We start from the raw sequence: 121,433 nt of genomic DNA on the forward strand, positions 1-121,433 counted from the left end.
GCGCTGTGGCGCAGCTGGTAAAGCCATTGCCTGCAGTGCTGGCATCCCATATAGGTGCCTGTCTGAGTCCTGGCTGCTCCACTTCCGATCCAGTTCTCTGCTATGGTCTGGGAAAGCAGTGGAAGATGGCCCAGACACTTGGGCCCCTGCACCCAAGTGGGAGACCCAGGAGAAGCTCCTGGCTCCTGGCTTGGGATCAGCTAAGCTCCAGCCATTGGAGCCATTTAGGAAGTGACACCAGTGGATGGAAGACCTCTTTCTCTGCCTCTCTGTAACTCCGCCTTTCAAATAAATAATTTTTTGACAGGCAGAGTTAGACAGAGAGAGAGAGAGAGAGACAGAGAGAAAGGTCTTCCTTCCATTGGTTCACCCCCCAAATGGCTGCTACGGCCGGCGCACTGCACCAATCTGGAGCCAGGAGGCAGGTGGTTCCTCCTGGTCTCCTATGTGGGTGCAGGGCCCAAGCACTTGGGCCATCCTCCACTGCACTCCCGGGCCACAGCAGAGAGCTGGCCTGGAAGAGGGGCAACTGGGACTAGAATCCAGGGTGCCGGCGCCGCAGGCAGAGGATTAGCCAAGTGAGCCGCGGCGCCGGCCTAAATAAATCTTTTTTAAAAAAGAAAGAAAAAATAAAACAACTTTTAAAAAAAATACAAGGTAGAGAAAAAAATGAGTGAGGATGCAAACCAGCCAGTTGGTGGTGGGTGGTGAAGAAACTCAGAAAGAGACACTGACTTTTCTTCAAAGCCCAGAAGTGCACTCACGGTGCCATTGCTGCTGGTCCCACGGCCAGGTCGTGACACTTCCCCAGCCCTGTGTCTCTGACCACTCAACGGGGCTCCATACACCTGCGGTCTCCACATATGTCCCATGCCCTCACCCCAGCCCTACCTCAAGTTCCTGGGCAACTCTTCATCCATTAAAACTCAGCTCCAGAGAGCACAGCCTTCCCCAGCCCCACTGTGTTCCTATAACCCTGACATCTGGGATTCCTTACCTGGCCCTACCATGGCACTCGTTGAGTTCCAGTGATTAATAGTCACATCAGCTGCCATCACACCGGGAACTCTCTGTGGAGAAGAACAACTAGTTGTGCATTCATTTAGCAAATGCATGCTGAGTGCTGGCTATGTGCCAGGCAGGTGTTGTTTGGACATTAAAGACGCAGAAATGAACAGAGCTGGTTTTGCTCTCATGGAGCATATACTTTAAATGTTTTGTGGGTGGTTGCAGGATAGTGGGGAAGATGGTTGGATGGACAGATGGATGGATGGTGGGTGGATAGATGGATAGGAGGTAGAATCTTTGAGTGAATGGATGGGTGGGTGGATGGGTGGGCAGGTGGGTGGCTGAATGGATAAGTGGATGAAGCCTTGAGGTGGGAAGATCTACTAAAAGGGAATAAAAGGTTCTCCCTTCCATGAGTCCTCCTTAGTCCCAGACCCTCTGCACCTGTGTGGTAGTTGTCTAGTGCTGTGTGATGAACTGCCCCTGCTCGAACAGCTTAAAACAGCACCAACAAGGCACACAGGAAGGCCTTATCTCTGCCCCACAGTCCCTGGAGGCTTGGCTGGAAGACTTACACGCTGGAGCCTGAAACATCCGAAGCTTGACTGAGGGTGGAGAGTCTGCTTCCACGGCAGCTCGCTCACGTGGCTGTGCCAGTTGGTTCCTGTGTGCGGGGGCCTCCCACAGGGCCGCCTGAGCGTCCTGGGGGTGTGGCAGTCGGTCCCCCGCTGAGTGATCCATCCACGAGAGTGAGGCAGTGAGGCGGAAGCCACAGCGCCTGTCACCATCTAGCCCAGAATCACACACTGTCACGTGCACCCCATCCTGGTCATTAAAGCAAATTACTCAGCCCGGCCCACCTGCAAAGGGGCAGGAATGAGAGGCTATGCTCAGAAGGGCACAGTGTCCAAGCTTGGCCATCACTGAAGACGCCCACAGTCCTCCTTCAGACCACAGATCGGTTTGTCGTCATCTCTCCTGCGGCTGCCCCACCCGCTGTCACACTCCTCCCTGCATAAACAGGGGACACATTCTCCCCCACTTCACCCCTGCCAGCCTTCTCTGAACAACTAATAAGCCTTTGCACGGTAGGCGCCTACTGCTGATCCCAACAGAAAAACGTAAACCAGGTTTTAGAATGACACTCCAGGGAAATTGCAAGGTTACAAGAAAATGGATCAAGAAACAGGGAGGTTAGTCTCCCTGGGATTCTCTGAAGCCACCAGGTCCTCGGCTCTGTGGCTCCCAGACTGCCCCTCGGGTGCTCCCACAGGAAGTCAGTCCTCATCCTGGGAATTCACTTGCCCTTCCTGTCTGGATGGGGAGCACACGGATCTCCCTCGACTCTAGCCCAAAGGCATCTCCTTGACACCTCTTCCGTAGCTGATGGCATGTAGGTTTCTTCTGGAACCTTCTTTAAAATCTCCTCACTCACCACGGACATCCCTAGGTTGGAGCGATTTTGCTTTAAATTCAACAGTTGCCCACACTGGACACTGGACAAAGGGAGAGCTGGTTCCAAACCCTGCCAGCAGATTTCTGCCCGAAGTGGGGGGTGTCCTGAACACACTCGAGCCCACAGTGGCGTTACCTCCTGCTTGGAAAACTTCAACAACCCTCTAAATGGTGTCCCTCCAACCACCCTCCACGCCCAGCCTGAGGGACCTATGCACACAACTGATGCCACTGATCCTGGTCTGGAGACTCCCACAGCTCCCCAGGGCCCCAGCACTGAGGTCCACCTCCCTTCAAAGCCCACAAGCCTCTCCGTGGCATTGCTGTGGCTCAGCTACCCAACATTAGCTCTCAACCAAAATGAAAGGGTGTCCCCAAGTTCTGTCCCACCTGTGGGCTGTTCACTCCACCTAAAAATTCATCACCCCTGCTGCCAGCCTCCACCCCAGGCCTGCCTCACGCCTACTCACTTTCAGGCATTAGATGTCACCTTTTCCAGGACAATGTTGGACCTCAGCCCACCCCACACTTGCAATCAGGGCCTGCAGCCCATACTCAGTGGTATTTTGCTTGATTATTTGTCTGTGCTTGTTGAATCCTTGAAGCCATAAACCAGGGCTAGTGTTCTTGTCACCTAACACGACTCCTGGCTCAATGAACACCTGCTGATGGAGTGAGCAACAGAGGCCCTTCACCATCCCTGCTGTGTTCTCCGGAAGCTGTGCCTTGGCCCTGGCCTGTTCCCATCAGAAGCTGTGTCCTCAAGAACCCTGATTTGATGGACAGGTGGGTGCTAAGGGGAGTTCAGCCCATCTGTGACTTTTGCCGTGCTGGGCCACTATCATAGCCAAGTCTCGCCAGTGGCTGCGTTGTTCAGCGGGCCGGCACTGCCTTCACCAGCAAAGTCCACCCTCACTGTCAGCGGGACAGGTCCCTCCTTCCTCCAGATCTCCAAGTCACAGGGGATTACCTAGCCTGTGGTCATCCTTTCTACCGGGCCTCCAAGGCTGTCTCCTGAGCTGTGTCAGATGCCACTGAGTGTGGCCTCCCCCCTTTTCTAACTCGGTGGGGATCTGTGGGCCACCTCTGAAGCAGTCGAAGCCCTTCTTTACCAGATGCATGTAAAGCCCAGATGGCCCAGAGCACCGAGGACATTTAATTTCCCCTTCCTCACACCAGTACCTGAGGGGTTTGAGAGCCTGAGTTCAAGAGTCACCCTCAGGGCCAGTGCTGTGGTGTGGTGGGTTAAGCTTCAGCCTATGACACTGGCATCCCCTGCGGGCACTGATTCAAGTCCCAGCTGCTCCACTTCCCATCTAGTTCCCTGCTAACAGCCTGGGAAAGCAGTGGAGGATGGCCCGAGTACTTGGGCCCCTGACACCTACGTGGGAGACCTGGATGAAGCTCCTGGCTCCAGCCTGGCTCAGTCCTAGCCCTTGAAGCCACTTGGGGAGTGAACCAGCTGATGGAAAATCTCTCTCTCTCTCTCTCTCTCTCTCTCTGTCTCTCTCTCTGTCTCTCTCTCTGTTTCTCCTGCTCTTTTTAACTCTCCTTTTAAATAAACAAATCTTTTGAAAGAGAGGGGGGAAACAGAGAGAGAGAGAGAGAGAGAGGAAGATTCACCCTCCTTGAGTGTTTCCGCTACTCACTACTGAAATGACCTTGAGCAAGTCATGTAAATTTTAATCCTTTGATTCTTCATCTGTTCAAAGGAGAGAGATAATAGCATGCCTTCTCAGGATATTATGAGGGCTGTGGTGAGACCTTCAATGTAAAGGAGCTTAGAACAGGGGCTGGCACTGTGGTGCAGAAGGTTAAGCCCTTGCCTGCAGCCTCAGCATCCCAAAAGGGCACTGGTTCGAGTCCCAGCTTCTCCATTTCTTGTCCAGCTCCCTGCTGATGTGCCTGGGAAAGCAGCGGAAGATGACTCAAGTGCTTGGGCCCCTGCTCTTGTGTAGGAGACCTGGAAGAAACTCCTCGTTCCTGGCTTTGGATCGGCACAGCTCCAGCATTGTGGCCAACTGGGGAGTGAACCATCAGATGGAAGACCTCTCTCTCTGTCTTTCTCTGCCTCTCCTCTCTCTGTGTAACTCTGACTTTTGAATGAATGAATGAATGAATGAATAAATATTTTTTAAAAAGAGCTTAGAACAGAATAAGGAAAAAAATATTTATTTGGCTTGAAAGTCAGAGTTGGCTGGCGCCACGGCTCACTAGGCTACTCCTCTGCCTGCGGCACCAGCACACTGGGTTCTAGTCCCGGTCGGGGCGCCGGATTCTGTCCTGGTTGCTCCTCTTCCAGTCCAGCTCTCTGCTGTGGCCAGGGAGTGCAGTGGAAGATGGCCCAAGTGCTTGGGCCCTGCACCCACATGGGAGACCAGGAGAAGCACCTGGCTCCTGCCTTCGGATTGGCGCAGCACGCCAACCATAGCGGCCATTTGGGGGGTGAACCAACGGAAAGGAAGACCTTTTTCTCTGTCTCTCTCTCACTGTCTAACACTGCCTGTCAAAAAAAAAAAAAAGAAAGAAAGAAAGAAAAGAAAAGAAAGAAAGAGTTACACAGAAAGAAAAGGAGAGGCAGAGAAAGAGAGAGAGGTCTTTCATCCACTGGTTCACTCTCCAATTGGCCGCAACAGCCAGGAGCTTCCTCCACGTCTCCCTCGAGGATGCAGAGGCCCAAGCACTTGGGCCATCTTCTACTGTTTTCCCAGGCCATAGCAGAGAGCTGGATCGGAAGTGGAGCAGCTGGGTCTTGAACCAGCGCCCATATGGGATGCCGACACTGCAAGTGGCAGCTTTACCTGTTACACCACAGCGCCAGTCCCCAGGATAAGGATTTGAATAAATGATGGCAAGTAAGGGGAGCCAGGCCCAGCGTGGAGCACCCTGCCTTCTCTAACTCTCCCCCTCAGTTCCCGGTTCCCCTGCTGTCTCCCCTTCCACCTTTCCCTTTGGAAATGCTTCACCGCCCATAGGATGAGGCAAAACGCAGCCCATTCCCTTCCTGGTCATGCCATTCGCTCAGATGGATATCCGTGCAGTGCACGTGTGTTGGGCAGAGGTGACGAGCAAATAGTGGACGTCTCTACTCCGGTTCAGCTTCCCTCCCCAGAAAACGCGGCACTCCGCGTTCCCCAGGACGCCCAGTAGCAAACACCCCTTGCTACAGCAACAGTGCACAGTGCGCTGTCTTCCCAAGGCCACAGAGCAGGATCTGTAGGAGCGCACATTCTTCCCATTAACACAGCTTTGACCCCACCACCAGGGAAGTAATTATCCTGGCCTTAATAAGCCAAAGGCCATTTGCCTACTTCCTGGGCTGGTTTGTATTACAAAACAGCTGGAAAAGCTTGTGCCTGAATCAGGAAACTAACGGCACCCGTCTCCTCGGCATAATTTCTCGGATCCCTAAAGTCCTCCTTGACGATAGCTGTTCGTCTCGCTGCTCACCGCTCCGTCCACTTGCATCTTCCCATTTCACAGCTGTGGCCCTGTGGGGGCTCCCACTCAGCCGCTGTTTCCAGCCTGAAACCCCCCGCATGCTCCCCGCTTACTGCAGAGTTGATGAACATATCCCGAACCCACAGATGAGTCATGCAGGACACCAGCACCCTGCAGGTCCCTCACAGACCCTGTGACCTCCTCGGGCACCCCCCGCCCCCATCCTCGTCCTCCTGGCATTGTCCCTGCCCGCCCAGCCCACGTGCACTTGTACGCATGCTCCTAGTAGCAGGGCGTCCTTGCACCTTGTTGACTTTAATGCTCTGTGGCATGAATAAGCCCGTCTGCAGGCAGCGCTCAGCCAGGTCCAACCATCACTCTGCATCTTCCCCTGTCTGAACCACACTCCCTACATCCCATGGAGAAGCTCTTCCCTGTCTGTTGCTTGCCAGGGCCGTGATTCCTATAAATTTCTTAAACATGCAGTAACAGCAAGCACAATTCTTTTCAGAGGGAGAGAAGGCCGCCCCCACCCCACCAAGTCCCTAAGAAACCAGTGAGAGCTAATTCCACCTAAATCCCAAGCCCCATACTCCCGGAAGCGGCCAATAACCAGGCATCCATAATGGGCTTTCCAGCTCACCCCCTACCACCCTCCGCCCCAATTTTCTAAATCTGCTCAGCAACCAAAGCCATTAAATCCAGAAACTAATTTGTAAGGAAAACAATGAGAAGAGTAATACTCTCTCTGTAGGATTCCAGTGGGAGGTCCCACGGGGACTGGTGTGCAGCAAGTCCCGGGGAAGGGCACCTGGAGACAAATGCCTATTATCACCGAACCCCCCAGTGCAATGGACGCTGACCCACTGCAAAATGGAAATCTGCCCCGTCCCACAGAGGCCAGCACGCAGGTTCACCTCATTTATCCTGCAAAGCGAGCTGTTAACAGCAAGCACTGCAGAGCCAGCCTCACCACGCGTGCCTGGGTGGCTTTGGAGCAGCGCTATTGGGAAAAAGGAGAAAAAGAAAAAGAAAGAGGGGAAGTGGGTGGGGGGAGAAAGAGCCAGAAAAGCTGGAGAGAAAGATGGAGTGAGCAGGTGGAGAGGGCAGCCTGGTGGTCTTTGCGCAACCCTAGCTGAGCCAGCCAGCCTGGCCGCGAGGGAAATACGGATGTGATCCTCTGTTCTCTTGGAGGGGGGCCGGGAGGAGGTCGACCTGAGTCATCCAGTGAGTCACAGGCAGGAGGCAGAAATAGAGCTCATGACCCACTACTCCTTGTCACAGATGTCTTGGAGCATCTGTAACCAGTACTCCTGAGCGGGGATGGATTCGGTGCTCCTGGTAGCCAGGTTGACTCATCTGATAAAATGTTTATCCTCTTCCAACCCGGAGGCAAGTGATTTAAAAGTCAAGAAGGACATGGATCTTCAAACAAACTTTCCTGGCCAGGGCTGGCTGCCTGCTCACAGCAGGTGCCTCCATCTCCCATCCCGGGTAAGGTACAACTCACCTGCTTCCCACTGCCCCACACCCCTGCTGGCTCCTCGCTTCCCTGACCACACACACTAAATCCGCCTAGGACTTTAGCTCTCACAGCAGCACATGCTTTTCAAAAGCCTTCTTGATTGAAGCGACCCACTTTTGAGTTGCCCTCCTCTCACTTGCATTCCCTTAGGGTTTGCAACAGATGATAACGATTGTTCATCCAACAGCCAAACTCCCTTCAGTGTCTCCCGGTGCTTGAGGAAGGCGGCTCTTCCCCAGCCCCTTCATGTTTGTTGTGGACCTCTCGGGTGAGGATAATCCTGGTCTAAACTGTAGGTTTTATTGCTGTTCAGGAGCGCTGAGGCCAACCGATCAGAAGATGATTGCCACAGAAAAGACAGTTTGTTGGGACCAGAGTTATAGTGGAGTGGCTTAAGCTTCAGGCTGAGAAACCAGCATCCCATATTGGCACTGGTTCAAGTCCCAGCTGCTCCCCTTCCAATCCAGCTCCTGGTAATGCATTTGGGAAAGCAGAAGAGAATGGTCAGAGTGTTTGGGCCGCTGTACCAGCCTGGGAGACCTGGGTGAATATCCAGGCTCCTAGTTTCTTTTTTTTTTTTTTTTAAGATTTTATTTATTGGCCGGCGCCACAGCTCACTAGGCTAATCATCTGCCTGCGGCGCCAGCACCCTGGGTTCTAGTCCCAGTAGGGGCGCCGGATTCTGTCCCGGTTGCTCCTCTTCCAGGCCAGCTCTCTGCTGTGGCCCGGGAATGCAGTGGAGGATGGCCCAAGTCCTTGGGCCCTGCACCCACATGGGAGACCAGGAGAAGCACCTGGCTCCTGGCTTTGGATCAGCGCAGTGCACCAGCCACAGCGTGCCGGCCGAAGCGGCCATTGGAGGGTGAACCAACAGCAAAGGAAGACCTTTCTCTCTGTCTCTCTCTCACTGTCCACTCTGCCTGTCAAAAAAAAAAAAAAAAAAAAAAAGATTTTATTTATTTATTTGAGAGATGGATTTATAGACAGAGGCAAAGACAGAGAAAGGTCTTCCATCCACTGGTTCACTCCCAAAATGGCCAAAATGGCCAGAGCTGCACTGATCTGAAGCCAGGAGCCAGGAGCTTCTTCTGGGTCTCCCACATGGGTGCAGGGGCCCAAGGACTTGGGCCATCTTCTACTGCTTTCCCAGGCCATAGCAGAGAGCTGGATCGGAAGTGGAGCAGCCAGGACTAGAACTGGCACCCATTTGGGATGCCAGCGCTGCAGGTGGAAGATTAACCTACTGCACCACAGCACCAACCCTCAGGTTCCTAGTTTCCAACTGGCCCAGTCTCCGCTGTTGCAACCATTAGGGAATGCACCAGTGAATGGAAGATATTTCTCTCTCTCTCTCTCTCTAACTGTGCTTTCAAATAAATAATCTTAAAAAAAAAAAAAAGATGGTTTGTTACAGTTCCCAAGATGAAAGGATGCAATACACCATGCAGCGCCACGTGGGGAGATACCAAGAGTTAGTGAGGAGACCCAGAATGGGACAGGAAGCAAGGTAAGCAGGCTTTGGGACTGGCTAGTCCAAATGATTCAATGAGTAATGGGTAATGGGTCAGAGGGATTGTCTCTAGGAGCCTGGTACCTGATCCTGGTGTGACCAGGGAAAATGGTAGCAGCCCCGAGTGTGAGAACCTGAGGTGTTTGGGACTGAGCTCTGTATCAGCTGTCTTATAAATGAAATACACACGCCTAGGCAAGTCATTCACCACCTCTAGGAAATGATTAGTCCTGGCAGGCTGTTTCTCCAGTGTCAGCAACGGCCCAAAGTGTCAAAGCATCAGAATTACAGAGAACAGAGAAGTATGTGTAACACAGTTATCAGGGCTGGCACTCTGCAAGCTGTTGCCTGTGATGCTGACATCTCATATGAGTGCCAGTTGGAGTCCCAGCTGATCCACTTCTGCTCCAGCTCCCTGTTAATGTACCTGGGAAAGCAGCAGAGAATGGCCCAAGTGCTTGAGCCTCTGCATCCACATGCGAGACCTGGAAGAAGCTCCTGGCTTCTGGATTCGGCCTGGCCCGGCCCTATCCATTGTGGTCATTGTGGGGTAAACCAGTAGATGGAAGATTTGTGTGTGTGTGTGTGTGTGTGTGTCTTCATTTCTCTCTGTGTAACTCTGCCTTTCAAATTAAAATAAATCTTTATGAAACATTTTTAAAAAGACAATTATCCTTGAAGCAGTTCAGCCATCTTGTGACCATAGGAAAAAGCCAACGGAGTCCCCTGAAGGCACTCCAGACCCCCTGGACTTGTTGGATTTCCAGATTAGGCAACCCTGAACAGTCTCAGTCTGAGGTTCTCATTAGATAACAAATCCCTACTGCTTCAGGCACCTTGATTTAGCTATTATTGTTACCAGTGAATGGCAGGGTTCTTCCCCCAAGAAAGAATTCAGGCGTGAGACAGAGAGTAGTGGAAAGTAAAATAGCAGGTTTATTAGGGCACCTTTCCAGACAGGACTTGAGAGAGAGTGCCCAGTCGCTCGGACTGGGGGGAAGAGCGAGGTTACATGCTTGAGTGGAGTACACCTGGCCAGGCCAGGTGGGCGGCTCAGCATGGAGGCAGAGGGCTGAGCGGGAAGTCCGGTTGAGGCCGGGGTTTTTTAAGGAGATGGGTCTTTGTCTTCTCACATCTCCTCCTGAAACAAAAGACTTTATGGGTATAAATACTAGAAACTCCTATCTGAGTTTTCCCCCAGAAGTTATCAGATAGGAGGAAGCCTAGCTGGTGCCACCCTGGGTTTAGAGGAAGGGTGAGCAAGACTCCCTGGAGGATTGGGATCCGAGCAGGGTATTTGAAATGCAGATACTGGGCTGCACCTGGAAGATTTGTCAGGCAGAAGAGGCAGGGACCCCCACCTGGCAGGTTATTGGGTAGAAGGAGCAGGGCAGGATGCAAATACTGGGCTGCCCCTGAAATGTTATTGGGATGACTTCAAGATGCATATGCTGGACCCAAATGTCTCCTTAGGCCTTTGTCACACACACATAAGCTCATATCTGACTTCCTACCTAACATTATTACTTACAACTAAAGGCAGCCTCATTGATACGAATTTAAGTTTTCAGTCTACTCAAAAGGTAAAAATTCTAATTCCAGTTTATTTGCTTTTTAAAGAATGAATTACTTGAAATAGCATTATTCTCAGGTAGCCAGAACTACAGATGAAGACATAGTACCCATCATATTTGTTTAGCATTTTATGTTTCCTTTTTTTTTTTTTTAAGATTTATTTAGTTGAAAGGCAGAGCTACAGAGAGAGAGGGAGCAAGGGGAGGCAGGGAGAGAAAGAGAAACAGAGGTCTTCCATCCACTGGTTCACTCCCCAAATGGCTACAACGGCCAGGACTGAGCCAGGCTGAAGCCAGGAGCCAGGCACTCTGTCTGGGTCCCTCACAAGGGTGCAGGGGCCCAAGCACCTGGACCATCTTTCCCAGCTGCTTTCCGAGGCCCATTAGCAGGAGGTGGAACTGAAATGGAACAGCTGGGACTAGAACTGGTGCTCGCATGGGATGCTGGTATCACATTCACAACCCCCCCCCCCGACACACACACACACACACACACACACACACACACACACACCTCCTGACTCCTGGATCTCCTTGTCTGATATCTTCTCTTGAAGATACGTCTGAACTTTAGGTAGGTGAGTGACATGGTCAGAAGGGCAGACGCGGTTCAGAAGGGGTAAAGGTAATTCAGTCGCTATGAGACTGTAGGACTGAATAAGCACAATAGGCGAGCATTGTCTGAGAAGGGCGAAGCCCAAGGTTTCCAGATATGGCTGCTGTCCAGAGGGGCGCCCTATGCCGAACCCAATCACGTTTCCAGGCTTCAGTTTTCTCCATCCTAAAATGAGGGGGAAAAGTATTTGTGGTCGCTTCAAATCTACTAAAAATTCCATGATTCTAAATACAAGCAGGTGAGAACCAAGCTCACTGGTGACAACGAAGCCCTGGAAGGACCCACCGGAAGTGGCTCTCTTTGGCAGAGTTGTCCGCCAAGACATGCCAACAAGTGCGCCCTGTCTCACAGGTTTAGAGTTGTATGTTTTTCTGTTATTAATCATGCTACTATGGGTTGACTCGTGCCCCTCTTGAAGTGACCGTATTCGGAGCGAGGGTCCTTGCAGGTGGAATTCGTTAAGGTGAGGTCATATTGGAGCAGAGTGGGCCTCAGCAGAGTGCTGAGGATTTCCTGAAAACACCAGAAGCTGGAAGAGGCAAGTAAGGCTTCACCCCTGCAGAGGTCGGAGGAAGCACGCCCTTTCTGCTGTTTTAACCACACAGTTGGTGGGACTTTGCTACAGCAGCCCCAGGAAATGAACACAATGAATACAATTTATTGTGTGCTGTATGCGGCTACAATAGAGTACCACAGGCTGGGGATGTTCTACTGATGGAGCTTACTTGACTCTGTTCTGGAGGCTGGGGAATCCAGGGTCAAGGGGCTGCATTGTAACATGGCAGAAGGCAGCAAGCACGGTGGCGTGGAGGAGAAAGTCGGCTCAGACTCATCCTTTGTGTCAGGAACCACGCCTTTGGGAACAGCTTTCATCCAGGCATGAAAGCAGTGTCCCCGTGACCCAATGACCTCTTGAAGTCCCGCCTCTCAACACTGTTGCTCTGATGGAGTTTCCAACAGGGACACATTGCAACCATAGCGCACACTGTGGGCCAGGAGCTAAGCCAAGCCCTTTATCTGCACCCCGACCTTATGAAATTGATGCTGCTGTCACTTGCATGCTCAAGTGGGGACTATAAGGTGTGTTCATGCCCACGGTCACTGGGGGAAGTGGACTTGGGGCTTTGCTGTAAGGTGTTAAGGGGATTTGCTTGGGTGTTAAGAGGATTTCACATACTTTAGTCCTCTTCAGATACTGCACTTCCCACACTATTTGCATTTTTGTGTGTTTGTGAAGTTTGTCCAAACTATACAATAAAGCACCTCAAATCCAACATGTCTGAAATAAGACTCTGCATTTTCCTTTCCAACCCTCTCCTTCATTTTCCCAAACACTTCCTTCTCCCATCTCCGCAACTTTAGCCACAGTGGCCAGAGCTGCGCCTGTCTGAAGCCAGGAGCCAGGAGCTTCTTCCAGGTCTCCCACATGGGCTCAGGGACCCAAGGACTTGGGCCATCTTCCACGGCTTTCCCAGGCACATTAGCAGGGAGCTGGATCGGAAGTGGAGCAGCCAGGACTCGCAGAAGACCCGGAGCCCCTCGCCAGCTTCTGCTCAGCCAGTCACCTTCCTCATGCTAGCAGGCTGGACCTGCCCCCTACCTGGGAGCTGACTGAATAGCTAAGCTCATATGTGTACCTCCACCCTGCGTGCTTAACCACTTCCAACGCAGATGACACATATGGAATGTTGGCATCGCAGGTGGTGGCTTTGCCTGCTACACCATAGCTCTGGTCCCTCTAATTAGAATTTAAACTGCCTGAGAGCAGCAGGGGCCTTATCCACTCTGGTTCACCTGCTCATGCCAATGCCCAGACCAGTCTCTGGCACATAACAGGTGCTTCCATGCTGGCTGCCTGAGCTTAAGGTTCTCAAAGTGGGGTCTGTGCCTTTGGTGTTGCTCATGTTTTTTGCTGCTCTCAGTTCAGCACTGTAGCCTAGGCAGAGGTTCACCAACTGCTTCCTGGATGGGTGAGCAGAGAAATGTTTCTTCCAGCATTTCTGGTCATCTTGAATACAGGATTTGCAGGGCTGTCCTAGGAGTCCCAGCAAAAGCCTGTCTCACGGTGTGCACAGGAGAGATGCAGAAAAGTGCCCTCCATACCTTGTAGCGGGATTGCTTCTGCTCAGCCAGTCACCTTCCGCATGCTAGCAGGCTGGACCTGCCCCCCACCAGGGAGCTGACTGCATAGCTAAGCTCATATGTGTACCTCCACCCTGCGTGCTTAACCACTTCCAACGCAGATGACACATTTGGCGCCCCTCGCCAGTCATTCTGCATCTCTTACCACTCCAAACTGCTCCAGAAAATGAGTTTTTCTGCCACATGGGGACAAAGAAGCAAACTAAGGACTACTTTTTTTAAATTAAGTCTGTATTTTGTATTATACTCAGATGCATTGCATCTATTTGTAATAAATGGATTTGTAGTTCTTGGAAATTGACTTCTCCATTTGCTACACCTCTTCTTTTCTTTCTTTCTTTCTTTCTTTCTTTCTTTCTTTCTTTCTTTCTTTCTTTCTTTCTTTCTTTCTTTCCTCCTTTCTTTCTTTTAGCTCACTGACTTATAAACCTCACCATGAGCCATTCTCAACTCAAAATCCTCTGGGCACTGGGCAGGTTATCCAGGGCCAGGAGCAAGAAGAGCAGAGACAGTTTCCCTAAGGCCCTTGAACAGTGTGCATGTCGCGTCTCTACCCAGTGATCCGGGCCCTGGCCTGCTTCCCCTGCAGCCGCTCCCCCCTCACTACAGTTGCTTGTTCCCATTCCCTCCTGATGACACCAGGCCTGGATGGAGAAGAAGGAAAGTGATTTAAAGGCAGCGAAGTCAGTTTGGGATTAGCCTCTAAGAAGGAAGCAGCAGTATCTATTTTGGGCAATATTACCTCTCCAGAAACCTGTCCAAAATCCTCTTCCTTTGGTAGAAAGTCTTGGGGAAGCAATCTGATTAAACATTATGTTTAAGGTTAAGCTTCTTTGGTTAAGGTTCTTTTGGTTGCAAATTACAAAACTCTATTTGAGTTTGCTTAAACAAGGGAGAAAATGAATTCTGTGGATATGAGAATATCGCAAAATCCAAGGTGAGAGGAGATAGGTCTTGGGAGAGATCTAACTCAGGAGCCATTTCTCGCCTTTTATTTGCTCCAAGGTCATGTAGACTCTCACCTCTGCTTCTGTCCGCATCTCCATTTCATTCTTCCCTCTCTGCGGACTTGCTTTTTTGCGCTTCCCTCTCCTGGATAACTTTCATTCAAGTTCCACATGCTCTCAGGTCTAGCCCCACATAGGAACGCACCCTCCCTGACTCTCAGCACCAGGTTCCTTGGCTCAGCTTGAGTCAAGAATCTACTTCTGGGGCCGGCGCTGTGGCACAGTGGGTTAACGCCCTGGCCAGCATCCCATATGGATGCCGGTTCGAGACCCAGCTGTTCCTCTTCCAGTCCAGCTCTCTGCTGTGGCCCGGGAAGGCAGTGGAGGATGGCCCAAATGCTTGGGCCCTGCACCCCATGGGAGACCAGGAAGAAGCTCCGGGCTCCTGGCTTCAGATCGGCGCAGCTCCAGCCGTTATGGCCAACTGGGGAGTGAACCATCAGATGGAAGACCTCTCTCTCTCTCTCTCTCTCTCTCTCTCTGTGTGTGTGTGTGTGTATGTAACTCTGACTTTCTAATAAATACATAAATCTTAAGAAAAAAAAAAAGAATCTACTTCCGATCCAATCCAGTCTTGGCCAAGCAAACACAACATGCACTGGGAAACCACTGCATGAGAGCCTGAGCAAGACAAGGAGGGCTCTTAGACCAAAGGGTTACTGAGCAATTCCCCCCGAACATCTACATAATGTTATTACCCTGCATGCACAAATACCCACTCTGCTGCTGTAGCTGTCCTGTTCCCCTACCTCTAAGATTAACTATAGCATGACTCTTTCTCTGTTGTTTTATCTGAGAAAGTATTGTTAGGTAGGAAGCTAGAAGTCAGCCTCTGTGTGTGAGGGGGGCCTGAGGAAGCAGCACCCACAGATGCTCACTTGAAAGCCACCCAGTGTTTTACACTGCACCCCTGCCCAGACCCTGAGGCTTCCCAGGTGGCCTCAGCCCCTCCCCCAAGAAGTGCCCAGGACAGTCCTCCTCCCCAGCACCAAGTGGGTCACCTGGCCTGATAGCATCCAGCAATGCCACCCTCACAGCCTCCTCCAGGGCGGGCACCCTCTGCCCTTCCCTGTCGCTCCCCGTCTTCGTGGAGGAACGACACAGGACCCTGCGCTGTTCTTTTGTCTGCTCGGCCCTTCCCCGGGTTTGCTGCTGGTTCTTCCCGGGTTGGCTACCGTCCCTTCCACCTCCGTGGAAGGGCGGTTCCCCCTGGCCACTTTCCCCACTTCCGCGGGGGAGCGGCACACCGCTGGCCGGCTCTCTCGGGGGCTGCACAGGTGTTCCTTCAGATGTTCCCCTTAGATGTTCCTGGTGCATGTTGTCTCTCTCCTCCTTTATAGTCCTCCTCCACCAATCCCAACTCTGCTACCCACACGCCGAGTACGCTGCTCTCCTCCAATCAGGAGCAGGTCCTGCTGTTTATTGGTTGAACTGGAGGCAGCCGTGTAGAAGCTGTTTCCCTTCTCAGCGCCATATTGTGGGAGAGCAGATGCATAGAATAAGTCTTAATTCCAGTAACTTAGTCTAGTCCGAGTTGCTCCCCACACTTCCCAAACCTGGAGGGGGGTGGATTTTCCTAAGTGGCACTCAGCAAACCCTTTGTCCTGGAGAACAGAAGGGTACAAAGAGAAACTTGGAAAAAACTGGACCCTTTCCCTTATAACAAAGGGAACCACATTCAACCATGTAAACCTTGCTTCCCCCAGTCTCAGTGACTGGGTTCTCTCTCTCTCTCTCTCTCCCTCCCTCCCTCCCTCCCTCCCTCCCTTCTGTTCTGAGGGTTGCCCTATCCCCAATAAACCTTGCTACTTTGCTCTCTGTCTCACGCCTGAATTCTTTCTTGCGCGAAGACAAAAACCCCACGACTCATCGCCACTGACAGTATCATTTGTTATCCAAACTCTCTAATAAATCCTAAAATCATTTTTCCCTAGTTGTGTTTTCCTTCTTTCTGGATGTCTAAACAAGGGTCTCCAAACTCCCAGCTCATAATTACAGTCTCTCTAACTCTGGGAAATAAGGTGGTAGGGCTGAGGCCATTAGAGTGAAGACTAAGCTACACTACTAATAACAGTAACGATAACAATGGCAAGAGGAAGGTAAAGGAGAGGCGATGGACATGTGCAGCTCCAGGCCGAACAGCCAGCCTGTGAGAGGCTCAATGGCCAATCCCTTCCTCAAGCAATTTTCAGACACAGGGAGCTCTAATTGTATTTCCCACCCACGTGCAGGATTACCGCTCTCCCCAGAAGTCTCTGCAAGTGCTTGGTTTGATTGCACAAAATATTACTGATGATTTTCATCTACACAAATAGCTTTCATTTATACCTAATCACCATGTAGCACAAAGATGATTATGTGTTGATTAACTTTGCTTTAAGATTAATTCCAACATTAAACTCTGCACGTCATTTTCATCTTCTTAGTTTGTTGTGTGTACAGAATTGATTGTCTACTCAAACTTAGAAATAATTAGGGGAAACATCATATCCTGAGATCCTGGGCTAGAATGCAGATGGCACCCGAGTCTGCTTCCCCCCCTCCCAGTGGAGGATAATTGGATATTCAGAACAATTGATCTTAAGATCGCTGAATATCCTTTTTGAAGTGGAAAGAATTATAGACTCAGGGAAGTGCACGATATGGTCTAGGTGCATTTTATTTTTTCTTTTCTTTTTTTTTGTTTTTTTGACAGGCAGAGTGGACAGTGAGAGAGAGAGAAAGAGAGAAAGGTCTTCCTTTTCCGTTGGTTCACCCGGCAATGGCCACTGCAGCCGGCGCACTGCGCTGATCCAATGGCAGGAGCCAGGTGCTTCTCCTGGTCTCCCATGGGGTGCAGGGCCCAAGCACTCGGGCCATCCTCCACTGCACTCCCTGGCCACAGCAGAGAGCTGGCCTGGAAGAGGGGCAACCGGGACAGAATCCGGCGCCCCGACCGGGACTAGAACCCGGTGTGGCAGTGCCACAGGCGGAGGATTAGCCTAGTGAGCAGTGGTGCCGGCATGGAGGTGCATTTTCAAAGTGCTGAACAGAGAGGAGGAAGGCACGATACAGGGAAGGAGTCTGGGGACAAAGTCAAAGGCCATGGCCAGCCTGCCTCCAGTAACCGTTAGGGAAGGGGAATGTGGAACTGTGCAGAGGGAAATGAATTATCATAAAATTATTATTGCCAGATTCTTTATATAGAGGAAGTAATAACAACAATAATATAGAGACAATCAAATGAGATAGCTAGTGTCTATGGAGCCCTTTGCATATGACCTGCAATATCATATTTAATCATCAAAAAAAAAAAACCTTAAGGGATTGGGTGATGCTCTTATCATCCTCCTTTCTTTTTGGTTTTTAAAGATTTATTTATTTATTTGAAAGGCAGAGTTACAGAAAAGTAAAGGCAGAGAGAGAGAGAGACAGAGGTCTTCCATCTGCTGGCTCACTCCCCAAATGGCCACAGCAGCTGGAGCTGGGCCGATCTGAAGCCCAGAGCCAGGAGCTTCTTCCAGGTCTCCCACACAGGCACAAGGGTCTGTTACTGGAGAAGCAAGGGTTCTTGTCTTCACACAAGAAAGAATTCAGGCGTGAGACAGAGAGTAATGGAAAGCAAAATAGCAAGGTTTATTAGGATAGGGACATCTGTAAGAACGGATGGGCACCTCTCCAGACAGAACCTGAGAGAGAGTGCCCAGTCGCTCAGACTGGGGGAGAGCAAGGTTACATGTTTGAGTAAAGAGAGTACACCTAGGCAGGCCAGGCGGGCGGCTCAGCAGAGAGGCAGAGGGCTGAGTGCAAAGTTTACATTTAGGCTGGGGGTGGGGGGGTGGGGGGGTGTTTAAGGGGATAGGTCTTGCCTTCCCGCCTTTTCCCTCCCCCTCTCCTTCTCCTCCCAAACAAAGAACTTGCTGGATGTAACTCTGCCCATTGCCGGGGGGGGGGGGGGGGGGGCACAGTCTGACAGCACTGAGGAGTGACCCTTGGGAGGAACTGCACCTGATTCACCCCCAGTGAACCCTTTGTCCTGGGGGGGGTGGGGGGGAGGAGGGGAAGGAGAAATGGAGGGAAGAACTGGACCCCTTCCCTTATAAGCCCCGGTCTGAACACAGACCACACGTTCTGCACTCATCTCTCTGCTGAGCCACCTGCCTGCCCTGCCAGGTGTGTTCTCGCCATCTAACTCTGTAACCTTGCCCTCCCCTGTCTCGGATTCTGTCCCATCCATTCTGATGGATGCTCTACTCCAATAAACCTTGCTACTTTGCTCTCTGTCTCATGCCTGAATTCTTCCTTGTGCAAAAACAAGAACCCCACACTATGATCTCCGCTAACAAAACTCCCTAACCCCCAGGACCCTAGACCCCTGGCTTATAAAGTTGGATGACATACATAAAGGTAATTGAAAATGAAACTTGATGAAGAATGGGATGGGAGAGGGAGAGGGAGTGGGAGATGGGAGGACTGCGGGAGGAAGGGAGGTTGTGGGGGGCACAACAATGCAAAAGTTGCACTTTGTAAATTCTCATTGATTAAATAAAAAAAAAAAAAATAAAGGTGGATGATGATATTTTGCCTGAAACACACAGTCTGCATGCGGCTAGAACAATAGGATCGCCTGCAAACTGCTCATAAATATAAATTCTTCAGGGACTTAGAAGAATGTCTCTGTTTTTCTTCAGGGAAGGAAGTGGACTCCTCCCCCCTCCCCCCTCTCCCCTCCCTACTTCCTCTGCTTTTTCTCCCTGTCTCCCCTCTTGTCCCCCTCTTTTGTTTCCCTCTGCTTTTTTCCATCCTGCCACCACTCCACCTCCAGCCTGCCCCACCCTCTGCCTAGTTTGGAAATAATTAAGCCGAGAGCCCTGGAGAGTGTGCATTTTAATAGCCACCCCTGATTCACTGGGAATGACTCTTGCTCTGAAGGTAGGAGACCTGGAAGTCTCACCCAGCGCTGGCTGCACACTGAGCAGGGCCCAGGGCGTTGACCTTGGTGCTCCAGGCAGGGCGCTCCGTGGATAAGGATGAGCAATGCCCTCATAGGATCATCTTCATGCTGAACTTCAGGCATCAATCAGGGATTTTCCTAGAGAGAAACCAGACAACTACCCTTGACCCGGCATAGCGGCCCGAGAAGGCGCAGCGTCTGTGATCAGATCTAGAGCTGAGTCCCAAATCTGGGTGCTTTGTGTGTGTGTGGCGGGGGGACCTTAGGAAAGTTACTTGCTCTCTCCGAGCTCCCATTTTCTCATATATAAAAAAAAATCCAGTCTGTGATGGAAATGTAGTAAATGAAGCAATGAGTACTTTGCAAGCAATGTGCTTGTGATTAACAATATTAGCTGTGATTATAGTTGGGTGTGCTAGATGCATACAGAATATCATTGCTGGATCTGGAAAAAAAGGGTCCTGAATGGAAGCGTACTATGGGCTATATTCACACAAATTAAAAATAAATGCACACACACACCTCTCAAAGATTTAGCATTAAACTAATAAGAATAGCGATGTGACTAGGGAATGGGGATAAAATGAGTTAGTGAATCAATGAATGATTGGTAGGGGTCTTACAAGGACCATCGGTCCGGCGCCGCGGCTCAGTAGGCTAATCCTCCACCTTGCGGCGCCAGCACACCGGGTTCTAGTCCTGGTCGGGGTGCCGGATTCTGTCCCGGTTGCCCCTCTTCCAGGCCAGCTCTCTGCTGTGGCCAGGGAGGATGGCCCAAGTGCTTGGGTCCTGCACCCACATGGGAGACCAGGAGAAGTACCTGGCTCCTGCCATCGGATCAGCGTGGTGCGCCGGCCACAGTGCGCCAGCCGCGGCGGCCATTGGAGGGTGAACCAACGGCAAAAGGAAGACCTTTCTCTCTGTCTCTCTCTCCCTATCCACTCTGCCTGTCAAAAAAAAAAAAAAAAAAAAGGACCAACGGTGATAGTTGACATGTGCCAAGGGCTCGAGAAACCCAACCCTGTGTACCTGAGTTCTGTTGTCAAGCATCAGTATTGCAAAGAAAGAGAGAGCACATCCTCCCATGATGCGGCTTTAGAGGAGATGGATGGGGTAGGTTCTTGTCTTTGCACAAGGAAGAATTCAGACGTGAGACAGAGAACAGTGGTAAGGGTGCCCAGTTTACATTTAGACTGGAGTTTTTAAGGGAATGGGTCTAGTTCTCCCCACCATTTCTCCTGCCCCTCCTCCCCCTTCTCCTGGTGTGAATTAGATAAAATTCCTCCCAAGGTTTTATTACTCAGTGCCTTCCCTGGAGGAAGGATGTAATGGTTTTATTGCTTCGTGTTACCAGGCCAGGTAACTGCATTTGGTGCTGAGGAGAAAGGATTCTCCTGGGGAGCTGTCCTTGGAGGGAAGGGCTGAGACCACCTGGAAAACTGAATCTGGTTTCACAGAGATTGGCTTTGGGGTGCACTCAACTGGGGAGAGAGCCCCGGGTCAGAAACATGTGCCTTTGGAGCACTGCAATGTGAAGCCATGGGAGGAGGTGCTATGCCCAGGAGAACTTAGAGGGACAAAGAGGAGAGGGCCAAGAAGGGGCCATCCACTGAAGGGATGGATGGAGGAACTGGGACCTGCAGAAAGGAGAGGAGAAGAAATGAAGAGTGAGTGAGTCATGGAAGGGGAGGGGTGTCTAGGAGGCCACAGCGGGGATCAAGCTCTGTCCAAAAGAGCAAGCCTGCGGGAGCTGGGAGCCATGCACTCAGGCACAGCTCTCCATAGGTCTGTCTGTACGGTCTGACTTTTCCGGCATGAGACTTACAGAGTCGAGAGGAACTGTGGGAACGCGTGGCTTTCAGCTCCCTTAACTGCTATTTTTCGCAACCAAGCATTTGGTGAATGTTGAGCTGCAGGGAGCCCAGTGTTATGCTATCTGACAAGTACATGGGGCTCAGCTCCTCCTTGCTACCAATTAAAGGCAGCACCACACTCGCACCGTGTGAGCTGATGGGGATGGACTGTCAGCTGGCAGGGACAGTGCAGGGGCCCGGCTGGGACACGAGCCGCGCTGGCAGAAGAGCCACGTGCGTGTAAAACCTGTCCTGGGTGCACACAGCCTTAGCATTCAGAGTGTTCCCACCTTAAATCCACACGCTTCCGCCTGGCCCCAGAGCAGAAACAGCCCATGCCCTCTTTGCACACTCCCCCACCCCACCCTTCACAGTCCCGCTCAAACGCTCTCTTCACCACACCTCGCTCACGGCTTCCATGTCTTCTCTTCCACCTGCGCCACACCTCTCAGCTTCTTCCTGCTTCCCTGTCCAACCTCACCGGTCCCTGCTTACTGCCACAGCAGGAATTAGCCGAGCCCGACGAGCAAAGGTGGGTGCTACGTGAACTCCACTGTCTCACTCAGGCACATGACACACCTCAGCCAGGTAGTGCCAGGGGCTGCTTGTACCTTCCCAGAGCTCAGGTCTGTTCTCCAGGAGCCCTTGTCACTCTCTTAAAGTTATTTGAAAGGCAGAGTTAAGAGAGGCAGAGATAGAGAGAGGTCTTCCATCCGCTGGTTCATTCCCCAGATGGCCGCAACGGCTGGAGCTGAACCGATCCGAAGCCAGGAGCCAGGAGCTTCTTCCAGGTCTCCCATGTGGGTGCAGGGGCCCAAGGACTTGGGCCATCCTCCATTGCTTTCCCAGGCCATAGCAGAGAGCTGGATGGGAAGTGGAGCATCCGGGACTCAAACCATCGTCTATATCAGATGCCAGCACTGCAGGCAGCAGCTTTACCCGCTACGCCACAGCACCAGCCCCACTTGCCACTCTTGCCTTGGCCAAGGTTGCCTTTAAAAAAGAATGATTCTGGCCGGTGCCGCGGCTCAATAGGCTAATCCTCCACCTGCGACGCTGGCACACCGGGTTCTAGTCCCAGTCGGGGCGCCGGATTCTGTCCCGGTTGCTCCTCTTCCAGTCCAGCTCTCTGCTGTGGCCCGGGAGGGCAGTGGAGGATGGCCCAAGTGCTTGGGCCCTGCACCCCATGGGAGACCAGGAGAAGCACCTGGCTCCTGCCTTCAGATCAGCACAGTTCGCCGGCTGCGGCGGCCATTGGAGGGTGAACCAACGGCAAAAGGAAGACCTTTCTCTCTGTCTCTCTTTCACTGTCCACTCTGCCTGTCAAAAAAAAAAAATGATTCCACTGGCGTCGTGGCTCACTTGGCTAATCCTCTGCCTGTGGCGCCGGCACCCCGAGTTCTAGTCCCGGTCGGGGCGCCGGATTCTGTCCCGGTTGCTCCTCTTCCAGGCCAGCTCTCTGCTGTGGCCCAGGAAGGCAGTGGAGGATGGCCCAAGTGCTTGAGCCCTGCACCCGCCTGGGAGACCAGGAGGAAGCACCTGGCTCCTGGCTTTGGATTGGTGCAGCGCGCCGGCCGCAGCAGCCATTGGGGGGTGAACCAACAAAAAGGAAGACCTTTCTCTCTGTCTCTCTCTCTAACTCTGCCTGTCAAAAAAAAAAAAAAAAAAAAAAGGCAAAAAAAAGGCATGATTCCCGGAACACAGAGTTGCCCAGAAACCAGAGCCAGAAGCTTGTTCCCTTGGGCATTGTTTTCCTGACTATCCGCACGATTCCAGTAGATTCTCAAGATCCTCGTCAGCTGACACGAGTCACAGCCCGCAGGCCAGAAGGGGCCCTCCTGGGGCTATGGGTTTGGACTGTGCAGTGTTGAGGGGCGGGAAGGGGACGCCAACACATAAAAGAGAATTTCACCAAGTCCCGCTCTCTGGCTGTAGAAAGGAATGTGGGAAATGAGGCGACCCTGAGTCTGCGTTCCCTGGTGGCTCGGGCCACAGCTGCCCTGGCAATGCGGCAGGGGCTCCCCTAGTCCCCACCTGACCCCACTTCTTGTTGATGGGTCTGCCTGCCGCACTCTGGCTAAGGTCCTTTGTTTTAGATCTTCAAAAACGGGCGGACGTTTCTCTCCAGAGTTGGTCTTCACTGGTTAGAGCCATTCCTCTCCATCCTGGGGAACTTCCCAACCCAGAACCCGCTCTCAGCAGGACCCACTCAGCACACCCTCGTCAGTACAGGGTCCCCTTTCCTGCAGAGGGGCCCACCCCAGCAGGTGCCAGGCCCTGGAGGCAGGGTGGGTGGGAACCAGGCAGACACCACGCCTTTCCTGCACTTGCTCTTGACATGGGAAGCACCCATCAACCTCTGCATGTCCGGGTGTCTTTCGGCGCCAAGGGCAGGTCCCACAGCTGGAAACATTCACCACCTCATTGTGCTCCACATGTGAGAGATTTTATTGGCAATAAGGCGACACTTGGTTCTCCATCAGTCTGCGTGTTGTCTAATGTCTCTCTTCCTGCCATGGGTTCAACACTGGCCAGCGAGGGACCCAGTGTGAGCCCCCGTGGCTTCAGTTGGATCTCTGACTTCAGCAAGAGATAGAAATCAATCAGCACAGTGAGAGCAAGAGACTTTTATCTATTTATTTATTTTAAGACTTATTTATTTATTGATTTGAAAGTAGAGTTATAGGCCAGTGCCGCGGCTCACTAGGCCAATCCTCCACCTGCGGTGCCGGCACTCCGGGGTTCTAATCCCAGTCGGGGTGCTGGATTCTGTCCCGGTTGCTCCTCTTCCAGGCCAGCTCTCTGCTGTGGCCAGGGAGTGCAGTGGAGGATGGCCCAAGTGCTTGGGCCCTGCACCCACATGGGAGACCAGGAGGAAGCACCTGGCTCCTGGCTTCGGATCAGCACAGCGTGCCGGCCGCAATGCGCTGGCCTTGGCGGCTACTGGGGGTGAACCAACGGAAAAAGGAAGACCTTTCTCTCTGTCTCTCTCTCTCTCACTGTCCACTCTGCCTGTCGAAAAAAAAAAAAAAAGTGGAGTTACAGAGAGGGAGAGACAGAGAGAGATCTTCCAATCACTGGTTCACTCCCCAGGTGGCCACAACTGCCAGCTCTGTGCCAGGCCAAAGCCAGGAGCCCAGAGTTTCTTCTAGGTCTTCTCCATGGGTGACAGGGGTCCAAGCACTTGGGCCATCTTCCACTACTTTTCTCAGGCCATCAGCAGGGAACTGGATGGGAAGTGGAGCAGCTGGGACCTGAACCGGCAGGGATGCGGGCATCGCAGGCGGCAGCTTTACCAGCTGTGTCACAGTGCCAGCCCCTTGAGAGTTTTATTAGAGAGCAGCAAAGAGCAGGTCACTCCACAGACAGCAGCCCCGTGTGCAGTTGGGGTTCTACATTTATGGGGTCCAGAAAATGTACATTAATATCTGGGTGCGATACTCATCTCGCTTCCTGGAAAAGGGTGTTGGCATCCAGGAATTAGGAATCCACCGCTTTTCTGTCCTCCCGTGATCACTTCCAAAGGCGGGCAAGGTGCAAAGGGGAGTGATTTCTTTACTATGCCAATGCATTATCATGAGAGTTCGGGTCTCTTTGAGGTTAGGTCAGAGCCATCCTCGATTTGGCTGATTCTGGGGTTCTTTTGCTTGTATCTGGATTTTTGGCCTGCATCCTGTTGGGGCCTGCTGTATGCTATCTCAGCTTCCAAAATCACTCCCTGCTCCTCACTTCCTGCCTGGATGGCCTCGGACAAGTCATCTGATCTCTCTCTGTCCCTGTCATAGAACTGTCACTGCTATGAAAAATGAGAGAATCCAGCCTCAACTGCTTAGCCTAATATCCAGGACATAGAAAGAACTCCAGAACGGTAATCTGTTATCATTTCTGATCTGAGGGATTTAAAAATCAAACCAAAAAAAAAAATCATCTATTATTTTTCACTTTATGTTTCTGTGTGGGAACAAACTGTTGAAATCCTTACTTAAGGTATACTAAGCTGATCTTCTGTATATTAAGATAATCGAAAATGAATCTTGATGTGAATGGAAGGGGAGAGGGAGTGGGAAAGGGGAGGGTTGTGGGTGGGAGGGACGGTATGGGGGGGAAAGCCATTGTAACCCATGAGTCGTACTTTGGAAATTTATATTCATTAAATAAAAGATAAAAAAAAAAATCAAACCAAACCCAAAGCAGAGAAATGCTGATCTTCTCTGCTTGGAGCCTGGTCCCTAAGCTCTCCCTCCCTTCCCTCCTTGGCTTCTGAGGTGATTCCAGGAAGTCGCAGGGACCGGCCAGGGGGTCATCTCCAGGACTCGGCCCTTCCCCTGTCCCAGGCTGCAGGCGGGCATCCGGGGGCCAGCGACTCCCCTGCTCCTCCCCTTCCTGCTGCAGCCCCAGCTGGCGTCGCAATCCCTCCTAGCCGCTCTGTCTCTGTCCTCCTCACACCCCCACTACCGCTGCCCCCCCCCCCCTTGGTGGGTTTTCCATTCCCCTCATTTAGCAAGTATCTGTTGTATGGATTATGTGCCGGGCTGACCACGTGCTGCAGCCGCCGCGGGCGCGGGGGTGAGTGGTTCCTGCCACGTTCGTAGCTGCAGGCGTCTAGGACACAGGGGTGAGCAGCGCAGACCCAGCCCGGCCCTTCAGGAGCTTCTGTTCTACTGTAAGTAGATGGGAAAACAGATAAAGAGGCGGTGAGGTGGATGGAAAAACAAACAAACAAACGGGACATGAAAATGAAAATAGCCAGGAGGATTGCGCTGAAAGTAGGCATCAAGCAAAGCCTTGAAGGGAGTGAGCCGTGGGAACGGCTGAAGGAGAGGCACTGAAAGAGACAGTGCGGAGGCCCTGGCGCCCACGGGCCGGGCAGTGCCGGGCTCACCGCGGCTGGCCTGGGGAGGCTGGGGCGGGGCGATGGGGTCACAGAGGCACCAGGCTGCCTGTGCGGGCGCCAGTCGGCCACTGCGGGCTCTGGGCCTTTACTGTGCGTGCAATGGGAAACCTGACTGAGACTGGTCCACTTCTCACCTGCGCTCCTGTCGGGGAGCCCTGTGGGGTCTGTGCCCCTTCCTCCCCTTCCCTCCTTTCCCCAGCACAACCCCCGCCAGCACTTCCGCGGCACCCCTCCCCCAGTGCCTCCAGAGTCAGCTCTTTATAAAAGCACTTTATTGCATCTTTAAATTTTGGGTTAACACCTAGCGCTTGTATACTTTTACCTGCTACAGTGCATAATTTCAACACATGTACACAGTGCACTTGCCGGAGCCAGGCAGTTAGCCTTTCCATTTCCTCATGTCTGTGTTTAAAACCTGCCAGTGCCTCTTCAAGCCACAGGCTGATCCCCTGAGCAGCATGAAAGTCTTCCCCCCCCCCCCCCCAGGCAGAGTTAGACAGTGAGTGAGAGAGACAGAGAGAAAGGTCTTCCTTCCGTTGGTTCACCCCCCAAATGGCCCTACGGCTGGAGCTGCGCTGATCCGAAGCCAGGAGCCAGGTGCTTCTCCTGGTCTCCCATGCACGTGCAGGACCCAAGGACCTGGGCTTGGGTTTGAATGGAGGGAGTTTTCCCACTCCAGGTTTCTGTAACCATGCTAACAAGAGTGTCCACTCTTGCATATCCTCCACTGCCTTCCCGGGCCACAGCAGAGAGCTGGCCTGGAAGAGGAGTAACCGGAACAGAATCCGGCGCCCCAACTGGAACTAGAACCCGGGGTGCTGGCGCCACAGGCAGAGGATTAGTCTAGTGAGCCGCAGCACCAGCTGCAAAAGTCTTTATTATGATTCTTTTCCACTTCAAGACCCTAAGGCTTTCAAAAATTCTGATTTTTAAAAATCCATGTTGAGGGGCCAGCACTGTGGTGTAGTAGCTTGTTTCTGCCTGAAGTGCCCGGCATCCCATATGAGCACCGGTTGGGGTCCCAGCTGCTCCTCTTCCAATCCAGCTCCCTGCTAATGCACGTGGGAAGGCAGCGGAAGATGGCCCAAGTGCTTAGGCCCCTGCACCCATATGGGAGACAAGGAAGAAGCCCCTGGCTCCTGGCTTCGGAACAGTCTAGCTCTGGCCATTGTGGCCATTTGAGGAGAGAACTAGGGAATGAAAGATTTCTCTCTCTGCCTCTCCCTCTCCCTCCCTCTCTCTCTCTGTAACTCTGCCTCGCAAATAAATAGATCTTTTTAAAAAATCCATGTCGAGGGGCTGGCACTGTGGCGCAGTGGGTTAACGCCCTGGCCTGAAGCACTGGCATCCCACATGGGCGCCGGTTCGAGACCCGGCTGCTCCACTTTCCATGCAGCTCTCTGCTATGCCCTGGGAAAGCAGTAGAAGATGACCCAAGTCCTTGGGCCCCTGCACCCGCGTGGGAGACCTGGAAGAAGCTCCTGGCTCCTGGCTTTGGATTGGCACAGCTCCAGCCATTGCGGCCAATCGGGGAGTGAACCAGCGGATGGAAGACCTCTCTCTCTCTCTCTCTCTCTCTCTCTGCCTCTGCTTCTTTCTCTGTGTAACTCTGACTTTCAAATAAATAAATAAATCTTTAAAATATAAATAAATAGGGCTGGCGCTGTGGCTCACTAGGCTAACCCTCCCCCTGCTGCGCCGGCATCCCGGGTTCTAGTCCCAGTTGGGGCGCCGGGTACTAGTCCCGGTTGCTCCTCTTCCAGTACAACTCTCTGCTGTGGCCCAGGAGGGCAGTGGAGGATGACCCAAGTGCTTAGGCCCCTGCACCCGCATGGGAGACCAGGAAGAAGCACCTGGCTCCTGGCTTCGGATCGGCGTAGCTCTGACCATTGCGGCCATTTGGGGAGTGAACCAGCTGAAGGAGGGCCTTTCTCTCTTTCTCTTTCTCTCACTGTCTGTGACAGAAAGGGAGAGAGGGAGGGAGGGAAGGAGGGAGGGGAAGGAGGGAGGGAGGGAGGGAGGGAGGGAGGGAGGGAAGGAAGGAAGGAAGGAAGGAAGGAAGGAAGGAAGGAAGGAAGGAAGGAAGGGGCTGCTCACAATTAACTAGTGAAGCAGCTGCCCGCTGTTACCTTGTCCATGGAGGGATGAAGTCCTAAGTTCTGCTTCTGTTAACTCCAGTCATAAATCTGTCCTAATAAATCTGCCCTGCTATCTCTTCTACAAACATACCAGGCCCACCGACCATTAGAAGTGTGGTCCTAAGTCACACAGACTGCAATTTAAACCCACCATCGCTGTAACAGCTAAGGTATACTGCTGATGAACTTATAAATAGTGTAAGAAACTTGGGGTGGTTGCTGAGTTCTCGGGAAATGAATCCAGCTGAGCGTCATAAATTGCTTCAGTCCTCCACTGTCTCTGGTGCCGGTTTGAATGGAGGGAGTTTTCCCACTCCAGGTTTCTGTAACCATGCTAACAAGAGTGTCCACTCTTGCATATCCACGTGCTCCTGTAATGAAAGCGGCCCCCTTCCTCTGGCTCAGAGAGGCACCCTTGCTGTAAACAAAGTCTCCAGCGACAATTCAGGGCCGCCTGCTGACTGCTACTCACCAAGATGCGAGTCCTGGTCTGGTGCAGCCACCCACTGTGCAACACTGCTCTCTCCACCTGACCGCGGCACAGCCCCTCCCAACAGAGCTTCAAAACCTTGTGACGTGCGCTTTGGCCCTTGCTCTGACTTCCACAGTGCCTGCTGCAGCATCACCCCCGGCCCGGGGACACAGGACTCATTTGCCGCCAGTAGGCTCTGGTCCCTCCGCGAGGAGCCTCCCCTTGTTAAGTCCTCCGTCCGTCTGTCCTGGTGGAGCTCCCAGAGGGCTAGGTGTTTCTCAGCTCCGTGTCTGGAGCGCTCTGCTCGAGGCTCTGCGCCTAACAGAAGCCTCAGGCCCGACCACTGAGCTAGAACTCATCTCTTCCTGTGTCCTGACGCACTGCCTTGTGCACTTGGTCTTTAGAGGTTGTCACAACCCAGTCTTCATCTGTTATGTGTGGGTCTGAGAGCAGTGCAAAAATTTCGTGGAAAATGGAATTCAACAGTAAGTTTATTTTGGCGCAAGCACAATTGAAATGCACGCAGCTTTTTCCTAACACACTTTTCATGAACTGTTTGGAGATCCCTTGTACAAGTGCATTAATATCGGGGTTGGCTCTGTGGTGCAGCGCGTTAAAGCCCAGGCCTGAAGCGCTGGCATCCCATATGGGTGCCGGTTCTAGTCCCGACTGCTCCTCTTCCAGTCCAGCTCTCTGTTATGGCCTGGGATAGCAGTAGAAGATGGCCCAAGTCCTTGGGCCCCTACACTCACGTGGGAGACCCAGAAGAAGCTCCTGGCTCCTGGCTTCAGATCGGCGCAGCTCTGGCTGTTGTGGGCATCTGGGGAGTGAACTAGCAGATGGAAGAGCTCTCTCTCTCTCTCTCTCTGTAACTCTGCCTTTCAAATAAATAAAATTAATCTTTAAAAAAAAAAGCACAGTTAAAAAAAAAGTGGGTTAATATCCCCTTCTGGGTTACAGACTAACTGGCCAGGAAACACTGGGATTGATTTTTGCCCCCAACCCTGCTCCCATACGTGCCTCCTGCAGAGAGACTTCCTGGTCTGTGCCCCCTGGCTCTCCAACTACCTCTAGGCTTTTCTCTCCTTTTTTGGAAAATGAGGATGGCCATGGCAATGCCTGCCTCCTGGAGCTCAGTGCACTGCCACAAAGGTGTGTCACCCGCTAAGGGCTCAGTGAAGGCAGCTGTCACCACAGCAGGTGCGAGGTGCATTTCTCACCCTTGCATGCAGTCCAGTCCCTCCTAAAGGAGAAAGTGTTCCTAGAATTCCCGAGAACACATATCAGAAACACTGACTTAAAATGAGCTTGTCGGCCGGCGCCGCGGCTCACTAGGCTAATCCTCCGCCTTGCGGTGCCGGCATACCGGGTTCTAGTCCCGGTCGGGGCGCCGGATTCTGTCCCGGTTGCCCCTCTTCCAGGCCAGCTCTCTGCTGTGGCCATGGAGTGCAGTGGAGGATGGCCCAAGTACTTGGGCCCAGCACCCCATGGGAGACCAGGATAAGTACCTTGCTCCTGCCATCGGATCAGCGCAGTGCGCCGGCCGCGGCGGCCATCGGAGGGTGAACCAACGGCAAAGGAAGACCTTCCTCTCTGTCTCTATCTCTCACTGTCCACTCTGCCTGTCAAAAAATAAAAATAAAAAAAAAAAAGAACTTGTCTTCATCAATGGTATGTGAAGTTTTGTATGCGTGGCATGAAGTTGAGCAAAGTCACCCAGTTGTTGGAGACCGTGCAGACCCAGGATGGCATCCTCATCCCCCAACACGAGGAACTTCCATTTAGAGTTGACTTAGAGCAGACCACAAGCAAGGGCAAGCGGGAGGCCACTTCCATCGCTGGCCTGGCCCTGTGGTTTCCCCCAGAGGACACTGCGCATGGTGGTCGGCAGAGGCCAGAGCCTTCTGTTCCTCCCACAGGCCGGGGGGGGGGGGCATCGAGGTAGGAAGATTAGAGAGCAGGAGCCAGAAGGCCAGCGGTTGCTGCTGGTGCCTCTCGCCCAGGGTGGGCCCAGCCAGGGGCCTACGCTCTTCTTCCCAGCCCAGTCTGCGGCCAGCAGAACCTTGCACAACACTGTGGCTAGAGGAAGGCCCCTGGGCAAAGCAGAAAAAAGGTCTGGGATAACAATGTAACTCAGAGATTTCTTTTAAAGATTGACAGACAGAGAGAGGGGGAGAGAGAGAATCTTCCATCTTCGCTTTCACTCTCCAGATGGCTGTGTTGGCCAGGTGGCCAGGGCTGGCCCAGGTAAAAGCCAGGAACTGAGAACTCCGTATGGTTCTCCCAGGTGGGTGGCAAGGACCCAAGTGCCTAGGCCATCATCTGCTGCTTTCCCAGAAGCATTAACAGGGAGCTGGATCAGAAGTGAAACAGCGGGGACTCAGACCACAATGCCATCCCCCTAACTCAGACAGGAAAACCCCCAAGGCAAGAAAGCGTCCTCCAAAGCAAAGAAGAGCCAGGGCAGCTGAACGTGAAGTGGACCCTGTCCCTCCTTCCCTGCCCCAGACCCACGAGGGCAAGGCGGGTCTGCAGTCTGCTGCACAGCTGGCTGCAAACGGCACTCCTCACCCCTGCCCCCGCCCCGCCCATGCCTCACCTCTGCCCCTCCCCAGCGGAAGCTGGTTTCTGGGGCTCACCTTGCCCCACACCTGGACTGGAAACATCTAGAGATTTCCCAAAGTGCTCAAAGTGATGTCCAGGGCTCCCTGCCCGCCGGTGGCCCACGGCAGCTTCTCCTTCACAGTCTGTAGGCTGAGGCCTTGGTCAGCCACAAGTCAACCACTCCCCAGCTCTCCTCCCAAAAACCTAAATAAAAGTCTAAGAGAGGGGTGTGCACGGTGGTGCAGTGGGCTAAGCCGCTGCTTGGGATGCCCACATCCGGTATCAGAGTACCTACCTGGTTTGAGTCCCAGCTACTCCGCTTCTGAGCCAGCTTCCTACTAACGCTGTGCTATTTTGAGAATCCTTAAAAAAAAAAAAAAAAAAAAAAACTTTCCTAAAACATTGTTTCAGTGTATTCCCAATAATGTAAAGACAGAACAAATGTATGAAAAATAAATGGAAAGATACATTATTATGTGGTGGGTGTACGGATGAATTTTTTCTTCTTGGTACTTTTCAAATGTCCACAATCATCACATATTACTTTTTAAATCAGGAAACAAAAAGCAACAATAAGTTATCAGTCTAAGAAAGAGACACATCTGGGGCGAGTACTGTGGTGTAGCAGGTAAAGCTGCTACCTGCAGTGTCCCAGCATCCCACATGGGCGTCTGTCCAAGTCCCGGCTGCTCCACTTCCAATCCAGCTCTCTACTATGGCCTGGGAAAGCAGTAGAGGATGGCCCAAGTGCACCCACATGGGAGACCCGGAAGAAGCTCCTGGCTCCTGGCTTCGGATCAGCATAGCTCCAGCCGTTGTGGCCATTTGGGGAGTGAACCAGCAGATGGAAGGCCTTTCTCTTTCTCTCTGCCTCTGCCTTTCTGTAACTCTGTCTTTCAAATAGATAGAGACTCTTTTACCTGAGGCACACACATTTAGAGCCGCCATCGGATCACTTTGTTCCCAAGAAAAGACTCAGACAGGGCAGATGAACAGGGCAGAGCCCTTGACAGTGATTTTGAGGACCAGCCACATTGTTCCTGGGGCCCAGAGCAAAATGAAAATGTGGAGCCCCTTTAAAAAAATAAAATGAATTCCACGAAGGCACTAGCAGAACACTAGACGAAGCCCAGGTCACATGCCCAGGAGGCTGGCACTGGCCGCTGGTCTGCAGCAGGACACCCTGGCCCAGAGGTGAGGGTTTGTGCATGGGTGCCACTCCCAGCAGGGTTAACAGAAGTTGCACTGCCTCCTCCCGTCTGTGAACACAGTGCGTTCTTCCAGAGTCCAGCCTCCCCGGTCCTACTTTATCATATATGCGCGAATCACAAGCCAGCAAGGATTACCTACACCCCAAACTATAACCTCTCTTTTCTTTTTTTTTAAAGATTTATTTTATTTATTTGAAAAACAGAGTTACAGAGAGAAGTAGAGACAGAGAGAGAGGTCTTCCATCTGCTGGTTCACTCCCCAGATGACCACAACAGCAGGAGCTGCACTGATCCTAAGCCAGGAGCTTTTTCCGGGTATCCCACATGGGTGCAGGGGCCCAAGGACTTGGGCCATCTTCCACTGCTTTCCCAGGCCATAGCAGAGAGCTGGATCTGAAGAGGAACAGCCGGGACTAGAACCAGTGTCCATATGGGATGCCGGCACTTCAGGCCAGGGCTTTAACCCACTGCACCACAGCGTCGGCCCCTAATCTCTTTTCTTAAGGTGACTGCTTGTTTATCTATTTTAAGAATACTGGGAAGATGTCAGGCCATCTTCCACTCTACTCTGAAATTAACGAGAGTCCGAAGTGAGAACAGAGCATGGGATTTTTAAGCAATGGTTTCTGTTGATTTTCTCTGCAGAATCCAAGAACCAGGACTTGCAGGGTATCGCAGTCTTTCCCTGCTCCAACATACCCTTTTTTTTTTTTCAATCTCTTGTTCTTGAGAGCAAGAGCAGAAATTCATTAAGAAATTCACCACAGAGCATTATTCATTTTTGCTGGTCTCACTCAGAGGTTTTACTACCAGGAGTTCCAGTAAATCACCCCGAGTTGTGATCACACAAATGGGAGAGCTGTGGACGGAGGTGCACAGGGCAGCACAGGCAGGGCTGGAGGAAGCATGTTGATTCTGGTGGGGGGAGCAAGCTCATTACCTAACCTTTGGATTCAATTACATGCAAAGCAAAGCTCTCCCTTTGCAACCCTCGCTGGGGCTGCTACCGCAGAAATGCAAACAAATCAGTCAAACCACAGCCGGCCACCTGCCTGGCCTGAGCCAGAGCTGGTGAAAAATGGATGCGGAGGTGGCTTAGGCAGGAACAGGCACACTACACCTCCTCCTCTGATGCTCCAGGAGACCTGGCCTCGGACTACGTGAGGGGCAGGGTGGGTGGGGCTGAGCCTTGCCGGAAATAGCCCTCCTGTTTCCCCGAAGGTTGCCTTTCAGTCTAACTGTAACTCTTTCCTCTGTGTCACTGACAGCCATTGAGAGCTCTGCCCACCTTTTGGAGCCAGATAAAACAAGCACCCTCCTTTTCCTGGAGGTGTTCTTTCTGATATTTGGAGTCCCTGTTGCCTCCCAGCAGGGTGTGCACGGGCTGGAAGCTAGAAATGGGAGGGCCGGGGCTTGACCCCAGGCACTTCGGTATGGGATGTGGGTGTCCCAAGCGGGGTCTTAACCACTGCACCTCCTGCATGGGCACGGGGGACAAGCTCATGTGTTCAGCACTGTTTCTAACAGAGAAAGGGCAATAGCCAACATGGTGGGCCCCTTAACTCAGAGTGAAGAGGAATGGACCAGAGCTGTATCATGGGTCATCCCCGAAGTAATGTAGCAAGGAAAAATGTTGCATAAATTGTATTTACAGATGCTACTTCCAGTGCATCTTTTAAAAACAGTTACATCAACTGTGTTGGTACATACGCTTTAAAAATAGGCTTTAAAAAATATTTATTTGAGAGTTAGAGTTATAGACAGAGAGGAGGAGACAGAGAGAAAAGTCTTTCATCCGCTGGTTCACTTCCCAAATGGCCGCAACGGCTGGAGCTGGACTTATCTGAAGTCAGGAGCCAGGAGCTTCTTCCAGGTCTCCTTCCTGGGTGCAGGGGCCCAAGGACTTGGGCCATCTTCTACTGCTTTCCCAGGCCATAGCACAGAGCTGGATCAGAAGAAGAGCAGTCAGGACTCAAACCAGCGTCCATATGGAATGCCAGCTCTACAGGTGGAGGCTTAGCCCACTATGCCACAGCATCTCCCCTCCCCACCCCCAGATAGGCATTTTAAAAGTCATGGGAAAAGCCGGTGCCGTGGCTCACTAAACTAATCCTCCGCCTTGCGGCGCCGGCACACTGGGTTCTAGTCCCGGTCGGGGCGCCAGATTCTGTACCAGTTGCCCCTCTTCCAGGCCAGCTCTCTGCTGTGGCCAGGGAGTGCAGTGGAGGATGGCCCAAGTGCTTGGGCCCTGCACCCCATGGGAGACCAGGAGAAGCACCTGGCTCCTGCCATCGGATCAGCGCGGTGCGCCGCCGGCCGTGGCGGCCATTGGAGGGTGAACCAACGGCAAAGGAAGACCTTTCTCTCTGTCTCTCTCACTGTCCACTCTGCCTGGAAAAAAAAAAAAAAAAAAAAAAAAAAAAGCCATGGGAATGGTTCTAAGGTTAGGATAGTGGTTACCTGGGAAAAGAGAGGGAAGCTTAGAGTGGGGGGAGGGGTCGGCTGTGTGGGTAAGCCTGCCAGTCTTTTTAAGGGAGAGACAGATCTGGAGCAAGTCAATGCTGGTTCATGGTTTGCAATTATATTATTGTTATGGTTTGAACAGGATTTGGCTCTTAAACTCCTGCAGATGTTTAACCCCCAAGCTCACCAGTGAAAGGCCCTAGGAGGGTAGAAACGTAATCCAATTATAATGACTGGGCGGTCCTTAGGTCCCTGTGAGTGTGACCTCAGAAGCCCCTGTCGGCTTCCTGGCTCGTCTGGGACCCTTCCCTCCCCCGAGCTCCACCACTGCCATCAGCTGCTCTTGTCAGACACCAAACCCACGCGGCTGCCTGACCTTGGACTTGAATCTCCAAAACTGTCAGCTAAACTCCTTGCTCTGTGAAGTGAGTTCACTCAGGTATCTCGTGGTAATGACACAATCTGCTACATTATTGTGTGTATACAGAAGATAGTTCATGCACGGACTGTAAAGCCCCTCCCCTACTCCTGCCTCTGCCCAGTGACCACCGAGTTTCCTGCGCGAGGTGCTGGTGCATCCCTGCCTCTTGTTCTCCGCCCACGTTTGCGTTCCAGTGCGCAGGCACGCAGTCTCCCCGAAGCCCTTCTCACTGTCTCCCCGACCTCGCTGAGTGTTGGGGATGCTGGGCACCTCCACTTTGGACCTCTCTCGTCTCTCGATTCAGAGATGAGAACTCTACCAGCCTCTTGGTCTCTCCCCTGCACTGTCTCCTCTTGGTTCTCCCGACCTCTGAGTACAGACAGCTGCGTCCTGAAAGCTCAAATTTCTTGTCCACTGTTGCTTACCCTCTTCATAAGCTCAGGGACTCCCACACGGCCACCAAGGGGAAGGGGTCAAGAGCATGACCTTGGGGTGGTGCTGTGGCCAAGTGGGTAAAGCCGCCCGCCTGCAGTGCTGGCGTCTCATCTGACACCGGTTCGAGTCCCCGCTGCTCCTTCGGATCCAGCTCTCTGCTGGGGCCTGGGAAAGCAGTAGAAGATGGTCCAACTCCTTGGGCCCCTGCACCCATGTGGGAGACTCAGAAGCAGCTCCTGGTTCCTGGCTTTGGATCAGCGCAGCTCCGGTCGTTGCGGCCAATTGAGGAGTGAACCATCAGATGGAAGACCTCTCTCTCTGCCTCTCCTCTCTCTGTGTAACTCTGACTTTCAAATAAAAATAAATAAATCTCTTTTTTCCGGCGGTGACGACCGACCCACGCGAACATGCCTCTCGCAAAGGATCTCCTGCATCCCTCTCCTGAAGAGGAGAAGAGGAAACACAAGAAGAAGCGCCTGGTGCAGAGCCCCAATTCCTACTTCATGGACGTGAAGTGCCCAGGATGCTATAAAATCACCACGGTTTTCAGCCATGCACAAACGGTGGTTTTGTGCGTTGGCTGCTCCACTGTCCTCTGCCAGCCCACAGGAGGAAAAGCAAGGCTTACAGAAGGATGTTCCTTCAGGAGGAAGCAGCACTGAAAGCACCCTGCGCCAAGATGAGTGGGAAACCTTCCCAATAAACACGTTTTGGATATAAAAACAAAAACAAAAACAAAACAAAACAAAACAAAATCTTAAAAAAAAAAAGGCCTCTCTGCCTCTCTGTAACTATTTCAAATAATTTTAAAAAATTAAAAATTAAAAAGAACATGACCTTTGGAGCCACAGAGACTTTGGTACAATTTCTGACTGAAGGGAGCACAGGTGAGAGGCAGTGGTGTTTGTCCTGGGGGAATTATGTGTATGAACCTCAGTTTCCTCATCTGTAAAATGGGAATAATAACAGCTCTAACCTGTAGGCTTGCAAGGATGAAGTAAGAAAATGATTCAATATATGTTAGTGATTATTCACACAGTTTTTTTTAAGATTTATTTATTTAATTAATTATTTATTTATTTGAAAGGTAGAATTACAGAGAGGCAGAGAGACAGATCTTCCATCTGCTGGTTCACTTCCCAGATGGTGGCAATGACTGGAGCTTTACCAATTGAAAGCCAGGAGCCAGGAGCTTCTTCCCGGTCTCCCACATGAGTGCAGGGGTCCAAGGACTTGGGCCATCCTCCAGTGCTTTCCCAGGCCATAGCAGAGAGCTAGATCGGAAGTGGAGCAGGCGGGACTTGAGAATTGGCGCCCATCTGGGATGCTGGCACTGCAGGCAGCAGCTTAGACCCCTATTCACACAGCTTTAACACATTTATTTACCTTAACCCAAATATAACATGGCCCTGACTGGCTTTTGGCTTTGCTCTCTCTGCATCCACAGAAGCATGTGAGCCTAACCACGCCCACCACTTTGTCCAAGTCAGGGCCTGGTTCCCGTCTTTCCTCTGAGGCCCACCTCCACCTTCATGGAGTCTCTGCAAAGCCCCCTCATCAGAGCAGGACTGCTTCCTGCTTGCAGTTCTCACAAAACATCCCCCGCCTAGGACACATTACTTTCATTAATTTGTCAAAATACGTATTTGAAAAGCAGTTACAGATAATGAGAGAGACATCTTCCATCCACTGGTTCACTCCACAAATAACTTTAAATGCCAGGGTTGGGCCAGGCCAAAGCCAAGAGCCTGTAAATGCAATGGGGTCTCCCATGTGGGTGGCAGGGGCCCAAGCACTTGAGCCATTTCCACTGCTTTTCCCAGGGATAAGCAGGGATCAGAAACTGAGCAGCTGGGACTTGAACCAGGGCTCCATTGTGAGATGCCGGCATCACAGGCAGCAGCTTAACCTGCTGTACCACAACATCGGCCCAAGACACGTATCTTAACTGACTTAGGTGGTCTTGGGCAGTAGTGCTTTATCATCCCCTCCCCCACTGACCCTTCTCAACTGGGATGGAAGCTGCTGAGGTCCGACAGTCCTCCCAGGGCCTCCTCATCCCCGGCACAAAGCCTGGGGCTCATTAAGCAGCTGTTGGCAGGTGGGATGAGTTGTTTGACGCCTCAGTGAGGCCGCTGCATCCGTGCCGCGTGCAGCAGGTAGAAAGTGCTCAGCAAAGAGCAGAGGCCAGAGGTCAATGCCTGTCCAAAGCCACAGCCCAAGCCAAGGTGAATGCATGGTTGCATTCAGGTAGTCAAAAAGGCCCTGTTCCCGGGAGACTTACAGAGACAGCTGTACACAAAACAAGCGGGGCTCTGGCTCCTCCTGGTTCTGGCTTCCAGGCTGCTGGCTCTTGGGCAGGGTTCTATACTCTGGAGAGAAGCAGCCACTTCTGGAAGAGGAATCTGTAGAAAGATACTTGGGCCTCACTGCCCAAGCTCTTGGAGAGCCTCCTCGGGAGAGGAGAGGACAGTCCTGGACAGCCACCCTCCTGCATTGCAGCCTTTGTGTCCCCCTGTTCTCTTCACACATCCATGGAACCAGATCACTAGGCACTGACACTAAGAGACAGCTACTGTCCTAGCCATTAAGGGGTTGGCTCCCCAGAGAAAGGGACAGTTTCTGCAGCAGGGTAAACCACCACCTGCAACCTTTAGCATCCCATATGAGCACAGGTTCGAGTCCCAGCTGCTCCACTTCCGATCCAGCTCCATGCTAATGCACCTGGGAAGGCAACAGAAGATGGTACAAGTGCTTGGGCTCCTGCTGCCCACATGGGAGACCCAGATGGAGTTCTAGGCTCCTGGCTTCTGCCCAGATCAGCCCTAGCCATTATGGCTGCTTGTGGAGTGAACCAGTAGATGGAAGATCTCTCTTTTACTGTCTCTATCACTTTGTCTTTCAAATAAATAAATGTTATGAAGGAAGGAAGGGAGGGAGGGAGGGAGGGAGGGAGGGAGGGAGGGAGGAAGAGGATGAGGGGGGAGAGAGAGAGAGAGAAAAGGAAGGAAGGAAAGAAAGGGAAAGTTTTACAGCCTGGTCCTGAGAGGTCCACAAATAAACAATGACGTGCACGGAGGCAATAGCACATGTGCTGAGGCCAGGAGAGGCTCTGTGGCAAGGTCAAGTGCAGTCCCGTTCGGTGCCCGATGGTGGTGGCTATGGGTGTGACAGATGTCCCCCGGGCAGCAGCTGAGCAGCCTGAGGCAGGGGCTCATTCCCCCTCCTCCGGCAAGGCTGGGGTAGAGGCCCTCCTGCCACACCACACTGTCACACTGTCACTTAGTCTGCTCATTCCTCTTTACCCAACTGGTCCTCAAGCTGTTAAGACAAATCAGCGTCTGTTTTATTCACTGTCGTGTATAAAAACTTTACACAGCACACAGTAAATACTCCATCAATATTCATTACATTTGTAATTAATCAGTTGTCTGTCCCAGTTGGCTTTGACATTGAAGTGATCCTGCAGGCTGCCTCTCCCTCTCCCGTGGGCCATGCCCACGTCTGCGTCTGTCAGTGGCCTTCTCCCTCTCACCCTTGTCTTGCTGCTCTTCCTCCTGCCCTGCAGTAAACTAAGCTCTGCATTGTCACAGAGTTTCAACTCTGCAGTTGGGAAACCATTTTTGGCTTTGAATTTCCTGCGAGCCGATGATCACTCACAGAAGTTCAATCCCATTGCATGGTCCAGGTGAGACAGAGTTTGTATCCTGTTTAAGTCTAGCGGAACTACAAGTTATTTTTGTTTGTGATAATGGGGACTCCTTTTTTCATCTTCTCATTTTTTCTACTTCTTTTTTTAAAGACTTACGTACTTACTGCAAAGACAGAGAGAGAGAGAGAGAGAGAGAGAGAGAGAGAGCTCTTCCATCTGTTGGTTCACTCCCCCAGATGACTGCAATGCCCAGGGCTGGGCCAAGCCAGAAGCCTGGAACTCCATCCAGGTCTCCTACATGGGTGGCAGGGACCCAAAGACTTGTGCCATCCTCTGTTGCATTCCCAGGTGCCTTAGCAGGGAGCTGGATCAGAAGTGGAGCAGCCAGGACTTGAAGCTGTGCTCAGTGTTGCAGCGTGCCCAACCTGTTGCACCACAATGCAAGCCCTGTATTTCTCACTTGTAGGTCATCCTTTTGCTTTTCCTTCCCAGACAGATTCGTGACCCTGCCCAGTCCTTGACTGCCCAAACCCAGCACTGATACAAGACACTCTATTCTGAGTATTAGGTGAGTGATGAGAGTAGGCAGCATTGGTGCAGCTTCAGAATTTATAAAAAACACTTGCACACCAGTATCCTACGTGATCATCACACCTTCCCCGTGGCAGAGATATTCGAAGTGCTATCTTACAGATGGAGAAACTAAGATCCCACAAGCAGAAAACAGCTGAACTGCAGCTGGCACCTGGGACATCCGCTCCATGCAGCCACACTGCCCTTGGAGGGAGAGCGCGCCAGCCTGATTCTTTGCAGACAAGGAATCAATACGAGTGTTTTTCTGCCTCGCTTGCCCTCATTAAAAACCCACAGAACATAAATCACAATTTATCGCTGGTAATTTGTCTGCAATTTACAGGCCTTCCAATGAGTCTTGAGCTTCCCTTTAGATGGGATTACTCTTATCTCAATTTAAAACCCACTGACACAATTAACATTTCCCCTCGGTCTCCCCTTACCTACTTCATTAGCCTTAAGTGTTTCCAGTTTCCGTTGCTAAAGTGTCCCCTAGAAATCGAAGCAATAGGTGACTGCAAAAAATATTTCACTTCCCTCGGGACTAAGCAGGTGGGGAAGGACAGAGCAGGAGAGAAAAAGGCATTTGCTTGGTCATAATTAGGGGATGGGAGAAATTCACATCTAGGTGTGTTTATCTCCCCTGGGCGGGGAGGGGGGATGCATAAGAATCCAGCTTGTTGGGTAGAGACTCCAGGAGTGGGAAGCACTGCTTCTTCAGCTGGTATCAGCATAAGGCAAACACCGGCCTCACAGGGCGCTGGGTAGACTGTACCACGTGCAGAAGGCACCGGGCAGTCAGGAGGTGTTTTTATGACCACAGAGACCAGACCAGACGACTTTACAGAAAAAAAAGTTTTGTTGTTGTTGTTTATTTATTTGAAAGGCAGACAGAGGAGAGAGAGCAAGAGTAAGAGTCTTCCATCTGCTGTTTCACTCCCCAAATGCCCACAACAGTCAGCGCTGGGCTGGACAGAATCTAGTAGCCTCTAATTTAATCCTGGTCTCCCATGTGGGTGGCAGGAACCCTAGTACTTGAGCCACCACCTGCTGCTTCAAGAGGGTTCTCATTAGCAGGAAGTAGGAACCGGGAGTGGAGCCAGGACTTGAAACAGGCACCCCAGTATGGGATGCAGGGGTCCTAAAACAGTGGCTTACCTGCTGCACTCAATGCCTGCTCCAACAGTTGGCTTTAAGACCCCCTCTAGCTGAAAACAGGCAACGCTTCTTCTCTCTGGAATATTCTGCCATCCTCCATGTGACCAACAAAGGACCTATTCTGTGTACCAACTCTGAATCTTTGAAAGCCCTCTCACTCCTTGTCTACTCTGGATTAGAGGAGACAGCCAATTAGCCACAGTGTGGAGAACGCTCAAAGTGAGTGCAGTGCCTACAAGGAGAGCTGGCAGGTGGCAGTGAACAGAGACAGAAGAAACGCTAAGTAGAAAAGCATGAGAGCCTCATTCCACACAGCATAATTGGCTCTGAATGCATCACGACCTCGCAGCGCAGGGTGGACGTTGACGCTGACAAGAACTCTGAGTCACCCAGAGGCCAACCCATGGATACCTTGTTGGGAGTTGGTCACTCAGGTACAAAACATCTACTCCACTCCCAATGTGCACCCAACTCAGGTCCCTGGGAACAGAAACCAAAGTATGGTCGCTGCCTTCAAAAGGTATTTTGGACTTCACTTTCCCCCGCTGGAAGATCAGCGAAGCCAAGAGAGGTGATTCCGAAGAGTCCTTCCTGCATGTTCTGAATGTTCTACGCGTTCGGACTTGAACCTCAACAACCCTAAGAAATGGGCAAATCCACGTCACATATTTCTGTTTTGCAAAGAAGCATACAGAGGTACAGAGTCAGCTTCTTGCTCAGAGAGGCAGAGCCAGGACCAATGACACAGAAACAGAAAGGTCCTGCTGGGGCTGTTGCTGTGGCGTAGCGAGTAAAGCCTCTGCCTGCAGCGCCAGCATCCCATCTGGGTGCTGGTTCGAGACCTGGCTGCTCCACTTCTGCTCCAGCTCTCTGCTATCCCTGGGAAAGTGGAGGATGGACCAAGTCCTTGGGACGCTGCATCGCGTGGAAGATCGGGAAGAAGCTCCTGGCTTCTGATCGGCACAACTCTGGTTGTTACGGCCATCTGGGGAATAAACCTTTCTCTCTCTCTGCCTCTGCCTCTCTGTAAGTCTGCCTTTCAAATAAATAAATCCATAAAAGAAAAAAGGCCTTCCTACTCGCAACCCTGAGCTCTTTGCACACACTCTCCCTTCCTCAGACAGGGAGGCCACGATGGAGGAGGAGCAGTTCTGCCCTGGACAACTGCACGGCTTTCCAGGGAGACAACGTTCAGCAGCTACAAAACAAAAGTCAAATATCTGCAGGCTGAAGAGCAAGCAGCACGGTGCCGAGACATCTGTCAAAGCCAGCAACAAGTAAGTAAAAACAAAGTCAACAGTGATGGCTTCTGGGGACAGCTGCTGAACCATTAAAACATCTTTGTGAGAAAACGTGGTAAAAGGAGGAAGGCAGCTTTGGGAGCGCCATGTAAAACACACACGTGCACACACCTACATGCACACACATGCGTATACACACACACACACAACCATTGCTGGCAGCGGTGGCCCAGGCACAGAGAAAGGTGGATGCTGTGGCACACCTGGCTGTCTTCCCTGATGACTGGTGTGGACAGCTGGTACAGGACACCTGTCAACCCTGCTGTTGTTGACAGCGCAGAACTCTGTGGTGGGAAACAGGTGCCACATCTCCCCACACAACCATGTGCAAGTGGAGAAGGGTGAGCCCCTGACTGAAGACAGACGGTTTACAAGGGCAGGCAGAGACAGCCACCAGCATACTGTCCAACGGCAGGACAAACAAGAGTCACGGCCTGGGACTGAGCATTTACCAAACCTTGGCGGCTCTGATGCTCCGCCACACGTCTCACAAACACTGGCTCCTCCAGCCAGGGCTCACAGCATAGGGCCTGTGCGTCTGGAAGCTTCACCGATGCTCAGAGAAGTGAGTTGCCCAAGATCCAGTGGCTCAGCAGAATTCCAACTCAGCCTGAGTTCACACTCCTCCACATGGCCTCCAGCATGTTAAGTCCCAATATTTAGGAGCTACATGGCCTCGGACAAATCATCTTAATCTCTATAATGCTAGGTTCCTGAGGTCTGCCTACTGTCTCATGGGATTACCGTGAAGACCAAAGGAGATTCAGTGCATGAGTGCTCTGTTATCTGAAACGATGCACGCCATGGTGATGAGCTGGTGCTGTGAACACTCTTTACTGAGCACCAACAATGTGCCAGGAACAGGGCTTCCTGCTTTACTGAGATTACTTCATTGAATTCTCACAACAATCTGAAGTGGTACTGTACCATGACCTTTAAAAAAAAAAAAAAAAGCAGAGCTATAGATGAGGAGTGGGGCAGGGACAGGTGGGAGAGAGGTCTTCCATCTACTGGTTCACTCCCCAAATGGCCACAATAGCCAGAGCTGGGACGATCCAAAGCCAGGAGCCAGGAGCTTCATCTGGGTCTCCTACATGGGTGCAGGAGCCCAAGCACATGGGTCATCCTCCACTGCTTTCCCAGGCACATTAGCAGGGAGCTGGATTGGAAGTGGAACAGCTGGGACCTGAATCAGCGCCCATATGGGATGCCAGCACCACAGGTGGAGGCTTAGCCTACTATGACACAGCGCTGGCCCCAACCTCCTCCCTTCTGTAGGTGAAAGAACATAGGCTCAGAGAGGCAAAGTGACTTACCTGCTCCGAGTAACATTCAAGTAAGTAGCAGGACAGGGCAGGGACAGGACCTAGAATTAACTACTCCAGGACGCCTACTATGAAGCAGCTGCTGAGCCCTAGATCCCCTCACAGCCTTGTGCTATGCTACTGGCTTCCTGCCCTGTGGTCACAGGGTGTAGCTGTGCAAGCCTAGCTTGAGAGCTCCCCCTCGGGTGTCTGCCCTATGCATCCTCACTGCGTGTAGGCCAGCGTGCTCTGCGGTTGAGGGGAGATTTTGCTTTCTGTTGTTATCTACAGCTTGTCCAGCTGAACTGAAAATTGCAACCAAGAACATGTACCATGAGCTGGCAGTGCGCCACTCCTGAGTCAGGTTCTGAGTTAGGAGACAAACACACACCCCCACACCGGCCCCCGTGAACTCCCTCCAGGGCTCCCCCTCTGATGGGGAGCGTGAACACCTGCAGCCATCCATGCAGTCATCAAGAATTCTCTGAGCACCTTCCTGGAGCCAGGCTCTGAGTCAGGCTCTGCAGACACAAAGATGAGCCAGACACAGCTCACCGTGGGCCAGCCTCTGTACAGGTTCTATAAGGAGCAGGCAGGGACTCACAGGAAAGAAAGGCGCTTGGTCCTAAGTGGCTGGGAGTGGAAATGTTCAGAAAAGCCTGCCCAGCGAGCAAGGGCACAGAGCTACTACTTGCTAATCATCAGCACTACCGCTGAGCTTGCACATAAAGTCTGCAATCCACACAGAACAACCTGTCCGCGAGATGAAGCACTCAGGGGCAGTGCCAGACTGACCCCCAGCTTGCTCGACTAGCCAAGTCTGTGCCCTGTCGAATTCAGGAAAGTTCCCTCCGAGAACACTGGCATGGACAAGATGGGAACAGAGACAGCACACCGTGAAGGAACAAGCTAGGTTGGGATCACAGAGGAGACATGACTTGGTAGAAGGTCTCAGGTCAGGTCCAGCCCAGCTGCTTTCCTTATTATCCCCGTTAGCCTCTGGGCCTTGTACAGGGAAGGGCAATTAGGAGTGGAGGCAGTTTGCTCAGCAGCCCAGGGAATAGCAAGACACAGTGAAGATGAGGAGTCTTTGGCTTGCAGCAAACAGAAACCCAGGAATACTGACTTAAACAAAAGCCAACCCACCCACCCACCCAGAAAAGGGGGTATTTAAGGATTCGGGCATTTTGTAGACCCCAAGAGGCAGAGGTATGCGGTGACCTCCGGAGTGAGGGCCCCTCCTCCTCCCCTGCCATCTGCCTCCCACTTCTCTCCATGGGGGCGGGGGGCACAGATGCCTCCATCCCTGTGCTAACACATGGCTTCTCTGCAATGCTAAAGCCCCAGGGGAATCTGAGTTTTTCCCTAGGGCCACACAGCTGAGGCCAGGGAGTAAGGGTGTCTTATCCTCAGAGAAGGTAGAAACTGGAGCTGGTGGATCCCCAGAGGCCATGCCAGAATGAGGTGTCAACTCTGGGTTTTGTCAGAACCCAAGTTCTGATGGGAGGCTGCTGAGAATTCTGTTTTTATTTGCTCACTCTGCCTCTTAAAGTAATACATTGGCATCCACAGTTATAATTCTTCTGAGGACTTATTAAATCCATAAATAAGGATTTAATCTTTTAAGCTCCACATGGTGCAAGCAAAAGTTAAAGAGCAGGCCTGGGGGGCTCTGCGCCCTTGGTGGCACCTGGTGGCCAGGCTGCAGCTGCTGACAGGGGCTGGGACTGGCAGAACGGTCTCTGTCCTTGGGCTGAAGAGACAGAGAGCTTTCCTGGGCCATTACTGCAAGGGCGGGCAGAGAGAGGCTGCCTGTAGGCCTGAAGAGACTGCTGTGTTTTGCGTGTCCTTCAGGAGTCCACAGTGACTGGGACTTTGGTCCCCAGAGTGGCAGTCCTGGGAGGTGGCATGGACCATTAAGAGGGGCCCCGAGGGAGGTGCTGGGGGTGACTGGGGTGTGTCCTTGCAGGGGACTGTGGCATCCCAGCCTTTCTCTCTGCTCTTAATTCAAGGTGTGACCACTTGTCAGCGGGACGTAGCTGGGAGAGGGCCCTCACCAGAACCAAGCAGATGCCAGCACCATGCCCTTGAACCTCCAAAACTATGAGCTACACAGAGCCTTCTTTTACATAAGTAGCCTGTGTCAGGTACTTAGTTACTGTGGGAAAACAGACTAACACAGAGACCTGCCCTGAAGGCTGGAGAGACACCAGGACAGTCCCGGCAGCCCTCACAACGGGCACGTTTGACGTAAACCAGGTTCAGAAAAGTGAAGCAGTGGGAAGGCACGCTCCCAGGGGCCTCGGGGAAGGGGCACCTGAGCAAGAAGAGAGATCGAGAAGGCTTCCAGAAAAGCCGAGCCTGGAAGAGGAAGCTGGGCAATGGGCTCTGGGTCCCAGCTAGTCCAGGGCCTCAGTCCAGAGGAAGAAACTGCATTCTTTACATCCCTGCCCATCCCTCCCTCCAGGACTGACAACGGCGGCTCAGGTTCCTTGATTCAAGAGAACAAGATGAACACTTCGGTTTCTCTGGCAGGCAGATGCTAAGAACCAGTGTTGGAGGGAGGGAAGCCCTCTCAACCCTGCCTCGGGACCTGGTGACAGCTGTCTCCTCTGCACCCTGGCCCTTGCTGCTGTTCCTGAACCCCAATCCCCAGCTACTCCCTGCCTTAGGACCACTGCTCGGGGGCACACGGGGAACTTGTCTTTGGATTCTTCAGCCATCTCTCCTCCACGAAGGCCTTTGCTTTCCACCGTTTTTGTTGCACCAGAGGCGGTAACCTGCTTCTGCCCGGCGGCGGGCTGTGGACGGTCTGAGAAGGGGCAAGGAGGCTGTGTTTTGAGGCTAGCATTCAGCTCCTGAGGCTGTCTCCCTGAGCAGCAGTTGGCTGGATCTGCCCACACAGTTGCACTCACCTTCCGAAACACTTCCAAAATAGCACTAGCTATTGTACAGGAGCCAGGAAGAAGAAAGCAAAAAAGTAATACATGACAAGGCCCCAGAGATTTCTGCCCTTTCAGAAAAGTCTGAGCGAACTTTTCCAAAGACATTTTCAGCCAAAAAAAAAAAAAAAAAAAAAGGCACCTGCATTTCCCTTTCTCATTGAGGAACCACGCAAAGAAAGATACCACAATGACAGGCACACACGGAGATGCAGCACCCGCTTCTCAGACTGACTAAGCCTCGAGAGCGGACCTCCTATGCTTGCTTCTCACACTGATGACATCTACAGTCCTCCCCGGAAACGGTCCCACACTCTAGAAGCTTCAACTCATGCGCAGGCACACACACAGTCATACTGGAAGGAGACAAGCACCCCCTGCTCTCCCCGCCAGGGTCACGGAGCTTGCTGCTGGCCCTTGGGGACTGGACTCTGCTCTCCAGGCCGCCACTGCGCACTGCCTTTCTCCTCCACAGCCCGGCGTGTGCCCTGCGCTGGAGCCAGATGTTCCGTGGGCAGACCCCTCTGTGGGCTGACAGGCGGTGATTACTGTTGCCAGCCCCACATTAGGGGAGCGCTGAATGGGAGCGTGCCCCAACCACCTCAGGCTCCCTACAATAGCGCCTTTGTGTGGTGCCGCATCGCCTTTCTGTTCCCCTGCCTCCTCAGCTCCGCCTGAGGAGAGAAGAAAAGACAAAGGAGGATAGGGGGCTCTCACTGAGTTCCCCACCCTGGGCTGGGGAGGAGGCTGTAGCTTGCAGGGCTGCAGTTGAGGGGAGGACAAGACTCTTCCTTCCCCTTCTCCTCTGCATGATAAATAACCAAGAGCTTCCCAGGGTGCCTGAGCTAAACTCCCCATGAAACAGGGGCTCCTGTCCGTGCGCCATTCTTGCCCCTGAGTGCTGCACACCCGGATGAGGCCGGGGAGGTGGGGCCTGTTGCAGAGAGCTGCAAAATCCTAGACCAGAGTCCAAAAGCTGGAGATTGCCTCCTGCTGTCCGCCAGCTGCAACCACACACCAGAGGCCAGGCAGCTTCAGCCAAGAAGGGTTAAGTTTCCAGGAGCCCTGGTTAGACTTCCGCCAGGTTCCAGGCCTGCAGCAGGCATAGGGGTGTGGAGAGTGGAGGAAATGCAAGCGGGAGGCGTTGGGGGAACTGGTCCCAACAACATCTGGGCCACGGTCACTGCCCCTCCTCCCTGCCCAAACCGCAGACACTGTGGCAGCAGGAAAATCGGAGCGGTTCAGACCAAGAGGGATTGTGCAACCTGGCCCTGGGGAAGAGCCCAAGGCTGGACAGAGGTGGGAGTGGGGTGGGGGGGCACAGTCCACTGAGGAGACTTCGAGTTCTCACCAAAAACACAGGCATTCCAGGCGCTGGTTTCCACCCAAGCCTTCAACACAGAATCCTCTGCGAACTGGAGCTGGAAGCCCTGCCCCACCCCCACCCCCAGTGCCATTGGTAGTTCTGGGATGGCTGCTCTTGGAAGGCTGCTCCCCCAGCCCCCTGAAGGGGCGGGATTCAGCAGCTTCCCCAAGCGCCTCTCAGTAAAACCTGTAACTCGAGAAGCTCCCTCTCCCTTGGCAAAGGGAGCCCAGCCAAGTCCCTAAAGTGACGGGGAGAGTGGGGATGGGATGGGAGGAAGACTACAGTGAGTGGTCATGGGGAGGCATTTGATAGGAGGGCTACCCCAAACACACACAGGAAAGGAGGAGTGGATTTTCTTTTTAATGCAAAATGTTGCAATACAAAGTGAGGTGGAGAAGGGGGTGAGAGGGAGGGCAGTGTTGGGTCTTTCTTCGACTGCTCTCCCAGAAGTCGCACACAGGGCAAGAACACACACACCGTTGCCCAGTCCCTGGGGTTGCAGTGCTCTGGTTCTAGGCTGACTGGAGCCTGAGATCCTTTGACATGGGGTGGGAGAGCAGCAGTGAACATTCAGAGTTTTGACATTTTTAGCTCTAAAAAGATGCCTTGGCATCTGGAGTTCCATCTGAAACAATGGGTCTATGAGAACCTGGATGCCATTGGCTAAAAAAATAGGGGACATTGAGGCACGACCTGCTGACCTCTGGAGAACAAGGAGCAGGAAATCCAGCAGGGATAGAAATGTATGGGGGTGAGAGGGACTCCAAAAACAAGGCCAGCTCCTCAAACTTCTTCCTCTTTCCTCCTCATCTCCAGCTTATAAACAATCTGGTAGCCATCATCCCAGGCATAGAGCTGGCGCTCCCGGGGGTTATAGCGGAGGCTGGCATGTGCACCGTATCGGCGGGGAAAGTAAGACAGTGCTGCCCGTTCAGGGGTCAGGGTGCCACTGGCATCAAAGGAGCACTGGATGCGGGCCCGACTGGCAGGGCGCGTGTTATAGACGACGTAGAGGGTCCCACAGATGACAAAGGCAGCCTCAGCATTCTCCCTGGGACACGGCGTGTCCCACTGCTGCTCTGTGTCTAGTGTCTGTGGGTCTAACTTAGCCAGACACAAGTGTCTGTCATCCTCCCGGGTGGCATAGACAGCCCACAGGCCCTCCTCATCGGCTGCCAGGTCGATGTAGGTGTCTGCTGTCAGCCCATACGGAGGGATCAGCCCCTCTGCTGGGAACACTGAGCTGTCCACCACTGTTCGGTTGGCCAGGTGGAATTTGATGAGCTGCAAAGTGGTCAACTCCCCACCACCTCCAGGCCCTCCGGGAGGCCTCCGGGCATAATACAGAAAGCCACCATACACCAGCTGCCCGGTGCCCACCCAGGGGAAGGGCACCCGGACTCGGGAAGCTTTCCGGGCAGCCATAGCAAGGGTGAAGTCCCGCAGCCTCGGGAAGACAAAGGCTGTGTCATTCAGTGTCCCATCTAACACGTAGATCTTCTCCGCTGGGCCCATTGGATCCTTGGTCCACAGACCAGCTGGGCCACCGAACCGCTTCAGGATCTTCATTGACCTCACCTGAGAGATTGTGTAGCCACAGTCTGGTGGGGGAAGGAGAAAAGCACAAGAAAAGGAAATAAGAGGCGAGAGTTGTATGCCTACAGCAGGAACCCCCCGCGAGGCGGGATATGGGGAGAACAGTGGTCGTTTGCCCGGTAGATGTCCCCACTCTTGTGGAGGACTGGGGAATGGAGGGTACCTCAGAGGTCTGGGTCCCCAGCAGCTCTCCTTCATGGACCTGTCATTACAGAGATCACCCGAACACACACTCTAGAAGCTGGAGTCACAGTGGACAAGGACAAAGAGGAAAGAGAAACAAGGAAGAAAGGCTACTGAGGGGGCCAGTGCTGTGGCATAGCAGGTAAAGCCACTGCCTGCAGTGCCGGCATCCCACGTGGGCGCCAGTTCGAGTCCCGGCTGCCCCACTTGTGATCCAGCTCTCTGCAGTGGCCTGGAAAAGCAGTGGAAGGTGGCCCAAGTCCTTGGGTCCCTGCACTCGCGTAGGAGACCTGGATGAAACTCCTGGCTTCGGATCAGCCCAGCTCTGGCCGTTGCAGCCACTTGGGGAGTGAACCAATGGATGGAAGACCTCTTTCTCTCTCTGCCTTTCAAGTAAATAAATAAATCTTAAAAAAGAACGAAAGAACGGCTACTGAGAGCGTGAGGGGCCTGCTTTGAGACCACTTACCTGTTACCATATCGTACTTCTCGTTTCTTCTGCCCTTGCCTTTCGTCCCAGGGCCTCCAGTCACCTTCTCATCAAACTCCACACAGGGCAGAGCTGGGTTCTGGGTCTCCAGATAGTCAACCTCCCGCTCCAGACGGTCCACTCTGCCGGAGATGGTGTCAGCCTCGGTTCTGAGCGCCTCCCGCTCCTTCTCTGCCACCTCCAGCAGCGGCAGCATCTTGTTCTTGAAGTCCCGCAGCTCGGCAGCATGCCGACTGCTCTGGTCCTGGCACTGGGCCAGGCGCTCCTGAAGGGATGGGGAATCAGGAGAGAGGGCTGCAGGGTTACAAGTCCCAGGCAGGGGGAGGCCCAACCAGGGAGTCAGGAATGCGAAAAAGAACAAACTCAGCCAGGCTTTAATAGCCCATTCCGCCCCCACAGAAAAGAAAACCAGATGTCCAGAGGTGCTAAGTGTGCAACAGCCCAGCTCAGCTTCACCTCGGCCCCTACCCTACCCCTACTCCGTGCCTCCACCCTGTGTACCCTGTGAGCAGGGCCACTGTGCCCTCTGAGGTTCAAGGGAAGCCTCGGTGCATGAAGGCGGCAAGGGCTCCCTCCTCCACCGTGCAGTTCACTTCACAGGGATTAGGATGCTGCAGATAGCACACTGGCTTAAAAAGGCAGGAAGCTGCAGATTCCTCGGGAACCTCAACTCAGCAGAATCATCAGCTCCTCCGGTTGCATCCCCACCGTCCTGGCTCTCATTTCCACTCTGCTCCCTTACCCCATCTAATTCCGTGGGTAAAGCACAAAGGTCTGTTTGCTTTGGAATCCTCTGTGTGGGGAGAGAGGAGGGCTTGTAGTTGGAGGATTCTCTCATCAAAAGACAAAATCTTCTGTAGGTTCTTGCAGCATCCTATCCTGTCACCCCCAGATGCCTAACAAATTGGTCGGTTGAACCAATCAAAGATGTAGAATCCTTCCAGGCTAGGCTAGAAGAGAAAGGAGTCCCTCACCTCTAAGGCAGCTAGCCGGCGTTCCATGTACTCCACAAGGTGGTGCTGCTGTCCTCGAAGGGGTCCTGACCATGACAAAAGGAAGAAGAAGAGGAGAGGAATGCTGGGCCCCATGGCAGCGTGAAGAGTGGGTCGAGAGTGGAAGAAGTGTGCACTCGGCCTCTTCCCCTCAAGCCTGCGGGCTGGCTTTGGAGGCGGGGTGGGGGGCGGTGCCTTCCTTCTGATCTCCGGGTCTCTCTCACTACTCTGGAATGCTTTCCCAGTTTCTTCACAATCCCCACCCCCTCCTTTTCCGCCTTGATTGATTAAACACAGATGGCCCATTGCACAGCAGCCAGGAGCCTAACCACCTCCCGCACAGGCTGTAGGCGCCCCAAGAGGGAGAGGGGGGAGAGGGCGGAGAAGGGGGGGCAGGCGGCCTCTGGGCAGTCACCCAGAGGAAAGAGCTGGCTGCAGGAGGCAGGGACCCCGGAGGAAACAGCAAACTCTCCCCCTCAGTTTCAGAAGCTGACAGCACTCCCTCTCTCACAGGAACAAAATGGACTGTTTTCTGCCTCCTTCAGTGTAAGCTGGAAGTGGGGATGGGGCGGGGGATGAAGTTTGAGGGGAGGAGGTGAAGAGCCAAAATGGTCAAGTTTAACTTTTTCTGTAGCTCACTGGCGCCATCTTGTGCCAAGCACCTGGTGTTCTCTCTCACGATTAACAGCATCAAGGCTTGGACTCCACCCCATGTGGAAAATTTTCCACAAAGCCAGCCAAGGAGACTGAAGTATAATGGCTTTCATCATTAAAATGCAGATTTCCCCACAGACCACTCAGTTACTTAGAGGTCCATGCCAGTGTCTGACTCTCTCTCTCTCTCTCTGATTCAGCCCCAGGAAGAGAATACAGCAGATAAAAACAAAACAAAACAAGGTTATCAGGTCACTAAAAAATCAGTAAACTAACTTGATTTTCTGAATGTAAGAATGACAGCACAGCCATGTTACATGTTTTTTGTCTGTCGGCTTTTTGCCTGAAGACATTCAGGGATATTCTCTTACCACACTGAGAAGCATTCACACCAATTTACATTAATTTATTAACAGGGGAAAACATCTGAAAAATGTGTACTGCAGTCTAACTCACAGTCAATGAATCCTCACCTCCCTACTACTGGAATAAAACAGACTACTGATCATTTCTCTCGGCTGTGGTCCAAAGGGTATATCTAAGTGCTTCTCAATTTTGTATCCCAACTAAGGCTGCAGGACCACAAAATGAATTAACAGCCACAGTAAGGAAAACTTGGCCCAAAAATGTGTCAAAGATACCAAATACAGCATTTATTCAGAGACTTGCAGTAATTAATCTAGGTAAATCCCTCTTTATCAGAAGTTTTACCCAATTTAGAATCAAAATAAGTCTGATCAGAGGTGGTCCTTTACTGAAAAGGACCATGCTTCTACCAACGCAGCTTTGGGTGGGGGACTCTTCCTGTGGGGATTCACTCAATAATGCATAGTCCGACACATTAGCCACTGCACCACTGGCCCACCCGACACACTGCTGCCTTAAATGTTTGGTGAAAAATGTCAGGAAGCAAAGTTTAATTAGCCTGTCTCAGAACCCTTCTATCTCTTTCAAAGGGTCAGATTCAGATGGTCCGGCACATTTCCTATGAAATCCTATTCGTTCCCATTATGGAACTCTGTATAAAGAATGCAATTGTGTTTGGTTGCTCCAAAAAGACATCATATGTTGATCCACCATGTACCCCACAACAGAAGTCAAAAATAGTCACGTGAATCAGAAAATTTACCCATTTTATTGATGCATTGCAATTGCTCTACATTTTACCATATTATGTAGAAAATACTGAAAATACAAGCTACTTTGTAAAACCAAAGACAAACATTGAATCCAAAGATAAACTATGTTTTACACAATGGACCCTTTTCCCGTAGTTAGTATTAAATTTTAAATATCTATTTCTTCTGTTAAAATGATTATTTTACATACTCCCTAAGTACGTCTGCGTTACAAACATAGCTCAGTAATTCTCAGAAACTATCTGTTTCTAGAGGCTTGCTGTAAAAGTAAGCGCACAACCAGAAAAGGGAGAAAGCAAAAAAAAGTCTAAATCGCACACAATAACTAGCATATCAAATACATTTAATAAAGTAGGAATTCCATTGCAATATCAAGGATTTGAAGCAGAAATACTAACATTACATATAATGTACATATAATGTACTGCTACATGTAGTGAGATTATTTTTCAAGCTGAATTGAAACCACACATTATATTAAGTTTAGCAACAAACAACCATGTAGACATGCTGCACCATTCATCAGTTCAAAAAAAAATCTAAAGAGGAAGCAGGCTCGGGCCATTCCAGTCACTGAGAGGCAATTTCATTTCCTATCCTAAAACAAACCATCTCAACTAGTGGATTTTTGCATAAGAATGCTGAATTAAACAACACATATTTCTGCGCTTGCCTGGCTAAGGCAGTCAAGCTTAGCCCCTCTAGTGGACAACGATGGATGAGCAATCACAAAAGCAGGCTCAGAATGGCCAAAACTTTGAAAAGGAGTTCTGATTCCTGGGGTTAGTATTTCAGCTGAGCACAGAATGGTATCACCTCCTGGGAACCATTAAAAACTCAGGAGTGATCGAGTGTCCTGATGAGCCTATACTTAACTCTTCCCCACTTCCCTCTCACCTAGAAGGGGAGATGCTGGAGATCCAAGTTCTGAGAGGACTTAAAGCCTTAAGCTGGTTTGAGGTCAGGCCACTGTGACCCAGGCCAGCTGCTCAATAAATTCTTGGGGCTTCCCCCATACTGTCAGGGCCAGCAGTGTTTTAAGCCCCAGGGACAGAATCTAAAGCCACATTGAACACATACACATTTGGCAGACACAGGTGAATTTTTATCTTGGTATATCTGAAATGCCAATTTGCAGACTGAGAAAATTTCTGAAGTTTCTGTAGCCACAGTGCTAGTCAGGTGACTAAGGTAACAAACACAAGCTCTTGGTATTACCTTTTTGCACCGAGTGAAGACTTCTATATTAAATGGCATCTACTTGTTGGACTCGGGCAGGGGTGAATTTTCTTTTCCTGCATCTCATTTTGTACAAAAACAATTAAGTCATGTCCCTTGCAGAAGAAAGATAAGGAACAAAAAATGTTTCCATTAGAAACTAGATTTGCGTTTGAACAAGGAAGTCAGAATGTGCTTGGCAAAAAGGAGACACAAAGATTACACACACTGACCAGAAAACAATTTATCACTAGCCACAGAAACCATACAAATTGCTTGGCTATCTTGACCAATATGATGCTGAAAACACAACTCAGTGTAACCATCTCTCTCTCTCTCTCTCTCTCTCTCTCTCTCTCTCTCTCTCTCTCTCACACACACACACACACACACACACACACACACACACACACACACGTTCCTGGTAAGCTGTACTGACTACCCGCCCCATCTTGGAAGCCCTTACTCCTTACAATGAAGAAACTCCAGATACTTTGACAGCTCCTCGGTGTTCAACCCGGTACAGAGCTTGCTGACCAGGCTCCATGAAATCTCCCATCTCCATCCCACACCTCCTTGACACCATCTCCATATAGAACCAGTCCTAGAATTATCCCTCAAATAGACAATTTTCAGATGGAACACATCTATATCTTAGGGTTAACCTTCTTCTCTGTATCCTTTATAGGCAGGAATGTACCCAGCCCCAGTACCTTCTACTTGACCCTGATCCATGTAGGAACTGAGAGTACAAGGACAATTTCACAGCTTGAAGGGCCCCAAGAATATACAAGTTGTAAGAAAGAAACTTCAAAAGCCCCATTGATTCCACAGGCTTTGGTTCCTTCTTAGTATCCTTCACTGGTTAGTAAACCTTGCTGTGAGTTCCTTGTCACCAGCGGTACCACAAACTCTTCCTCATAGTATGGGGGGCCATGGTAAGCAATACAACAGGCTCTTTGGTATAAACACATCTGCTATATGATTTTTTTAACAAGCAAATATTTTACTAGCAATGTCAACTATTTGTAGGAAGAACAGCCACATGGGAAAAGAAAAAAAAATCGCATTCTAAAAGTGATTGCACATACTTTTTAAAAAAATGCATATTTAACATCGGCTTGACTCCTCTCACCTGCTTCCCGAATTCTCACAGAAGCATGTAGCAACACACAGTGAGCGCCACGCTGGGAAAATGCTCCTGTGAGAACTCAGCTCAGAACCCAAAATGGAAAAGGGTAGAGGTGGCAGCAAAGAAGAAAAGCTGCTGTTTTTATTTTTCCAAGTCAGCAGGGAAACTGAGAACAATGCATTTACACAACACAGCTACTAATCCTGTTCTGATAAATCCCAGTGAACTGCATAGGGTCCACGGGGGGCTTGCTGGTCCATCCTAAGGCAAGCTCACTGTAAACTCTATTAACCACTACATTATCATATAAGGCACTACAATAAGGGGAGGAAGAAGGGGCGGAAGAGACACACACTGAACAACTCCTCACCAGACACACCTGTGCAAAACAATTCCAAGGGTTTCCTCTCCTTGCAGGCAATGCCCCTGCTCACTCAGCACTACAGTAATATGCTCTAATATAATTGCAATTAGTTCACATACATTCCAACAAGTATCAGTTCATTTTGGTTTAAATACAATGGAGACATCAATTCTATCTCCGGGGTAACACTGGAGGATCAGATACACACTAAATACACAATTCAAGTGTAATCACTACACATTTGATTACAAACAACATTTTGGGTTAGCAGGAAAAATTGCTTGTTATATTTTTCTAATCAATATGTACATATTTAATTATGCAAAATATTAAAACACCACCATTACAAAACTTCTAAAATATTTTTAAATTCAGTAATAAATTTTTAAAATATTTTTTGCAATTCCTACATGCACTTATTATATAAGTCTTAATAAGAGAGCATTCAATTTGCTGCTGGCATACAAAGGAAGCTACTTAAAAGTATAAAAGCTATACACAATGACGTTCTTATCTGGTTTCAGATTCTTTAGCTTTCTCCCCAAATAAACCACATAAAAACAGGAAGGGAGACGAGGAAAACACATAGGTGTATTATTGAAAATTTATACTAACTTTAGGCAAAGCTCATCAATACCACAACCTTTAGGCAAAGCTCATCAATGCCACTATTTCATAATAGAAAGATATTTTGCATATAATAAAACAACCACCACCATACAATATTAACCACCTTAATGGCTTATCCCATAAAATTTAAGCTGAATCAGAGAAAGATTTTTAAAAAATAATTTAAGAAAGAATTCATGGTGCTTCATTTCAAAAGAACACTTGGTGCTTTCATGGTAGGTATGGATTCTCTCACACACTAAGTTACCAGTAAGTGGTAAGCTGCCTTTTTAACACCACTTTCATAAAAACAGGAGCAACTGAGAGAATATTAATAGTAACACAGAGTCATACATATACCCAGTTTTGCAAAACTGCTCATTAAGTATGATGCAACATGAAAACAAACTAAAACACTGTTAAGTTTAAATGTTTCATAAACAAAGATAAAATTTTGAGGAGAAATGCCTGATAGTAAAGAACAGTCTTGTATAAGCTGCTTTCAAACTAAAAAAGGCAAATAAGTTTGGTTTTTAAATAAACAAAAAGACTTTTCTGACTTGTTATCAGACTTCCAATCCTTCTATCAGCATTTTTCCTCTGACACAATAAAACAAACTTAAATAAAGAGGGGCTTCACTTGTTTTTAAAAGCACTTATAAATCAAGTCAGAGAGACAATATTTTTCAAAGAGTTAACTTCACAATGATCTCTCTTCCTTGGTAACTGCAGAAGATGGGCATCTGAACTCTTCCAATACCAAAAATGCTGTCACAAAAATAAAGAATTAAAAAATAGGGCAAACTTTGGGAGACTACAACAATGCAGTCAACACTGAGACAGGTTCCCCAGAGAAAAACCTTCTGCTTCAGTGGGCCCCTGCAGAACAAGTTGCTGGCTAAGGAATTTCAGGAGAGAGTAAAGGAGGAGTTCACCACAGCCCATTATTAACAACTCAGGGCCAGGAGCAGGCAGCCATGATCTCTCCTCCCTCATGCTCACCAACTACAAGTATGAATACTGGCTGATCTTGGTAGGACTCAGCGGGTATCCAGTGTAAATTGTTGAGCCTCGAGAGGACCCAATATAGGACTGGGTAGCAAACTGGTGTTGGTACTGTGCAGGGGCCACACTGGCAGAAGTGAGGAGGCTGGGACCAACACTGACAGGGACTTGGTGCACAAGAGTGCTTGGGTGGGTGGTATAGGCTGCAGCATGCCTTGAGGAACCCTGGGGAGAGAACAGATGAGCAATGGAGCTGGTGGAGCCCAATGCAGCAGCAGAGGTGGGGGCAGCATACGTGTACAGGTGAGGCTGGCTTGGCAGGTGAGCAGGGGCTGGGGCCAGGTGTGGGTGCCCCGTCGAGTGTAGTGGACTGCCATGCTGAAAGGCGTAGGGGGCTTGGGAGAGCGGGGCCACAAACGCCTGCTGCCTGCGGGGGGCAGGGTTGCTGCTTCTCTCCTGAGAGGTTGGAGCTGAAGATGACTGCTGGTTCTGGAAGGAGGAAGAAGGGAGTGAGGAATCTTGAGAACACTCTGGTTCAGGGCACCAAAAACCAAGTTAAGAGTCAAGGTTCTGAACTGTGCTTGTTTCTGGACTGCCATGGCCCAGAGTCTCCCACACTGACAATGAATGCTGCTGGCCACCCATTCCTCTGCTTCTTGGCAAAACAGATCCTAAACCAGATCAGAAAGCAGTAGTTTGCTTCTAAGTATACAGAGGAAGGCGGAGAATTGAGAGATGACAGGGTTGACCACTCCTACAAGTTAGTAACTGTTAACTCACCCTATTCTGGCATCAGGGAATTTGAATTTTTCCTAACCTTTCTTTCTTGCCATTGTTTTCTTTTGTTCTCCTCTAAGTTCTTCATATCTCGCTTGAAATGTGGAGCCTAAAACATATGCACTAACTCAAACTTACATTTGCAATTGCATGTATTCTCTCTCTCTCACACATACACACAGAGTTACTCTCTCTATTGACACACTCTCACTAATGGTAGTCATCATACATGAACTAGAATTTTAGAGTGAACATAAATAAAGTGACCCTCACCACCTCATCAGAGGATCACATGGCTAAGGAAGGAGGGAAGACAGATCCCAGGCTCTAGAAACAGGTAGGATAGAAGCAGTTGATCAAATTAAGTGCCCAGAAAGCTTTTGCTATCTCTTCATTCAGTAAGCAGTGTGAGGCCCAGGTTATTTATGGCCGGGGAGATAAAGGAAGAGAATCTGGTCTCAAAGCATGTGATGGTGCAAAACCAGGCATGTCTAAAAGCAGCCTCGGCTCTTTCTAAATTCCTGCATTTCTCTAATCTTCCAGTACAGATGAGGGAGGTCTAAAGAAAAACCTGGAATGTATACCCAAACACACTTACACAGCACATGAAGAGATTTAGCACATGCAGATACGACATCAGGCACAAAACACCAAACTGACACAGAAGGGGCTTCATCTGGCTTTATTCGGCAGTCCAGCCCGAAGCAGGGTTCTCCAGAGACTAACAACAGAGAGGGCCCCAAACAGAAGGCAGCAGCCCCTAGCGCTTACCTGGCTAAGGTTGAGTGGCTGGGCTGCGCCAGTACCCCCACGTTGAGCTCGGTACCCTGTAGGGGTAATACAGCATCCAGATGACTGCCCACTCACTGAGGCCACACGCTTGGTCTTACTGCTCAGGAGACCTAAAAAGGGGTCAGGGCTCAGTTTTGAGTAGGCATTTGCTCAGCAGCACTCAGCCAACCTCACCCGGCATCACGTTACTCAGTCCACGTTTGTATGTTGTTTTCAAGATTAAGGTCTTGTGTGCACTTTACTTCCATGGTCACATTCACATTGGAAGAACGGCAACTACATTACCCATTTCTTTTGTCTTGCCACAAACCTCCAAAGGGCTTAATTAACTAAATATTATCTAATTTCCTATTATACACAAGGAACTACTAGAAATACAAACATAAGGAAGACACAATCCCTAACCCAAAGGAGCCTACAGCTTCATGCAGAATGGAATTAAACAAGTGCAGAAACAGCAATGTGAAGCTGAGAGAGAGACTGGTAATTCTCAGGATATTTAAGTGTCAGCAAGGTTTAAAGGAAGCCAAGAGTCTATCTTGTTGGGTATTTATTTACTACCTTCAAATTCTAAGAAATGAGAGCACAACTGAATACAAAATCTTGTTTCCTTCTGCATTTCTGGTAGAAAAACTGGAGCATTTACCCAATGACTTGTGGGATAGCCTATACAATTTGGACTTAGTTGAGAGAGGGCTGGCATAGTGGCTTAGCAGGTTAAGCTGCCACTGGTAATGCTGGCATCCAATAAGGACCTTGGTTTGAGTCCCGGCTGCTCTACCTCTGATCCAGCTCCCTGCTAATGTGCCTGGGAAAGCCACGTAGACGGCCCAAGTGCTTGGGCCTCTGCACTCACATGGGAGACTCAGAAGCAGCTGCTGGTTCCTGGCTTCAGCCTGGCCCAACTGTGGTTGTTGTGGCCATTTGGGGAGTGAGCCAGTGCATGGAAGATCCCTCTCTCCCTATCTCTGTAACTCTGCCTTTCAAATAAATAAAATAAATCTCAAAAAAAGAGCTGGCTGGCGCCACGGCTCACTTGGCTAATCCTCCGCCTGTGGCGCTGGCACCCCGGGTTCTAGTTTCGATTGGGGTGCCGGATTCTGTCCCGGTTGCTCCTCTTCCAGGCCAGCTCTCTGCTGTGGCCCGGGAGTGCAGTGAAGGATGGCCCAAGTGCTTGGGCCCTGCACCCACATGGGAGACCAGGAGGAAGCACCTGGCTCCTGGCTTCAGATCGGCACAGTGCGCCAGCTGTGCTGGCCATTTGGGGGGTGAACCAACGGAAGGAAGACCTTTCTCTCTGTCTCTCTTTCTCACTAACTCTGCCTGTCCAAAAAACAGAGTTGAGGGGCCGACTCTGTGGCACAGTAGGTTAATTCTCCACCTGCAGCGCTGGCATCCCATATGGGCACCGGTTTTAGTCCCAGCTGCCCCTCTTCCAATCCAGCTCTCTGCTATGGCCTGGGAAAACAGTTGAAGATGGCCCAAGCCAGCGCCGCGGCTTAATAGGCTGATCCTCCACCTGCAGCGCCAGCACACTGGGTTCTAGTCCCGGTCGGGGCGTCAGATTCTGTCCTGGTTGACCCTCTTCCAGCCCAGCTCTCTGCTATGGCCCGGGAGTGCAGTGGAAGATGGCCCAAGTCCTTGGGCCCTGCACCCACATGGGAGACGAGGAGAAGCACCTGGCTCCTGCCATCGGATCAGCGCGGTGCGCTGGCCGCAGCGCGCCAGCCGTGGTGGCCATTAGGGGGTGAACCAACGGCAAAAGGAAGACCTTTCTCTCTGTCTCTCTCTCTCACTGTCCACTCTGCCTGTCAAAAAAAAAAAAAAAAAAGAAGATGGCCCAAGTGTTTGGGCCCCTGTACCCACATGAGAGACTGGAAAGAAGCACCTGGCTCGTGGCTTTGGATCGGTGCAGCTCTGGCCATTGTGGCCATCTGGGGAGTGAACCAACAGAAGGATGACCTTTCTCTCTGTCTCTCTCTCTCTCTATCTGTAACTCTCTCTCAAATAAATAAGTAAAATATTAAAAAAAAAAAAAAAGAGTTGAGAGAGGTTCTAATAATTTTATTCTATTCAACAACCTGGCATCAGGAAGCTCTATGTTGGCTGCAATGGAACATCTCTGAGGACAATCACCAAGAAGCTTAACACAATACCCTCAAATTAGAACCCAGCTTACTCCCATGACAATAATATAATCCAAATGCAAGTACAGCACAAATGGCTACACTGTCACCAAAAACTCACACTCCCCTTCCTTGGTATAAAGTTGATGCTGAGAAGCAGCTGTCTCAACAAAACTACATTTCCTGGGCCCCATGCATGTGAGTACTGTTCACTATTTCCTTAGCTAAAAAGGCTAAGAAGCACACGTGCCTCCTCCAAACTACTTTCCTCCTCATTGGATCTGGAGGTTCCAAGGCTCTGGCCCTTAACTCATTGCACACTGGTTAACTTGTATGGGAAGTTTTATGAGGGAGAAGTGAACTTCTATCACCTTAAGCCAAGAGTGGGGAATGTCTGGCCCATAAAATCATTCAGTCTGGCCTTGCCAAGGAAACTGCAGCAGGACTTGAAATTCAATAAATCTGTAGCAGGCTAATCTTTAAGTTGATCACTTTGTATGGTCCATGAGTGATGTTAGAAAAATCCAGGCCGGCGCCGTGGCTCACTAGGTTAATCCTCAGCCTGCGGCACCGGCACTCTGGGATTCTAATCCCAGTGGGGGCACCAGATTCTGTCCCGGTTGCTCCTCTTCTAGTCCAGCTCTCTGCTGTGGCCCGGGAAGGCAGTGGAGGATGGCCCAAGTGCTTGGGCCCTGCACCCACATGGGAGACTAGGAGGAAGCACCTGGCTCCTCGTTTTGGATCGGCGCAGAACGCCAGCCGTAGCAGCCATCTGGGGGTTGAACCAATGGAAGGAAGACCTTTCTCTCTGTCTCTCTCTCTCTCTAACTCTGCCTGTCAAAAAAAAAAAAAAAGAAAGAAAGAAAAATCCAAATGGCTCTTAGCAGAAAAAAGGTTCCCTACCCCTGCTAAGGTGTGGAAATTTGGATTTGTTACTACAGCTAATATTTTTTTTTTTTTTTTTTTTTTTTTTTGGACAGGCAGAGTGGACAGTGAGAGAGAGAGAGACAGAGAGAAGGGTCTTCTTTTTGCCGTTGGTTCACCCTCCAAATGGCTGCTACGGCCGGCGTGCTATGCCGATCCGAAGGCAGGAGCCAGGTGCTTCTCCTGGTCTCCTATGCGGGTGCAGGGCCCAAGCACTTGGGCCATCTTCCACTGCACTCCATGGCCACAGCAGAGAGCTGGGCTGGAAGAGGGGCAACCGGGACAGAATCCGGCACCCCGACCGGGACTAGAACCCAGTGTGCCGGCGCCGCAAGGCGGAGGATTAGCCTACTGAGCTGTGGCACCAGCCCCTACAGCTAGTATTATCCAACTAATACAACAAATGAACCAGGGAGAATATAAGCCCAATATTTAAGAGCAAAAAAAGATGGAGGCAATTAGGCTGAAAATAAAAAACAGTAACAGCATCACTGCTATGACATTGGTTGGAAAAAAAATCTAAAACATACTGTTTTCCAAAACACTTTTTTTTTTTAATTTATTTTTATTTTTTGACAGGCAGAGTGGACAGTGAGAGAAAGACAGAGACAGAGAGAAAGGTCTTCCTTTTCTGTTGGTTCACCCCCCAATGGCCGCTGCATCCGGTGCACCACGCTGATCTGAAGGCAGGAGCCAGGTGCTTCTCCTGGTCTCCCATGCGGGTGCAGGGCCCAAGCACTTGGGCCATCCTCCACTGCACTCCCTGGCCACAGCAGAGAGCTGGACTGGAAGAGGGGCAACTGGGACAGAATCCGGCACCACGACTGGGACTAGAACCTGGGGTGCCGGCGCCGCAGGTGGAGGATTAGCCTAGTGAGCCACAGCACCGGCTTCCAAAACACTTTTGCAGTCATTTCCAAAGTTATCAAGTCCTGTTCTCTTCTAGATTGCCAAACCAGAATCATCTGTCCAAATCTAACCACCTGCTAATTCTCCCTGCCATTCAACTTGTCCACTTTCTCCTATCAGCAGTGAATGTGGTTTTAAGACTACAACCTCATTTTCATATTAATCCAAAATGTTGTGTGTAAAATCATGGCCAAAAAGAACTTCACAATACAGGGAACTGATACCTGAATTTTTTAAGAGTTATCTATGGGAGCTGGTGTTGTGGTATAACGAGTTAAGCTGCTGCCTACAGTGCCAGCATCCCATATGGGCGAGTCCCGGCTGTTCTACTTCTGATCCAGGTCCCTGCTGATGCACCTGGGTAAGCAGTGGGGAATGGCCCACATGAAAGACCTGGAGAGAGCTCCTGACTCCTGGCTTTGGCCTGGCCCAGTCCTGGCCCTTATGGCCATTTGGGGAGTGAAACAGCAGATGGAAGATCTTTCTCTTTCTCTCTCTCTGTTTCTACCCCCTCCCCGCCCCCCCATAACTTTACCTGTCAAATAAGTAAATCTTAAAAAAAAAAAAAAAAAAAAAGTTACCCATGCCAGTGGTCTCTATCACTGGCATAAGTAGATCATAGTAAAATATTATACACATCAATGGAGAATAAAACTGTAGCTGTATAGATACACTTACCTGAGGCTTGGGTTGCTACTGTGCAGTCACCAAGCTGAGTTTTCAGCGGAGGCACAATTATGGTGCGGGTGCCTGTGCCATCTGCCACAACTTTGCCTGGCCCCTCCAGAAGAGATCCACTGTTGCCCCGGAGAGCACTCAAGGTGTCAGTGGAATATGGGCTGCTCAAGGAAGAGTCGGAGTCTGGAGAATCATTGACAGTAACATAACTGATGACATTAGACCTTGGCTTCAGGCCAGAGCTGAAAAGAAAATACAGTCAAGCTCAGCCACCCTTTTAAGCATTCGAAATGTTTAAGTGTCTAAATGGACTCCGGCCATCTCATAATAATAATGATGATGATGGTAATAATGCTAATAATAACAGCAGCAAGCTTCTGAGAGATTATGTATCAAGGACTACTCAAGCTCAATGTACACCCTGCTGAACCCTTACATCAATCCTATGAAGTAGGTACTAATATCCTCATTTCACAGTTCAAAGGCACGTAAGTGTTAAGTGGTAAAAGCAGGATTCAGACACAGGACAGAGAGACTCCAGAGTCCATGTTTCTAACATCTATTCCATGTTGCCTCTTAGTCGTCCCTATTCAGCCACTTCATTATTCTTCTTAAACTACTTTTTCATATCACCTCCTTGAGTTACAAATATTTTCTTACAGTATCTAAAAAATTCGCACCATACTTTAAAAAAAAATTAACATTTATTTTATTTATTTGAAAGGCAAAATGGACGGAGCAATCAAGAGAGATCTTCCATCTGTTAGTTCTCTCCCCAAATGACCACAACAGCTGGAGCTGGGCCAGGCCAAAAGCAGGAGTCCAGAACTCCATGCAGGTCTCCCATATGAATGGCAGATATCTAAGTATTTGGGCCATGTTGTGTTGCTTTCTCGGGTACACTGGCATGCAGCTGAATCAGAAGTGGAACAATAAAAAAAAGAAGTGGAACAGCCAGGACCCACAACAGGTGTTTCATGATATGGCTTGCCAGCTTTGCAAACAGCAGCTCACTACAATGCTAGCCCCAATACATTTTGGGGGAAAAACATGTCCTACACTAACTGATCTGATTTCCACCTTACTAACTCTAGCTTTTCTTTACTTTTGAAAAGGCTTTGGTCCATTCAAAGCAATCATGCTGGTTTCACCTCATACATCCTTTTGGCTATTATTAGGTTACTTTTCCTTATGTGAATGTTTACTTTTTCTCCTCCCCAAATCAGTTCCATGACCACTTTCAAAACTTAGTTTCGGGCCGGCGCTGCAGCTCACTAGGCTAATCCTCCGCCTAGCGGCACCGGCACACCGGGTTCTAGTCCCGGTCGGGGCGCCGGATTCTGTCCCGGTTGCCCCTCTTCTAGGCCAGCTCTCTGCTGTGGCCAGGGAGTGCAGTGGAGGATGGCCCAGGTGCTTGGGCCCTGCACCCCATGGAAGACCAGGAAAAGCACCTGGCTCCTGGCTCCTGCCATCGGATCAGCGCGGTACGCCGGCCTCGGCCATTGGAGGGTGAACCAACGGCAAAAAAAAGGAAGACCTTTCTCTCTGTCTCTCTCTCTCACTGTCCACTCTGCCTGTCAAAAAAAAAAAAAAAAAAAAAAAAACAACTTAGTTTCGGGGCTGGCACTGTGGCACAGCAGGTAAAGCTGTCACCTGCAGTACCGTCATCCCATATGGGCGCCAGTTCAGGTCCAGGCTGCTCTACTTCCAATCCAGCTCTCTGCTATGGCCTGGGAAAGCAGTAGAAGATGGCCCACGTACATGGGGCCCTGCACCCACGTGGGAGACCCAGAAGAAGCTCCTGGCTTCAGATTGGCGCAACTCCGGCTGTTGCAGCCATCCAAGGAATGAACCAGCAGATGTAAGACCTCTCTTTCTGCCTCTGTCCCTCTTTAACTCTGCCTTTCAAACAAATAAGTAAATCTTTAAAAAGAAAAAAGAAAAAACAACACCCCAGCTTCACATCATTTATCTTACAGATAACCTTTTTGAACTGAAAGGCTCTAATTTAATTCTAAATTCTAACTTTACTCTTTCAAGTTTGTTTAAATTTCACTTGCATGACTCTGTGAAGTCGCTTAGGTCACTTTCATGTGTGGATTCTACCTCCTCATATAAAAGGGTTATTCCATCTTCTAAATGCTAACACCAAAATCCTAAAGAATACAACCCAGAATAATCAAGGCAACTGACTATGTTCACACCAAGACAGAGGTGTGTAAGCCACTTCCTCTTAGTTAACTGCCTAGCACCTTAGCCCAAGCTCTTAATAGAGCAGTTAATAAACAGGAAGTGGCTAAAGGGGAAATAGCATGATATTTATATTCCTTAGCTTTCAGACCATATAGCAGAGGAGGGAAAGGAAGCCTCTATTTTTAAGTTCTACCTCTTCCAAAGAGAACTTTTCAGATTAACACACTGCATAAGTTCCAAAAAATCTCTTATCTACCTATTCATTCATATTAGGCTATCTATTTTCAGACTATAAAGTTCCTTGAAGGAAGATATTGTGTTTGTAGTATAATGTGTATTCCAAGCCAGAGCAGTCTGTCAACTTAATAGAAATCTGCTAATGTGTCTGAAAGGCTGATTTATCTAACCAATATCTTAATATTATACAAAACTTGACAATGCCTGGTTATGGAAACTTAAGTGTTTGGGTTGACTTATCCAGGGCATGCTTCCAAAATACTTTTTTTTTTTTAAGCCCTTTCTTTTACAGCCAATTCTAGATCACTTACCTGAAGCCAACGGTCTAAAACCAAACACAGCAAAGGGAACCATTCACCTGTCTTACCTATTGGGCTTGTATTTGTTGTCCTCTTCCTCATCAGTGTCACTTCGGATGGTGATGACACTCACAGGAGGGCTGGGAGTATCTGGAATGATGATTGGCTGATGCTGATCTTGGACAGGGACTAGGGAATTATAAGAAGAAGTGGTGCGGAGAGGACTGCTCCCAACCAGAGAATAGACTTGGGAAGGCAGGACTTCCAGAGAGGATCTGTAGGAAAGTTCATAAGGAAAAACTTCAGTCTTTGGCAGCTTAAACTGTACATCTTTTCCCTAGATTGCATTCTAATGTGCTCTTTGATTCCTTTTTACCTAATTATTAAGCTAATACACAGAATTAGAAAAGTTCCATTAAAAAAGAAAAATAACCACTCTGGCCAGAGTTTCAGGGACAAGAACACCAAAATACAAAAGAAAGTTTATTTCACTCTGTAAAGTGGACAAAAAAATAAAAACACCATAAAGCAAGCCTGGATTCAAAGTGACAGACACAAAGTATTACCACAACTAGGACACACCTGGTATGCAGGCCCAGGTGAAAAGGTTAGCTCTTCATCAATTTAGCAAGTACTTGCTGCTTCCTATCAAAAGCATCTATGCCATAACGCTCCTGATGCTGGACAAACTTACGTCTCAAACCACTGTACACGTCAGCTCTACCACAGACTTACTTGGAAGAGACTGGAGCAGTCTGCTTATTCTTCTTTGAAGGGAGAGAACTAGACTGCTGCTGTCTGACAACATGGGCAACACCAACATTTAGGGGCTGAGCAGTGGCCAGTGTCACATGGTTAGTCAGCAAGGATGGCTGCTGCATGATGGTGCTATACTGGTTGCCATGAGAGTGGGCATTCCTGTACCAAAAGAATGAAACAGAGGAGTGAATCCTGAAACCACTGGGAAATCTGGACCAAACAGGTATTAAATCAACCAAAAATGGCTCTTTTTTTTTTCCTTTTTTTTTTAATTTATTTTTTATTTAGTAAATATAAATTTTCAAAGTACAGTTAATGGATTACAATGGCTTCCCACCCCATAATTTCCCTCCCACTCACATCCCTCCCATCTCCCGCTCCCTCTCCCATTCCATTCACATCAAGATTCACAAAAATAGCTATCTTTTTAAAAGGTGGGCACCTGAACTGCATACAAAGGTTTAGAATCTCACTGTGTGATTTCCCATCATTTAAGTCTGTCTTTAAGTCAGAAAGAAATGACTTCTAACTTTAGAACCCACTATTTTCTTATATTCTAAGTTCTCTTATAACTTCATCTTCTAATATAATATGAGTTCTTTTCTTAAAGAATTTCAAGCAGAGATGAAGTTTCTTTTTATTTTCTTCCTAGTCTCTCACATATCAAGTGTCCCTACTCCCGAAGAATCTGCCCTTGCATATCCCGCATAGAAGAACATAGGACACTTGCCTCCAGTCTGCCAGCTGCTGGCCACTCCCCAAGGCCTCTGGAATCACTGCTGTGGGTTGGACAGAGTTGTGTAGAGCTACCCCAGGCAACTGTTGCCACGTTGAAGGCAGGAGAATTTGTTGAGTTCCTCCAGGCCAAGCCTGCTGTAAGGAAACACATACAAAAAGATCCAGACTTGACTCATTCTTGGATTTTTCCTCTGTTTTTGAAAGAAAAATTCTTATCTTAAAAAAAGTTACTTGTAGATTGTTAACTTGCAGAGATTAAAAAAGAAAGGTCAGAGGGGCTCAAGGCTAACAAGACTTAGGAAAGGGGAAAGAACATACTGCAATCTCCTGGCCACCTCCACAACCTGACCACCAGAGTACTAAAGGAGAGATCCTTGTGACGAAGTTTCTATTGTACTGTAGAAAAGAGCAGTCTGAGAGTTCAGAAGTAAGTTCTGGTTAAATGCTGGAGTATAATTTTTTCAAAAATTGCAAAATATATCCCTAGAGAGATTTAAGAGAACTCCCTTATGACTAAAATCAGGAACTTGAAAATCTGAATGCCAATCAGATAAGATCTCACATCAAAGGGCAGAATTTTTCCCTTATTTAAAAGGGTGGTATTCAGAAAATGGAGCCAGTTGTGGGTGACCAAAGGCCAAATTCTTTGCTAAATAAGAACAAGCAAACTTCATCATTTATAGCCTTATAATAGAATTAAAAGTTAAGGAACTAAGTGAAATACTTATGATGCAGAAAGCATCATATTTTATTTGTGACAGCTGACTAAAATATGTTTTACTTAGCATTTGAAGAAACATTTAAAAACTAATAATCACTATAAAATATATTATTTCTAGTTTTTCACAAGCCATGTCACTTGCAACAGACTGAATATCAACTATGTTTTCTGTACTTGCAGAAATTCTGACATTTTCTGAAAAAAAAAAAAAGGAACAGATTTGGAAGTCTCCTTTTTAAACTTGAATTCTGCAGTACAATTACCTACAATGCTTGGGTACATATGGTTCTGTTTCATGAATTTCAAACTTAAGGCCATCAACACACACTGCTTTTAAAATATTTTTGCAAGTTAACAGATCCACTTGTTACAAATACTGGTTCCCAACAAGAAGCCTTCAAAGCAGAGAAACTGCAAACATGTCTGCTACCATAAGCAGAATTTAAAACAAACAAAACAAAACATAAGAGAAGTATGTTAAGTCACACCATGCGTCTTTCCATAAGCCAACACCTGCACAAGACAAAGCATGTAGTTTAATACAGAGCAAGAAATAACATTCCAACGTGAGGCAGAAATCTGGCGTTCCAAGCGACGAACTGTTTTGACAGAGGAAGAGAACAAAAATATGCAAAGCTTAGCAAATGACTAGTGCAAACATACAAGAAGCAGAAAGGAGAAGCATCAACTAACATTCCCAATCTCCAAACCATAGTTGAGCAAGTTAAAACCAGTGGCTAGGATCACTCAATATGGAAATACATCTGACTCCCTTGCACTCAGATTTTATGCTTATGAGAAAATTAATCTGGAGGTAACAGACTTTTAAACTGAAAACAGAACAAATTCTAATCAAAGTATGTTTCTGGAAGTGTTTTACTCACATGAATACTTGGGAAACAACAAAAGGAACTTAAAGTTACTTTGAAAGATGAGAAAAATCAGGATTCAATGCTTATCAATTGGATTTTTAAATGGTTACTTAACTTTAAATTTCAAATTATGAAATACTGGATATCTAAAAAATAATTCTGACTCTCCCAAATAAGTCCAAAAACATCCAAAGGTCATTCTTAAAGTCAAAAACCCTAAAATAAACCTTGATATCCAGTTTGTTTTTCTTATCTCTAAGCATAATACTACATTTACAGTTACATTCAATAATTTTCCCCATGACTTTTAATAACAAAGATACTGTATAGCTTATCAGCCAAATTTTCACCCTTGATAAAGATTTGTAAAATAATAAATTTCTCCAAAAAATTCCTAAAAATAAGTTCACCTTTAATTTCAACCAATATGTTCTATAAACACATTCTGAAAGGAATATTTTTAAATGAAGATGTAACCTGCCACTGATCATGTGTAGCAAAAAGAGCTATCGTCAAGTGCTCACAGAAGGAAGGTTAATATTAACTGATACAGCAATAAATTAAGAGTATCTTAAGCATTCCTAAATTGTGCACAAGTTTTATAAGCTTAAAACAGCAAAATAAATAAATAAGAAAAAGCTAACTTGCCAAGGAATTCAATTTTGGCCATCCAGGTACCTGTAGCAGAGCCAAACTAAAGGCCATTTCCTTCATTCTCAAGGATTGGAGGGTAAAAGGGCAGAAAACAGGTAACAGTGTTGGAAGCACTTCTGAGGCTACACAAAGAACTTGAATCAAGGGATCTGGCTCCTTACAGAGCAACACTGAACATTAGAGTGAAACAGCGAGTGCTACAGCAAGTGTCGGGGAAGAAAACAATGAGACATTAAAGATATAGCAAGAACACAGCCACAAGATGGCACATGCTTCCATGCCCTCTGCAAAGACTAAGCTAAAAAAATTTTTTTTGTAAAAATGAAAAAACCAGAAGAAAACAGAACAAAAACAAACAGGAAAAAAATAAAAAAGAAAGAAACTAAAGAAACTCCGTTAGTAACACAATCAAGTGAGGGGAATTACCAGTACAGCGGCAGTCTGTTCAACCAGCGCCGGCCGGCCGGCTGCGCAGCTCAGAGTAAAGGGCACCGCATACTGCGGTGTGATGGTGGCTACTTGAGGGTGGAGAGTTGCTACCATTAGTGGTGTACAGCTTCCCTGAAACGTAGATTAGGCAGGTGAGTGAAACAAGCACGAAGGCAGGCTATCTGGATTCAGAAGGGTTCTCATTCCCCCCAAGTTATTACCAACAATAAACAGTAATTTCATACGACCTAAAATGCATGAACCAAACACAACTTTCCCCCTTCAACTCTGCACAGCATTGGCCCACTAGGTGATCAATTGTCAATGGCCTAAAGCAAAAAAAAAAAAAAAAATACAGGAATCCTTCTTGGGTCTGATTCAGAGGATCTGTTTTATGAAACAAAGGCATTTATTAAGAATTCTTCCTGCACTCACAAAAGAGGGGTTTTGGATTTCAAAATTTCCTGTGTTATAGGCCACAAATATTAATGTATAGAATTTAAAACACGGTATTTGTTGCTATAACATGTTTTAGGTCATCTTAGTTGTATGCTCCATGGCAAGCATACAGTTTTAAAGCTCTCTATAGCCTAAACACCAGGAATAAAAACTATAGTAAGAAGCACCTTGACATGATCCAGTCTGGTGAATTTCTAAAAGAGTAAAAGGAAGCAAAAGTGAAACTTTGTATTTATAGTAAAAATGTTGAACATATTCTGTATGTTTACAAGTTGCAAAGTTAAAAAGAAGATGAAAAAAAAACTCATCTCAGAAAATCAGAGTAAACTTACGCAAATGACCACTTCTCAATGTCTGCATACCTATCCCTGCAAGTCTAATGAAGACACTAGCAGAGCTGGGATAGTGTTAGGAATGAGCATATTACTCCATATAGATGTTTCATTTTAAGACCCCTGAATCGTGACCAAGAAAGATCTTACAGTCAAAGTAAATACAATTTTCTAAGGTAAAATATCTAATTATCATTAGTGCTTCAGCAGTATTGATAATCCACATTGCTCTGGCTTTTACCTGTGTAAGAACTCCTGACTGAATCTGTAGTGGCTGAGCAGCTGGGGCCTGGGGTACAATTGGCACGGCATTATCCATCCTCACAGGGAATCCAGAATGCTTTGTTGTTGCTTGCAGTCCAGCTGTTGAAAACGGCATTACAGGTAAAGTGCTTTGCTAGGTCTGGAAGCACAGTTTATTTTGGGGGTTCGATGGGTTGTTTTTAGCTATTCTGTTCAAATAATCACTACTCAGCTTTCAGTTCTAGACATTAGAAGATACTTGAGACAAAGGAGTTTTATTCATATAAGTCTTAAGAGTTAAAAAACGGGAAACGCAGTTCCCTTCATGTTAAATTAATGGAAAGATGTTTGATACAAGGAGCCCTCGTTCAAGGAGATACTAATTGTTGTTGTTTTTAATGCTATAAAACTTAAAACACAATATTAATTAAAAGTATAGGCCAGGCCGGCGCCGCAGCTCACTAGGCTAATCCTCCGCCTTGAGGCGCTGGCACACCGGGTTCTAGTCCCAGTTGCCCCTCTTCCAGGCCAGCTCTCTGCTGTGGCCCGGGAAGTGCAGTGGAGGATGGCCCAAGTACTTGGGCCCTCCACCCGCATGGGAGACCAGGATAAGTACCTGGCTCCTGCCATCGGATCAGCGCAGTGTGCTGGCCGCAGCGCGCCAGCCGCGGTGGCCATTGGAGGGTGAACCAACGGCAAAGGAAGACCTTTCTCTCTGTCTCTCTCTCTCTCACTGTCCACTCTGCCTGTCAAAAAATAAAAAAAAAAGTATAGGCAAAAAAAACCCTTTTACTTAGTAAGTTACATTCTCTTTTTAATTCACTAGGGGGAAAAAAGCTTAAGTGTTTTTAAAATTGTAACCTACTAAAAGAAAAGACTTGTTATAGTTACAAAACTACTGGCTATTAGTTACAAAACCATATGGAAAGCTCAATAATTTATAATCTAAGTTATCTGTTTCAAATAATGCTTGCCCTCACTCATCAAAATATATAGCCCAGTTCACAAATTAGTCCTATTTTTAATCTTTAAATACTAAGTGAACTGAAGAAATTATACCTGGGATAAAAATATTTTAAAAGTAGACATTTTGGTTTACAGAAACTTTCTTTTACTTATTTTAGGAACCTGCTCTTGCCATTCACAACTTTCTGTTAAGGTTCTTTTGTATTTAACAGCTAAGAAAAGCAAGAACTCTTTGCTGTCTTTAAAACAGTGACCATGTCTTATTTATCTTTTTGTGTATTAATTCTCTTGGCACAGATGTGTAATAAGCGTTTCAGATAAATAGGACTATCTTGTTCTGGGAATGAGAGAGGCTCGAGGCAGCTCTCTTTCTGTCAAGACTTAAGAGTCTTCGCTTTCCTCTAAACCTACCCTATCAAAACTTTTAACAGGGAATTCATGTTTCTAAGCCACTAATGCCTACAATTTTGTTAAGTGATACTATGAACATTCTATTCAGAAAATTCCTTCAATTACATTTTCTAAGCTATCACCAACTAATTTATCTTTCTACTGCTAATAAAGGTATCAAAAGAGCATGACTCAAACTATAAGGCTGTTGTTTTCAGCAAGTTAGTCTTCCAATTTTCCAGCTCAGGAACTTATGAACAATTTGTTAACAGTTTGTCATAAAGAAAAATACAACCTAGAAATATACAAAACACAAAGAACTAGTAAAATCAGAATTAAAGCACTTTAACAATACCTTTTTTAAAAAAACTTACTTACATAAAATGTAACAAATCCAGATAAAACAATGAAAAAGTTGCCAGCCATGCTTACTTAGGCAATGCTATCTAGTAAGAAAGCTAAGCAACACAAAATTCTTATCAGTAGTCCCAGGACTTATGGCTAACAGTAAGAAATTGTTACTGTAACAACCTTTACAAATTGGTAGAAATTGAGGAGGCAATATGTAGGAAGAAGTGTTCACTAACAGAAGCTCATCTGTGGCTCCTAGAGTGGTGAAGTAAAAGGGGACAGAATGACAGAACTACCACTGAGCAAAATGTCTATCTATTTTGGGCAACTGGTTGAGTACAGAAAGTAGTATTTATAGTACTGACCCACAAATGTGACTCTAAAGTATTAGACTGCTACAGTAATTTAGGTTAAACCATAGCAGTCAAGCTAGTTTAAAACTAGCTACTTATTTTCACCACAAATGTAAACAAAGAATTAGCAAAAAGCAACACTTTCAGAAGGTCCTCCCTAAACCCTGACCTAAAAAGAATTAGAGCTTTGGTTTTTGCTTTATGGAACACAGCCCTTTAACTAAAGAACTATAGATAAATGGAAAGAGTAAAACTGCCCAGTTGATGATGGTCCATCCTCCTCTAAATATAGGGACCTTGTAAAAGATCAGATGGTAAAAGAAAAGTGGGTAACCTGGAATAGAGGGCTGTTGCTTAGAAATCAACAACTGTCTGGCAATCACCTAACAACTCTTTACAGCTATCTGAGTAAATTCTTAGAGGCAGTATGGAATAATACATCAAAATGCCTACATGGTGAACTCTACTGCCTGAGTTCAAATCATGGTTCTGCCATAAAAGACTTAGAGCAAATGAGGGGAGAGTGCCTAATTTTCTTTTATAAATTGAGTGCAATGATATTAACTACCTCCTAAGCTTGTTTGTGAGGATGAATTAATACATGTAAAAGATCTCAGAACATTATTTGCCATATAGAAACAGATATCAGGTATCATCATCATTACCTTAATTTCCAAACTTCCTTTTGTTTGGAAATTTTAAATTTGCTCTATTAGCTCTTCAGATTATTTAGACTTCTAGATAGGAAAAAAATTGTCCAAAGCTTATATTTACTTACCTAATTATACCAAAAGGGGTTATTCCACTTTTCCCTATACCTCTTCAATTTACATTTTATTTTGTTTTGTTAAGGGAACACAAAAGTTCTGCTTCATCTCTTAAGCATCATTTGAGAAGAAGCAGAAAACTTCAAGGTGCCAAATCTAAAACTGGACCAATGAAACTTATTTTGGAAAAGGTGTGGGAAAGGCATGGTGATTGACTAGAAGAATCATTCAACATATATCATAGAAGTTATTATTATGAGTCATATGCAAAAATTAATTTGGTAAGTTAGGCTAAGTTTGCATTTACGGATTGTGCATCTGCTCCTCCGCTCTCCCTGTGGTTCCTCCCTGGTTTACATGGCTATCGCTCTCCTGTCCTCCCGGTAATCTCTCAGTCTCCCCTAGCCCCTCATTTCCTTCAGCTTGCTCCGACTCTGTCAGAAACCAAACAGACAAAAGAGTCACAGTCAATAGGTAACTGAAGTAAAAAGATAAAAATGCTATCTAAATCTATAAAGTGCTAAGAGAAGCTTTCTACTAGAAAAGTCAAGTGTGTCATCAGAAAATATTCTTAATACAACCTTTAAATGGCTTATCAAATCCATAAACACATATTTCCCATATTTCAGAAAAAAGGAACTGGATATTATAGAACCATAATAATAAAATGAAGGACACATGTGAAAATTAAAATCTTATTGTACCAATGGAGTTAACCTCCTTCATTTATTTTCTTCCTTTTTGACAGGAATTTGCAGGAACAATATGATTCATAAGCTACAGCACATAATCTTAATGCCTTCCCCAAACAAGTACTTCATATAATATTATTTTTCATTTCAATAAATAATGATCTTTATTCATGAATCTATTAAGAGATTTCCTCATTTCTAAACATGATTTTTACATTTTAGAATAAAATTATCTTTTATTTAGAACATCATTTTATGTTATAATGGAAGAAAGATTCAATATGTTACAATTAGGCTTACTACATACTTTTCAATATGCATATTCTGCATATTAAGAGAGAGGGAGAGGGAGAGGTATAAGATATAAGGTATAAGATACATGCTTATATAAGATACATCTGTAAGATATAGATACAAGCTTCACTTAGCAAGAACACTGATCCTAGGAAACTGAAATAAGGAAACATAGGGACAGGCAATGTGGCACAGGAGGTTAAGACACCACTTGTGGAATCTGCTACACATACTGGAGCACCACTTCTAATCCAGCTTCCTATTAATGTGCCTGGTAAGCAACAAATGGTAGCTCAAGTACCTGAGTCCCTGCCAACCATGTGAGAGACCCAGATAGAGTTCCTGGCTTCTGGCTTTAGCCTGAACCAGCCCAGGCTGTTGCCACCATTTGGTGAATGAATCAACAAATGGAAAGTCTCTCCTCACTTCCTCTTTCAAACAAATAAATCTTAAAAATAAAAAGAAACATAAACCATGCTCCTATAATGTGTCAGGTAGTAAATCAATTAGAAAAATGACCAACATAAAAAAGGGAAATTCACTCTCTGTTATCACTCAATTTTAGTTATTTTTATCATTAGAGACAGAATTTAAAAATTTGGGAAATTTCAGAACTAAATAAGTAGATCAGCCCAAACAGGTAGGACTGACAGAATAGCACATGATGTGAGAGTTTCCCCACTTACTTTGGAAAGCAGGTGGACATACGATAAACGTCTGTTGGAATGGATCTGTCTGAGTGCAAATCTGGGTGGTTCCAGGTTGCAAGGAAACACCCTGCTGGGCAACTCCAGGAACTGGTGCTGCAGACGAAGGGTACAAAGCTGACTGGTAGTTTAGCAGAGACACATCTGAATTAGCCAGAGAAAGAGTGGCAGCTGCTGCAGTAGAACTGGAAGCTAGAACACTGGCCTAAAAACAAAAGGATATTGTATTTGTATACTGATGTAAAGCAGAGATAGATAACATTTTTACACACATAAAATCAATCCGGAGCCAGTGCTGTGTTGTAGCAGGTAAAGCCGCTACCTACAATGCCAGTTTCCCACACAGGCACCAGTTTGTGGCCTGGCTGCTCCATTTCCAATTCAGCTCCCTGCTAATGGCCGGGAAAAAGCACTGGAAGATGTCCCAAAACTTGGTCCCCTGCCACTCATGATTAAACCTGGATTAAGCTCCTGGCTTTGGCCTGGCTCTGGCCTGGCTCAGCCCTGGACGTTGTGGCAGGTTGGTGAGCAAACCAGCAGATGGAAGATCTCTCTGTGTCTCCCTGTCTCTAACTCTTTCAAATAAATAAATAAATCTTTAAAAAGAAAATCTATCCCCCAAAAACTCAGAACAAAGTTTTAAAATGTAACAATAACTGTCTTTGGAATAACTGTCTGCTTAAGAAATCTTCTCAATTCCTAAATTCAAGGCAATAATGTAAGGCCAAACAGTCAAAGAATAACAAGTGGTCTATACTGGTTGCAGCCATATAACCCCACCCATTCTATACAAAACACTGCTGGGCCAGCAACCTTATCAAATCTCATATGTTCCTCTATTTAAAAAGGGGAGCTAGCCAGCTAATAAACAGGAAAGCTGGGGCCAGCGCTACAGCATAGTAGGTTAAGCCTCCGCTTGTGGCACAGGCATCCCATATGGGCACTGGTTCGAGTCCTGGCTGTACCACTTCCAGTACAGCTCCCTGTTAGTGGCCTGGGAAGGTAGCAGAAGATAGCCCAAGTGCTTGGGCCCCTGCACCAATGTGGGAGACCCAAAGGAGGCTCCTAGCTCCTGGCTTTGGATTGGCCCAGCTCTGCCTGTTGCGGCCATTTGGAGAGTGAACCAATGCATGGAGGACTTTTCAGTCTCTCCCTCTCTCTGTAACTCTGCCTCTCAAATAAATAAATAAATCTCTTAAAAAAATTAAAAAACAGGGGCTGGTGCTGTGGCGTTGCGGGTAAAGCCGCTGTCTGCAGTGCCGGCACTCCACAGGGGCGCCAGGTAGACCTGGCTGCTCCACTTCCAATCCAGCTCTCTGCTATGGCCTGAGAAAGCAGAAGATGGGAGACCCAGAAGAAGCTCCTGACTCCTGGCTTTGGATTGGTTCAGTTCTGGCCATTGCAGCCATTTGGGGAGTGAACTAGCAGATGAAGAGTTTCTCTCTCTCTCTCTCCCTCTCTCTCTCTCTGCCTCTCTGTAACTCTGCCTTTAAAAAAATAAATATTTTTTAAAAATTAAAAACAAATGAACTGGGAAGTTTACACCTCCAAAAGCAAACTTAAATGTAAATATCACTGGCTGGAAAACAAATACAAAAGCACCCTTAAAGTTTATTTTTTGGAAATACCTCTAATAAAGTAATGAGACACATAAAATCCTTAACAGAGAGAAAGAGAGTCATTTGGCTACAGTTAGTATAATAGTAAAGCAGTGTAACAGTCAAAACCCATTACTGGACTGTGGTAAGATTTAGGATTTGTTTCATTTTTGCCAGCATGTACATTTCAAGTATTACCAACCCATCTTCCCTCACTTTTGCCAAGTAAAAAAATTAGGAAGCAACAAAAACAAAACAAAGACTGTTTTCATCTCACCCTGCACTCTTACTTGTTACTGTCCCACTATAGCATGAGTTTCCAAAATAACTTATTGAATACCTGATTATGCACTGTATTGAGCTGGTTGCTGAAGCTCATTGTTAGATTTGTGCTTGTATTTGGGGCAACATGTGTAGTGAAAGGACTCTTGATCTGACTCACTGTATCATACATGTGAACCCTCCGCTTGCAGATCTCCATGTTCTGAAAACAAGATTTAACACTGAAAAAGATCAAAGAGGCACACAATGAATGCTTAAGCAAATAACCCAATACAACGCTTTTTTAAGTACTTTCAGACAAAATAAATGCAGAGATTTATAGCCATAGAGAGGAAAAATACACAAGTGGTTTTTAATCTCATGATTTTTCAATTAGAAAGAAAAGCATCAGTGAGTCAGACACACAGGCACTAAACTAAAGTTGCTGCTCAACTGACAGTTCCATTTATAAGATTGTCATACAACCAAGAACCACATCATAGCAAAAAGTCCCAGTCTCTACCATACTCACTGATTGCTATGCGGAAAATCCAGAAGGTGGGTCATTGTTACAAACTGATGGTTCAGAGTTTTCAGAGGAGTAATTCTCTTATCTGCATCAATTGTTAACATTTTTTTTAAAAGATCAATGTATTCTCTTCGATCCGCCTTCTCTGCCAACATGTCTGTTCCCTCTAAGTCTGTAGACATATTCACCTTCAAAGGAAAATTTGGAAATATTATACTTCTTCACTTAAGCAGCAGATTAAACATTTAATGTGTCACCTTTTTATTTATTTATTTATTTGAGAGGTATAGTTAGAGACAGAGAGAGAGGGAAGAGACAGAAAGGTCTTCTATCCACTGGCTCACTCCCCAAATGGCCGCAGTGGACAGAGCTGGGCCCATCTGAAGCCAGGAGCCAGGAGCTTTCTCTGGGTCTCCCACATGAATGCAGGGGCCCAAGCACTTGAGCCATCTTCTACTGCTTTCCCCAGCCATAGCAGAGAGCTGGATCAGAAAAGAAGCACCCAGAACACGAACCAGTGCCCATATGGGAAGCTGGCGCCCCAGGTGGAGGCTTAGCCCTCCACTCCACAGCACCAGGTTCCCCCCTCTTTTTTTTCCTTTCGTATATCTTTTTTTTTTTTTTTTTTTTTTTGACAGGCAGAGTGGACAGTGAGAGAGAGACAGAGAGAAAGGTCTTCCTTTGCCGTTGGTTCGCCCTCCAATGGCCGCTGCGGCCAGCGCACCGCGCTGATCCGATGGCAGGAGCCAGGTACTTATCCTGGTCGCCCATGGGGTGCAGGGCTCAAGGACTTGGGCCATCCTCCACTGCACTCCCGGGCCACAGCAGAGAGCTGGCCTGGAAGAGGGGCAACCGGGACAGAATCCGGTGCCCCAACCGGGACCAGAACCTGGTGTGCCGGCGCCACAAGGCAGAGGATTAGCCTAGTGAGCCACGTATATCTTAGTATCAGCATTAGAGGTTTTTCTTTGTGAGCAAAGAAAGAAAAACCTGGAGAAATTCTTTTTATTACAGTATAATCATTTTCACAGGAGGGAACACTTCTTATACTACCTAATTTCAGTCTTTGCCTAAATTTACTGGTAGAATAAAACTGAATAAATTTTGTCATTAAAATCTAGAGCTTGGGGCCAGCATTGTGGCACAGCAGGTTAAGCAGCCACAAATAGGGCAGGTATCAGTTTGAGTACTGGCTGCTCCACTTCCAATCCAGTTCCCTGCAGATGTGCCCGAGAAAGCAGCAGAAGATGGTCCAAGAAATTGGGTCCCTGCCACCCACATGGGAGATTTGGATGAAGTTCCTGGCTCCTAGCTTCGGCCTGGCCCAACCCTGGCAGTTGCAGCCACCTGGAGAGCAAACCATTGGATGGAAGATCGATCTTTCTCCTTCTCTCTCTCTCTATATATAACACTGCCTTTCAAACAAATAAATAAAAATCTTTTTAAAAACAATAATAATAATTTACAGCAGGCAAGTTAAGCAAAAGCATTTGTGATTATTTATATATAAACATTTCTATTATTGAAAAGATTAAATGACATAAATATAAAGTGTTTAAGCTGAGTCTGGAACATAATAAGCACTCAATAAATATCAGCTCTTCCATATTTAGCAGATAAAATCAGACAAAAAACTTTGATAAATGATATCTTAAAAAATATTGTTATGTAAGACCAGTTAGGCAAAATCAAAGAACTATAAACAGGTTGAGTATGTCTTACTCAAATGCTTGGGACCAGAAGTATTTCAGATTTTGAAGAATTTCAGATTTTGGAACATTTCAGATTTTTAATAGGGGTGCTTAACTGGTAATTCTAAAAGTATCCTTGTTAGGATTCAAATAATAAGCACATTGCAGAGTATCAATATATATTTTTCTGTGAAAAATGAAAAGTAAATACTAGAAAAATAACATTTTTCTTTTGCATAACCAATAGAAGTGTTTGTATTTAAGGAAATAAATAAATGTCTTTGAAACTTTCCATTCCTACCTGAGCCATGTCATCTAAACAGTTGAAAATGTACTTCCGAGCTTCTTTTGATTTTATTCCAGTCTCCAACTCATGTTCTTCAGGTGTCTATAAAATAATACTTTTTAAAAATTCTATCTGTATGTTATTTTCAAATTTTATTTTAAATTAAAAGCAGACTACGTGTCATTACCTTGCCAACCAAAGATGGCAAACCTGAAAATAATTTACAATCAGAAAAACCTTCCAGTGGAGAGACAGCCCCTTGATATCTGGCCACCCCGTCAACGGTGATGAAATAAACATGAAGCAATGATGGAGCACAGCTCCTGAAGGGGGTCAGGTAAGAAGGAACATTACCATTTTTCTCTTACAGCTATTCTGAAATGAAATGATATCTCAGATGCTAACTGTTCAGGATGCTGAGGCAGAGTTAGAGGGTTCTCAAGTTGAAGGAAAAGGCTCAGACACAAAAACCAAATATCTATTTCAAGAAAATATACAAAGCCTGAATATAAGTTAGAAAATTATGTTGTTTTGCCATGTTTATTGAGAATTCTCTTTAAAAATAGTCATTACTAAATTTCCCTGTGAACACTACTCACTGTTACAAAAAATAAACAAAATAATTTCAGTCGATTGAAATGGCACTTAAAGTTTGTTTTAAACTAAAGATAATGCAAATAGGAACATACAGTAATTCTTAAAGTGTATCCTCCTGAAAAATGCATTTTCGTCTATGCTTTCCCCTCTTCTACCTCAAGAATTTAAGAAGTAAACTCACTCTGAATTCAAACTTGGGCATGGAGAGTACAGAAATGAGTAATATGACAGGGAAGACACACCTTAAGTCTCCACAGTGGGTAGCCCAAATTAGGATCCCTGTTGAAGAACCTAGTTGTTTTTGTCCCAGCGCTGAGAAGATATTCAGCTGGTAGGCCTTGTGTTTGTGAAATGTAACGAATCTGAAACATCAAAACCATCAAATGTCAATTTAGAGTTAAAGTGAAAATTATTAAACACTTGACTATAACTCAAGCCAAAAGAGTATTGCAAAGAAATTAACTGCTTGGAGGCCAGTGCTGTGGCATATATAATAAAATACTATGCAGACATTTAGATTAAGGTGAAAGTATACAAATTGCCATGTAAAGATATTTCACAATATATTATATATAAAAGCAGATTATAGGAGCCAGCACTGTAGCATAGCAGGTAAAGCTGCTGCCTGCAGAGCTGACATTCCATATAGGCACCAATTCGAGTCCCAGCTGCTCCACTTCCAATCCAGCACTCTGCTGTGGCCTGGAAAAGCAATGGATGATGGTCCAAGTGCTTGGGCCCCTGCACCCATGTGAGAGACCTAGAAGAAGCTCCTGGCTCCTGATCAGTGCAGCTCCGGTCACTGTGGCTATCTGGAGAGTAAACCAGCAGATGGAAGACCACTCTCTCTGCCTCTCTGTAATTCTTTTTATTTATTTATTTGAAAGAGTTACACAGAGAGAGAAAAGGAGGCAGAGAGAGAGAGTCTTCCATCCGCTGATTCATTCCCCAACTGGACCCAACAGCCAGAGCTGTGCCAATCCAAAGCCAGGAGCCAGGAGCTTCCTCTGGGTCTCCCGTGTAGATGCAGGGGCCCAAGGACTTGGGCCATCTTCTATTGCCTTCCCAGGCCATAGCAGAGAGCAGGATTGGAAGTGGAGCAGCTGGGACTTGAACTGGCGCCCATATGGGATGCCGGCATTGCAGGCAGCGGTTTTACCTGCTACGCCACAGCATCAGCCCTGATAAATAAATCTTTAAAATGAAAAAAAAAAAAAAATTACAAATTAAAAAAGTGTCATTAGATTAGATTTTAGGGGCTGATGTTGTGGCATAGAGGGTAAAACTGTTGCCTACCTTACATCTCATTTGGGTACTGGTTCAAGTCCCAGCTGCTTTACTTCCAATTCAGTTCCCTGCTAATGTGGCTGGGGAAACAGTGGGAGATAGTCCAAGTGCTTAGGTCCTTGCTACCCACGTGGGAGACCTGGAAGAAGCTCCTGGCTCCAGAATGGCCTAGCCCCAGCCACTGTGGCCATTTGGGAGGTGAACCAGTGGATCAAAGATCTCTGCCTCTCTCATTCTAACTCTGCCGTTTCAAATAAATAAATAAATCTTTAAAAACTTGGCGCGTATATGGGATGCAAGTGCTGCAGAGAGCGGCTTTACCTGCTAAGCCACAGAGCCAACCCTAGATTCCATTGATTCTAACAGGTGTATTTTTCCATTAAAATCTTTGACATTAGGCTCTGACTTACAACTGAGAACTGCCATGGTTTAATTGGCACCATTCTTTCTTTCATAGAGGTACAGAAAAATATTGTGTCTTTAATCAACAGTGTCTTAGATTTGATGAAAAACATATCCTCATTTATATCCACAAGATTATACAAGGAACATAATTATATGTAGAATGTATTCATTCATTCTTTCATTATGTACTCATTAAGGCAAGCAGTGGTGATTTTTTAAATAGACACAGTTCTTGGTCTCATAGAGTTTTCAGTCTAATAGGGGAAACCAACACTGAATGTATAATTCAAAGTGTGTCAGCATTCTGAAGAAATTAGGCTTCTATAAAAATACAGAACAAAGGAACCTGACCTAGACTGGGGACTGGAGAGAAAAGGCTCCTTTGGGAAGTGACCCTTCAGCTGATAAATGAGTAAGCACTAACTAAATGAAATGAATGGATGATGGAGAAGTATTTCAGACTACATAAACAATATGCACACAGACCCTTACACATATTCTTAACCAGCGCTGGTATGATTCCAATGAAGCAACAGCACTGACAGGAAGGGAAAATGGTGTAAGATCAATCTAGACAGGAAAAAAGGCAGGACCCTGATGGACGGACAGCCCATGTGGGAGCTCAGGGGACGTGTTAAGGACTTAGCCCTTATATTCCAAAAGCAATGGGAAACCACTGAAGTATATCAGGATGACATGTCCAAAATTGTGCTTTGAAAAAAATCACTCTGAATAAAAAGACTGGAGAAATATCACAGCAGAAGAGATATGGTCCAGTAGCCCCGGTAAATGACCAACAGCCTGGACTATCACACTAGCAAAGGAAAAAAAAAAGAAAATAATCAAGAAATATTTAGGACATTAATGGTCAACAGGTCTGTACATAAGTGTGCCCATACTCACATACTGTAAACTCTATTTTCCTTCACAGAATTTATTTCAACTATATTATACAATTAGTTTTATAATTGTTTACTTACCATCTGTTCCCCACCACCCAACTGATGCCCATATGAGGGCAAGGATAGTGTTTTGTTTTTTTTTGTTTGTTTGTTTGTTTGTTTGTTGTTGACAGGCAGAGTGGACAGTGAGAGAGAGAGACAGAGAGAAAGGTCTTCCTTTGCCGTTGGTTCACCCTCCAATGGCCGCTGCGGCCGGCACGCTTCGGCCGGCGCACCACACTGATCCGATGGCAGGAGCCAGGTACTTATCCTGGTCTCCCATGGGGTGCAGGGCCCAAGCACTTGGGCCATCCTCCACTGCACTCTCTGGCCACAGCAGAGAGCTGGCCTGGAAGAGGGGCAACCGGGACAGAATCCGGCGCCCCGACCGGGACTAGAACCCGGTGTGCCAGCGCCGCAAGGCGGAGGATTAGCCTAGTGAGCTGCAGCGCCGGCGCAAGGATAGTGTTTTATTCTGCACTGTATGCACTGTATGCTCAATGCCTATAGTACCTGACACAAAGTAGTTACTCAAATACATACATGGTGCAAATACACAATATATAAACACGATACACCAAAACATAAGCAAAATCTAGTGGAAGGTGAAATTTTTTATCTCTTTGCTTACTACATATTTTCTAATTTTGCTTTATTGAAGCATTTATGGAATTAAGATATTAAAAATTATATTATAAAATCAAAATGTTTCACCGTGAAAATGGAGTAGGAAGTCATCACTCCAATGCTTTCATATAGCTTAAAATAAAGCAACAAATGCCCCACTTTAAGCAAATACATCACCATTTGTTAATTTTTTAAAAGATTTATTTATTTATTTGAAAGGCAGTTAGAGAGAGGCAGAGGCAGAGGCACAGACAGATCTTCCACCCTCTGGTTCACTCCCCAAATGGCCACAACGGCTGGAGTTGGGCTGATCAGAAGCCAGGAGCTTCTTCTGGGTCTGCAACGTGGGTGCAGGGACACAAGGACTTGGGCCATCTTCGGCTACTTTCCCAAGCCATGGCAAAGAGCTGGATCAGAAGTGGAGCAGCCGGGACTCAAACCAGCACCCATATGGGATGCCAGCAACTGCAGGCAGTGGCTTTACCTGCTTCGCCCGGAAAAATACGGAATGCTTCACAAATCTGCGTGTCATCCTTGCACAGAGGCCATGATAATATCTGTATCGTTCCAATTTTAGTATATGTGCTGCTGAAGCGAGTACTATCATTTGTTATTAAATAATGAAAATACTTTCAACAAATTTGAATTATATCTAGAGAGGGTATATACACATTTGACTTCCAAAACAAACACATATTATATAACATGGCAATCTATAAAAAAATCCATAGCTAACATTAAACTTAACAGTAAAAATTGAATACCACTAAAATCACAATCAGGTAAGAAAAAAAGACACACCAGAGTGGGAGGGAAAATGTACAACTAGTACTACTTGCATAGGACATGATTCTGAACACAGAGAATTACAAAGATTTTATAAAACACTATTAGAGCTAGAGTTCTATTAGAAAACTATTGGGAAAAGATTTCAACAAGATCGCAGGACTTCCGTTAAATTGCAAAAATCAATTTTATTTTATGTACCAGCAATGAACAATCTGAAAATGTCATTTAAAAAATAATTCCTTTAAACTACAGCATCAAAAAAATATAGACCACTTAAGTAAAACCTATACTCTGAATATTACAAAACACTACTACAAAAAGCCTAAATAAATACATTCCAAGTTTATGGCTCAGAAGACCTAATATTGTTAAAGTAGCAGTATTTCCCAATTTATCTACAGACTCAAGGTAATCTTAATTAAAATCTCATTTTTTTAAGAAATTGATGTTGATGATCCAAAACTTCATATGGAAATGGAAGTGTCTCAACAGCCAAAACAATCTTGAAAAAGAACGAAGTTGGAGAACTCACACTTTCTGATTTTAAAACTCACTAAAAATCCATACTAATCAAAACAGTGTGGTGCTGGCATAGGATACACAAAGATCAATAAAAGGAGAAAGGTTGGTATTTTTAGCAAATGGTGTTGGGAGAACTGAATATCCACATGCAAATTAATCAGGCAGGGCTCTTACTTTATAGTATAGATGAGAGGGTCCTTGAAAACACATGCTGGGGGGCTGGCGCCGTGGCTCAATAGGCTAATCCTCCGCCGGCGCCGGCACATTGGGTTCTAGTCCCAGTTGGGGCACCGGATTCTGTCCCGGTTGCCCCTCTTCCAGGCCAGCTCTCTGCTGTGGCCAGGGAGTGCAGTGGAGGATGGCCCAGGTGCTTGGGCCCAGCACCCCATGGGAGACCAGGAGAAGCACCTGGCTCCTGCCATCGGATCAGCGCGGTGTGCTGGCCGCAGCGCGCCAGCCGCGGCGGCCATTGGAGGGTGAACCAACGGCAAAAAAAAGGAAGACCTTTCTCTCTGTCTCTCTCTCTCACTGTCCACTCTGCCTGTCAAAAAAAAAAAAAAAAAGGAAAAGAAAACACATGCTGGAGCCAGCGCTGTGGCACAGCAGGTTAACGCCCTGGCCTGTGGTGCCGGCATCCCATATGGGCGCCGGTTCGAGACTTGGCTGCTCCATTTCCGATCCAGCTCTCTGCTGTGTCCTGGGAAAGCAGTGGAGGATGGCCCAAGGTCCTTGGGCCCCTGAACCCACATGGGAGACCCAGAAGAGATCCCTGGCTTCGGATTGGTGCAGTTCTGGCCATTGTGGCCAGTTGGGGAGTGAACCATCGGATGCAAGACCCCTCCCCCACCCCGACTTTCCTTTTTCTGTGTAACTGACTTTCAAATAAATAAATCTTTAAAAAAAAGAAAGAAAGAAAGAAAACACATGCTAATAAAAGCAGTCAGTCACAGAGAACTGCATATTTGTGATGAATAACATGTGCTGGAAGAGGCAAATTTACAGAGAGGAAAGTAGAACAGTGGTTGCTTAGAGGAGGCTGGTGGAGAATGCAGAGTAACTGCTAATGGGTACTGGGTTTCTTAATGGCAAGTGTTCCGACTGTGGTGAGGGCTACACAACTCTGTGAACACACTGAAAGATACTGAACTGTACAGTTTAAATGGTTGAACTGTGGGAGCCGGCACTGTGGCACGGCGGGTTAACGCCCTGGCCTGCAGTGCTGACCATCCCATATGGGCGCCGGTTTGAGACCTGGCTGCTCCACTTTTTTTTTTTTTTTTTTTTTTTTTTTTTTGACAGGCAGAGTGGACAGTGAGAGAGAGAGACAGAAAGAAAGGTCTTCCGGCCGGCGCCGCGGCTCACTAGGCTAATCCTCCACCTAGCGGCGCCAGCACACCGGGTTCTAGTCCCAGTCGGGGCGCCGGATTCTGTCCCGGTTGCCCCTCTTCCAGGCCAGCCCTCTGCTGTGGCCAGGGAGTGCAGTGGAGGATGGCCCAGGTGCTGGGGCCCTGCACCCCATGGGAGATCAGGAGGGGCACCTGGCTCCTGGCTCCTGCCGTCGGATCAGCGCGGTGCGCCGGCTGCAGCGCGCCGGCCGCGGCGGCCATTGGAGGGTGAACCAACGGCAAAAGGAAGACCTTTCTCTCTGTCTCTCTCTCTCACTGTCCACTCTGCCTGTCAAAAAAAAAAAAAAAAAAAAAAAAAAAAAAAAAAAAAGAAAGAAAGGTCTTCCTTCGCCGTTGGTTCACCCTCCAATGGCCACCGCGGCCGGCACGCTGCCGCCGGCGCACTGGGCTGATCCAATGGCAGCAGCCAGGTGCTTCTCCTGGTCTCCCATGGGGTGCAGGGCCCAAGCACTTGGGCCATCCTCCACTGCACTCCCTGGCCACAGCAGAGAGCTGGCCTGGAAGAGGGGCAACCGGGACAGAATCCGGTGCCCCGACCGGGACTAGAACCCAGTGTGCCGGCGCTGCAAGGCGGAGGATTAGCCTAGTGAGCAACGGCGCCGGCCTGCTCCACTTCTTATCCAGCTCTCTGTTATGGTCTGGGAAAGCAGTAGAAGATGGCCCAAGTCTTTGGGCCCCTGCACCCACGTGGAAGACATGGAAGAAGTTCTTGGCTCCTGGCTTCGGATCGGCGCAGCTCTGGCCATTGCAGCCATTTGGGGAGTGAACTGACGGAATGGAAGACCTCTCTCTCTGTAACTCTGACTCTCTCTGCCTCTCCTCTCTCTGTGTAACTCTTTCAAATAAATAAATAAATCTTTAAAAAGATATATTTATTTTAAAAAATGGTTGAACTGTAAGGTATGTGAATTATTTACCAATAAAGTTATTATTTCAAAACCTGGCTGGATCTTGACATGTGAGTCCTTATGTAGAACCAGTGAAGCACCATGATGCACGATTTCCAATCCTGCTCTGCAATAGCATCATCCTTTTTATTCAGCAAGGGAAAAACTTGCTTCCTCCTATCACCCTCAGTTTCACATCAATACACTATACAGAAATTCTTAAAATTACCAGTTCATTTCTTTACAAAGAAAGTCCCAGTTGCACCTTAGCTTTTAAATCTAACTGTATTTGATTCCACTTCCTAGGAAATTTATAATACAGGTTGAATATTCCATATTGGAATTGCTTGGAACTTACAGTGTTTCAGATTTCAGAGTTTTTCATATTTTGAAATATCTGCATAGACTACTGGTTGAACATGCCTAATTTGAAAATCCAAAATGCCAGTGGTTCTTTAGATCAGGGATATTTAACATGTACTGATCTTTAAACTTACTAAGGTTGATGAGATGTCACAAAACAGCTGGTTTAGGAAGGGCACTCTTGGAAGCTGTACTGTTCAGAGCCAGTTTTCTTTTTTCTTTTTTTTTTTTTTTTATTTTTTGACAGGCAGAGTGGACAGTGAGAGAGAGAGACAGAGAGAAAGGTCTTCCTTTTTTTTGCCGTTGGTTCACCCTCCAATGGCCGCCGCGGCCGGCGCGCTGTGGCCGGCGCACCGTGCTGATCCGATGGCAGGAGCCAGGAGCCAGGTGCTTTTCCTGGTCTCCCATGGGGTGCAGGGCCCAAGCACCTGGGCCATCCTCCACTGCACTCCCTGGCCACAGCAGAGAGCTGGCCTGGAAGAGGGGCAACCGGGACAGAATCCGGCGCCCCGACCGGGACTAGAACCCGGTGTGCCGGCACTGCTAGGCAGAGGATTAGCCTAGTGAGCCGCGGCGCCGGCCCAGAGCCAGTTTTCTTAATCAACAGCCCACAAATCCCCTAAAGATTACACAAACCATTGCATGTACACTTTCTGAAAAGACCCACAGCTTTCAACAAATCCTCAGGAAGGTCTTTGATCCCAAAAGGAGTAAGAATCAAAGGTCTGATTTAACAAACACTGAGTTTTTACATCGTATCTCTGCGTGTGTGTACATGTGTGTGTAGTAAAAGAAGGAAGCTGTCTTGTGGCTCATAAAGTAAAGGAAATAAAAGATTAAAAATTCACAAGGCATAGTGGTAGTTTTTATCCTAGCAGTTAAGACACTCAGGCCACAGAGTGATGGGTTTGAATCCCAACTCTGATTCCTGACTCTAGCTTCATCCTAACATAGACTCTGAGAGGCAAAGGTAGTAGCTGAAGTAACTGGGTTCTTGACACCTGGGACTGAGTTTCAGCCCAGCTTAGCCTCAGCTGTATTGCAGAGTAAACCAGCAGATAGGAGCACACTGAATCAATCTCTCTCTCTCCCACCCCCCCAACCACTGCCCTTCTCTCAGTCTCGCAAATTTTTTAAATATACATTTTTTTAAATTACAAAGCGCAATGTTACTGTTTACTTATCACATGGGCAACTCATTTTTTATACTTCATTCAAAGCATGTCAGAAAGTTCTACATTAATAGAGAAAACATTGTTCCTATCTTCCAGATAACTGGGAGAGAGGGAGGGCGGAAGTAGGAAGGAAGGAAGGGGAGACAAACTTGTGTGCCACAGTATCTAGAGCTGAGGATGCACTGGTAAAATGAAAAGTATCTACTCTCAAGGAGCTTACAGTATAGAGGGCACATTTTTTTAAAAAAAGAACAAGAAATAAAAATACATAATTTATTAAAATGGCAATTTTTTCCCCTCAGTGGACCCACTCCTTAGAAAACTGTGGCATATCTTATACTAAAGTGTGTCTATTTTGAAACATAAATCATTTATTATAACACTGAACAACTCAGATAATTTCCCTCCTGAATACTGTTTCACAGCAACCCCAAATGCATCAATTTCTAGAACCTAATGTATTTAGTCTGAAGAGAGTACTTTCTTCAGTGTGTGTCATACATAAAAGGAAATAATACCTCTGAGTGATCCAAAGTTCACTTTTAAAATTGCAGTTCTTCATCCTTATTTTTCATCTTAACTCACATATGAAGTATAACAAACCAATATAGACCGACAAACATACTAGTCTTTATTATAAAATGAAATCCTTCTATGTATTGTAGAATTGCAAATATGACTTTAGATTAAAAAACAGGTAAAGAAAATTCTACTATTAAAAATTCTGTAGTAGTAATTAGAGTACTCTTTCTTTAGTAACTAAATACTTCACCAGCACTTCCCTCTAGAAGCTATTTCACAAGTAACTATGTGTTTTTCTGTTTCCATCCAAACACTCTTACCTGATCATATTCTGAAGCACCAGGATACAGTGGCCATCCCAGGAATAGCTCAGCTATCACACAGCCCAGTGACCACATGTCAATAGCTTCACAAAATGGTAATCCGAGAATAATTTCAGGGGCCCTATCAAAAACAAAAGTATTATATTAAAAAAAATCTTGTGTGGGGAAATTAACTATGTAAACTAAGTCCTGTTTTAGTATTGGCTAAAGGTATATTTATTTAATAAAGTTGAAAACAACCTTTGATATACAAGTCATCTGTGTTTTGGAATACAGAATTTTTTTAATTTTAGAAATATAGAACTACATATTTCAAATACATTAATATTTCTGCAATAAAATACAGAGTAGGCATATACAGTTGGCTAAATATTTATATAGCCTTACAAGTATTCAAATTAGGTCTTCTCAATCAATGAATCTGATAGGAAAAACTTTCCAGTTTTGAGAGCCTTCTAAATTTTGTTACCAGAGGTAAGGGTCATACATTTTTTTTTTACATTTAGCATCTTTTTAATTATTAAAAAAATCAATTAAATGGCCTGCTTTGTGACAGAAATGCCTCAAGAGACACAGTGGCTGATAGCACAGACCAGAGCCAGCTTGGCAGACTATGAGTCCTACCCTTCATCATTTAACAGTGGTAGGCACACGACTTTATTTCTCCACACCTCAGGTCCCTCATCTCTCAAATGGTGACAATAAGAAACCTTACTACAGAGCTGTTGTCAAGTTTAAGCAAATCAACCTATTAAAGTTCTTAGGTAAGCACTATTTACCATTGTCATATTATTATTTTAAAACTCTGAGCCAGTTGTATGCATTTAGAAATATTCATCTCCATTAATGCTGTAAGAAATATAACCCTGGGGAACCTTAAAGAGAAAACGAAGATAATCCATAAACCAAGAGCTTTTTGTGTACGAGCACGTTTCAAATTAACTTATTATCCCTGCTTATAGAGGAGGAAACTGATGCAAAAAGAGACTAATTTGTCTGAAAATTCCATAATAGGTAGCACAGCTAGTATTTGAATCTCAGCATCAGTATTCTGGTTCCAAATTTGGTTATATTATACTGTCTCTCAATAAATTAAAGCTAATTTGACATGGCAGTGTGGACAAATATTTTTGAAACTGACTAAAATTAAGAGATAAGGTTCTGGGGCTGGCACTGTGGCACAGCAGGTTAAAGCCCTGGCCTGAAGCACCGGCATCCCATGTGGGCACCGGTTAGAGTCCCAGCTGCTCCACTTCCGACCCAGCTCTCTACTGTGGCCAGGGAAAGCAGTGGAGGATGACCCAAGTCCTTGGGCCCCTGCGCCCGCATAGGAGACCCAGAGGAAGCTCCTGGCTCCTGGCTCCGGATCGGCACAGCTCTGGCCGTTGCAGCCATCTGGGGAGTGAACCAGCAGATGGAAGACCTCTCTCTCTGTCTCTACCTCTCTCTGTGACTCTAACTTTCAAATAAATTAAATAAATCTTTAAAAAAAGAGAGAGATAAGGTTCAAAAGGAAATTTTAATAGGTATACTAATATCAATAATAATGATACAGGTAACTTGATATACAGCACAACCATGAACTTTCTAAGTTCTTTACAAATGCTGAGTCACTTAATCCTTACAACAATCCAATAAAAGTAGGCATTACTATATGTAATCACTTCTTTCTAAGATGTACATTTTTCATATTTTAATATCACTGCAATGAAGATTCTTTAAAATAATGGAATATTTCAGTTTACTGGCAGTGCTAATTGTCTTAATAGGCACAGAATATTTCATCTTCTAGCCAATGCCATCTTAGATTAAGTACTGTCTCTATTTTATAGATGAAGAAACCAGACACTGGAAGATTAAGTATTTTGCCCAAAGCTGCACAACTATTAAATGATGTTACCCAGGGCCATCTCGATCCAGGATCTGAGTTCTTGAACACTTTAGCATCTACTCCAATTCATATTTTTTTTTTTTGATATATCACAGCATTTGGATCTACAAAGGCACTCCAGACCACTCATGTAACATAATCTAATGGAAAAACAGATCTCTTCATGCAGAACCATTTAACTGACCATGTCTTCTCATTAATGCCTCGTTTCCCAAACTTTCCTTTCAGGTAATATGTGCTTATTCCTGCTTTAAGTGAATGGTATAGGTCTAGGCCAGAGCAGGGAGGGTATAAAGATATTTTCCAGACAGGTCTTGTTGCACAGCAGGTAAAGCCTCAGGCTGCTGTACCCATATGGGTACTGGTTCAAGTCCCGGATGCTCCACTTCCTTTCCAGCTCCCTGCTAATGGCCTGGGAAAGCAGTAGATGGAAGATGGCCCAAGTCATTGGGCCCCTGCACCCACATGGGTGACTCAGCAAAGCCTCTGGCTCTGGTCCAGCCCTGCTTTGGTCTTTGCAGCTATGGCGAGTGAACCAGTGAGTGAAAGATCACTCTCTCTCTGTCTCTCCCTCTGTGTGTGTGTGTGTGTGTGTGTGTGTGTGTAAAACTGTGTCTTTCAAATAAGTAATACAGAGAAGAGAGAGAGAGAATATCTTCCATCCACTGATTCACTCCCCAAATGGCTGCAACAGCCACAGCTGGGCCAGGCCAAAGCCAGGAGCCAGGAGCTTCTTCCAGGTTTCTAACATGGGTGCAGGGGTCCAAGCATTTGCGCCATCTTCCACTGTTTTCCCAGGCTGCATTAACAGGGAGCTGGATTGGAAGTGGTGCAGTCGGGATTTGAACCAGTTCCCATATGGGATGTTGACACTGCAGGCAAAGGCTTAACTTTTTTTTTTTTTTTTTGACAGGCAGAGTGGACAGTGAGAGAGAGAGACAGAGAGAAAGAGAAAGGTTTTCCTTTTGCCGTTGGTTCACCCTCCAATGGCCGGCACGGCCGGCGCGCTGTGCTGATCCGAAGGCAGGAGCCAGGTGCTTCTCCTGGTCTCCCATGGGGTGCAGGGCCCAAGCACTTGGGCCATCCTCCACTGCACTCCCAGGCCACAGCAGAGAGCTGGCCTAGAAGAGGGGCAACCGGGACAGAATCCGGTGCCCCAACTGGGACTAGAACCCAATGTGCCGGCGCCGGCGGAGGATTAGCCTATTGAGCCACGGCGCCGGCCAAAGGCCTAACTTTCTAGCCACAACACCTGCCCCAATAAATCTTAAAAAAAAAAAGTATTTCCCTAAATAAGAATATCCTTCTTCCAGTAATTACATATGAATAGTAGCCCTTTTTTTTTTTTTGGAAAAAAAAAAAAGGATAGTGGGGTCTGGCGCTGTGGCATAGCAAGTAAACCCACTGCCTGCAAAGCCAGTGTCCCATATGGGCACGGGTTCGAGTACCAGCTGCTCCACTTCCAATCTAGCTCCCTGATAATGCACCTAGGAGAGTAGTGAAGGACAGCCCAAGCCCTTGGGCCCCTGCACCCATGTGGGAGACCCAGAATAATCTCCTGGCTCCTGGCTTCAGACAGGACTAGAACTGGTCATTGCAGCCATCTGGGGGAGTGAACCAACAAATTGAAAGATTTCTTGATCTCTCTCTGCCTCTGCCTCTCCAACTCTGCCTTTCAAATAAATAAATATTAAACAAACAAGGATTGGCAGGCATTTGATTAGTGATTAAAGACTCTGGTTACAATGTCCATATCCTATATGAGGGAGTTCTGGGTTGGATATCTGCCCTCCAACTTCCTGCCAATACACATACCCTGGGAGATAGTAGTGCTGGCTCAAGTGATTGGGTTCCTGCCACCCATTTAGGAGACTTGGACTGAGTTTCCAGCTCATGGCTTCAGTCCCAGTCAGGGGTCATTGTGAGCATTTGGTGAATGAACCAGCAGATGGCAGCTCTCTCCGCCTGTCCCTCTCTTTCTTCCTCTCTCTACTCAAATTAATAAAGAAAACAAGGTTAGTTTGGGGACTCCACAGATTCCAAAAGCTTTCCTGATCCTTACACAGAAACAGCAGAAGACCCAGGCATCTTCAGACTTACACTATTTAACAGCTCCAGGTGAAACAACCAATATCATCAGCTGTCATATGTGATGTGAAACAACCTTCAAAAGTGATATTCCAGACCCAGCATCATGATGCAGGACATTAAGCCACCATTTGTAACACCAACATCCCATATCAGAGTGTTGATGTGAGTCCCTACCACACTGCTTCCGATCCAGCTTCCTGTTAATGTGCCTAGGAAGGCAGGGGAAGAAGGCCCAACTATTTGGAACCCTGTCCCCCATATGGGAAGACCAGGATGAGCTCCTAGCTCCAGACTATGGCCTGGCCTAGTCCCAATTGTTGGGCCATCTGGGAAGTGAACCAGCAGATACAGGTGGAAGGGATGGAAGACAATTCTGTGTCTCTCCCTCTTTATCTTTCAAATAAATCTTTAAAAAACAAAAGATTTATCTAAAAGTGTTAGAAAAATAGAGATAGCTAGCTTCCATTTGCTAGTTCACTCCCCAAAGGCCACAACTGCCTGTGCCAAAGCCAGGAGCTTCATCTTGGACTACACATGGGTGCAGGGGCACAGCACTTGGGCCATGTTCTGCTGCTTTCCCAGGCCACACCAGAGAGCTGCATGGAACAGCTAGGACTCGAACCAGCATTCATATGGGATGCCAGTGTTGCAGACTGCAGCTTAACCCATTACGACACAATGCCACCACCTCCTCCCGTTTTTTTGAAGTAGTATTTCTGTTGCAGATGGCTGGATCCACATATTGCTGACAGAATTTCAAAGTTCAAATAAATCCCAATTATTATAGCATATTTTTAAGATGGTACAAGTTTGATAGGAACATTAATAAGAGAGTAAGAATATTTAGAAATTTTTCTATATTGAAAAAGAAGAAAATTTTCTACTTTCAGTGAGCAGAATCATTAATTTTAGAGTTCATGACAGTGCCAAAAATAGCTGGCAGGGAAATATAAATGGCTTTGTGCCAAAATAAAAATGGAGTTTAAAACATTCTGAACCATCAATTTGACAGCAACAGATTGATTCTGTCATTTCCAACATACCAGAAAGACATTTTAAAGTCCAAAATATAGGTCTCAGAGAATGGCCAGGACACTGAAATAATTATTTTTATAAAAAGGTAACAATAGGGGCTGGTGCTGTGGCATATAAAGTTAAGCCTCCGCCTGCAGTGCCAACATCCCACATGGGCACCTGTTAGAGTTCCAGCTGCTCCGCTTCTGATCCAGCTCCCTACTAATGTTCCTGGGAAAAGCAATAGTAGATGGCCCAAATGCTTGGGGCCCTGCATCCATGTGGAAGACTAGGAAGAACCTCCTGATTCCTGGCTTTGGACCAGCCAAGCCCTGGCCATTGTGGCCACTTGAGGAGTGACCCAGCGGATGGAAGATATCTCTCCCCCCACCTCTATATCTCTGCCTTTCAAATAAACAAATAAAAATCTTAAAAAAAAAAAAAAAAGGTAACAATAGGTATGTTATGAGTCTTTTAAAGCTCAAGTTTCAGGAAAATTAATGAGAATACCAATTCCAGCCCTCAACCCCCAGTTAAAAACAAATTTAAAAAAATGAATGATTGCCTGGAATCTTTTTTTTTTTCTTTTTAATTTAGTCTTAGTCTACTGCTTCTGCAATGACAAAACAGGTAAGGAGTTCTAGCAAAGTTCACTCAAAATGACAACTCTATCACACCTACTATACAAAATTCAAGTATCGGAAGGGAGGGAGGGAGAAAGGGAGGGAAAATCAATCATAATCAGTCCACTGAAGGCTTTTAATACCTACAGCCTAGAAATGTTAGCCTTGCCCAAATTCTAGGAAGCAAGAAAACTACGTTATGTTCCACTTTACTGAACAGTAAGGCATCATTAGCACAGGTTCATCTCTAAGGACTGAATGTTTTAAACTCTGAATTTAGATTATAATTCTTGGAAGTATATTTGTTACACCGTTCCCCTGGCCTCCATTATTTTTCAATCTCTCAATATAAATTCTATTGACACAGAAACTCTGGTGCCTTTTCATCTATATAATAGGGAGACTAAGTTAAATAATTAACTCTTCCAGGTTCCTTTCTAGCTCAAACAGCCTAACAACTGGGCAGTGAAAAAGGTTATCTACTGAAGCACAAGAAAGGAAGAAACAAACAAGCAAAACAAAACTGGTAGTATTTACTTCAGTAGGAAATGGCATTAACTGTGCTTTGATCACAGTGGGTCTCCTCTTTGAGGTTACATCCATCCCATCCTTAATGAACAAATACTAAACAGGCTGTAATTACTAAAGCCAAGTAGGAAAATAATTGCATTTCCTCCCTTCTGATTTCCCAACTGAAACTTCTTTACAAAGGGAACTGCAAAAAGTTTGTGGAAAAATGAATTAAAAGAAATTTATTTTGATGCAAAAAATATTGAAGCCCATGCAGTTTTTTAATAACATGCAATTTCCATAAACTTTCTGCAGATTCCTTGTATGTAAAAAGAATTCCTCCAAGGTCATAAAGCCTTATTTCCCTGGCAACCAGAGCAACCTGATGTTAGGTTCACTTAACAGCACATATTCTCTAGTCACTTTCATGAAATTCTTACTTCTTTCCTCCCATCTCAGAGCACCAAACTTACTACTTGCCAGATCAGAGATATTACATAACCTTCAACTTCCTGCATCTGTGGCTTAAGTGAAACTGTAGCTTCACTGTCATAGGAAATTTGTTTGTTTGTCTAGGATAAACTAAAAATATGCTTTATTTCTCTAGACTCTGTCCTTCCATAAACAACAAACCTTGAACAAAATGACTGACTGGTCTGTTCAGACTGGAAAAGCATTTAGCTTGTAAGCATGACCAACTTTTGTACCTAAAACTCAAGCCCAAAGCAGCAACTTTTCTTGGAAGTCAGTCTACATTTACAGTGGACCAGAAAATAAAGCATTATTTCCACTGCCTGAATCATGTAGCTATGCCCATTGCCAATGGATACAGAAGGGTGGCACAGTTATGACAACTGTCAATATTTTGGCATGAAATCAAGACAAAGCACTGTAAACTAAAAAGGAAAGTTTAAAAAAAAAAAAAAAAAAAAAAAGGCTGGTTTAGGAGCCAGAATGCTTCATAAGGCAAAAAGATTCGAGAGGCTTTCTGAAAGACCAGACAACGTAATGGACTCTAATATGGCAATAAAGTAACATGAAGGAAGCTCAAGAGGACCACTGTGGATAAAACTAGTGACAAAGGAGGAATACTATTCCATCTACCTTATGTTTGTTATCAAGTATTAGTGTAACATAACAAAACATTCATTTCAATCCTAAATACAGTCAAGCTGTAGATATTGAACCTCAGTTTACACAGTAATGAACCCCTATTTTTAAGTGGTAAAGTTAGTTCCACTCAAAACTACTCATAGTCAGGGCTGGCTCTGTGTTGTAGTAGGTTAAGCCTCCACTTTCTGTGCCGGCATCCTATATGAGCCCCGATTCAAGTTCCAGCTGCTTCACTTTCAATCTAGCTCTCTAATGGCCTGGGAAAGCAGTGGAAGACGGCCCAAGTGCTTCGGCCCAAAAATTATTACTCATAGTGAATAACTAAAACACAATGGTTTATAGAAAGCCTTGTTCAAAGGTAATTCTTAAAATTTGAAAATCTTATTTCCTATAAAAAACAAAACAAAATTACTCAAGTGACAGATTAAATTATAAGGAGAGGAAGGGTGTGAAGATCAACAACCAGGGCAGGTATTTAGCCCAGCAATTAAGATGCCAATAAAGAATCCCATGACCCATATTGGAGTGCCTAGTGTTTTTTTTTTTTTTTTTTAAGATTTATTTATTTATTAGAAAGGCAGAGAGGCAGAGAGAGAAAGAGAGAAAGAGAGAGAGAGAGGGAGAGGGAGAGGGAGAGGGAGAGGGAGAGGGGGAGAGACAGAGGTCTTCCATCTTGCTGGTTTACTCCTTAAGTGGCCACAATGGTTGGAGCTATGCTGATTCGAAGCCAGGAGCATCTTCAGAGTTTCCCACGTGGGTACTGGGCCATCTTCTACTGCTTTTCCAGGCCATAGCAGAGAGCTGGATCGGAAGTGAAGCAGACGGGACTTGAACAGGAGCCCATATGGGATGCTGGCACTGCAGATGGCAGCTTTACCCACTACACCACAGTGCTGGCCCCATGAGTACTTAGTTTTGATACCAGCTTCTAGTTTCTGACTCCAGCTTCTTATTAACACAGACCCTGGGAGGCATGGTGATCACTCAAGTAACTGGGTTCCTGACACTACATGAAAGACCTGGATTGAACTCCCAGCTCCCAGTTTGGGCCGGGCCCAATCCACCCACCCACTTGGGGAGGGCACCAGCATACGCATGCTGTCTCTCAAATAAACAGAAACTGCTTAAAAAAAAAAAAAAATCAGCACCTAACACTGAAAATTATTCAAGTAATTTACTTTCCCTCTCTCTGCCTCTCCTTCTCTCTCTGTGTAACTCTGCCTTTCAAATAAATAAATCTTTTTAAAACAATTATTTCATGAAAAATTCTTATGGCCTGCTGCTTCCCCTTTTCCATTTTAAAAATGCTCTGTTGTCAAAAGAATGCACTTTGTCATTGACAGGGCATACAAACAGTCAAAGAACACTTGCAGGCACAGAGAAAAGATCAAGAAAGGAAGAGCTAATCAGCCTTCATCCTTCAGCTTCAATTTCCCTCTTAGCCTCCCAGTTCTTAGAATGGAGCTGAGCCCAACTCTTCAGTGCCCCTCTACAGTGTGTTGCACACAAGTACGACTGTATGTGCAGGTATTGGGGGATGACATCAAAGAACAGTTTTAAAGGAATGTAATTGGAAGGTAAATCTCCCAAGACATAAGTAAATAATAAATGGAGGTGACAATCTCAAAATTAGCCCAGACTGCCTAGTGCTGCATGAAACCAGTAAGCAAAAGTCCTAAGAGTTGCTTTACTTTACCTTACCTTTAGATGTCATGATTTTATAAAACTATAATAAGATAAAAATTATTATGGATAGATTGAGAGACAATATCCTTAAGATGTTAATACTACTCAAAGTGATCTACAGATCCAATGCTAACTACTATTAGTAAAAGTCAATGATGTTTTTTGCAAAACAGAAAAATCCATCTTAAAACCCTTAAGAAATCTCAAGGACTTTCAACAGCAAAAACAATTCTGAAAAGGAACAAAGTTGCAGACCTCACATTTCCTGATTTCAAAACTTACCACAAAGCTAATCAAAACAGTTTAGTACTGGCATAAAGACAGGCATATATAAACTAAGGGAATAGGCAGACAATGCAGAAATAAACTCTTACATATATGGTCAAATGATTTTGATGACGTGTCAAGACAATAGGAAAAGGATAATCTTTTCTTTTTTTTTTTTTTTTTTTTTTTTTTTTTTTTTTTTTTGACAGGCAGAGTGGACAGTGAGAGAGAGAGACAGAGAGAGAAAGGTCTTCCTTTGCCGTTGGTTCACCCTCCAATGGCCACCGCTGCAGCCGGCGCACCGCGCTGATCCTGGCAGGAGCCAGGAGCCAGGTGCTTTTCCTGGTCTCCCATGGGGTGCAGGGCCCAAGCACCTGGGCCATCCTCCACTGCACTCCCTGGCCATAGCAGAGAGCTGGCCTGGAAGAGGGGCAACCGGGACAGAATCCGGCGCCCCGACCAGGACTAGAACCCGGTGTGCCGGCGCCGCAAGGTGGAGGATTAGCCTATTGAGCCACGGCGCCGGCTGGATAATCTTTTCAGTAAAATTGCTGAGAACTGAAAATCCAAAAGCAAAACAATTAAGCTGGACTTATACCTTTCCACCATACACAAAAATGAAGTCAGACCCAAAGACCTAAATATAAGTAAAACTGTAAAACAAAAAAATTCAGAACACAAAGAAAAAAAAAATACATGACATTGGATTTGGCAGTATTTTAGATATGACACCAAAAGTAGAAGCATTAAAACAAAAAAAGTAGACAAACTGGACTTTGTCAAGATACAAAACTTTTGAGCACCAAACAACACTCTCAGGCTGGCACTGTGGCACAGCACATTAGGCCATCACTTACAACACCAGCATCCCATACCAGAGTGCCAGCCAGTTCCAGTCCCAGCTACTCTGTCTCCAATACGGCCTCCTACTAATGCACCTGGAAAGGTGGCAGATGATGACCCAAATAATTGAGCCCCTACCACCCATATAAAGACAAGGATGAAGTTCCTGGCACCTGGTATCAGCCTAGCCCATACCAGGCTGGAAATTCTCTTTCTCCCTCGCTCATTCCTCCCTTGCTCTCTTTCTGTTGCTCTGCCTTTCAAATAAAACAATACAAAAAAATTCTGCAGGTGAAAAGCCATCCATAAGGGAGAAAATATTTTTAAATCATGTTTGATAAGGAATTACTATCCAGCATATATTAAAAACACCTCCAACTCATCAATAAAACAACCATATTTAAAAATGGGCAACAAGCCGGCACCGTGGCTCAACAGGCTAATCCTCTGCCTAGTGGCGCCGGCACACCAGGTTCTAGTCCCGGTCGGGGCACCGGGATTCTGTCCTGGTTGCCTTTCTTCCAAGCCAGCTCTCTGCTATGGCCCAGGAGTGCAGTGGAGGATGGCCCAAGTGCTTGGGCCCTGTACCCCATGGGAGACCAGGAGAAGCACCTGGCTCCTGCCTTCAGATCAGCGTGGTGCGCCGGCCGCGGCGGCCATTGGAGGGCGAACCAACGGCAAAAGGAAAACCTTTCTCTTTCTCTGTCTCTCTCACTGTCCACTCTGCCTGTCAAAAAAAAGGGGGGGGGGGGGGGGGCAACAGACTCTCAGACATTTCTCCACAGATACACAAATAGCCAGTAATAATATGATAGGCTCAACATCACTAATTTTTAGGGAAATGTGGATCCAAAAAAAAAAAAAAAAAAAAAAAAAAAGAGAGAGCACTTAACACCCATATGGATGGATTTTTTTTTTTTTTTTTTTTTTTTTTTTTTTTTTTTTTTAAGAAAAATCCTGAAAGTTAACAAATGCTGGTAAGGATGTGGAGAAACTAGAACTCCCATGCATTACTTGTGGGAATGTAAAACAGTATAGCCTTTGGGAAAATGTGATGGTTGCTCAGAAACTTAAACCAAGAATTTGACCCAGCAATTCCATTCCTTGCTACCTACCAATAAGAGGTAAAAACAGGGATTTAGGGTGCTATGGCATAATGGGTAAAGCCACAGCCTGCAGTGCTGGCATCCCCTATGGGTCCCGATTCAAGTCCTAGCTGGCCCACTTCTGATCTAGCTCCCTCCTGATAGCCTAGGAAAGCAGTAGAAGATGGCCCAAGTCCTTGGGCCCTTGCACCTAAAGAGATTCGGAAGAAGCTCCTGTCTCCTAGCTTTGGATCAGCCCAGCTCCAGCCATTGGTGGCCACTTGAAAAGTCAACCTATGAATAGAAGATTTTCTCTGTCTCTCTGTAACTCCGCCTTTCAAATAAATAAATAAATTTTGATTAAAAAAAGAAAACAGAGACTTAGCACCTATGTTCACATTAATATTATTTACAAACAGGCACAAGGTAGTAACAACCAAATGTCCATCAACAGATAAATGGATAAATAAAATGCAATATAGATATGCAATGGATTATTCAACTACAGAAAGGAATGAATTTGTGATACATGCTACAACATGGGTTAATCTCAAAAACATTAGGCTAAGTTAAATAAATTGGAAACAAATGGATAAACACTACATGATTTCTTTTAAATAAAGCATCTGAAATTGGCAAATCCTTAAAGAGAGAAAGTTAATTAAAAGTTATCAGGATGGCCAGCACCATGGCTCACTTGGCTAATCCTCCGCCTGTGGCGCCAGCACCCTGGGTTCTAGTCCCGCTTTGGGCACTGGATTCTGTCCCTGTTGCTCCTCTTCCAGTCCAGCTCTCTGCTATGGCCTGGGAAGGCAGTGGAGGATGGCCCAAGTGCTTGGGCCCTGCACCCGCATGGGACACCAGGAGGAAGCACCTGGCTCCTGGCTTCGGATCAGTGCAGCGCAATAGCCATAGCGACCATTTGGGGGGTGAACCAATGGAAAAAAAAAAGGAAGACCTTTCTCTCTGTCTCTCTCCCCTCTCTTACTGTCTAACTCTTCCTGTCAAAAAAAAAAAAAAAAAAGTTATCAGGTATAGGAAGAAAGGAGACAGGGAATTATTGACTAATAATTACAGAATTTGCTTTGTGTGATTAAAAAAAATGTGGGACTAGATACTGATGATAGTTTTAATAACACTGTGAATGTAATAAAGAGTGGTGATGGTTATATAACATTGTGAAATTAACTAACACTACCAAATGGTACCAAACAGTTAAAATGCTAAATAAACTTCGTTATAGACTGTACCACAATTAAAAAAAAATCATGTGGGAAGCATTTTATTGTTTTAAAGATTTATTTATTTACTTGAAAATCAGAGTTAACACAGAGAAAGAAGGAGAGGCAGAGAGAGAAAGAGGTCCTCCATCTGCTGGCTCACTCCCCAGTTGGTCACAATGGCCAGAGCTGCAATGATCCAAAATCAGAAGCCAGGAGCTTCCTCCCCCCCACACACACACACTCCCACTCTCTCAAATAAATAAATAAATCTTAAAAAAAACTATTTTGCAGTTGTCTATTTTTTGTTTATTGATTGGGTATTTGTATTATTTGTATTTAAAGTATGACCACTGGGGCCAGTGCTGCGGCGTAGTGGGCTAAGCCTCTGCCTGTGGTACCGGCATCCCATATGGGTGCCAGTTCATATCCCAGTTGTTCCTCTTCCAATCCAGCTCCCTGCTATGGCCAGGAAAAGCAGTGGAAGGTAGTCCAAGTGCTGGGGCCCCTGCACCCGTGTGGGAGACCCAGAAGAACTTCCTGGCTCCTGGTTCCAGATTGGCCCAGCTCCAGCCATTGCAGCCATTCGGGGAGTGAACCAGCAGATGGAAAACCTTTGTCTCTCCCTCTCTCTGTAACTCTGCCTCTCAAACTAAATAAAATATTTAAATAAATAAAGTATGACCACCAAAACTTATGATTCCTTGAAATACTTACATGTGAAAAGTAAAAGCACGTTTTTTTTAAAAAAAAAGCACATTTGAAAACCATTGGTAATTGTCAAGATAAAATTGCATATACTAGCATTTAAGTACTGTCCCATTAATTACTATATATTAAAAAGGTAAATCACAATAGAAGAATCAGTACGGAAATACAAATCATTAAAGTATACAGAAGGTACTCAAGGCAAGGTCATCCCAGTATAACTAAATAAGTTAAAGCATGAATGAGAAGGTTAAAACAGGAAAAAAGACAACAGCAATCATCTAATTCAATTATATTATAGAAAACAGAAAATGTAAAACAATAAAATGCTGCTAGAGTTACATCAAGTTACACCCAAGGCAGTTTATTTGCCAATAAGAGAGGCTAGGCAAAAAACAGCAGCATATGCCTAAATTCATTACAAATAAGTAACACTTAAACATTTTTAAAATGTGAAAACTAAGGATAATGCTATTAAAGAATAACCCAGATGCTAGTATAATTCAACTAGCCTTCAAAATCACATTGAGTTAGCATTTTCTAGTGCTAACTAAAATTTCAGAAATAAGATAATGCTACATAAAGGGATGTCACACAAATGAAATTAGCTAAAACACTGTTTTTATCTCAGGATCTGTAAATAAATGAATTCACTGTTATATGTAGCTCTAGGTAACATGTTAAATATAAGAACAGCTCTCTAACATAAAATATGGTTTTTATAATTTACCACTTGCCTGTAGTAACGTGACTGTAAGTAGGTTGAGCACACAGCTTTGGAAACGTGACTGGCAGAACCAAAGTCAATGACCTTCACTCGGTAGGGTTGGCGAACTGGATCAACCAGCATTATGTTTTCAGGCTTAAGGTCAGCGTGAATCAAACCAAGGCTCTTGAGCTTCATCAAGGCTGTGGCCACCTGCTGCAAGATTGGTCTGATGTACTTGAGTGGCAGTGGGCTAAACTTGTTCTGCTTTAGAAAATCATATAAGTTCTGCTCCAACATCTCAAAAACAAGGCAGGTGTGATTCTTATGTTGAAAGCACTCATAAGAACGGACAAAATTATACTCATCAGCATTTTCACTGCTTAGGCGGGAAAGAATGCTCACTTCAATCTGTCCTTGTCTGGCATAGGAGGGATGATTCTTCAAGATTTTAATAGCCACAATTTCCTTCGTGCTCCGCTTCCAGCATTTAGCTACCTGTCCAAATGTCCCCCGGCCTAGGAACTCCAAGACTTCATAGCTGTTGGTCATAGAGCAAAGGATCTCATGCTGGACCAGTTGGTAATCCCCTTCTCCGCTGGAACTGCTACTCTTTGTGGTCACAGTGGTGGTCGTGGCAGCAGCACCCACCACAGTCCTGTTTTGCAGCATGAGAGGGGGATGTTCTTCTATGATCTGCACGCTACCGTTGCTGTCAACTTCCTCACTTTTTCTTTTCAATCCACATTTTTGATATGGCTCAAGCAAAGTAACGTTGCCTCTGTGAGTCAGGGTCTGGCTGCTTTGGAAGGTTGACGTAGCAGCACTAGCTGAGCTATCAGCAGCTGTTACAACAATATGCTCCACTGCAGGGGCTGGGAGCAGGAGACCTTGGTCGTAAGCAGGGATGTTGAAATTTGCTACCTGGTGAGAGGAGTTGGCTTGTCCTTGTGTGGCTGGGAGGGTTTTGCTGTGGGTATAATATTTGTCGTTGCTGCTCTGTCCTGAAACATCCCAGCCAGAGGGCTCTATTTTCAATTTCTTCGCACTGCAGAAGGCACTCGACGACACTGATGGGGGGGAAAACACCTGCAGCTGTGATGCCATACCTACATTGAAAAAAAGGAAAAATGAAACCACAAGGGTAAGAGATACGAGCAGTAGCTTATTATCAAAAACACCTGTAGTTGATGAACAAAACATGTAATAACATTTCCTTCTTCTTAGAAGCTAATTCAATCTTAACCCATACTCAGGAAAGTGAAGTTATCCACTCTGCTCAGGTCATACATAACATAGGGTTCAGCTCTGCCTCATACATTTGAAGAGGACCGTCAATAAGCTGACCAGAATAAAGTAATGAGGATGCTGAGGAAGCTAGAGAGATCGCCTGAAGAACAGAGAAAAGTTATTAGAAAACTACAGAAGAGAGAGAACAGTCAAGCTTTCTGTCCCTAAGTATCCCACAGTAACTTCAAGTTCAATAAAGTCCAGACAAAATCAAAGGTATCTTTTCAGAATAAAGTCCAAACAAACATGCGACCTAGCTATTCTCCATTCTCAATCATCTGAAATTCATAGGACTTGGGATTCTATATGAATCCCCACCCCCATCCTCTACACTTGTCCCCTTTTCAATAACTAGTCCCCAGGATTGGTCATCTGCAAGAGACTGAAATCTATCTCTAACCCACACATCTCTCTCTTTTGAATTCCAAACTCTACATTCAAATGCACAATTTGATACTGCAACTTGACTATCTTACAGACACTTCAAATTTAGCATCTCCAAAATTAAATTTATGAGCCTCTACTCAATGATGAGAAGCCACTATATAGCCAACAGCTCAAGCCAAAACTCAGGGAGGCAACGAGCCTCAGTTTCCTCATCTATACATGGTGATAGCAATACCTACCTCATGGGTTTTCTGAGCATTAAACAATTTAATATTTGTGAAGCGGTAGTGCCTGGCATACATTAATTATCCTGGTTCATTCCTCTACATATATTCTATATCTTATCAATTTTATCTCCTAAAGTGTATTTCAAATCACCTATGTATCTCCATGCCTACATCCTCCTAGTCCAAACTGAAATACACACAGGGTCTCTTTGTTTTTAAACTTTACAAATGAGTTAACTGTTCTATCTTCTAAACCACCTCTCTTTGCCTTTCCTCAAGGTTTTCCACTGCTTTGTTAAGAGAGCCCCAAACCCTCACCCTGTACTGAAAAGCTCTCCAACATCTGCTTTCTTGCCTCTTTTGGAGCCACTCTCCTGGCCACTCCACCCACCAGGTCTCTGATTTAAAAAAAAAAAAAAAAAAAAGTTTGCTGGCTGGCTGCCATCCAACATCCCTCACTTTGATTTCTTCACTGCAGCCACACTGCCCTTTCTTTAGTTCTTAGAAAGCCACTCCATCATCTCTTACCTCCAAATCCTCTAAACGTGTTGAAGACTTCCTGCTGGGAAAACTGTTCCCCAACACTTCTGCCATACAAACACTCCCTACAATCACTCTCATGCATTCTCACAGCAGCCTATTTGTCTCCTATAACTTGAAATTGTGTATTTAATGCCATATTCCTTGCTACAGTTCAAATTTCATGAGGACAGGTACCATCTCACCTTGTTCTTCACTTGGATCACTGAAGCCTACCATACGCTCTGGCAATAGACAGTATTTGTTGGTGTTACAATTTAAACAGGATTTGGATCCTCAACTGCATGCAGATATTTAAATTCCAAAGTCGTCTTATAACAGTGAATAGATTAATGTAAATGGTTGATGGTCAGGGTGGGTTTTGATCTGATCATAGTGTTTGAAGGTGGGGCCTTTGGGAAGGGATAGGATTGGATAGACTGCTAGAATGGGGCACTAAGTGGGAAAGACCACACAGAGGTAAGATGAAGAGTGTGCCATCTCTCAGCTTCCTGCCTCACCACGTGATCATCCTTCTGCTACCCTCTCACCTTACCAGATGTGAAAACCTATGGGACCATCCTGAGCTGTTCTGTAAACTTCCAAAACTGTAAGCTGAAATAAACCTCTTTTCTTCATAAGTAGTTCCTTTCATATACTTGAAGGTTAACAAAAAGTTAATACAGTTGGATAATGATTCCTGTCTACAAATCTCATTATCTACTAAGAACTCTACCACTCAAAATTAAACTGCAGTATTTACAAAAGCTTGGCTTTTGTTTTTTGTTTATGTTTTAAATGTTTTGCCCTTTATTTGTGTGATCCTTGAGATACTGACAGAAGACACCACTCCAATCCATATAGTATATTATTAGCCATAAAATCAACATACATAACTATAGAGGAATGAAATGTGACTAAGGACATGACAGAACATCAAAAAGCAATGTGTGGGGGCCAGCACTGTGGCATAATGGGTAAAAGCTGCCACCTGTGATGCCAGCATCCCATATGGGCACCAGTTCATGCCCTGGCTGTGCCACTTCAAATCCAGCTTCCTGTTAATGGCCTGGAAAAGCAACGGAAGATGGTCCAGGTCCTTGGGCCCCTGCCACCAAAGTGGGAGACCTAGATGTAGCTCCTGGGTTAGGCCTGGCTCAGTCCTGGCCATTGTGGCCCCTTGGGAGAGAAACAGCAGAATGGAAGATATCTCTGTCTCTCCCTCCTCTCTGTAGCTCTGACTCAAATAAATAATAATAAATCCTTAAAAAAGAAAAGCAATGTGTACATTTCTTTGTGCCTGAATATGACTAAAAACTATCTAACTCGACCAGTAAACTGAAAAGAACAAATCCTCACCTTTCGTATCTAACATGCATATGGTTTACCTAAAGCAACAATTTCCATAATTTATATGAACCTTGAGGGAAAAAAAGGATAAATTAAAAGCTGAAGTCAGGGACCAGCATTGTAAAGACACTGCCTAAGATGCCAGCATCATATATGGGCACCAGTTCATGTCCCAGTTGTTCTGCTTCCAATCCAGCTCCCTGCTAATGGCCTGGGAAAAGCAGCGGAAGATTGGCCAAGTGTTTGGGCCCCTGTTACTCACATGAGAGACCCGGCTGAAGCTCCTGGCTCCTGATTTCGGCCTGGTCCAGCACTGGCCATTGTGGCCATCTGAGAAGTGAACCAGCGGATACAATCTTCCTCCCTCCCTCTCCCTCTCCTTCTCTCTCTCTCTCTTTCAAATAAAAAATAAATAAATCTTAAAAAAAAAAAAATGCTAGGGGACCGGCGCCATGGCCCATTTGGTTAGTCCTCTGCCTGCAGCGCTGGCATCCCATATGGGTACCGGGTTCTAGTCCCGGTTGCTCTTCTTCCAGGTCAGCTCTCTGCTGTGGCCCGGGAGGGCAGTGGAGGATGGCCCAGGTGCTTGGGCCCCGGCACCTGCATGGAAGACCAGGAGGAGGCACCTGGCTCCTGGCTTCGGACTGGCGCAGCGCCGGCCATGGCAGCCATTAGGGGAGTGAACCAACGGAAGGAAGACCTTTGTCTCTGTCTCTTTCTCTCTCACTATCTATAACTCTACCTGTCAAAAAAAAAAAAAAAAGCTAAAGTCTGCGTAATTTAAATGTGAGGCTACAAATTCACAAATTATCTTGTTCTACCTATGACATAATGGCAAATACAATACAAGAAAAAACAAAACAAGTAGCTCTTTTACAACATTTATCTATTAAAATATATGCAAAAAAATAAAATACATGCAAAAGCATTTCTTGCTATCTTAAAATTGTACCAAATTGGGGCCAGTGTTGTGGTATAGCCAGTTAAGCCACCGCCTGTGATACTGGCATCTAATACAGGCCAGGTTAGAGTCCTGGCTGCTCCACTTCCAATCCAGCCCCTACTAATATGCCTGGGAAGCAGTGGAAGATGGTCCCTGCACCCATCTGGGAGACGGGGATGAAGCTCCTTGGCTTCATCCTGGCCAAGCCTTGGCCACAGCAGTCATTTGGGGAATGAACCAGCAGATGGAAGATCTTCCTCTCTCTGTATCTCTGCCTTTCAAATAAATCAATCTTAAAAAAAATTGTATCAAACTGCTGAACAACAACAAAAAAAACAACTTTCCTAAATTTGTTTTCCATATCTGTTGCAGTTTGCAGCAAGTATTTAGGAATAGGGGGGTTATACAGTAATAATACTGAATTCATGAAATATAGTACCAAGTTTTAAAATTATGTTTATAACTACATGCTCTTAAAATGTTGTATTTGGGGGTTGGCACTGTGGCTTAACAGGTTAAACTGCTACCTGCAGTGGCAGCATCCCATATGGGCTACGGTCTGAGTCTTGGCTGCTCCACTTCCAATCCAGATCCCTGCTAATATGCCTGGGAAAGCAGAAGATGGCCCAAGTGCTTGACACCCTGCACCCCCATGGGAGGCCCAGAAGTTCCTGGCTCCTGGCTTCGGCCTGGCTCAGTCCTGGTTGTTGTGGCCATCTGGGGAGGGAACCAGTGGATGCAAGATTCTGTTTCTCTCTCTCCCCCTCCCTTTCTCTGTAACTCTGTCTTTCAAATAACAATTTATATATATATATATATATATATATCTTTATTTTAATCTTATTGTTTAAAAAAAAATCTTTAAAATGCATTTGGGGGGGAGGGGCCTGCGCGGTGGCACAGTAGGTTGATCCTCCGCCTGCTGTGCAGGCATCCCATATGCACGCGGTTCTAGTCCCGGCTGCTCCTCTTCCGTCCAGCTCTCTGCTATGGCCTGAGATAGCAGTGGAGGATGGCCCAGGTCCCTGGGCCCCTGCACCCGCATGGGAGACCAGAAAGAAGCTCCTGACTCCATGCTTCGGATCGGCACAGCACGGCCATTTGGGGAGTGAACCAACGGAAGGAAGACCTTTCTCTCTGTTTCTCTCTCTCACACGGTCTGTAACTTTACCTGTCATATAAATAAATAAAATCTTTTTAAAAAAATGCATTTGGAGTCAGCATTGTGGCACAGTAGGTTAAATTGCCACTTGCAATGCCAGCATCCCAAATCAGAGTACCAGTTCAGGTTCCCTTTCAGCTTCCTGCTAATGCATCTGGAAAAACAGCAGAAAATGGCCCCAATACTTGGGTTCCTGCCACCCAGGTTGGGAGACATAGGTGCAATTTAAGGTTCTTGGCTCCAGTCTTGGCCCGGCCATTGCAGCCATTTGGGAAGGGAACCAGCAAGTGGAAGATCTCTTTTTCTCTTTCTTTTCAAATAAATAAATCTTTTTTAAAAACTATTACATTTAACAAAGTAACATCATTGCCAACTTTTTATCCAATAAGCAAAATACTAAATCTAAAATCTTCACATTGGAAACTACAAAAAGCACAAGTCCTAGAACATTTTTCAGAATGTTCTGGTATACAAATATTGTTATTCATAAAAATAAACTTAATCCACCTAAAAAGAAAGAACAATCCAGAATTTCACTGATTTTTCCCATGGTAAAAGACTACCAAGACTTTTACAATATGGCTGAGACATCCTGATCTCAACTAACAGAAGGAAGAAAGAAAACACAGAATCAAAACAGCCTAGAAAAATCAACAGATTTTTTAAAAAGATTTATTTATTTATTTTATTTGAAAAGCAAAGCTAGAGAGAGAGAAACAGAGGTCCTCCATCTGCTGGTTTACCCCCCAGATGGAGGCAACAGCCAGAGCTGAGCCAGGAGCTAGAAGCCTCCTCTAGACGCCTTACCCGGGTGCAGGGGCCCAAGGACCTGGGTCATTCTCCACTGCTTTCTCAGGCCATCGCAGGGAGTTGGATCAGAAGTGGAGCAGCCAGGACTCAAATTAGCACTCATATGGGATGCTGGCACTGCAACTGGCAGCTCTACCTGTTACACCACAGCACCAGCACCCAGATTCTTATTTATAATCCACTCTGAAATTCAACTCAAAATGTAGTATCTAAACAGAGGATGAAGATACTATATTCCACAAAATTTTCCTTTGGCAAAGTAGAAGGCAATTCTCTTCCTCAGTGAATCTCTCAAACAAAAATATGGAACAGAATTTACATTTGTGGAAAACTGACTATGTATCAGACTCAGTTAAGAAAATTACAGGAGCCGACACTCTGGGGCAGTTGGTTAACACCCTGGCCTGAAGCTCCAGCATCCCTTGTGGGCGCCAGTTCAAGTCCCGGCTGCTCCACTTCCTATCCAGCTCTCTGCTATGGCCTGGGAAAGAAGCAGAAGATGGCCCAAATCCTTGGGCTCCTGCACCCACGTGGGAGACCCAGAAGAAGCTCCTGGCTCCAGATCGGCGCAGCTCCGGCAATTGTGGCCAATTGGGGAGTGAACCATCAGATGAAAAGACGCCCCCACCGCCCGCCTCTCCTCTCTCTGTGTAACTCTGTCAAATAAATAAATAAATCCTTAAAAAAAAGGAAATTACAAATATTTTCAAATCACATGTGAATAGTTCCCAATAAACTAAAAGTCACTTCTGACTTCCTGAAATTGTGGCACCTCTTAACTCAAACAATGAAGGAAGTCTCTTCATTTCAAGAACTTAACATTATCAATATAATGACAAATTTTCAAACTGCATTAATCCCAAACTAGAACTTATAAACAAAAGGCTATTAATACTTAGACTTATTTTTTTTAATATTTATTTTTTATTTATTTGAAAGAGTTAGAGAGGCAGAGGCAGAGAGAAAGAGAGAGGTCTTCCACCTGCTGATTCACTCCCCAAATGGTTGCAATGGCAGGAGCTAGGCCAATCCAAAGCCAGGAGCCAGGAGCTTCTTCCGAGTCTCCCATGTGGGTGCAGGATCCCAAGGTCTTGAGCCATCTTTACTGCTTTCCCAGACCATAGCAGACAGTTGGATCAGAAGTGGAGAAGCCGGGACTCAAACTTGCACCCATATGGGATGCCAGCACTGAAAGTGGCAGTTTTACCCACTACGACAGTGCCAGCCCCAACACTTTTTTTTTTTTAATAATTGAGTCTTGCTAAGTACAAGGCTTTCAAAAATAATCATATTTCACAGCTTTCCCAGCTCCGTGGCAGGGTCACATCATATAGTGAGTGCCTTAGGGGTAATCTTATTACAGTTATAAGCCCTATATGTTGATAATCTTACCACAAAAGAATTAAAATATCATAACCCGAGTGGAACAGCTGGGTGTGATAATCAAGATAATAATTTTTCAATGCTTCATTCTTAGTCCTCGTAACTTCCATATTTTCCTCAACACAACAATAAGAAATTTCTGTTGCTTTTAGTTCCTTGTCTGTATTTGCCTCTTTGATACAATTTAACAACTAGTGATCTAAATAACCTCAAATCAGTACTGCACATTGATTTCTTTCTCAAATACTTGCCCTCAGCTGACATGTACACAAATGTATATTCAGGGATATTTCAAAAAGTCTGTAGGAAATACAATTAGAAGGGGCAGGCATTGGTGGAGTTCCACCATTCCATATTGGAGTACTGCTTCTAGTGCCCACTACACAGCTTCCAATCCTGCTTTCCTGCTGATGTGCCTGGAAAAGCAGAGGAAGATGACCCAACTACTTGGGCCCCTGCTACCCATGAGGAAGACCAGGATGGAGTTCCCAGCTCCTGGCTTCGACCTGGCCCAGACCTGGCTGTTGCAGCAATTGGAAAATGAACCAGCAGATGGAAGATCACTCTCTGTTTCTCCCCCTTCTCTGTTGCTCTGCCTTTCAAATAAATAAAAAGAATTAAAAAGAAAAGTTTGCTTTGATACAAAAAAATTTTGAAATCCTTGTATAGTTTTTCATAATATACATTTTTCATGAACTTTTTGAAGATTCAACCACAATCTATTATATATAAAGAATATTTTTACACTAGATATACAGAATAAGCGTATGTTTTACAAAAATAAAGCAAGACAAGTCTGGGAAGAAAATTCTTTCACCAGAACACTTAAATATTTCTCTGCTCCACATAGTTTCTCTCTTCCTGCTGCACAATTCTAAATCACTCACTTAACAGTCCAAGTGGTCTTCCCCAGTTATACTCCCAAGCCCCCTTTCTAATCTCCATTCTTCACCTGCAAGTGACACTTTCAAAAATGAACATTTCTTTTAAAAATGCACACACATACACACATATATATCCATCTCCTACTCAAAACCTAAGGATAAAGCCCTAAAGCTCTAATTTGGATTACCAGGCTTTGTACAAGATCTGGACTATGATTACTTTTGTAGACTTGTTTCATCTGCTCTTTTCCCCAGGCACTCTCTTCCATTACTAGTAAATTCCTCTGGCTTCCTACAATAGGCTTTCCTTTCTCCTGTCCTAGTTCCTCCAAACTGCTGAACTTCATTTTCCCCTTATGGTCTTTTCTTTTCCTAACTTCTGCTCATACTATCCTTCTAGTCTCCACTTAAAACTCACTTGTTCAATGTGGCAGAGGCTTCTGGTTTGTATCAAAATCTACTCTCCACTTCAATACATGCCTAAACTATGTTTCCAGTCCCCCCCCACACACACACACCCAATGGGACACCTTTCTTACTTCCCTTTGCACTAGCAGGTAACCATGGAGACCCAGCTTCCACCATGAGACAATACCCATGGGATGGCAATGCAACCTGATGGAAGGAATGTGGATCCCAGAACAATCATGTAGAGCAGAACTGCCTGCCAACCTGGAATGCTGGCTTCCACCTGGAACCCTGATTTCAGGCTGTTACATAAGAGAAACTATTTTCCTCGAGTTAGATTATTTAGCAGCCTTAGGCTGACAAACATTCTCAGAAAAATCTTCCCCAATCCACTTCATATTAAGTTAGGCTCCCTGGTAAACATTCCTATAACATACTCTAATACTTCTTTGTACCTACCACACTTGGACTTGTTTATTTCACTTATTCATTTAACAAACATATATTGAGTATCTACTATGTCTGCCAGGGACTATTCTAGACACAAGAGATAACAGTAGTGTTCAAGATGGACAAGATATCTTATCTCCTAAGAGTTTACATTCTACTAGAAACAGGCAGACACACACTCCCAAGAAAACAGCAGCTAATAAGTGCTACGAAGTAAACAAAACACAATGACATGATAATGAGGGAAGACCCTGTGAGGTGGTGGCAAAAAAGCCATTCCAGTGGGGGGCCGCATTGTGATGCAATAAGTTAGCCTGCAAAGCATCCCATATGGGTGCCAGTTCAAGTCCTAACTGCTCTACTTCTGATCCAAGCTCCCTGCTGATGGTCTGGGAAAGCAGTGGAAGATGGCCCAAGTGCCCAGGCTCCTGCAACCACGTGGGAGACCCAGAAGAAGCTCCTGGCACCTGGCTTCAAATCGGCCCACCTCCAGCCATTGCAGCCATTTGGGGAGTGAATCAGCGGATGGAACACCTTCCTCTCTGTCTCTCCTTCTCTCTCTCTCTCTATAACCCTGCCTATCAAGTAAATAAATATTAAAAAAAAAAAAAAAGCCATTCCAGTGAAAAACAGCAGCATAAATACCAGACCATTCTTGCCCACACCCTCCCCCCAAAGAAGAACTATGGAACACAGCAATGGAAAGTAGTAGATGTTGCACTCAAAGAGGCAGGCAAGGGCCAGATCACATGCTGATTTGTAGGCCTCTCTGAATTTTATGGTTAAGTATGACCATTTATAATTACTTAATAAAATTTCTAAACTGCAAGGTCCATAAGGACAATCCTCAGTGGCAGAGTTGGGTGTCATAGCTGTTTGTCTTTTTATCACTAACATCTATTGCAATGGCTGGCATATAGCATGTGCCAAATGTCTGCTAGAATGAATGACCATAAAATGTCTACCTCTTCATGTATAAATTTAAGAGGATCTCAGAAGTCATTCTGACTAAATTAGAGAAATGGAAGAGATGTAAATTATAGTCTCTTGTCTGCAAGAGTGTACACACACACACACACACACAGTGTCCTATATATAGCAATACAAAAGGCACCATTTGAATTGAAGTTCCCCACCCCCTTTCCTGCAGTATTTCCTTCCTTCATATGGAACTTATGACAAGCCAGTTCCCCAACTGGTATTGCAAAAACAGAGTGGAATAGGTGGCATTAGCTACCAGTGGAGTAACTCTACAATTCTATATAATTTCCAGTCTTTTAAACCAATTTCTAATATTTAACCAAACTGGCTAAGTGATGCTTTCCTTCTAGTCTAGGATATTTTCTGCTACTTTTCAATAGTTATCTTGGATTTGGAATGATGAATCTATAGCAACAGAACAACAAGTAGATCCTTTGTGTTCAGTAAAAAGGAACTGTTGGAGTATGTGCATAGGCTAGTCTACAAAGTCTATAAAGTTTAGAATAAAAAGAAATAAACCCCGAGGAGTTTCTGACATGTAGGAAAGGTTAGACTAACAAAGCAGATACCAATAGGAAACACCAACACTTAAGGAGGGCCCTAGTCAGATCAGACAGCAAAGGCCAAAAGAAAACAGGACTCGAGTAAGGTTAGCAATGGTTTGGCTGATGGAAGAGACTCCTTCAGGAGAATAAGACGAACTCTGCCGGGATGCCAAGAGACGTGGAAAAACGAAAAAGTAAGTAATGAAAGTGCAGAGTTAGGAAATACACTTGCTGAGAGCAGAAAACACTGCCAAAAATATAGGGACACTAGCAGTTAAAAGGGACCCTGAAAGATTCTAAAAGCCCCTAATTCTGAGATGAGAAAAAGGAGTCCAAAAAGGCCAAACAAGTTTTACACAGAGCTAATGAGCAGCAATGCTGGCAAAGAATTCAGGTCTTCTAGTTCTTTTTCATCAAACACTCTGGGAAAGCACAGTACCAGGTGCCCTTAAAAAATCCAAAAGAACTACAATGAAATTTCCCTACGTTTCAAGAACACAGAAATTTTTTTCTTAGTGTTTTATTTTAAACATAAGAACATTAATGAAATCACTCAACGATTTCCAGATGTTTTACTTTTTCTTCATTTAGTAATAGTATACGGGATTCATCTGCTGTATCGCATAGAATGAAGTGATATGACATACACACAAAAAGACAGAAAAACACAAAAACAGGATGTAAATTTTTTAAGTGCCAAATTATGCACGAGAGAAATAAATCAGGCATTTGGGATCTGGGTTTCAACAACTAAAATGAAAAGCAGGAACAAAAAGGAACTAAAAAAGTAAATCAGTGATTGGTGAAGTGGCACTGGAAGGAAAATGATAGCGTGTTCAGAACAGCATGAAATGTAAGAAGAAACTGACAAGGAACTAATAATAGTAAGTTTTAAAAAAGACCTAAAAAATATAGATTGCTGTCATACAGTTATGAAAATGAAAATAAAAGGGCAGATGGCAGATCAAGCAGCTCCCATTTGCAAAATTACTTCAAATTACAAAAGGGCCAGTTATAACATATAACTAACAAGCTGCACAAGTTCCAAATATAAGAAGTTTACAAGGCAAGTTTGGCTCACTAATTTTTACCAACAAACCACTGATGGAACTGTGCTTATAAAAACAAAACCCCAGAGTGAAAGAATTCTATTTTTTAGAGAACTGTGAACTTTGAGATCATCCTATTTTTTTTTTCTTTTGTCTATAAGGAGGGAGCTCTTGTTTGGCTTAAAATCTCCAATTACCAATCAACTAGCTCTAAAAACCCATACAACTAACTTGTTCAGAGATAGGATAAACTATTCATGAAGATCCCACCAGCAAAAGACCTACTTGACAACTAGAGCTTGTACATTTGTAAGATCTAACCATTTGGGGCTAGTGATGTGGCGCACCGGGTTAACGCCCTAGCCTGAAGCGCCTAGCCTGAAGAACAGGCATCCCATATGGCTGCTCCACTCCCGATCCCACGTGGAAGACCGGGAAGAAGCTCCTGGCTTTGGATTGGCACAGCTCTGGCGACTGCAGCCAATTGGGGAGTGAACCAGTGGATGGAAGACCTCTCTCTCTCTCTCTCTGCCTCTCCTCTCTCAGTGTTACTCTTTCAAATAAATCTTAAAAAAAAAAAAAAAAAAATTCTACCCATTTTACTCCTCAGATGCTTTACTGGCTTGGCTTCCTCCCATTCTAACCATCCAACCACAAGCACTCTACCAAAATATCCTTCAAGCCAGGAACAATATCTTAAAGCCAAGGACATACTTCATCGTAACAATATAATACAGAATCTGAAGATAATTAGGGGCCTTTGTTGTGGCACAGTGGGTGATGCCTCAGTCTGCATCCCATATGGGATGCTGCTCACTTCCCACTGAGCTCCCTGGTAATGTGCCTGACTGCTGCAGCCATCTAGGGGAGTGAACCAGCAGATGGAAGATCTCTCTCTCCCTCTTTTGTAACTCTGCCTTTCAAATAAATAAATAAGTCTTTTCTAACAAAAGGTCATCAGATGTAAAGATTCAAAATCACCAGTTGAATATACTGATTAGGTTCAAATACTCATTAGAGGGACCTGCGTTGTAGCCTAGCAGGCAAAGCCAACCCCTGCAGCACCAGCATCCCATATGGGCACCAGGTTCCAGTTCCAGCTGCTCCACTTCTGATTCAAGTCCCTGCCTATGTGCCTGGGAAAGCAGAGGAAGATGGCCCAAGTCTTTGGGCCTCTGCCACCCACGTGGGAGACTAGGACCTCCTGGCTCTGACTTCAGCCTCGCCAATTCCAACAGTTGGGGCCATCTGGGGAGTGAACCAGCAAGTGGAAGATTTCTCTCCCTCTGTGTCTCCATCTCTCTGTAACTATTTCAAATAAGTACATTTTTATAAAAAAAAAACTTATGAGATTTATTGATACTTTACAGAAAGCTTCAGGCTTCCATATGAAAACAAAACCAAAAACAAAAGCTGGTAATGATTTGCATTCTCTATAATCTCACACACAGAGACAAAACTACAAACCAAGAATCAAAAATAGCTTTACACAAACAAGAACAAAATTGTAGGTTTTGCTGAGGGCATCAGCCACTTAATTTAACCCCACTCATCAGGAGCAGGAAGCCAGGCTACTGTTTCCATCAAAATTCCTAAGAAACAGATGAGATAAAGGGCAGATCCCAGAGTCCACAGATGAAACCATTTTGATACGATACTGAGGATTCTCTAAGTGTCGCCCATAGACAACAAAGTGCATCTAAGGCTGCCTCAAAACGAGTCTATCTACACTTGAACCAGTGGTTAAGTGGAGTTAAGATTTATAGCAGCTTTGGGTTGCCCTCCCCGCCCGTACCCCCCCCCCCCACACACACACACCCTCATTCTCCTCCCCAAACAGGAAAGAAAGCGCGCTGCCCAGCATAAACACAGGCCATTGCTCAAGGTTCGTCACCACAACAAACTGGACTCAGACCAGCGCGCCCGGAGACTAAGCCCCAGGTCTTGGTTGCTAGGCACAAAAAAAGGACTCTTCCCCCACAGACTCGGGAACGCCGTGCGTCTGACCCGCGAGCTTTAGTTGTTTTCCCAACCTTTTTTTTTTTTTTTTAAACTAACGCTTTCAAAGTCGCGACAGGCGGCCGAAGTTTGCCTCTGAGCCAGACTTCCAGCTCTGCCTTGCACAGACACACATTAGGTGGGCTGGTCCCACGTCGGCTCCACCAGCATTCACAAATTGCAAACCTCTCCGAACATCCGCGGGGAGAACAGAGAAGCTTCCACACCCACCCCGCCGCCGCCGTCCCCTCCACACACCGCACAAATAACCCCCAAGCCGCGGTGATCAGCAGAGCCGTGACAGACACACGCACAAGCCCCACACTGGGAACCTGCCACGACAGCCGGGTAAAACCGGCCGGCTGAGGAGGCGCCGGGCGGCCCCCGTCACTTGAGGACAACAACACGCCCTGGAGAAGAAGGGGCAGGAGGCAGCGGGAGTTGCCCCGAAAACAGCCCGGGAGCCTGCCCACTTTCCTGGGAACCCAATCTCCTCCCGCTCTCCACCGCGGCCCAGGACCCCGCGCCGGGTCCCGGGCAGGGGGACTCGAGGGAGGCGCCCCCCGCAGGCCGGGTGTTCCAGCAGAGCCCGCGGGCGGCCCGGCCCCGCCTCGGGGAACTGAGAGAGGAGGTCGCTCCCCGCCTGAGCTCCCTCCCGGACGCCCTCACTCACCGCCGGTGTGTCTGGTTCTCAGCCGCGAGCTGGGGCTGCCGTGGGGAGGCGGCGGAGGAGACGAGATCCGGGGCCCCGCCGCCGGGTCATCATACCCCCCGCACAAGCCGGCCCGGGCCGCGGCCCCCGCCCCCCGGAGCCGTCCCTGTGCCGGTCCAGCGGGGGGAGCCTCCTCAGCCTCCCGCCCGCTCCGCCACCCGGCCCCTTCCCGCCGCCGCCGCCGCCGCCGCCTCAGCCCCGCGCGCTCCCTCCTCGGCCTCCCGCTGCCGTCCGGGGCCACCGCCGGGCCCCTCACTCCGCAGCCGCCGTTGTCGCCAGACCTGACAAGAGGAGCGCCGAACGGCCGCCCCTACCCAGTCGGCCCCGCCTCGCCGGAACCCTCCCGCGCCATGACACTCACTGAGGCGGAAGTGCGGAAGAGTTGCCGCTCTAGGACGGCGGCATAGTATCGGTGGCAGTGGGAGTGGGTGGGCCTCCGTGGGGAGCCAGCGTGGATCGAGTTCGGGGAATGGACTCCCCACACACCCCCCCGGAAGGCAGGCTCCGCGGTGATTTGAAGGTGCCTGGTAGCGGTAGGGGGTCCGGCTGTAAAATGTCATCCCAGCCAGTGTGACATCATCACCACCTAGTGTGACTCCCGCAGATTGGGCTGCGCGAGGGAGGCAATGCTTATCCGGGAAGCCTCCCTGGCTATGAGGATTTACTTCAGTTTAGACTTCAAAGTTTTGTTGTCATCTAGAGACGTTCCATCAGTGAGACATCCGTGTATCGGTCCCCGAGGCCGCCCAAGTACATGGGAGCCGCTTAGGGAATCTGCCAATTACCGCCTGGGTTTCTTCTGTTTGCATTAGGAGGTGAGAAGGAGTAACCCAATCCCTCAAAACGTTCTGTGAGCAAACGCTAGCATAGTAATTTTCTTGCCTCCATACGAAGGTAGAAAGGCTGAGTGTTCAAGAAACAGAACACCTTGGACCCAGCATTCTGAGAAATGGACACTTAATGAAAACTGAGTTATCCTAATAAAAACGTAGAATTCAGATATATGCCGGCTGTGTAAAATGTCCTGATTCCTAAAGTGGGCCTTATTTCCAGGGAGCCTGGTATTATCTGTTCCTTTCCATCCCATGAGTGCTGGAGGCAGCAGTGATCTGAGCCCTCCAGAGTGACTGTCCTGCATGGTGGGCATTCGCACATTCGCTGAGAGGGGAACAGATGCGGCCGAGACAGTATTCAGACAAGCTGTTTCTCAGATGTCACTCATTTTTATCCTTGATTTCCTTGGATCCCCCATCTTCTCACCAAACAAGACAAAATTTTTGTCAAATGTGCTCAAGTACCTTTTAAGGGAAGTCATTTGAGTTTCTCCCTGGCTTAACACTGGGAGCAGTTCCATTTTACTGGGAACGGGGAACTTTGTTTCCCTAGAGGACCAGGGTCAGCAAGTGATCAGTCCCACGGGGCAGTTTTGTTTGCTTATTTTCACAGAAGCTTCCTTCTTAGTGTTTAGAGAACATAGAGTCCCCACATTGGGCTGGTATGGGAAAGATCAAGACATAAAGAGTGAATGAGCATGCCTTCTTGGTGAGCCAGGAAGAAGGCAGAGAGGTTGGCTTCCTGGTGTAATGCGTTGAACGACTCTCTTCAATACCGGCATCCCACATGGACACTGGTTCAAGGCCTGGCTGCTCCACTTCCTCTCCAGCTCCCTGCTAATATGTCTAGGAAAGCAACAGAGGATGGACCAAGTGCTTGGGCCCCTGGACCTACATGGGAGACCAGGATGAAGGTCCTGGCTCCTGGCTTCAGCCTGGTCCAGCCCCAGCTGTTGTGGCCATTTGTGGAGTGAATCAGTGAATAGAAGATCTCTCTTATCTTTCCCCCTCCCTCTCCTTCTGTAACTCTGCCTTTCAAATAAATCTTTAAAGTATAAAAATAAAAAGGCAGAAACCTGAGGTCAGAAGCAATCTTCTAACACATTCTTTTCTTACAAGGCCTTGGATCAACCCAACTCTATAAAATGTTTCTAATCCCCTATCCTTCCAAGTTATGTCCCTTCCCACTCTCCCAACATATCTGAGAATTCACCTTTTGGAAGCCAATCCTGATTGACTCTCAGATGGATTTTATTTGGCATCATCATCTGACTACTTAAATAATTTACTCATTTGTACCTTATTGATTTATACTTGTTGATCTCTATTTTTATTGTTCTCAGGTCCTTGCCTCAGTTTGTCCCAGTATACAGGGAGCTGCTTAAAGTCTAATTTTGTTTTTGTTTTCTTTTGTTTTTTGCTTTCTAACAAAATTCATGAATTCATCCAGCAAACCCCTGTGTGCTGGCTCTATGCCACTCTGTACCCAGTACT

The 121,433-nt window shown here is 46.7% G+C and overlaps 3 protein-coding genes, 2 long non-coding RNA genes and 1 other non-coding gene across 7 annotated transcripts; 2 read left to right on the forward strand and 4 right to left on the reverse strand.

Annotated features, from left to right (window-relative positions):
* Positions 1 to 9,852: 9,852 nt before the first annotated feature.
* LOC138850573 (uncharacterized) lies at positions 9,853 to 31,537 on the reverse strand. Its single transcript, XR_016210719.1, has 2 exons — positions 31,468 to 31,537; positions 9,853 to 10,080 (listed from the first exon to the last, which is right to left on the reverse strand). It is a non-coding gene; the product is annotated as an uncharacterized LOC138850573 (long non-coding RNA).
* LOC138850571 (uncharacterized) lies at positions 25,435 to 27,614 on the forward strand. The gene is made up of 2 exons (XR_011390511.2): positions 25,435 to 25,727; positions 27,355 to 27,614. It is a non-coding gene; the product is annotated as an uncharacterized LOC138850571 (long non-coding RNA).
* A 4,518-nt stretch (positions 31,538 to 36,055) lies between the features above and the next one.
* Positions 36,056 to 36,373, forward strand: LOC100345694 (small ribosomal subunit protein eS27). The gene has a single exon (XM_002715752.6). The coding sequence runs from the start codon at positions 36,110 to 36,112 to the stop codon at positions 36,362 to 36,364; it is 255 nt and encodes an 84-aa protein (XP_002715798.1). The 5' UTR covers positions 36,056 to 36,109; the 3' UTR covers positions 36,365 to 36,373.
* An 11,966-nt stretch (positions 36,374 to 48,339) lies between these two features.
* Positions 48,340 to 51,394, reverse strand: OLFML3 (olfactomedin like 3). The gene is made up of 3 exons (XM_002715753.6): positions 51,242 to 51,394; positions 50,247 to 50,532; positions 48,340 to 49,599 (listed from the first exon to the last, which is right to left on the reverse strand). The coding sequence occupies exons 1-3, from the start codon at positions 51,353 to 51,355 to the stop codon at positions 48,782 to 48,784; spliced, it is 1,218 nt and encodes a 405-aa protein (XP_002715799.5). The 5' UTR covers positions 51,356 to 51,394; the 3' UTR covers positions 48,340 to 48,781.
* Positions 51,395 to 53,029: 1,635 nt separating this feature from the next.
* HIPK1 (homeodomain interacting protein kinase 1) lies at positions 53,030 to 119,392 on the reverse strand. 2 transcript variants are annotated; one of them, XM_089300115.1, is made up of 16 exons: positions 119,068 to 119,392; positions 104,040 to 105,117; positions 90,249 to 90,372; positions 81,247 to 81,366; positions 80,423 to 80,509; positions 78,434 to 78,618; positions 77,981 to 78,143; positions 76,022 to 76,247; positions 71,521 to 71,642; positions 70,486 to 70,620; positions 67,805 to 67,944; positions 67,051 to 67,233; positions 66,384 to 66,590; positions 63,587 to 63,828; positions 58,929 to 59,059; positions 53,030 to 57,869 (listed from the first exon to the last, which is right to left on the reverse strand). In XM_089300115.1, exons 2-16 carry the CDS (start codon positions 105,113 to 105,115, stop codon positions 57,381 to 57,383), a joined length of 3,630 nt encoding a protein of 1,209 aa, XP_089156241.1. In that variant the 5' UTR covers positions 105,116 to 105,117; positions 119,068 to 119,392; the 3' UTR covers positions 53,030 to 57,380. The 2 variants fall into 2 exon arrangements, with proteins under 2 accessions (XP_089156241.1, XP_051712105.3); XM_051856145.3 differs by having other exon boundaries at positions 67,805 to 67,947.
* LOC138850757 (U6 spliceosomal RNA) lies at positions 84,762 to 84,865 on the reverse strand. The gene has a single exon (XR_011390937.2). It is a non-coding gene; the product is annotated as a U6 spliceosomal RNA (small nuclear RNA).
* Positions 119,393 to 121,433: the final 2,041 nt, after the last annotated feature.

Source organism: Oryctolagus cuniculus, chromosome 7 (assembly GCF_051225735.1).
Source record: "Oryctolagus cuniculus isolate XC-2025 breed Fujian yellow rabbit chromosome 7, ASM5122573v1, whole genome shotgun sequence".
NCBI classification, from domain to species: domain Eukaryota; kingdom Metazoa; phylum Chordata; class Mammalia; order Lagomorpha; family Leporidae; genus Oryctolagus; species Oryctolagus cuniculus.

What these genes read in the sequence shown, in the direction of transcription:
- HIPK1 (XM_051856145.3), bottom strand. Translation starts at nt 105,115, where the DNA reads ATGGCATCACAGCTGCAGGTGTTTTCCCCCCCATCAGTGTCGTCGAGT. An exon ending in ACTGCTCCAGTCTCTTCCAA is followed by an intron (nt 66,591 to 67,050) that starts GTAAGTCTGTGG and finishes ACTTTCCTACAG; the next exon opens with ATCCTCTCTGGAAGTCCTGC. An exon ending in AGTAGCAACCCAAGCCTCAG is followed by an intron (nt 59,060 to 63,586) that starts GTAAGTGTATCT and finishes ACCCCTTTTTAG; the next exon opens with GTCTCCTGAGCAGTAAGACC.
- LOC100345694 (XM_002715752.6), top strand. Translation starts at nt 36,110, where the DNA reads ATGCCTCTCGCAAAGGATCTCCTGCATCCCTCTCCTGAAGAGGAGAAG.
- OLFML3 (XM_002715753.6), bottom strand. Translation starts at nt 51,355, where the DNA reads ATGGGGCCCAGCATTCCTCTCCTCTTCTTCTTCCTTTTGTCATGGTCA. An exon ending in GCCGGCTAGCTGCCTTAGAG is followed by an intron (nt 50,533 to 51,241) that starts GTGAGGGACTCC and finishes CCATCCCTTCAG; the next exon opens with GAGCGCCTGGCCCAGTGCCA. An exon ending in GAAGTACGATATGGTAACAG is followed by an intron (nt 49,600 to 50,246) that starts GTAAGTGGTCTC and finishes TTCCCCCACCAG; the next exon opens with ACTGTGGCTACACAATCTCT.